Source organism: Ruditapes philippinarum, unplaced genomic scaffold (genome assembly GCF_026571515.1).
Source record: "Ruditapes philippinarum isolate M1 unplaced genomic scaffold, ASM2657151v2 ctg3833_1_1_1_1, whole genome shotgun sequence".
NCBI classification, from domain to species: domain Eukaryota; kingdom Metazoa; phylum Mollusca; class Bivalvia; order Venerida; family Veneridae; genus Ruditapes; species Ruditapes philippinarum.
In genome coordinates, this window is record NW_026860559.1 from 19,153 (window position 1) to 150,528 (window position 131,376).

Below are 131,376 nucleotides of genomic sequence, written 5' to 3' on the forward strand. Positions count from 1 at the left end.
ATTGATTATATCTATAAAACATAATTTATAAGCTTCCGATATCCGGAGTTTATTATATCTTGCATGTGTCAGCACGCTGTCTCTTTTTCAAAATATAGTTTTAATTGATTTTATGTTAATAAACATATTAGGCTTCCGATAACCGGAGCAATTTATGTCACTTTCCACTGTCCGAACTAAATCAGTCATACGAGCTTTAGTCATATAATATTATAATATAAATGTATATATACATGTAATTGTCTAATTTTATCTGAATTTTACCTGAATCACCAATATTTCTTTGTCAGTGGAAATGTTCTACTGTTAAATGTTTAAACTTCTATAACATATACTTCCACTATGATCCAGATTATTTCACAAATAGTTCTTATCGCAAAATACTTGTACATATCCTAACGACTCATCCTTGTCCCTAGGATCTAATGATACACACAATTTTAAACATACACACACTATAATGTCCTTACCTGCATTAAGATAAATGACGACAAATATAAATCTAGGTTCTTAAACTATATCTTTTAACTTGTATTCCTCACATAATGAACTTGTTTTGCTTTTAGTTAAATTTTTTTTATCCTTCTAAAGATTTACAACAACTAAAAAATAATGGAGTGTTGCGTGTCTGTGGCATATGATTGGGATTCATTTCGTTACACAACAAAAATTACTTTAAACATGAATAAAGTCTGGTTGCGTTAAGGTCACGCTCCCGTTGTAGATATGACGCCATATTTTTTGCGTGAAAACGTAAATAATAACGTGTGTGTTGTTTTATTTATTCTGTTTATTTTTTATCAATATAACAATCACTGAATAAATACTATACAATGTGTGTAATATATATTTTACTAAGTATATACTAACATCCACTGTTTGTTGTTCAATCATGCACAGTAAGCATTTAAAACTTAAACATGTGTTCCTCTTTAAAATAACAGAAAGCTGTACTTTAGGAAATAACACATTTTGATCATAAGAAGGGTGTGTTATTTAGACCAAATGTAGAAAGTTGAAATCAGAGCCGTCATTACGTACGTTTTTAAGAAAGGGAATCTATGTCCTCAGACAGTTGACTGACGACCAGAAAAGGGACCAGATTTGACATTTCAAGACATCTTTTGTCTCGCTACGAGAATGAACCTGATTTTATCTACCGGATCGTAACTCAGGATGAAACATGGGTCCATCACTTCGATCCAGAATCCAAAAAACAAAGTATACAAAGTATACGCCATCAAAAACATCAAAACCCCCATTTTCATCACAACCCCCATTATCATCATTATTGAAATAATCATCACGTCTATAAGCAAAGTCATAAACACCTCCGCCATCGAGAATGATAAAATGATTCCAGTGAATTGATTGTAGTGATGATGAGGCTGAATGTCATAATTCACTGATATCTTTAGATAATGATGATTGATGTTAATGATAATGGTAATGAACTGATGATTTAGACAAATAGCGTATAATATTCGTTGAGGACTACATGTGCAAAACAAAGCTCAAATGTTCTGCTTTATAATTACAATTAACTATGTGCCTTATACTAGGTAGATTATTATTTGCCACTCCTGTTTTAAAAGAATTTTAATTAAGTATATTAACGTCAAAATGGGAAAAAAATTGCAAAATCAATACATTTCCCACGTACTTGTGGTAATAAAGATCGGAATGCAAAAACAAACTGTTTATCAAAATGACAAATTCTTATACTTTACCCCGCTACACTGTTTGTTCATGTATTATAAAACATTTTAACACTGAAAATAAATAGCTTTGTATTAGATTGAACCATCCAAATCGTTCTATTTTGTAACATTTGTAAAAGTTTAGGGCCAAGGTTCACCTACCGAATTTAAAAAAGGAAAGAATTAGTTCAAAAGGAGACGACGACAATATTTGTGTTTACCTTATGTGCTTATGTTATTTAAAGGGGAATTATTAACTTTATAATATTAATGTTCATGAGGTTAAAAAGTTAGCAAATAAGTCGTTATGGGCGCGTAAAACCTAGCCTAGCTGACATTCGTGTTGTAAGGCTAATCGCAAAATTGGCAGAAAACTTAGAACAGTCAAAGGGAATGGTGAAAATTATTTTTTTCACAATTTTGATTGGTTGTTACAGCTTGAAATTTCAAATAAATTCTTACATTTGAAACTGACAATTTTTACATTACAAACCAAAGCGCCATATTTTCACCAAAGAATATGATATTGCAAAACCTTTACAATGTACATGCGCCAAAAAACTTATCAATAATCCTGTGAAAGATTGGTGAAAATTCATTAAGAAATGTATGCTTTTCCCTATATATAACATTTGCAAACAAAAGGAGCAAATACATCTGTCATATGTTTTAGTTTGGAATATGAATGTTCGTTATAACCACTATAACAAACATGACCACTATGACCACTATAACAAACATGACCACTTTAACAAACATGACTGATATAACAAAAATGACCGCTATTACAAACTTGACTACTATAAAAAACATGACCACCATAAAAAACATGACTTATAAAACAAACCTGACTGATATAACAAACATGACCAATATAACAAACATGACTGATATAACAAACATGACCGCTACAACAAACATGACCACTTTAACAAACATGACCACTTCAACAAACATGAGTGATAATACAAACATGACCGCTTTAACAAACATGACCGCTATAACAAACATGACTGATATATAATAAACATGACTGATATAAGAAACATGACCGCTGTAACAAACATGACCGCTGTAACAAACATGACTGATATAATAAACATGACTGATATAACAAACATGTCCGCTTTAACAAAATTGACCGCTATAACAAACATGACTGATATAATAAACATGACTGATATAACAAACATGACCGCTTTAACAAACATGACCGCTATAACAAACATGACTGATATAATAAACATGACTGATATAACAAACATGACCGCTGTAACAAACATGACCGCTGTAACAAACATGACTGATATAATAAACATGACTGATATAACAAACATGACCGCTTTAAAAAAATTGACCGCTATAACAAACATGACTGATATAATAAACATGACTGATATAACAAACATGACCACTATAATTAAACATGACCGCTATAACAAACATGACTGATATAATAAACATGACTGATATAACAAACATGACCGCTGTAACAAACATGACTGATATAACAAACATGACCGCTGTAACAAACATTACTAATATAACAAACATGACCACTGTAACAAACATGACCACTTTAACAAACATGAACACTACAACAAACATGACTGATATAACAAACATGACCGCTTTAACAAACATGACCGCTATAACAAACTTGACTTATATAACAAACATGACCGCTGTAACAAACATGACTGATATAACAAACATGACTTATATAACAAACATGACCGCTGTAACAAACATGACTGATATAACAAACATGACCACTATTACAAACATGACTGATATAACATACATCACCGCTACAACATATGACAGCTTTAATAAATATAACCTGTATAACAAATATGATTGCTACAACAAACATAATATATTTGCGATATTACAAATATGACCGCTATAATAAATATGACCGCTAAAACAGCTGTTATACTTATACGAGTTTGCCTTTGTGGGTAATTATTTGACAAAGTTCGACACACTTGCCAAGGCAGTTTTTTTTCATAGTTGCGTTGTTGTAGCTCTTGTAATCTTCTCACGATCCACATTACAGAACACCTTATTTATTTTTGTCACAGGAAAGAGACTGAAAGACATGCTTCCTGGAATGCTATCATACTAATTTATGTTTTGGGGACAAATACAACACATTTATTTGCCATGACTACAGTTATCAATGTGAACTGTTTTGACGTATCTCATGCAAAATTATTGAAAATGTATTTTAAAACTTACATATTGCAAATGCGCTTTCGAAACTTTTATTATCACGTTAAAAAAGTAGGCAAATGAATTGCTTTCATGTGCATTTCATATATACAGAGTTAATTTTTATTGACATGCTTGTTGTGTATTTTTTTTCAATAATCATTGATTTATCTAGGAATAATTGTAATGTCATCCGTCTATTTGTTAATCATTTATAAAACATGAGACTGTATCTTCACTTTCTCTTAACTTTTCCGTTTTCAATTATGTTTCAGTTATAGGTAAGGTACTTAGCAGCTTTGTTTATTTGTGTAATTTAGGATGAATATACCAATGTTTATGATTTTAAACATAGTCTTAACATTCGCTTTCGCTTAAGACAGCAATACATGTATACACCGATTAGTCATTTGTTTACAATTGTAAAATAATTCTGTCTGTTTTTGTATCTTTTATATTATAATATAACTATACTATGTGTCAGTATATTATTCTCATATGTTACGCTCACCAATCTTGGTGGATAATAAAATATAATAACTGAACTTTAAATTTGCTAGTATAATACATTTACTTGTATGTTATGACATTGGTATCATATTATAGAAGATTCATCGTTACTTTAATTATTTGTACCAAATGTTATCAGAATAGATTTTTTTTTGTATATTACCAACTTTTTCAAGACCTAGAATTTCTGATCTGTTTTCTTCCTTCCGTTTATAAAGAATTCCTTTAGTTCGATTGTGTATAAAGTGACACACTCTCAAATCCATTTCCTGAACCAGTCAGTACTGCACAGGTAATTAGTGTAAAGTTTCTGACTTAATACCTCCGACATGTTTTGAGCCAGCAAAGTTAATTATTCTTTATTTTCTTAGTTTCCTTGCATAATGACATTCCGATTAATCGAGTTATGCAATTTATAATTGTGAATTGGGGTAGAGATCGGCGCTTAATGATTAATGCTGATCGGGTAATTCTCAATGAAAATCTTCATACAAACGATCCATAGATAGCTTCATAAAGATCTTTGTGAAAAATGATGATGAGAATCCCAACAGGGACTTCATTTGGATCCGTTCATGTGAGGAAGCTATCCAGCTAGCTTAAGGATAGACTGTGGTACCTTGTCCGTTCGTGTCTGAAATAATGTACCTTACACTTGGGGCCTTCCTCCACCAGTAATGCAGGAAAATTGCTATATGGCGTTTACTGTGCAACCTCATCATTAGTACTTCTTAAATTATAATAATTATCATAATGTTCAATGAGTTCTTTCTTACTTTTTATGGGAGGATCAATTTTTTCTCTGATTTACTTATATGAAGGGGAGATAGACGTGAATACATATCCGACTCGGATATATTCCACTAGATGACTGTGCATATGTGAACGATGTAATTCTGTCGGGATTTCTGAACGTGAAACAGACTCAGAATCACCAAAATTATCATTCTTTCGATTGACACTAGACCTCCTGGAATGAATGTTGGCAGAACGATGCAATAGAATTTTTGGGTTCCTTAAGGAAAAAAAGTCCTAACTCGATTGCCATTGAGATGCCTTAAAGCCTGCAAGATGCAGTAAACAGCCGTAGACCTTGTAGTCGGTAGATCTCTAGATGTTAAAACTTCTCATTATCTCATTAGGCATTGAGACTGAACAAGGATCACTTTAAGTTGTAACAAAAATGTGACAGTCCTTTAATATTTCAATGTTCTTACAGCAGTTACATTTTCGTTTAATTATTAGAGAAATATTTTTCATCATCAGACATGTAAGAGTTTTGCATACTTGTAGCGCATATTATTCATTGGATTGCGGTTTATGTGGAAAAAAATGGTTTAAATTTCAAAGGATATTTCTTAATTATTTAAAACATAATCAAAATACGACCATGAAAATATTTGATATTAGAGGTTTCAGGTCATTTTGATTCAATTTGATATTTTGGCACGTAACAACATACGTTTTTCTTCATGACGTCATAAAAATCAATCATGATGTCACATTATTCATGTTGAAAAAAGTGAATAATCATATAAAATGTAAAATGTAAAACATGCACAATTTCAGGAAATGTAAAAGTAATATTTTGTGAAAATATTTAGATCTATATGCTTCTCTTTTTTTGTACACCCTACTCCCGAGGACGTGCGTGCATTTTGCCAAAAAAAATCCGATGGTACGATGGTGAAAACGCGTAAACGATGGTTAAAATATAAATGCGATGGTATTGTGTTGAAAACGCAATGGTGCGATGTTGAAAACGAGATGGTACGATGGTGAAATCGCGATGGTACGATGGTGAAAACGCGCTGGTACGATAGTGAATTCGCGATGGTACGATGGTGAAAATGCGATGGATTGATGGTGTAAACGCAATGGTACGATGGTGAAATCGCGATGGTACGATGGTGTAAACGCAATGGTACGATGGTGAAATCGCGATGGTACGATGGTGAAATCGTGGAGATACGATGGTGAAAATGCGATGGTACGATAGTGAAATAGCGATAGTACGATGGTGAAAACGTGATGGTAACGATGGTGCGACGGCACGATTGTGAAATTTCTATGGAACGATGGTGAAAACGCGATGGTACCATGGCGCGATGGTACCATGGTAAAAATCACGATGGTTCTATGGCGAGATGGTGAAAAGGCGATGGTACACATAGTGAAAACGGGATGGTACGATGGTCAAAACGCGATGGCAAAGAATGGTGAAAACGCGATGATACGATGGCACAATGGCAGGTTGATGAAATCGCGATGGTACGATGATGAAAACGCGATGGCACGATGGTGAAATTACGATGGTAAAAAGGCGATTGTACGATGGTTAAAACGTGATGGTACGACGGTAAAATCACGATGGTACGATGGCGAGATGATGAAAAGGCGATGGTGCGATGGTGAAAATGTGATGGCACAATGGTGAAAAGGCGATGGTACAATGGTGAAAACTCGATGGCACGATAGTGAAAACGCGATTGTACGATGGTGAAAATGCGATGGTACGATGGTGAAAATTCGATTGCACGATGGTGAAAATTCGATGACAGGATGGTGAAAACACGATGTGTCGACGGTGAAAACGCGATGGCTCGATGGTGAAAACTCGATGGTACGATGGTGAAAACGTGATGGCTCGATGGTGAAAACGCGATGGCTCGATGGTGAAAATTTGATGGTACGTTGGTGAAAAACGCGACTACACGATGGTGAAAACTCGATGGGACGATGGTGAAAACACGATGGCGTGATGGTATGATGGTTAAAATGCGATGGTACGATGGTAAAATCGCGATTTTACGATGCTTATAATGCGATATAACATCGCATTTTCACCATCGTACCATCACGACATCGCGATTTTATCATCGTGATTTCACCATCCTACTATTGTGTTTTTACCATCGTGCCATCGTGCTCTCATTATTGTTTCATCCTACCATCGCTATTTCATCATCGTGCATAGCAGCTAAGGACGAAATGAAAAACCGTGATTGTCAAAACATAACACCATAAATTTAAGTCATGCTTGTTAAGTTGTTAACTGTTCTAAACTGGCATCAAAGTTTGTCCCAGATATGTTGCAAAGCAAGCCATATCATCGCTTTTTACTTGTTTTCAATAAAGACTAAAGACTTCTTACAAAATGAAATGTTAACTTCTTATATTGAGTACCCTTTATTGACCTTGCACATTATGTCAAAGCGCAGGAGCAGAACGTGTATGTTTATTTTCATTAATAAAGCGGAATAATTCGTGTGGGCATAGAATGAATTCTTTTCTTCATGGTACTTTCACTTTGCGGTCAGTTTGCTTATTTTGGTTCTTAAATATATTTCCTTTAATGATGCGGCCAGCTCGTTTTGGTTATTATATATTTTTCTTCATAATTTTGGGTCAGCTTTTTTTGTTCTTATATCTAGGTACTTATATAATGCGACCAGCTTGTTTTGGTTACTTTCATAAATCGCCCAAGTGTTCTTTTGTTCTTTTATCTATGTTTTATAATGATGTTGTTTTAATATATCTAGGACATAAGATTTTAAGTCCCAGAATATATCTAGGTTCGTTCATAATGAATAATTTTCTTTCTGGTGATCGCAAACTTCAAATTTGTCACACAAGATTACGCACTCACTGCATTTCGCTTTCTGTCGATCTTTTTGATAAGATTATAATCGAATCTCCGTTCTGCGAATGTGGTACGAGAGAAATTGCTTATCACTACTTTTTAGAATGCCCTAAATATACTTTTTACGACCAGAATTAATAAAGACTATTTCCCAATTTTGTAATTCTTCTATAAATGTCATTCTTACTTGTAACACATCTTTATCTTACGAGTCTAATGTGTCTATCTTTACGGCTGTTCAAAAATACATCCGAGAAACGAAGCGCTTTTAGCGCGTACCCTAACTCTTATTTACACTTGTAACATCTTACACAAGCTTGTTGGTCTTGGATGTTATATACATACCTACGTATCTTTATTTTCATAATGTGGCCAGATTGATTTTTGTACTATAAAAAGGTTCTTTCATATATTATGGCACTTTTAAAATGAGGCCATATTGGTTATTTTGTTTGTTATATGTAGGTTCTTTCATAATGAGGCCATCTTGATTTGGTCCTTATATCTAATTTCTTTATACGCCAGCCAGCTTGTTTGTCATGGTCATGATATCTAATGTCTTATGATGCGGTAAGGGTTTGTTTTTGATCATATGACAAGTAATGTTATAAGTTACCTTCATAATGCGACCAGCATTTGATTTTTATATATCTAAGTACTTTAATAGTACAGTCAGCTTGTTTGTTTAGGTTAATTCTAGACAACATCAAACAAAACGTTTCTATCCTTGTTGTTCTGGTTCATATAGCTAACATTCATAATAAAGCTACCTTAATATTTTCTGTTTACCGTTGGCAAAACACGACCACCCTTACCTTTACAGATTATGAAGAAACTTGTAGAGATAAATCGTGTGTACTGAACTTCCTTTACTTACTAGTACTGGTGTCGGGTTATGATAATTTCCTAGGTAGCACACACACCTAGGACAATTGTGGTTACCAAAAATGTTACTACACGAATTTAAGTACATTTCTGATTATGATAACTAAAACATCAATGCTAAATATCAATCATAATTTTATTTTTTATTTAATATATATACTATGATATAACAATGATATTACATTAGCATTGATTATCAATTCATGAATAATAAAATTGCTGCAAACATATACAATGTATTATACTTGCAACTTTACCGACAGTTTAACTATTGTACTTTAGTATATAACAAAACATAAACGAAGATTGTTATCTAACTTCACTATAAAATGTCTAAAGAGCACAATGATATCTAAATTCTAATATGTTCCAATATTTGAAATAAGATGGGCAAATCTTAAAAAAGATTGTCAAATCTTAAATTTCAATATTAAGATTTACATGTACAATGTATTACAAATATGCATGTCTATTTTGTAAATATCTGATTGGTTATTAACCATCCTTTACCCAACTTAAGAAAAACAAACTTACTTAAATTAACCTTACTTACCTTATCATAATAACATTTTATTATAACAATATCATATTTTCAAATAGTTATTTTACAAACTAAACCAGCCTCGCTCCTACTTCAAATACATATGTAAACCGTTTAGTCAGAACAATAATATGAAGTTTCATGTTCACACATCATATCCACTTAAAGGTCTGCTCTTCTCAAAATATAAATATATAATGATTTGAAAGTGGAAATAACTACAAAATTATGCAACAAAGAGTTATCCTTTCTGGATATTGCATATTCCATAAGAAGTTATATCTACCAATGACGTTTCATGTATATACTTCCATTTCTGTCCGGCGAAAAGTATGAACAATTAAAATGGGCAATAACCCTTAAATAATTACGTGGCCGCTTAACTTCCGGACAATAATTATTAAGTATCAATAAGAAAGATAAGTATGAAGTACTTTTCCTTCATGTGTTATTTTTTTTCTGAATTCTTATGGCAAAAGAAAAAGAAAAAACTTTACAGCTATGCCTGGGACCATCAATAAGCTAACAAAGAGCAAAAGGCAGTTACTGTATAATTATGCATTCAAGAGCAATATACCTTTATCACTACACACGATTTTGTTAATCTACAACGTTTTATGGTGAAACATCAAAAAAAAACTATTGTGGAGTCTTGACGTCATTTCCTGTAAATTTAAAGACGATGTGTTGAACGGTTGTTTCGCTGGAGCATTAACCTCGATGTCTACCAAACGAATTACGTCAGTAGACGACATTGTATTACGCGCTGTCGTCAAGTTTTGTGTAGGACTGAAACTTTCACCGAGCAAAACTCTTAAAAATATAGAAAATTCGGAATTATTACCTACTGTTGCAGAGACATTTGTGTATAAATGGCATGAGCTGTTTAGAGAAGGAAGAACATCCATGTATAATGACGAAATAACTGGTCGACCGACGTCTACAGTTACTGTTGGGGTGAAATAACTGCTGGACGTTGACAGGTGTATTACGGTGCGGGGCATAGCTGAACAACTATATCTCTTATTATGCCGTGCAACGCATTCTTACAGAAAAGCTCAACATGTAGAAAGATGCCGGTCGCTGGGTACCTCGCATTCTGACGGAAGCCGACAGACAGAAGCGCGTGCAGTGCTCTCGAGAATTTCATAAGTGTTACGAGGCACATGGTGAAGGATTTTAGACACGATCGTGTCCACGGACGAGAAATGGCTGTACTATTACAATCCCGAATTCAAAAACCAGTCTTCTATTTGGAAATCAACTGACACACCTCTTCCCAAAAGGCTCGAGTTCAGCGAAGCGCCAAGAAGGAAATGTATATATACTTCATTGATAGGCATGAGATCAACCGTAAATGCGTAATATCATTCAAAGGTAAAAATAAAAAATATAACTGTTACTATTTTGTTATTAAAATGTTCTATAAATTCATGAATATCTAGCCGGTTCTAGTATTTAACAAATATTGTTTATTTTATTTTGAAAATGCATTTTAAAATATTGCCGTAATGCAGTCATTGTGCGTTATCAACTTTCAGGTGTAACCTCGGGACTTGGTACAAGCCTTGCACCGGAAGCGACATCAGCTAGACCTGGACGATGTTATTCTATACCATGATTATGCCCCCAAACACCGGGCTCACGACACAGAACTGGATATTAGCCTGTTCAGGTTCAGTCTACTGCCACACCCACCGTACAGCCCGGACTTGGCTCCATTAGGCTTCCGTCTGTTTCCCGATTTGAAGAAGGATCGAACTAAGGGACCAACAATTTGACACATCATTAGAGCTACGCACCATGGCGTGCGTGATAGTTTCGTCGTTCAGTTCAGACTGGTTTAAAGTGACTTCTGACCAATGGATACACAGGCATAAGAAATGTGCCGCCACCGGGGGTAATTACGTGGAAAGAGTGAACCGGACGTTTAGGAGACGTTAGCATGTGACAAGGATAGTGTAGTTTTTTGATTTTGCATTTAAACTTTATTGTTCAATATATCTCAATGATTTGTTTGGCTCTTTGTCAGTCGATAGAAAGGTATCTCGTGGTGTAGTTTATTTGTTAGTTTTTCTTTTGATGCTTAAGAAATAATACAAATCCGCAGATTTATCAATCAGCCCTCGTAGTTATGTTTAAAATAAAGACTTATGAACATTAAATTGATAAAAAATCTAACATTCATGGAAAATATTTTAAGTTTTTTTTTATATCAAATGTATTTTCAATTAAAAGTAAATGGAAGAGTTTGTAAACTGTTAATTTTATAAGCATGTAAGTGTATAATAAAACAACGAAGTTAAAACATTCATATTGAATATAAAATAACTTACCTGTGAAATATTTTCATATCCTATTACAATTTTGAGTATCTATTAAGTTCTGTAATATCCTTGAATTATTACTATCATTTATAATGTTTTTATTTATAAACAATGAACAAGTTTTATTTTATGCTTTTCAGTGGATTACTGATTTATCCGCGAAAATTATATTTGATAATTTCACAGTGAAAATTATCAAAATATAATTTCACACTTTTCATGTATTCATAAGATCAAGACGTGTCAAGACGTGTCATTTTGAGCTCTGTGTTTTTTTCTGTCAAAATAGTGTTTTTCTCTATAGTAAACGGAATATTTTTATACAAACAGAAAGTATAAGGAATATATTTTTGGAATATGTACTTTTCGTGATGGAATAACTTTGGAAAAGGTGGTTTTGAAGAGATTTTTTGTCAAACAATGCAATATTACGTTTAAAAAAAATATATCACCTGTACAAATAGAAGGATTATTGAGTGAACAGTTGTCAATTTTCGCAGTAAGAAACTAAACGGTAGTATAATCATATTAATCCTATTATTACTTTTAACGGTAACGAATGAACGAATGAATGGTGATAATTGTGATAATTGTGATTTATCAACTTTAAATAACGTAGAGTGTTGTGAAAACCCGTTATGACCAAGAACAGGGGCAGTAAAAAGCGCACTAAAGAAGAAGCATCACCTGGCACGACAAATGAACAACCTGACAAACGGCATAGCTGCAACATGGCCGAGAGCACTCCGACATCAGCTTCACCACCTCCTTCCGCTTCTAATCCATACAGTACGCCAACTGCAGATGGTTCTTTCATGCCGCCTCATTTACAATTTCTGAGCCCACAAAACACTTATACATACCCATAAATGATGACACCATCTGGGAACCAACCGCTTACTCAAGCTACGCCTCTGGCAGAAAGTGATGAGTATTCACTGATTTTAAACAAGTTAACTAGTATTGAACATACACAAAAATCAATGGAGGCTAAACTTTTGAAGCTGGACCAAATAGAAAATGATGTTAAAAATATTTCAGGAAAAGTCTCTTTAGTTGAATCCAAAATAATATTACTAGAAGATAAGTATTCAGAATCTGAGAAAAAGCTTAATGATATTGAAAATAGCCGTAGATTTGACAGTGACCAAATAGAAAATATGAAAACAAGTTTTGACGAACTTTTCACGGGTATTGATTCACCTCGCTGTGACAATTCTGAACTGAAAGAAAATATAACCGATCTACAAGCACGGTCCATGAGGGACAATCTATTGTTTTTTAATTTTGAAGAAGAACGCCCATTTGAGAGTCGTAAACAAGAAAATTGCTCTGAAAAAGTGCTCCAGTTCTGTGAAAACAAACTAGGTATTGATAATGCCACGTCATCGATGAAAATCGACAGGGCACATAGATTGGGTAGTTTTGAGCGCGATAAAAAAAGGCCAATTGTGGCTAAATTCAATTTTTATGGTGACAAAATGAAGATAAAAAATATTGTACGTGACAAACTACAAGGCTCCAACTTCCGTGTCGCTGATCAATTGCCAAAAGTTATACAAGAGCGTCGTAAAAAACTGATTCCGTTCTTAGTAGAAGCTAAGAGGAATGGCAAACAAGCCACACTTTCATATGATACACTTTATATTGATCGTATCAAATATACACACGATCGGCCACCCCCAGGGCCGGTTCCGGAGCTTCCTCCCCGGCAGTTTCGTACAAACTTAACACGTGGTCGTACAACCAATTCGGGCGCCAGTGACCAAAATACGCCAAGTCCGCGTGAATTCAATGCACAATGGCGAGATCATAATAGGCCATCCTCAGACAGCTAGGAAGACGCTGAGAAGCAGTTGACTGTTTTATCTTGGAACGTACAAGGACTTGTTTCAAAATTAGATGATGTTGATTTTCTGAACTTGCTGAATAAATATGACATTTTATTATTAACCGAAACATGGAACGCCAAGACAACAAATATAAAAATAGACAATTATGAATGTTTTTCTTGTCCGAGACCAAAATTCAATAAGAAAGCCAAACGGGAAAGTGGCGGGATTTTAATTTACTTTAAAAACAAATACAGTGGTTATATTGAATTGATTGACACAAATAATAAGGGTATAGTATGTGTAAACTTAAAAGGTCTTACTTTAACTTTGATAATGACATTTTTGTTTGTTGCCTTTATGTCCCGCCTGTAGATTCAAATGTGTATAGAAATAGTAACTCCCCGCTTTATGAATATGACTTTTTTGAACAATTGTCTACTGATATTAAAAAATATAAACAAGAAGGTGATTTAATGTCCTCGATTGGAATGAATTTTCCGACCACTGTCCGATAGAGTTTAAATTACTTTGTAATATGGCCGATGAACATCAAGAATGTTGCACTTACGATAAAATAAGCTGAGACGAAAGTAAAAATTTTGAACTGTCTGAGAAATTATATAGAATTCAACTTTGTTTTGATAATATAACTGATGATTTGATATTAGAAAGGGAGGATTTTGATACTTGTATCAATAACTTATCTTCACTTATATATGATATATCGTTTAGTGTGCATGGAAAAATTGTAAATCCTGTGAATAATAATACTATAAAGACAAAAAAAGAAACAAAAGGTCTTGTTGGTTTGACAATAATTGTAGAGAAGGTAAGAAACAACTTTATTTGAAGAAAAGAGAATATAAAGAAAATCCATCAAATGAAAACAGAATAAATTTTTTAAATGCTAGAAGTGATTATTGTAAAACAAAATGTAATGCAAAACGTAAATATAGCTATAAAGAGAAGACAACTCTATCTGTCTTAAGTAAAACAAACCCCAGAAAGTTTTGGAAATACGTTAACAAATATAAAACATAAATCTAATTCCAGTAGCAATGATATAAGCATGCAGGAATTCGTTGATTAAGTTAAACAATCATCAAATACAGCTCAATATAGTTCATCTAACTCAAATGACTTTACAGATAATACAGATGTTCCAATAAACATTGAAGAGGTAGATTGTCCCTTTACCTTAGATGAAATATTAAGAACAATTACATCCTTGAAAAGGAACAAAAGTAGTGACTTGTATAATAATGTCGCCAATTTTTTCATTGACTCAAAAGACTTTATTGCACCATATTTGGTCAAAATATTCAATAACATATATGACAAAGGCATATATCCGGAATCATGGTGCAAAGGTGCAATTGTGCCGATATTTAAAAGGGGGACCGTAACAATCCAGCTAACAATCGTGGCATTACCTTAGTTAATATAATTGCAAAAATATTTTCTTTATGTCTTAGGAATAGACTAAATAAATGGTGCGAGAATGAAAATGTATTATATCCCCTACTGTTTGGTTTTAGAGATAAACGAAGTACCACAGATTGTATTTTCATTTTACAAACTATTATACAAAATGTTTTCTTACAGAAACACAAACTATATTGTGCTTTTATTGATTATGAAAAAGCATTCGATACTGTCAACCATGAAGCTCTATGGATTAAATTAATTGAATCAGGAATAAGTTGTAAAATGTTAAAAATGATACAAGTTATATATGCAAATGTTAAGTCATGTGTTAAAAATGCCAACGGCTTGTCATTCTCAGACTTTTTTGATGTAACGATTGGTGTTAAACAAGGAGAGCCCTTATCCCCACTTCTGTTTATATTGTTTTTAAATGACATTTAAGACTGTATTGATATTGATAACCTTACAAATAACGATTTAGAGCTGTTATCCGTTTTTATGTTATTATTTGCTGATGACATTGTACTTTTTACTACAAATCCAGTTAGTCTTCAGTCGCAATTAAATGCTGTCCACCAATACTCAATTAAATGGGGTTTTAAAGATAAATGTGAACAAAACCAAAATATGCATTTTTGAAAAAACAAAGAACACATTGCAATTTTAGGTGGAATATAAATGGTGAATGTATTGAAATTGTTGACAGTTTTTGTTATCTAGGTATAAAATTTAACTATACTGGTAACATGACAAACATTGTTAAGACACTAAATGATCAAGCATTGAAAGCATACGGTCACTTATTATCAATTTTTAGCCGTGTTAATGTAGATGTAAAAACGAAACTAGAATTATTTGATGCACTTGTCACTCCAATTATTATGTACGGCTCTGAAGTTTGGGGAATTTACAAAATTGCAGAAGTTGATAAACTACATTACAAATTTTGCAAATATGTGTTAGGGGTCCGTCCTTCTACATCAAATGCAGCCGTTTTGGAAGAATTAGGCAGATTTCCATTAGCATTACAATGTAAACAAAGATCATTAAAATATTTCATTAATATACTGAATAAGCCGAATTCTTTGATGTACAGTGTTATGATAGATCAATTTACTTTGTATGAAAGAAATGATATAAGTACTACACGTTCATATGTATGGTGTAAATCTATAAAAACTATGTTAGATAATCTTGGATATGGATTTTTGTATAATAATTTGAACGTAAACTTGTTCTCAATAGATAGCTTAACTCAAAGACTTAAAGATCAATATTTCTAGGAATGGAATGACTTAATATGTAACCAACCTAAATTGAATTATTATAAATTATTCAAAACAGAGTTCAAATTTGAAAAATACATTGTAGATATTGTTAAAGAAACACACAGAAAACAGTTGAGTGAATTTAGATTAATTGCTCATTGTCTAGAAATAGAAGTTGGTAGATTTGATAATATACCTAGGTCGGAACGTAAATGTAAGATGTGTAATCAAAATGTTTGTGAATCAGAATATCATTTTTTACTTTGTTGTCCAAAGTACAACGAACCACGCATAAAATACAATATTAGATCAACTTGGCCTAGTATAAATAAATTTGTCTCAGTTATGTCTAGCCAAAACAACAATACATTGAGAAGATTGTCAAAATTTTTGTATGACAGTTTTAGACTAAGAGACGAAAGTTTAAATATTTTAGCTGCTTCATAGTAAAATCTTTGTATTTCAAAAGAATATAGATATAATACCACTATTATCATAATCAAGAATTTTTGTTCAGTTCGCACATAACTCATTAACTTGTGATTTTGTATTGTATGAATTGCAAAATTGTAAAGATATTGTGTTGATCCTTATTTGTATGTATGTTTGTATATATATGGCCAAAGGTTTTTGTACTGATTTGCCAATAAACTTTGAAACTTTGAAACTTCAATGACGAAACTACTTTTTTAAGATTTTCCCCATGTTGTACCTCAATTTTATTTTTGCTGACTATTCCGTCAATATCAGGCTGTTTAAAGAAAAGCAAAGCTGAAATTGATAAATAACTTATATGTCAAAAGTAATAAAAAGAAGAAAACTTACAGTAAGTTACTTTTATTCATTAAAATTACCAATCACCAAATACCGTCTCTTTAATTTTTTGTTTCATTTTACAGTCTGAAAATTACATTCCTTCCACATGCAAAACTGCTCTTGATGACATTTGGGAATATTTAAATATCCTACGAGCAAAAACTGCAGTATGCTTTATGAAAACTTGAAAAGCAACGGCAGCTTTCAGTCGAAGAATATGTAAAACAACCCAGCGTTCGTAAGGCTTCCAAGTTTTCAAATTTCCTATCCACTTTTTTTGAATGTTTACACATCTGTCAACACTTATTTATTGTCTGTTACAATCCTCATATAAGTTTTCTTTCTTTTAAAAAGGTGTATGACTAACAAATCCAAATGATATCCATCTGAATCAAACACAATTATTTTCCTCCAGTGAAATACACAACTTTAAAAATGGCGGCCGTTTACATTTAACATAGCCAGGTCTAATATAAATTCGCTGTCAGTTACAGAAATATGGATGGATGGTTGGACTTTTTCTCCTACTAGAATTGTTTGTTTTTATTATTTAAACATGCGATCAGACATATTTTTTAATAAAATGAATACTTTCACCACCATTTAACGTTGATTGTGGAACTTATTTTTCAGCCCATGTCTTCTTGTATTTAATGAGAAATTCGACTTTTTTGAGGCTCTAAATGGGGAAACAGATTTTAATATTAACGTAAATATTAAGGAAATTTCGTTTTAACTTGTTTCTAAGCATAAAATAAAAAGAAAATTTGTTTGTTTGTTGTGTAAGATTTTATTTTATCTCGTGAACTTTAAAAACAGTATTCTCACTCGTGGCTACGTACGCCACTCGTGAGAATACTGTTTTTAAAGCCCACTCGATGAAATAAAATTTCATCTTACACACAAACAAACAAATATCCTCTATATGTTATTGCCAAGTTATATTATTACCCCTCACTTTTTTCGTAATATTCTTACTGTTAATGCAAGTACGTTTACCACGTGACTAGGAAATTTTAACTGTTTCATAGGTAACAGTATTTTTTAACAACATAAAATCTGCTCACGTGGTATATTTTCTAAATAAAATAAAATAAAATGGCCGCCATTTTTTCTCGATTCATTCTTTTTTTGTTCGAAGTTCACCACAATAGGGCATCACCAGAGTCAAACTCCTCACAGCGGTTACGTCACGCTTTGCTGCTTTAACCACTGCCACCACTGAAATCACGTGACGATATTTGTGTCATGTGACAAAAACATGGCGGCCACTTTCAGAACGCCAAGGATCCCATATCGAAATGGTAGAATTATAATAACACCCTTACCAGATAAAATATGTTAAAAACACTCAATTTGTTGACACTTTAAAATCAAGTGCCGGTGTCGCGTAATTATCACACGCGTGGTAATATTACCACACGTTAATTATCTTAATAATCACACGGTTAGGGATAGTGCCGTTAGAATCACACGTACGGTCTTAAATTTATTTAAAAATAGTTAAATCATGCACCATTTTGTTTCAAAATGAATTCCGCATCTAATATTATAATTTTTGTGGGAATTAATTAATTTTCTAACACACGGGAGTGTTTTAAAAAGCATGTATTGTAGCGATTTTTAAATAAGTATGACAACTTTCGTTATGAATAATTATAATTATGTTCTGATTAATATTTTTTTTTTAAGTTTAAGTTCTACATTTTGAATGTGTTATATGTATCATGTTTTCATTCAGTGTTCAAGACAGTTATTATTGATATATTGATAACATATTGATAACAGCTATGTGTGTTTGTTATATTTTGCCAGGGATGTAAATAGACAATGATTGATGTGTCAATTTTCTTAATTAGAATAACATTATCTTAACAAATCGAAGCATTTGAACGTAAGTTATTACATTAAATAATTGTTATCAATAAAATTGCAATCAGATAGAGCTACTAATATTGCCAAAATGTATAATTTGTATTAGAAATTAGAATAGTGCACGTGTTCGATTATATCGCGCCGAAGTAACAACGGTCATGCGTATGAAATTATATTTAATTTAATCAAACATTTTTGAACTATGCAAAGTATAATACTATTTTCTCCAAAATCAATTTTGTGTCTACATGTGTCTTCAGCTGAAGGTTTATGCAAACTTTTATAATGTTTTGATCTCTGAAAAAAAATGTATAAACCGCCTGCGACAGTAAAGCTGTGATAAGCCGTGATAATCGCAGCATGGTTTTATATTTAACCAAACATACTAGAATTGATAATATTGTTTACTAAAATGAATTATGTCAAATAATTGTCCTTCTTTTTTACATATCTTTTGTTATCAAACACAGATGAGCACCATGAAAGAAGTAATTGCAGGGAAGTGGAAAAAAGCGTCTATTCATAATTTTTGTTTTATTTTTATTACATACTTTATACTTGTTCAGGTCGAAAAATATTATTTAATGATAAAGAAATATTTTTTACCTAGATTGAAATTATCAGTGTCAAATCCGGTTGGTTATATGCATAATACGTATTGATGCATGGAGGTGTCAATTCTCTTAAAATCTCTAGGCGTGAAAGTTAACATTATGCACAAAAACACGAAACATACTGTTTAAAGTGTTCGCCATTCCTTATATCAATTTATTGACAAATAGGGGTATTGATAATTCTTGTAAAAAAGCACATTATTTATCGCTTAAATCTTTACAGTAGTATATGCGGCGCTTTAACGCCAAACACTGCGAATGTGAGCCCACCATCTCGGATATGACTCACTTCCGACGGCTATAGTTGGCGGCGGCAGCCATCTTGGAATTTTAACGATTGGCATCATATCTCCTACAGAGCTTGAGGTCAGGGAGACTGGAATAAAAGCGTACCTTTGATTTTACTTACAATCGATCATAAACGTTCGATAAAACATCCAAAAACGTTTCGTTTGATTTCCAACTATGTCACCACCACTCGTATGGAAGATATGTTATACACGAATGATTTTTGTTCTTTTACATTTTATTTTTAGTTCACCATCAGCCCACATGACGCATCGTTTTATAATTAGAATGACATCATTATTTCATTTATAAAATCCCGAAAGTATACCCGAGCTAAACTTTGGGGGTCAGCTCCTCCACGACAAGTGTTACATTAAAATATTATAATAAATCTAATTTATTTAACGATTGATGCAAAGATATCTATTAAAATCGATTTATTTCATTATTATTTTTTTTATCGACGATGCCTTAAAAAAGACCCTTTATTGCGCGGCGGCCATATTAATTATATGGCTAGTCCTGATAAGCGTCACCATTGGAGAAACCCTAGTTGTGTTACGTTTCAAATTAAAATGGCTGAATAGGCTTACCAAGATGTTTTTCCTGCCATATACGATCCAAGAATGACAAATTCGGGTGCAGACCGGTATTCATAAAACCTCTATTGCATGCTGATTGGTTGTCTGTGACGCATTTTGATTGGTTAATTATACAATATTTTGACACGAGGAAGAGGAGTGGGAGGTGGATGGAGGAACAGGTTGGAAGAGGAGGGTGGCGTAGGAGGAGGGAGTAAAAGGAGGAATTGGGTGGAGGAGGAGGCGGAGGAGGAGGGATGAGGTGTGTGCAGGAGGTGGAGGTGGGAGGAAGAGGGAAAAGGTGGGTGGAGGCGGAGGAGAAGGAGGGGGAGGAGGTGGGTGGATGAGGAGGGAGAAGTGGGGAGGAGGAGGGAGGAGGTGGGTGGAGGAGGAGGGAGGAGATTGGTGGCGGAGGAAGAGGGAGAGGGTGGGTGGAGGAAGAGGAGGCGGAGGAGGAGGAAGGGGGGAGGTGTGTGGAGGAGCAGGAGGGAGGAGATGGGTGGAGGCGGAGGAGGAGGGAGGAGGACGTGGGTGGAGGAAGAGGCTGAGGAGGAGAAGGTGAGTGGAGGAGGAGGGAGGTGGTGGGTGGAGGAGGAGGGCGGAGGAGGGAGAAGACTTAAACCAAAAAAGCGTTAGAATCGTTAATTGATTGTAAATATACCTTATATTATTTGAATACAAATAATGCATGTTTGTCACGATTGTTGTATCTCGTTAAGTAGGTTTGACAATTTACAGACCCACATTAAAAGTAAACACTCTGAATCTATGAAAAAAAACTACCTTACCACTTCGGGTTATGTCAAGGGAGATTATTACATTTCAACATCCGTTTTCTATGGTTGAATCCGGGCCAAGCGGAAGCGAAAAGACTGAATGGACCAGAAAACATACGATCTAGTAAGTCAGGCGCCTGAGAGAATTATATGGTGTTACGGACAATGACAGCCTTTGTACGACACACTTCAGCGAACAATATCCCGTATCGAATTTGTACACGGTATTCCCGACTACTTAAACGATTCCCAATATATTAACCCCGACAAAAGGAATCTATTGGTCTTGGACGATTTGATGACGGAAGCTAAATGCGACCAGAGGATTGCGGATCTCTTCACCAAGGGCAGTCATCACAGAAACATATCTATCGTATACTTGACACAAAATTTATTCCCGCAAGGAAAGGTCTATTGAATACGCAGTATTTTGTATTGTTCAATAATCGTATAGATAGACAGCAAGTGGCGACGTTGTCGAGAAGAATTTCTCCCTCCTCCCATGCCATTTTTATGAAACGCTTCCAAAACGCACGGTCTAGACTGCACGGCTATTTGATGGTAGATTTAAAATCGTGTACCCCGGAACAGGACCGTTTGCCCGAAAATGTATTCGAGACAGAAAGCCCGGCTACTAAAAAGATAAAACTTACGGACGAAGAAGCTTATAACTGTGAAGGTAACTCGACTGTCACGGCTATGAATGATACTGATGATGATGATGATGATGATGATGGTGATGATGATATTGATGATGATGATGAGATGAATGATAAAGATTGTGTAGAGGGTGGTGTTAAGAGACAATCTTTATTTAAGGAGCCTCCTGGTAAGCGCATAAAAGAAGAGCTTAAAAAAGAACGTAAAGTCACGATATATGGGACAGAAGATTTCAGAAGCCTTTAAGAACAATTTAAGAATAGGTTAAACAGTTACCTAGATCAAGATTACTCTTTCGACGAAAGTTATGCCCTCGCTGCTAATGACTTATTGCCATACTTAAGAAAGAAATTTAGACAAAATTATGTACAGTTTTTGATTGACTTTTACTCATTACAAAATGACCCTACGCAGCAACAAATTCTCAAATCAACCAAGAAACTTAGACATCAACACAATATGACTATCGCAGAATCTATTCGGCAAGCCTTGAAACTTACAAAAGACCTGTTTCAGACGTTATGGCCTAATCATGACATCAACGAGAGCGATACAAATAATGACACTGAAAATCAGGAGACCTGATGAAAAAATTGTATGAATGATCTGTTTGCTCTTTTACTATCAAAACACAGGATGGGTTCTATAGAAGTTTACGACCATAAACAACAGAAATGGGTACCCTATACAACCGACCCTGAGAAATGGTATCAACATTTTTAGGATTTAAGCGGCGGTTACGTAACATCCGATCATAAAGGCCGTTACATTATTGGTAGCGGTAATTAGATAGATAGAGATAGATAGATTTATTTCGGCATAAAGGTAAACATGTTACATGATAAACAAACACAATATAGATTAAAACAATTACAAATTAATAAATAAATAAATAAATGAATAAATATTATATTATGTAAACCATGACATGTTCCCAAAACCAAGGATAACACAAAAAAGAGCAAGCTCTTATTTCCATTGTGGTCCTTAGCATTTGGTGGCATGACATAGAGAGGTATTTCATAAAAGCAAAAAAAATATCACAAATTATAAGATAAATCACATTAATGAAGGATATCATTTAAAATCATCACAATTTAAGATGTAAGGTATTGTAAATAAAAAGTCATTATCACATTAAGAAATAAGTATGTGCATAGTAAGAAAGGATTACATTAAAAAAAATTATCACAGTTGTTATGAGTATGTAAGGAAAGAACATGCCATAGATTACACTATTCAAAAAAGATAAAGTTTTTAAAATCTTAATAAAAAATTTAAAACAAATATCAAAAAATGAAACAGTAAACCTGAGCCGAAAAATAATTCAATAAAATAATGAAAACATAAAATTTTCTTTCAAGAAATTTTAAGAAAGACACTTAGATGCTACTTAAAAAGTGACTTTTGATGGCTACCTTAAAACGATGAAATTTGTTAATTTCAGTTATGCAGGTTGGAAGACTGTTCCATAGTTTAGCACCAATAAAACTGAAAGACTTTGACCCGGAACCTTTAACCTTTGGAAGACAATACCCTCCTTTTTTGCTCAGTCTGGTGCAATAAGAATGCATAGATTCCTGAGAAACAAAATAATCACTTAAGTACTCTGGGGCCATTTGGTTTTTAACCTTAAAAACGTGACATAACATGATTTGTTCAACTCTTTTACAAACTGGTAACCAATTAAGGGATTTAAAATGGGAAGGGCCAATATGAACTCTGGAATCAAGGTTTAGAACAAATCTCATCATTTTATTCTGTGTTGTCTGTAATTTATTTTTCAAGACCTGAGTTAAACCATTATACCAGACACAGCAGGCATAGTCAAAGTGGCACTGAATTAATGAATTGACAAGCAGTTTTTTGGTATGCTGTGTAAGGAAATCTTTCTTACGGTAAAGGAACTTTAACCTGGCGTTAGCCTTCTGAATTACTGAGTCTGCCATGTAACCAAAGGACAGGTACTGATCAATAGTTACCCCAAGATATTTGATGGATGTGGAAGCTTCTATTGCAGTGCCATTACAATTTATGTTTAATTTGGAATGTGACCTGAGTTTCTGTTTAGACCCAAACACAATGGACTCAGTTTTACCTAAGTGCAACGATAACTTATTATCAATTAACCATTGACTTACTGAGGACAAATCTTCAGATACAGAAATTTCCACCTCAGATAAATTTTTTCCAGAAACAAGTATTCCAGAGTCATCAGCATATAGCAATAGTCTATTTTTCACTACTGCTGACATGTCATTGACGTAAATTAAAAAGAGGAGGGGCCCAAGGATTGAACCCTGGGGAACACCACATGTTATACTAGAAGTAGAAGAAAAACTACCTGACACATCAACAAGCTGTTGCCTCTCAGAAAGATATGACCTAAACCACCTTATGATGTCATCACCAAGACCAGAGGCTTGAAGCTTCATTAAGAGAATGGAATGGTCAACAGTGTCAAAGGCTTTCTGTAAGTCTAACAGAGCCATACCTACCACATTACCCTTATCAATTTCATGCCTAATGTAATCTGTCATGTAAATGAGACAAGTATCAGTGGAGAAACCATTTCTAAAACCAGATTGGAATTTATACAGCAGCTTATTTTCTTTAAAATATGTTTCAACTTGGTCATAAACTACCTTTTCGAGTATCTTGGAAACTACATTTAAAATTGACACAGGCCTGTAGTTACCTACAGAAAGTTTATCATTCTTTTTAAAAAGGGGGACAACTCTAGCAGTCTTAAGATCATCAGGAACTACACCTTGGATAAGAGACAAGTTGACAATGTGGGTTATAGGACCTGCAATTATAGGTGACCCATCCCTGACAAACCGGGAAGGTATACCATCTAAGCCAGTGGCTTTGCTAGCACTTAGTGAATTTAAGTATTTAAAAACTTTGCTTTCACACAAAAGAGAAAAAGAAAAACTATTAGGAAAAACACCTCTTTCCGCATAAAATGAGTTTACAAAAACCTGACCAAATCTGTTTACACAATTAGGAAGTTTTTCAACAAGTTTACAAGCAACAGTTGTATAGAAATTGTTAAAAGTCTCAGCAATAAGTTTATTATCAAAACAAACCTTTTCATCAATTTTTAAACAAATATTAGAACTAGATGAAGAAGATCCTTTCTTAGATGGTAGCCCAAGATTTTTTAGAGATTTCCATAAAGATTTAGAATCATTTTTGTTCTCCTCAAGTTGACTGGTAAAATAACTTGATTTTGCAGAGTGAACTAAATACTGCACCTTATTTCGGAGACCTTGAAACAAATTAAAATTGTCCAATGTTCTGTTACTTTTATAAATTTTAAAAGCTGTATCTCTATCACTGATAGCCTGAAGTATATCAGAGTCAATCCAAGGTTCTGTTCTTTGTTTCAATCTAGTTTGTTTCACTGGAGCAATATTATTTATTACTGATAAGAAAATTTCTTTAAACCTGTCCCATGCTTCATTCACATTATCACTCAGTAATACCGGATTCCAATCAGTAGATAATAGACTAGCTTGAAAGTCTTCCTTATTATAATTTTTTAAAGATCTTAGAGTAACATTATTGTGAGACCCAATAAAAGATTTAGAGAGCTTTCTTGTACAGTAAATCATGTTATGATCACTAAATGAAGTATTTATAACACCTGATTGAGAATTTTATCATGGTCAGATACTAAAATTAAATCAATAGTTGTTGAACTTGTAGAACAAATTCTTGTTGGTTCACTTATTAACTGATTAAAATGAAACATATGAATAAACGATTTAAAACACTTTAAAAGAGGAGACGACTTGTCACTAGACACATCTGTATTAAAATCACCAAGTAATAATGTTTCATATTCTAAAAAGTCATTGTTAATAGAGCACACTGAGTCTAAAATAGAATAAAATGTTTGCTGTAAAGGAGGTCTGTATAATACACCACATAAAATAGGTTTGGATTTAGGTAAAATCAGTTCAATCCAATCAATTCGCGTAGAAGGCTCAAAATGCTAGGAGCAAAGCTCAATGAAGCGGAAGAAAAACTAAAAGAAACGGAAGACAAGTTCCTAAATTCGCAACGTCCTATAATCAGTATGGTGAGCCCCATAGCGCAAGCGAAAGAAATGGCCAAATTGGAGGTAAAACGTTTACGAGATACCGATAAAGAATCACTTGTGCGTAAGAAACCCAGAACATATATTGACTGGAATCAGATAACTTACTAAAATGAAAAATTATCAGCTACAAATTATTTTGCGAGGATACCCAGTGACAGTGTGCGCCGCTGATCAAATTCGTAAACAAAGTGGAAAATTTGTAATTTCCGACACAGATACGAGTAATGGGCCAGGAAAACATTGGGTAGTTTTCCTTTTTTACTAAGTACGGACATTACGAATTTTTTGACTCCTTCGGAAATAGCCCGGAAAGCTACGGTGTTGAATTTGAAAAGATACTTAACAAGAAAATCTCCGGAATAACGGACAACTACAACAGTTTTCGTCTAACGTGTGCGGTATATACTGCGCGTATTACGTCATAAAACGATATCAGGGCAAAACATTAAAGAGTATTTTTAAACAAGTCGATATCCACCAAAGGAAGCGCAATGATCGCTTAATAGTGTCTAAAATGACGAAACTGATTAGAAAAAAAGATGCGATGTAACAAAACAATTGATTATTATTGAACCTAAAACAATGTTTTGTATAAAATAGAAATAAAAATTGACATATATATCGTCTTTTGTTTTTATTTATGTGGCCCCTTTCTTATATTTTTACCTCTTACTTAACAAATTGAAACAATAAACCCAAAATATTTTAAAGGGATAAAAATACAAAGAAAAGAAATACGGCTTCCAGTTATTCATGTTTATTAACAATATATACATAAAATAACATTCCTACGATCATACAAAAGCATGACAATACAAAGAATGTGTCAATTATTCTCTATTTTATCTGTTTTAGTTTAAACTGTTCTCTCTCAAGATAGAGCTTCTTTTCTCCAATACACTGTGAATATGTCCAATAACTTTGGAAATTTGTTGTCCATTTTCGTGAACGAATTTTTTTATATTTTTCGGATACATGGCATTGAATATAGAAAATGGGTGGTTGGTAAATTTACATAACCAGTATATGAAGCACGGTAAGAAATCCATTCTTCTGTCCTATTCTTTTGCGCGTGGATACCATACATTTAACACTTCATTCATTCTATGTAAACACTTGCGTTGAAAATCGACCTCAATGCAGTCATATACCCGGAAAGGAACACCCATACTTACTGGCAACATTGTCAATAAACTAGGTACCGCGTTCTTTAAAAAGTAACTTTTCAGTTCTGACCGAGTATTAAGTTCCTCAGTAGTTTTTAATGTCACAAACGCGTCTTCTATTTCGTCAATTGCGATCAAGTCTTGTGAGGTATATTTATCCCCAAAATCATCTAAATCCATACTGATATTAAAGTTATAAAGTTACAATGTTTCTTGTTAAGCTTTTAAAATCGGAATGATCAAAATAATATAAATGCGTTGTTATTTACTCTCCACAGAGCCAATGCGTTCCTATTTTTAGAAAAGACGTCATGTTTAAACAATTTCATTGGTTCCAGTTTCCTTTATGTTAAATCTAAGACTTTCATTTATATATTAATTTGTAAATGAAATATTAATTTTTCAGTTATTCGTAACTTGTTTCAAAGGTGACATTTTATACATAATTTATAATAATAATAATATAGCTGGTTTTAAACATTCAAATCAAGCTCTTTTTTCATCATTTTAAGCTATGATGAATTTCATTTTATAAGTATTGGTTAATCAGGATTTTTTGAATGCATGCAATGCGAGTTACTATTCCCCATATAAAGTATTTGTTTATATAAAATTTTACAATAACCGAATAATTATAATTATTGATGACGTATATATATATATATATATATATATATATATATATATATATATATATATATATATTATATATTATATATATATATTTCACAAATAAACTACAATTATAATCATATATATATATATATATATATATATATATATATATATATATATATATATATATATATATATATATATATATATATATATATATATTTCACAAAAAAACTACAATTATAATCATTCAAATTTGTATTACAAATAGTAAAACATTACCTTTCTTTTATCGCTTCTCATAGGCCTACGCCGCTGTACAGTTTTTAAAGTAATAATTAAGCATACTGTTTACATAAAATATAGTGTAAAATTATGTATGTACTAATGTATTATATTCATTATAATAGAAAACCCTCATCTTGTATGATTGAATAATGATATCTGTCTGTATCACTTTCCAGATTTGTTAAGGAGCGACAACTTTAATAAGATATGCGTGCATGGTCAATTTGTATTGGTCATAAAAATAATTAGCTACTCGCAAATCGATCTTTCTCTAAATCGGTGCGCGTGTGAAACGTTTATTTCATATCGCCTATGGTTTAGTAATTACGATAATGTTTGTGAATCATGTCTGAAAATAATGACACTTTTGTGTTCATACAAATAGTTTCATTTGACAGAAATCGTTTATCGAAGGCGTGTGCCAATTACACTTGACCACTGAGTCATTAATAATTTTTAAATATTAACAAACCCGTAAAATAAATCCATAAAGTTTGTTTTAATATTATTCCAATACGCGTTAAACCTTTACCACGTTGTATTAATAAGATAATAACGTGATTACACATCTCTACAAAGTAAATTATTTAAAATACATTCCAGTTCATATTAGTTAATATTCGAATAAAATCATTAATTAATAAACTAGAACTAGTAAAAGGGATATAACTGTACACAACTATATCACGTTACTTCCTTCCCTTTGATAAGAAGTAAAAGTTTAAAATTTGTTTCGACTTCAGTAATGAAAACGCCTTATTTCGTAAAATAATTGCGCTCAACGGCTTGTAAATTTTTCAATGTAATTTTACTAATGTCAATTTATACAAAAGTCGCCAGTAAGTATCATTAAATTATAAACGGAATCCGCAGGGCAAAAGGAATTGTTACACTCGCCCTTAAATATTTAATCTATGTTAGAATTATTTTAGGTAGCATTAATTTCTCATAGTAAAACGAACCGGGGTCATATAGGATTTTTAAATAAAACAAATTTAACTATAACCGATAAATCGTGCTCATTAAATCTACAAACTATTTTATTTAAAGTAAAAAAACATTAATTCTGCGCTATTCATTATTGTTAATATTGGTTAAAATTCAAGGACGCGCTATTTTTCCGTAAGTATAAAGTTTATGCTGTCCCGTGCTGATCAACATCTTACTCGGTTCAGTGCATTAAGTTTTAAATTGAATAGCCAAAAGATTAAATCTCCGTAAGCTATCATGGTCAGTTTGTATTGACTGTTAAATTGATCGGGTACTTGACATGATGCAGTTCAAATAGATTCATAATAATCGGTTGCATTAATTTAATATTTCTCTAATTAATCGGACCATCGTCTGCAAATATAGTGTAAAGGTTTATAGTTCATTTGATTTGTACGTTTCATTCAATATCTGGTCAAATAGATTCATAATAATCGGTAGCATTAATTTAATATTTCTCTAGTTAATCGAACCAACGTCTAAAGATATAGTGTAAAGGTTTATAATTCATTTGATTTGTACGTTTCATTCAATATATGGTCATTCATTAAGGAACCCCTGGAATGCAAGGTGAAATAAAGCTAGATCTATCGTGTGTCTGTCCAATTAACAAGTAATGTATGTTACTACGTGACCAACATTTTACTGAGTCAAATATGCAATTAGCGAAACTTAATTTTGGACAAATTTATTAATAGGCATATAACGGGTTTTAACTTAACATTTAACAGCTTGGTTCCCCTTTTTAATTAATCGAATGACTTAGTTAAACAGCGCTTCTTACGATGACACATGTCAAATTAATAACGGACCGTTGTAGCTATGCACTGAAAGGTTAACTAAGGACAGTGCAATTTCGATTGATCGCGCGAAGTAATATACCGTTTTTTTTGTACACTCAGTTTAACTTGACGCTATATAAATTTCCGAAAACAGGCATGATATACTGTATGTATTTACAAGTATGCGGTTTAAATAAATAATTTATTACATTGTTAAACATCAAAATTGCATAGAATTTCGTGTTTTTAGATAATATGGCCGGGTCGATTTAAATAGTTATCTTTGCATCAATCGTTAAATGAATTGGATTTATTTTAACATTTAACTATAATACTTGTCGTCAAGGAGCTGACCCCAATGTTAAGCTCGGGTATACTTGGGGGAAATTATAAATAAAATAATGATGTCATTCTAATTATAAAACGATGCGTCATGGGGCTGATGGTGAAATAAAAATAGATCAGTAGCTTATGGGAATAAACATCGGTGAAATCCAAAGACATAAAGTATTTAGAACAAAATCATTCGTGTATAACATATCTTCCATATAAACTTTGGTAACATAGTTGGGTATCATAAGAAATGTTTTTGGACGTTCTATCGAACGCTTATGATCGATCTTAAGTAAAATCACTCGTACTCATTTTATCCCCGTCTCCCTGACCTCAAGCTCTAAGTGTCAGCTCCGTAGGAGATGTCATTTATTAAAATTCCAAGATGGCTGCCGCCGCCAAATATGGCCGTCGGGAGTGACTCATATCCGAGATGGTATATTTTATATTCGCAGTGTTTGGCGTTAAAGCGCCATATACTACTTTTTACCACCTGATAAATCTCTTACTGGCCTAATAGCGCAGTGCTCTGTGGGTGAAGATACCGGAAACGACTATGTTTACATTTCTTTTTGTTTTTAGTTTTTTTTTTCAACAATCCGTGAATTCAATTTGAGAACATTGTATACACACATTCGCATCCAACAGGTTAAATATAAGACAAAACACAGTAAGTGTTGTGATTAGGATGATAAATGGGCAACGGTAAAAATATATGTACAAATAAGCCAAAATTGTTTATTTTCAGAGTTTCAAACTGAATATAATTGATTATTGAGAAAGTTACGTCCCCTTTATAAAACGACCTCATTAAATAACCGCTTACGAGCGTATTTTTTATTTAGACTGTATACATAGATTCTATATAAAGTTATATTTATATATTTAGTGCTTGGAACATATTAATACATACGTAAAAGGGAAGGGAGTTCAATGAGAATGTTATTAATAGATATTTAAGGTCACGGGGTTCTACTTACTATACAATCAACGTTGACACAAATTTTACAATTTGAATTTACCTTTGTTCAATAGTTTTCACAATTTATAAAGTGGTTCTGTTCTGTGACCAGCGTGTGATTATTATGCTGCGGCGTAATAAGGGCACAGTTATGGGTAGTGCCGTAATAATAGTGTCGTAACACACGACTTTATAATTAATTATTTTTATCCGAATAATAAATGATGATTTTTTTTTCTAAAACTAGTTCTGCGTTTAGAATTCTACTATTTGTTTTACAACGCTTCGTTATAATCACACGGTTGGGAGAAGTGCCGTGATAATCACACGTACGGTCTTATATACACTCCAAATTACACGAAATATATACAATTTTATTCCAAAATAAATTTCGCATCTAATGGCATAACTTTTGTGCGAATGCTATGTTTGCCCAAAACGCGGAAATGTATTAAAAAAGCTCATTTTACTGGAATTTTCATATGAGTCGTCATTTTCATATGATTACATATAATTGTGTTTTTATTTTCTTTCTGGTATATAGTTTATAAATAAAACAAGAACTTGCTTGTTATACACAATTGCCCCCGGCTCCGATTCTTGTCAGTAGCAACATTTCAAAAAATGTTTACCCATTCACTCAGTTATGGACAGACACATTGCCAAAACATTGTAAACACAAGTTATATAGCTTGACAGAGTCATGGCATTTTGTAATTGTGAAATATATAAGTTGCCAAGTCTTGTGAAGTGATAAATATTCAACTTTATCAAATATATATAAATGTAAGAATTCTATACTTGGCACCCTTGACCTTGACCCACTGACACCTATAGAATATCATGCAAGTTATCTTCCTACCAAATATGAAATACACCTGTCAATAAATAAAGGCTGTATGGGCAAAAATGTTAAAATCTATTTTCAACAATGATGACCTTGATCAAACTGACCCCTAACTCAATCTAAATGAAAAATACCTTGCAAGTTATCTTCCAACCAAATATGAAATAATTCTGTCAATAAATAAAGGCTGTATGAGCAAAAGTGTAAAAATCTATTTTAGCACTTGTGACCTTGACCCAACTGACCCCTAACTCCAAACAAAGTAAGAATAACATGCAAGTTATCTTCCTATCAAGTATGAAATAGACCTGTCAATAAATAAAGAATGTATGGGCAAAACTGTAAAAAAGGGAAATAACTAGGAAATATGGATAACACAGTTATATAACTTGGCAATATCTTGTACTTTGTATTGATAAGTAAGTGTGGAAATTATGAAGCCATTATTATAGATAGAACTTAAGATATTTCCAACTTGCCGTTTTAGGTAAACCATTTTTCATTTTCTAATTGCTGAAAAGGGCAATAACCTGGTTAATATGGAAGCCATAGCTATGTAACTTCAAGTTATAGATGAGACACAAAATGTACAAAAATGTTAATCTTTGACCTTCAAGCGTGACCTTTGAGGTAGGGACCCATGTTTAAGCCTGACATATCGTCTTATTATTGTGATTATTTGTGCAAAGTATTTTTAAAATCCCTTGATCTATGAAAAAGTTATGGACTGGACACAAAAAATACCCTATAACAGACTATGTAAATCCTTGACCTTGGAGGTAGGGACACTGGTGTTATGCATGACATGTCATCTTATCATTGTGACTATTTGTGCAAATTATTTTCAAAATCCCTTGATCTATGAAGAAGTTATGGACGGGACACAAAATATACCATATAACAGACTGTTGACTTTTGGCCTCTTAGTGTGACCTTGACCTTGGAGGTAGGGTGCAGGTGTATTTGACATATCGTCTTATTATTGTGACTATTTGTGCCAATTTTTTTTCAAAATCCCTTGAACTATGGAGAAGTTCTAGATCGGAAACCATATCTACCCTTTAACAGACTATGTTATTTTTTGACCTCGAAATGTGACTTTGACCTTGGAGGTAGGGATGCAAGTGTTGGACAAAAATTATGTATCAATGTAATCATTTTAGCAGGATTACAATCCACCAGGGTTTTACCAGTGCTCTGCCTGGATCGACCGGGGCTCTGCCTGGGTCAACCGGGCTCTTCCGGCATCATCCTGGAAAAACCAGGGAAGCACCGGCATAAACCGTAGCTTCACCTGGGCTCTGCATGGACGGTCCGGAACACATCCTGGGTGGTTAGTTGGGAATTACCGTAGTGCTGCTGCGGTTAGTGTGACCGCAACAATAATTTCACCCCGGATTTCCGTAGCATCCCCATAACTTATTGTGGTGGTCCTGGGCTCTGCTGGGAGTAAGGGAGACCGCAGCCTAAAATTCACTGGTGAGGAGTTAATTAAGGGCTTCTACCCCTTATACAAAAAGGTCAAATTAAGAAGTTGTACTGTTACACTGTCTTATCAAAAATAAAGTTACATAGAGAATAATTAAATAATTAACAATATTGACTTAAAACATTATAAATCATTAAGATATGCAGAAAATATTTATTAATATCACAACTAGGGTGAGAAAAAAATGCAGCCTGACTAAGACTCAATCAAGAGACCCTCAGAATACATGTACCATACCTCTGCACTACCAAAAAACCCAGAATCCTTGGAAGGTAGGTACTACCAAAAAAAAAAACCCAGAATCCTTGGAAGGCAGGTTAAACATTTTCTTTCATCTTTACATTGACATAACCCCCGTTATATGGAAATTTGTCTTTTTTCATTGGAACACTAAGTGAATTGACCACCATAAGCTTCATATTGGACCCTTAAAGTAACAGGGAGAAAAAGTGCAACCTGACTGGATCTTAAACCTGTCATGCATTGAATACCATTCCACAGCTCTACCAACTGAAATATAAGGTTCCTTAATTACACATCTTCTCCCCTTATTATTGAACAGCTTAATATACTGTGATATCTCTACCATATTGAAATTTTTCCACAATTCATTTCTTGAACAACAAAGTATACTTCTTATAAGCTATATATCACATTTTGAACCAAATATCATAGGGTAAGAAAAATGTGCTGTTTGACCGGGATCCTCAAACGGCAAAAGTTCATGGCAATTTCTTTTGGGTTTCAGGTTTTTCTTCTTTTTAAGGGATGTAACTCGTGTTTACTAATTTGTTTGTTCTTATCTGTCTATCTTAGTCATTATGTATATTTAATAGCCAAAAAAATATCTTTTATATTTATAAATTGAATAGAATAAGATGGAAAATTTACCAGTTTAAGAAGTTCATCAAATAGATGGAGGTCCAGGAATTATGAATATGCATAGAAATATATATTTTTTAGACTGGATTTATAAACCTCATAAACTTGGTTTTTCTATTAGTTGCAGCTAGTAATTTTATATTTATTCATTTAAACCTGGGTTATCAATTAAGATTTCATCATAAAGATCTTCAGGACTCAATAAATATTTTTTGTGGTTTCAGGGGAAAATAAAATACTATTAATTTCAAATCAATAGAAATGATTCAAAAATATAAACTGAACCATTCATGGGACTTTAAATCAGAAAAAAACTAAAAGATGAATGAGTAAATGTTTTTATTTAAATTTATTATTTTAAATGTTAACATAACTTGGTAAATCTCAAAACATCAACAAAAAATAAGTTAAGAGAGAACTGTTTAAAATGTAATTTTAATTCCAATGTAATTATTGATTTTAATAACTTTGATTTGTTAAAAAATCTGAGTTTTGTTGGTTAGATATATTTCATAACAGTCACATCTTCCTGGAAAAATATTTTGGTGTATGATAATAGAGTAAAACACATTATTTGGCACTTATATCATTATTCTAAGAGAAAAGATTTAGATAAAGTGTATAAGAGTGAGATATAGCATGAATCCAGAGAACTTTAATATACAGTAGTTGCCTAGTTTGCCTTAAGTTTCAGATGCAACCCTGGTCCTAGCAGTTTGGCCCATCTGTAAGATTGTTGACAAATCTTATAATGATTAAGATGGGATCTTAGCTATACCATGATCCTTGGATCACAAGATCAAGATGTTACAACTCAACAACAGATCACCTCCCTAATAGATAATATTTCCATTTACTTAATTTGCATTTATTCATAATGATAACAAAACTTTTCTTGAAGGTTTTAAATACGTAGTATTTGTATATAATTGGTAGGATTATGTCATGGTCCATAACTGTTCACTGATTAGGGGAGAAAATGTGTACATTGTAAGTGGCCATATAGCTCAGTCGCTCAAGTTATGGTATGGTACTTTGAGGGTTCCAGGTTCAAATCCCGGTCAGGCTGCAAATTTTTATCTCATCTGGTTACAATTGGCGCCCAACTCGTTGCTTTGGCTGCATATATAGCTAAGAGTTAATTCACATAGCTCTGTATTATCGACAATTTCAATATAGCGGAGAAGTAATTATAATGGTTCAGAACTGTTCACTATTTAGAGGAGTTGATGTGTAAGAAGCTTAATAGCTCAGACGGTAGAGCTGTAGTAGGGTATTCTTATTTACCCAGGTTTGAGTCCTGTTCAGGCTGCACATTTTTCTCACCGTGTTACAAAATTACCAATTGGTAGGACTTCAGAATCTTGTGATAATCCTAAATATTATAATATATTTAATCAAACTGGGCTAAAATTATGTACTAGTATATATAGAATATATGTGGGTTCGAATCCCAACAAGGACTTTCGATTCTTTCATGTGAGGAAGCTATCCAGCTAGCTTACGGAATGTCAGTTGTTCTACTCAGGTGCCCGTTCGTGCCTGAATTATGCACGGAAGGGCACCCGAGGTCTTCCTCCATCAGTAAAGCTGGAACGTCGCGATATGACCTATACTATGTCGATGTGACGTAAAACCCAAAACAAACAAACAAACATATTTCAGTGTGTACATGTATTTGGTATCGTTGGCCTAGTGGTTAATGTTTCTGCCTTCAGTTTGTGAGGTTGAAGGTTCAAGCCTCCACAGGGAAGGAAATTCAAGTATGAATGTTTATCGTGGGACTCGTTCCTTAGATAACCGCTTCTTGAGCAGCTAGGTAGTTAAAATGAATGGTTACCAATTTCTATCCGCCTTGTTGGGAGGTACATGGTAAGCACAAGGTGTCTCATAAGTCAGAAATGGCTGGCATTTACAGTAGTGGTGACACTATAATAAACAAGACCTTTCTCATTTACCTTTTCTTTGGTATTTAACTTGTTTACAAAAAAAGCAAGTCCTTGATGTAATACTACATTTATTGTGTCACGGTTCAGGGGAGAAAATGTGTAAGCCCCTGGATAGCTCAGTTGGTAAGAGCTGTGGTACGGTATTCCAAGGGTCTTAGGTATGAGTCCAAGTCGGGCTGCACATTCTTCTCACCCTGTGTCATTTGGTACCCAATTTGAAGCTGTGGTTGAATAAAGCCCAGAGTTAAATTCACATTGCTTTGTAACCTGAGAAATTTGAGGATGAATTTCAATATAGCAGGAAAGTATCTCAAAAGGTTTTAGCAGAGAAAATGTATAAGAGGCTGGATAGCTCGTTCGGTAGAGCCGTGGTATGGTATTCGAGGGTCCTAGGTTCGAGTCCCGATCAGGCTGCACAATATTTTTTTTGTTGCTTTTTTCTCTTCACCCTCTTGACTGCAACAAAACAAAATAATGAAAAAATAGAGTCGTCGATGGGTCACGCACAGGTGACAGTATGATTAAACGCCAAATTTAAGGCGATTGTACGCTAAATATGGGGCAACAAAATGATTTTTTATTGTCACGGTTCAGAACTGTTCACTATTTAGGGGAAATGATGTGTAAGCCGCTTGATAACTTGGTAGAGATGCTGTACAGTATTCCGGGGGTGCCGGATTCGAGTTCCGGTCAGGCTGCACATTTTTCTCACCCTGTGATACTTGGTGCCCAACAGAGGACTGTGACTGAATATAGCTCAGAGTTTAATTTACATTTCTCTGTAACTCAGTAAATTCGAGGATGAATTTAAATATAGCGGGGAGTATGTCACGGTTCAGAACTGTTCACTATTTATGAGAGATGATTTGTAAGTGGCAGGACAGCTTAAATGACTAAGAGCCGCGGTACGATATTCCGAGGGTCCCGGGTTCGACTTCCGGTCAGGCTGCACATTTTTCTCACCCTGTGACACTTCAAGCGCCCAACAGGGGACCATGACTGAATATTGCTCAGAGTTTAATTTACATTTCTCTTTAACTCTGTGAAATTCGAGGATGAATTTCAATATAGCTGATGAGTATGTCATGGTCCAGAACTGTTCACTATTTAGCGGAGATGATGTGTAAGCGGCCAGATAGCTAAGTCGATAGAGCCGTGATACAGTATTCTGAGGGTCCCGGGTTCGAGTTCCATTCAGGCTGCAGATTTTACTCACCCTGTGACACTTGGCGCCAAACGGGGGACTTTGACTGAATATAGCTCAGAGTTTAATTTACATTTCTCTGTAACTCTGTGAAATTCAAGGACGAATTTCAATATAGCAGGGGTCAAAACTGTTCACTATTTAGGGGAGATAATGTGCAAGCGGCCAGATAGCTAAGTCGGTAGAGCAACGGTATGGTATTCCGAGGGTCCAAGGTTCGATTTCTGTTTGGGCTGCACATTTTGCTCATCCTGTGACACTTTGCGCCCAACCGGGGACCGAGACTGAATAATAATTAGCTCAGAATGTAATTTTAATTTCACTATAACTCTGTAAAATTCGAGAAAGAATTTTAATATAGCAGGGGAGTATGTCACAGTTCAGAACTGTTCACTATCTAGGGGCCCGGGTTCGAGTTCCAGTCAGGCTGCACATTTTTTTCACCCTGTGACACATGGAAAAAAATGTGTCCCCTCCCATCATTTTATCTTTTTGTGTTGTTGCGGTTGAAGGGCTTATATTCACAAAATACTGAAAAAGGTTAAAAGGTATGTGACAAAATAAATTGTAATATGTTTCTCATTCTGTCTCTCTTCAAGGTTTTGCTACTTGTAACAATCACAACCAAACCAAATAACGATATGGCACAAATCAGACACCATAGTTAAGTAATCCTCAATACTTTTTTGGCAAAATGGCAGCTCAGTTTTAAAAATGCAGTAAAGCTGTGGAGTTCCATTGTTTATTTGAATTGTCATTTTTGTCTAAATGATTTGTTGAGTTGGGAAAACGTTTTGTAACATTCTGATATCAAAGTTATATAATGTAACGACGCATACGTACTTAATCAGTTAAAAGAAAGTATATATAGATAATATTTTTTATAGAATTTGTCCGCCATTTTGAAAAACGGCCGAAGGATACAAGCCGCTTTAAATCGTGTTATTTATATTTATGGCGTTTGTTGATAAGAAAACAATCATTGAATTGTGAATATTAAAATACATGATAAGTTATTAGACCTTTATTCTTAAGAATAAATGTGTATGGTAATGAATGACAAGTTTTAAATTTATAGTACCCTTTCGGGTAAAATTTTCGGGTAATTTGACCTAGTTTTCGGAGAAATTGGCAACTTTCAACTACAGCTTATGATTAGTTCTAGCAAATTTAGAGATAAAACAATGGACTAGAAACAAAGTTCAACACCCCTGCCAAGTTTTAAAAGCATTTATTTTCATGAATTTAATACTTTTAGAACCTTGCAGGTATTTTCAAAATGCCCTACGAAAGATGCAAAATTTGGCGATTTAGCTCAATTTCACGCATATATTCTGGAGAAAATACATACTTTCAGAATATTCGAATACATGTACCGAAGTAATTGTTCTATCCTGGAAATTTATACTAATTTTCACAGCGCTTTGCATGTAATCAAAGTTACAGGCAAGTTTTAAAAAACATGTGTAAACCATGGTAAAATTACGCCCGTGTGATTATTACGCGACAACGGTCCAAAATTTTTTGCGCAATTATTCAATCAGTCATTGTTTACTATACATACGGTGTCACAGTGAAAATGTATTTCGTTATTTTTACAAATTATTTTCTTAAGTATATTTTTTCATATTCTTGTACATTAATCATAAAAAATTAAAGAAAGAAAACTAAAATGATATAAAGTATTTTTTTTTAAATTAAAAGTAAAAAAAATATATTAGGCTCTCTGAAGCCGAATTTACTTGTGGTGGCGGTGCTTACTGTACTGATCAGGGGAAGTAACCGCTGCGTGGAGTTTGCACCAGAGTAACTGTCACGCCTTGTAAATGATAGAGCTAACTCTTTCAGAGGTATACGGTAAATCGCTCTATCGCTACTTCCGAGCTAGTGCATGTCACTAAAATTAACGTCTTATCGTTTTATATATATTTTGAAAACTCTACACTAAATATCGAAATTCAGTGACTGCTATGTTATGTCGGTTTGATTCAATTTTCCAAGAAACGTAAAATTAATAAATTTGTGTTTGAAATGAAGTTGAAGCGGCGATTCCCAGTTAGCGCGTTTAATGTTGAATGGACCGTTTCATCATGGATCAGACTATTTTTCCTGCAATTTTCATAGAAACAGCGATTCAGATTGAAAACAAATACGTTTTAAGTAGACAAAAGTTCTAGAAATCAGATAATAGTGAAATCTGAACATAACATTAGTTATCAAAGAAAATATATAATTTTTTTGTGTGACAGCTCTGTAGTGAAGGAGGTAGCCATGTCGTCAAGGAAATAGCTCTATGGTTTCAAAAGGGACCAACAATGGTAAAGAATGTAAAAAGCTCTATAGGATGTTGATACAACGGATATCATTATGAAGACAGAAATCAACTATTTGACAATATTTGTTTTAAATTAGCAGTTATTTCTGCTACATCATTCACGAAGAGATCTTACTTTTATTCCAACTTCAAGACAAATGTGAACACTGTATACAAACTTGGACTCCACATTTCAAATGTTCACACACAATTACCTAAAAGGAACACTGTATGTATACACTGATCTAAACAGTTTAGTATGCTTTAGAGTTTGAAGCGTCATATAGTCACCGTTCAAATAGGAGAAAAGAAATATGAATGCGAAAATTGTGACAAGAAATATCTATTTAGCTTTGACGTACTTGTATTTAAGGGTTTCTGAGAAGATTTTATTCTCTATTTAAAATGTACAGGAAGTTTCCATTTCATCTAACGTACTAGATTCTACATTGTTTTCAGCCAGTCAGAAGGCTATTATTCTTTTTTTCTTTAAATGTCAACACGTAATTGTGCATTTCTGTGGTCGAAACGAGCACCACGTAAAGTAAATGAACCAATATCTTTATTGTACAGCAAATAGAAAAAAAAGTGAAATAACGCACGCACACGGCTGCTCAGGCATTGATATTGAATGAGCGCAGGTTCAATACTTCATTTATCATTGGACCTACGTGAATATAGATAATACAGATATCACAGATACAAAGTAAAATATGATAAACAAGATCGACAAGGAAAGGCAGCGTTCAATGAACGCAGCCCCCACCCGACCCGGCAACAAGCGCCAGCGGTAAGGCGCCCAGGAGGATCCCAAAGAAAAACAGGACAGGACACAAGGCAGAGCACGGGCAGGCAAACCACTACATAAGGATACACTTGTTTACAGTGAAAAAAGTATTGAGTCGCCTTCAGTGTAATGATAACAATTTAAACGCTATGAATGTTAATGTTTTATTATGCAAATTGTGTCATATTATACAAGTATAGTAATAAGGTTAGTATTATATTGTTCTTATTAAATGTGTGTGCCGTGATAAATGTTATAAATAAATTATATACAATCAGGTAATGTGTACGTAGCCATAGAGCTACCTCCTTCACGACATGACTACCTCCTTCACGACAGAGCTGTCTCACAGAACAAATATCCTATATTTTCTTTAATAACGAATGTTTTGTTCTGATTTCAATTTTATCTATTTCTAGATCTTATATTTGCTTGAAAAGTTTTCGCTGTATAGATGAAAATTGGAGGAAAACAATCTGATTCATGATAAAACGGGCCATTACAACACTAAACTTGCTAACTGGGAAACGCCGTTACAACAACATTTCAAACAAATTTATAACAAGTTTTTATTTTTTCTTGAATAGTTAATCAAATCTTCATGACATAGCATTCACTAAATTTCTTAATTTGGCGAAGGGCTTTCAAAATTAATGAAAAAAGACAACACTTCACACCTGATTTTAGCGACATGCACTAGCTGGGAAGTAGCAATAGAGCGATTTATCGTTTACCTCCATTGTCCGAAAGACATAGCTTTATCATTTTCCAGGCGTAAAACTTGAACATGCAGGCGATTAAAGTATGCAAAATGGATTATTTAACAATTACTCCCTTAATCGTTAGTAAATCAATTATTTTCTTTTTGCAAATACCTCTAAACAATAACAACAAATACTATAGGTTTAGGTTGTTCTATTTGACAGAATTATTACATTTCAAAAACAATAATTTCTCCAGTCCATTGCAAAACAACATCTGCTTGAATGAGGGTTGTCTCGAATTTCGGCGGAGTCATGACGAAATCAACTGAAAATATCTGAAACTAAGAAAAGACTTTAAAAATAAAACAGAACATAAAAAGTGTGGGTTGGAAGGGAATATGTATGCTTTTTTCATTTTACGAATTGTATTCTATCAAATACAGACCTCGAGTGACGCTTTTACACATATACTCCCTTTTATACAGTAAACGCACGTGAAAATCGTTCAAAATTATACAGGAATGTGCAACAGTGTAAATCGAAAATTATAAATATTTGCTATAGATATAACAGATACCATAAACTGCGTATTGATCGATACGAAAGTAATTTCATTCACTCACTTAATCGTTAGTAAATCAATTATTTTGTATTCTCAAATACTTCTAAACAATAACAACAAACATTATAGGCACGAACTGCACGAAGCGCCGCCCCATGGGTCCTCTCAAATAGGGGTTGCTATTTCCTCTATAGCTGCAAAAAGAAGACTGCCCAGAAGGGCTGACAATATCAGAAGACACAGCTTACGTTTATCAATCTTATTGATAGTTCTTTCCTCTGCTTAACTTATACGCCTTTCACCATCTGAATCAGAAGCAAAGTGAAACAACTCATACTCATTACCTGGACCCACCCAGCTGAGGAAATATCAGCAATACGAATAATGTTATTTCTTCCTTCTATACTTTCTTAGCTTTTGAAGCATCTCTTTTACTAACTGCTCTATTACAAATGTCTAACAGCACTGAAATTTCACAGTTGAAATCAAATTGTTTCTTATTTCCAGCACTGAGAAAGAAATTGAATAATTATATTGTTGTTAAATCTGACCTTTTGCATGACAAAGATTTTGGTCTAAGGCCGCTTAAACGAGAAATAAGACACAAGATTAACGCATATTTTATTAATGGGGAAATATTGCAGAACAATGTTTTATTCTAATGTAGTCAAATGTTTGTGAACAAGAGGGTCATGATGACCCTTATGTCGCTCACCTGATTATAAAGGCTCGAACTGCGATGGAAAAATTAACTTTACAAGTTATGAATGAAAAGCAGATATTGATTCTAATCTTAAACTGATAATTTTCATACAGTTCATATTTTCATCTGAAATATTGTACAATCATTTAAGATAAAAGTCACCGCAAGGCCGAACCTGTAACGCTCAGCTTTTTCCTTTTTTGCTTTGGAAATCACTGATTGCTAAGTAAAGTCAAAATTTGTTATAAAGGTCAATGGTTGCTATGAAAGTCAGTTGTTGAAATGGTAAGTTAACAGTAACTGTTGCTTTTGAAAACAGTGGTTGCTATGGATAGTAAATGGCTGTTATCTATGTCATTAGTTGCTATTGAAATGAAGGGTTGCTAAGTATCAAAATAGAAATGGTGGTTTGTAAAGGTTAATTTAAGGAAAATCAATGATTCTTTGGGTGTGGCCAATATCGACCCTGATTCTATAATTTGAACTTGCCAGAATTCACAAGACAATAGTTCATGCCAATAGTTCATAAGCTTTAGTCTCCGTGTTTTTATAGAAGCTGATTATTTTAATCTTAACTATAAAAATGCATACACGTATGTATTATAAAAAAATCTAAGACCCCAGGGGGCTGGATCAATTGAGACCTCCAGGACTACAATTAGAACAAACCTTAATAAATCCACAAAACAATAGTTCATGCAAATATCTAAGCTTTAGCCTTTAGGATTTTAAGGAATTAGATTATTTTTAAAGTTTAATATGTTAATCAAAAATCCACGACCCCATTTTAATCCAATAGCTATAATTTAACAAACTTGAATGTATTCCACTAGAGTATGTGTCTTGACAAATATCTGAGATTAAAACTTCATTGTATATGCATGCGTCACACTGTCCCGAATTTGGCATCAGATGGACACACGAATAAGGGAATGTTCAAATTCGGATCTGATCGTAATAACATCGTGCCATTCGTGAGGGCATCTTTTGCCAACGTATGATCCCCGGCTGAATATAACAAGCTCCGGCAGCAACTTCGTGAGCAGTTCAAAAATCTTTGGCATGCCAAAAAATTGCCCGAAGACATTGCGAAGGTTCATTTTCCGCGTTAATTTTGCCCTCGTAAGGCCGTCGTGAAGCCATCTTATCAAATCGTGTAGTCTTCGTCTTTTCTTCGTGTGATCATCGGTGCAATATGACATTTTTAGCCTCAAGATGACAATACGAAGTAAACACGAAGATTCCCGATATTCGTAAAAAGGGAACACGACTACGTGAAGTCCCCGCAATACTGTCGTGTCGCCATCGTATTTTGGTACGATGCCATCGATATGGGACCACGATGAGGCCGAAGAAAGCAATTTTTAGTGGCTCAAGCGTTGCATGTTTATCATTGTGAACATATAAACGGCTAGACCATCTTCCTCTTTTTCACAGAGACATCAAAAGCGTCCATTATTTGCAATTAATTTACCATTATTTTCAGTTTATTTCCTGCAGAATTACATGCTTTGATGATGCGTCAACCGAGAAAAAGAAGGCAGCAGCATTGCTACTTTAAAGACACCTTGGAAAACATAATGAGGCTTCAGGCCCACTTTGAGTGGTATGATAAAGTTTATCAATATGATAAACAAGATCAACAAGGAAAGGCAACGTTCAATGAACTCAACCCCCACACAACCAAGCAACAAGAACCAAGTAACACAAAAGGACCCTCACCGGAAAAACGGACAGGGCGCAAGGTAGAGCACGGATAGGCTTATCACTTAAATGATACATAAGACGAAATAATAGTAAACAACAAGGAAATCAAAGAAAACAAATAAATGATTGATTTATTAAATTAATAGAACTAGGGACAAAACGGAAAATACTTACCGTAGACGAGAAAACAACAATGGATGCCGACAAAAGTGTCACCAAAGCAGTAAGAAATAACAAAGACATGCATCTGAGGAACAAAGAATGGCGCCGCCTTGGACCGGTCAGCAGCATAAGCACTGCTGGGGAGTTTAAACCGGTTAACAGTGCACCAACAGTCACTCTTAGCTCACCATGATCCTATAAACGAGACGGTGTAAATAAAATGAATCCCCACCAAGTAAATTTATAACATTTGTTATGGTTTCTAAAGGAAAACAAAGTAAAACACCGAGATGACTATGTAGATACACATAAAGGAATACCCATATGACCATTACAAAAGTACTCAATAATCTGAAGGAAGACAGGGTAACAACAAAAATCACTTACAAGGGCCCGACGAATCAAGGCAGAAGACGAACATTAAGGCAATTCAGTCCCAAAGGGCATTAAACTGTCCATCAAAGCATATCCCACTTGGTCCGTCAGATTTAATCAAAAGAGGAAAGGACCAACTGTTGAAGTGTTGAACACTAAGCATGCGGTATATTTAAAAAAGTGGAGTCAAAACCTCTTTTGGTTAAACGTTTAATAATTTTAGTACAGGCAACAATGACCAAAGATCTTTCGAAGGAAGTTTGTAAATAACATCTCCGTTCAAATCATTTTAATCACTACTGGATTTTTACATAAAATCAAAGTTACGATTGTTAAATTTTGTAAAATATCTACGTAATTTATAAAAGCGGTAGCCCTGTTTGAGTAGCTTTATTTAGCTTGTTAAAATCCTTCACGTTGCTATAAGCTCTAGCGAATCTTATTAACTGTGATACATATACCCCGTCGGATGTTGCATGCGGTAAGTCTCCATCTGAATGTGGATAGTTTACTATACCATAATATTGCGCCACTTTTGTCATAGATTTTTGTGTGAATAGAATTGTTTTGATGTTATGAAGAGACAAAATAAAGTTTAAACGTAGTTTAATAAGCTCCCAATACTATCTGCAACTGAAATTTGCCGCGGTTGGCCGTGGTTTGTATACCACCCGGAGGTGAAGGTCACTTGACTCCTTCGTAACCACATACGAAGGCATCGTACTCAAAATACGACGTCAAGTACCTATCTTGTGACGTTCGCGTGTCCTGCTCGTACGTTCGCATGTCCTGCTGGTAAACTACTTTGTACAAAACTGCATCTTTGAGGTGACTTCGTGTATGTATCGGATGCAATCGTGTGACCTTCGGTAGGAATCGTGTGTGGCTCGGATGCGATCGCGTGACCTTATGTAGGAATCGTACTTGCTCCGGCTGTTGAGAGACTGTCGACCAATTTCGGGGCTATCTTCGCACGAAATTAAAAATTTCATATTCGTATGCCCATCTGGTGTCAATTTCGGGACAGTGTGACGCCTGCAATAAGGAAATAATATCTAAATTGTTACCCATATACATGTACATCAAAGGAAGATCTAAGACCTTCCCCCACCTGTTCGACAAACATTGACCAAAGGACTTTAATCTAAACATACATGGTAAAGGCAAACTAGACAATGTTTAATGCAAAATACCGTAGCTTAAGTATTGATTGATTTAAAAAAGATGACTTTTAATTATAAGAAAAAAAGTATGCCCCCACCAGGTTGAGTCAGTTTAGACCCTAGGGCTACTATATATTTTAAAGGAAACTTGTTGACAGGTCAGCATTTAATGTTATTAAAGGAGACACTTAATTAATTTATAAAGAGTCTGGCAATTAATTTTAGCAAAACAATAAAATCTAACGAGAATAATATTTCAAAAAATAAGACAAACAAATCTTATTTTTTTAATAAATAAATTGTATAGTAGATTATAGAGGGTTAATTATTAACCTGTGTTCACCTATGTATACATAGCCTATGTTTAAAAAGTACTTTATTTTGATTAAAAAATATCGGTTTTGGGAATAAAATAATTCATGGTAAATATTAATTAATAAGTTGATTTATCAAAATAAATTTTCAAGTAAAGGCTAATATATTAAGAGTATAGTTCATTGTGGATAATCTATATATCAGTTCTTACATATATATGCGTGTATAAAAAAATCAATTATGCAATATAAACTCACTCACCTGTTAATTTTTTCCATATTCCATATCTTAATCCAACTTTTATATCCATTTAATTCCTTAAAACTTCCTTGAATTATTTCTATTTACTAAAAGCTTTTATTTTAAAACAATTGTCACTTAATTTATTAATTGAAAACGGAAGTACATGAATGTCCTAATAAAACTGCAAAAAAATTGAAGAGTCGCCATTTAACTTCTAAGTGTCCATCCTGTATTTAAATTGTTTAAATTATTTAAAATTATTGAAGTCATTTCTTCAGTTTATTTTACAATGTTTTTCCTTTGTTTATTCTTTACTTGGTTTTATTGTTTTGAACACAATCTCCCGCATGTAGTCGACGTCGTGTATCACATGAAAAGTTTGTGATCTCCGAACATTTTTTCTAACACGGTCATATTCTGTCCTCCGTTTAATGTCTGTCATCGCTACTGTAACTGACTGCGGCAGATTTTCAAGCACGGTAATAAAGTTCTGTAATCTTAGTGCAGACATTTTTATCCCCTTCAACTTCACACGTTCAATATTCAACATGTCACGTGACAGTATCAATGAACTTTTATCTAGATTGATGTCGCACAACATAACATTAACTAATGACGGTGTTGATATATTTAATTGTAGCCTCCCAGGTAACTCCTGGAAGTATAACTTTGAAAGAGTTGAATATGGAGACAAGTCCAAGTTCATCAATCTCTTACAATCATGGCCGCCATGTTCTTTACAGTATAACCCCGACAATGTTAACTCTTTGATTGATTTTTGACCGGAGATAAAATTGTAAAATGTTTCCAGTAATTTGTGAGATAACGTGAACCATTCAATATATAAATATTGTAAGTTTTGTAATCGCGCCAAATTTTCACTCAGATTTTCTTCATCATTTGTCCATGTACCCCGGAACAAAGTAACGCACTGTAAACTGGGAAACATTATCCGGTTTATCTCAGACTCCTTCCAGCTGTCGCCCGTAAAATAAAGTTTCTGTATATGACTGAAATCTGTGAGAGAGAATAAATCTATAATTTCACGTAAACTGCTGGAAGTATCGTAGATGTTTAAATGAAGTGATTTTATATTGGTTTTATTTTCTTTTAACAAACATTGTAACTGCTTACTGTGCACGGTTTGGTTTTCAATGAAGAAATCTTGTAAATATAAATGAATTTTTTCGCTTTCAGGCATTTTTTGTAAAATCGACACGAACATTTTCTGTATGTAAAACAATTGTATGTATATGAAATCGTTATACATCTTAATTCTATAGTCACGTGTATTAAAGTACATGTTATCGCAATCTCTCCAAGTTCCATAGTCGCGTATTTCCTTGACTCCATTTCTATAGTCGCGTACTCCCTTGACATCATTTATCACAGACATCAAATCATTTGATATTGCACACATCCGGTCAGAATTCATTTCAATTATAAATTCATACATTTTTGACATGCCCAGAATGTCTTGAATATTTCTACATTTTTCTAGAACAATTTTCTGAGCGTCAATGTGAAAACTTATAAATATGGCTGCGAAGAATTCCTGAACTGTTTTGTGGGAAAACGATACTTTACTATACTTTTTTCTTGATGTTGTAGATGTACTTTCTGACAACATTCCTGAGTGAAGGGTAAATTTTGTCTCGTCTAGTGTGAGGTGTTTTCTAGCAACTGATCCATCAAATATTAGAGTGTTTTTCTCTTATTTCACTAAAATACAGAATAAATAAGCTAATTTCCCTAAATGCATCAGAAGTGGATAGTATTTCGTACAGTTATCATATTCAGCAAAGCATTCTGGGATGTCACTGGAAGAAAGTTCATGGGATTGTTGAAGCTCCCCATGGATCTTAATCGTTCTCGATAAAAGAAGCTCGACTATATTTATATAGATATCACAGTTTGAACTCTCTATTTGAACACCGTCACACCATAAACAGGTTATATATATTAAAAGCAGAGGTACAAAAGCAAGCTCAGCGTTGTGTCTCCAACTAATTGTTTTTATGAACTGTGTTACTTCAATTTGTAAGGCATCCTTATTCCGAGAAGACTTCCATCTTTGTAATATCCTTTCTGTAAGTGTAAATGCTGAATCGTAACTTAGTTTTGTAAGTTCTACTTTTTTTCCTAATTGACACGAATCTAGACCCAAAACACCTAATTTCCACGGTCGTGTGGTAGTCAGTACTGTACACTTTTCTCGGTCATTCCTGTGGGGTATCGATTTCGGTGATCTGTAACATTTCTTGTCACTTTTCTCCTCGGGATGAGTCCATTCGTCCAGTCCATCAAGTATAACGACGCATTTCTCATTATTCAAAATTTCAAGAAGGGCATCTTTGGAAAGCGTTTCTTTCAGACCCAAATTTGAAACAATCTTTTCAAATATGAGCTCGTCTATAGAGCATAAATCGTCTGCATCTCGCAATAAGACAAGAAATAAGAAATCAAATTCATGCATACATTCTATATCATTTTTTAACAATGATTTATTCATGTCTTCGTCATGGCAATGAGCTTGACACCACACGTTAGCCAAATATTTAGAAAATGCAGTTTTTCCGATTCCAGCATCAGCGAGTACATATATTTCTAGATTTTGCTTATTTTCAGTTTTAAAAATCTCCGACAATGATTTAACTGGTAATCTGTCCTCACTTTTCGTCGTTGTTGAGTCTATTGAGCTCAGGTCCGGTCTGACATAGAAAGAAACCAGCGGAGTGTCTTTCTCTTCAAAAAGAGGCGACAGGAAAACTTTACTGTGTCTTGTTTTGTAAAATGTTATCAAACCATCTTTCAGCTCTGAAAAATATAAAAAAAAAAAACATTTTGTTACTCAAAAATTAGATCTATTTAAAGAAAAGATGATGTATGAAAACTGTATAAATATTTCACATCAAATACAAATTAACTGTTAGTATAAAGCTTTGTTTCAATGTTATTATTGGAGTGACCAAGTGATAATCGTCACAGTGAATAAAATGAAAATTTACTGGTGAAATAAATAACACGAATTCGAACCGTATTTCAATTTAACAATATTGACTTTATTAATAATGTATTAAGTGTTTTTGTTAAATATAACATAAATTGAAACAAGAGGGCCATGATGGCCCTAAGTTGCTCACCAGAAACAACTGCCTTACAGAGTTCGAAATTATCCTTTGTCAATATTTTCTAATATTTAATTTGAGCAAAGTATATGTTTAAAGAATAATTTGAAAAAAATGCCATGACCTGGAGCATTTGAGTTTTAGCAAAAAAAAACTACCTAATAATGCTACAAAGTGTGGTGATCATCTATCAATTATTTCAGTAGGAAATGTTCAAAGGTTTTTAGATTTTTGGCTTTAGTGGCCCCTAAAAGGAGCCAATCAAATTAATATGAGCAAACTTGATAACAGACTACCCAAGAATGCAACAGACAAAGTTTGGTGATCATCTATCAATTAGTTCTGTAGAAATAGATGTTTAAAGGTATACTTATTTTTAGCTTAAGCGGCCCCTAAAAAGGGCCAATCACATTAATATGAGCAAAGTTGACAAAGTTTAGTGATCATCCATCAATTCTTCTGTAGAAGAAGACATTTAAAGGTTTTTCTATATTTAGCCCTAGAGATCCCTAAAATGGCCAATCAAATTAATATGATAAACTTTGATAAAAGACTACCAGACTACAAGAATGCTACAGACAAAAGTTGGTGATCATCCATCAATTAGTTCTCTAGATATAGATGTTTAAAGATATTTCTTTGTTTAGCTTTAACGGCCCCTAAAAGGGCCTATCAAGTTAAAATGAGCAAACTTGATAAAAGACTACCCAAGAATGGTGATCATCCATCCATCAGTTCTGTAGAAGAGATGTCTAAAGGTTTTTCTTTTTTTAGCCCTAGAGACCCCTAAAAGGGGCAAATCAAACTAATATGAACAAATTTGATAAAAGACTACCACAGTATGCTACAGACAAAGTTTAGTGATCATCCATCAATTAGTTCTCTAGATATAGATATTTAAATGTATTTATATTTTTAACTATAGCGGCCCCTAAAAGGGGCCAATCAAATAAATTCAGCAAACTTAATAAAGGACTACCAAGGAATGCTACAGGCAATGATTGGTGATCATCCATCCATTAGTTCTGTATAAGAAGATGTCTAAATGATTTTCTATTTAGCCCCAGAGACACCTAAAAGGGGCCAATCAAATTTATATGAGCAAATTTGATAAAAGACTACACAAGAATGCTACAGACAAAAGTTTGGTGGTCATCCATTAATAAGTTCTCTAGATATAGATGTTTAAAGGTTTTTCTATTTTTAGCTTTAGTTGCGCCTAAAAGGGCCAATCAAATTAACATGAACAAACGTGATAAAAGACTACCCAAGAATGCTACAGACAAAGTTTGGTGGTCATCCATTAATAAGTTCTCTAGATATAGATGTTTAAAGGTATTTCTATATTTAGCTTTAGTGGCCCCTTAAAGGGGCCAATCAAATCAATATGAGCTAACTTAATAAAAGACTACCCAAAAATGCTACAGACAAAGTTTGGTGATTATCCATTCATTAGTTCTGTAGAAGAAGACATTTAAAGGTTTTTTTTTTCTATTTTTAGCCTTGGTGACCCCTAAAAGCGGCCAATCAAATTAATATAAGCAAATTTGATACAAGACTACCCAAAAATGCTACAGACAAAGTTTGGTGATTATCCATCCCTTAAAGGGGCCAATTTAAATGACATGAGCAAATTCTAGTGCGACTGTCACAAGGATGCTACAGACCAAATTTTAAGTTAATCTGCCCAGCAGTTTCAGAGAAGAAAACGATTGTTGACGCATGACGACGGACGCCGGAGTATCCCCCTTTGATACTAATAGCTCACCATGAGCCTTCGGCTCTGGTGAGCTAAAATAGTCAAGACATGTTTCATTTCGTTAAAAGCACAAAAATGAAGAAAGCATTATTAAGCTTAACAAATCTTGAAAAAGTGTGATCCCTCGTAAGCATAAATCACAACAAAATTACATGATAATTGCTGACTCGGTTTTATTGAGTCTGAACACTGAGGATAATGAAAAAAGGGAACATCTCTCACGCCCCCTGGCACCAGCTTGACCGGTGCTTAGTTTTGATAATGCCAAAGTATCCTATTTACCTTTGTATTTTTCGTTTATATAATTAAGCTGTAATGACCAAGATATTGCTGTTCATATGCATAAAAAGGGAAAGAACTTAAAGCTCGGAAGACTTTTTTGTCATTTAAGGAAATAGAACAATAGCATTTATTGCACTTACCACTATATTAATAACATATGGTTTTGTGGGTAACAATAAAAATATCACCCCTCGTGAAAATACTGTTACTCTGTGCTGAAAGTAGTTTCCTCTGGATGATATTTACTTTTACTCACAAGCTCATGTGTTTTTTATTTTATAACCAAAAACAAATCATTTGAAAATTTCAACTAAATCGACATGCTACAAAATTAAACCAAGAGTAACAATAACCCAACTGTCCTTTCCTTGCAAGTTGAAAAACACGTGACAAAATTTAAAATTTATTAGTCACATGGCACATAAGAATAACTCCAATTGACATATGGGAATCTAACATTAAAACAAGGGAAACATTGTCGCAAAATACGCACGTCACAAAAGATTTTGACAGAGATGTTGGCATTATAGATATGCATATAGGAGATATCTTCAAGAAAGTATCTGGATATTTTATCATCTCTAGTGACATTGACCTTGCAAATATTAACATAAATTACATTTTTTACACTTGTAGTCTTGATAGTTATTATTTTTGTTACAATCCACCAACAAATGATGAATAAATGGTCACTGTTAATAAAATTTGACCTCTATATGTGACCTTGACTTTGGTAGCAGGGACCTTTTTTTTGGAATTTGTTAATTTTTCGGATTTCCTTTTCATTCTGCTGCCTCCGCTACAGTTACTGTAATATTTTGATAAACTCCATCTAGCCCTTTAGTCATATAATGGGGGGAAAGATAAATATAGAGTTTATTTAGTTAAAACACATTTTAATTTGAAAAAATCTCGGTATCTGTTCCGTTGACATGGAAAATACTATTATGAAAGGAGAATCTGAGATACTTTCTCGGGAAGCAAAGGTTGTGCAACGGCCACCACACTTACGAGAAATGTACAAAACCTCTTGTGGGGATCTTGATGAAGGTCAACAAATTCAGTAAGCGCAATTGCTGAATGAGTTTAGAGATGTCTCAGCAAGGGTGAACTTGACCTTAGTGACTTCACTGATGAGGAACATGCCATAGATACCGAGGAGACAAAGCCTGTGAAGCAAGGTATGAGGCAAAAGCCAGCGTGCTTTGCATGGGAAGAAGAGGCCCAGCCTCAGGAAATGCTTAAGGCTGAAGGTAAAAGAGGCAACATCCGATTGGGAGTCTGATCAAGTTTTGATTCGAAAACATGACGGCTCTGTTCGTTATTGCATAGACTATATGAGGTTGAATACGATTACAGACAACAATGGCATGCACCAGGAACGCAAGCCAAATGATTTGTTTCGCAAGTGCTGTCCGCATGTATAATTTTCTATATGATTTCGTTTTGTGCACAACGTGATGTTATCGGGCCTACATAGAAATGTGCAGAGCCGGAACACCTATATCAGACTCGGCGAGCCCTTGTTTAATATAGTTTTGGAAGCTGTGTACTCGTCTTATAGAACTCAGTATTGTACGCAACAATGTATAATAGCCTCATAATATTTCACAACTCGAAAATTAATAAAGATGGACAAGAATTGACACCTTACATATGTTGCGAGTGCTATCGGGCATGTTTTGTTTTTTAATGATAAAACCAGTTACACTTAGAAATTTTTAAACGATGCCAAAGGGCCTAGACTTTCAAGAAAATCTTTATTTCGGATAGATATTGTGAAATGTATTAAAATTTAGCCAAATATTAACATATATCTACTATACGAATCTCTGGTTTTATCAATGTTTCTTGCTGTTTTTGTTGATTATAATGCAAAATTAATGATCATCTCTGGACAAAAGGGCAGATGAAAAGGTTGATATTTCCAAAAAAGAAGCAACACCCTTATCCCTTAACTTTATCGTTCTTTTTAAAATGTTATGTGTTTAGGATATACTTTGTTATGGAAAGTATTCTTCGTATTGAAACATCCAAAGTTTGTTTTACATACCCCTTTTTTTATATAAAAATACATAAATATTGTCTTACTGTCAATCTGTCATTAATATTTATAGGAAAACATCAATATCTACTCATCAATCGTGCTTGATACAGATGTAAATCAATATTTACTCACCATTCATGCTTTATATAGAAGAACATCACTATTTTTTAACCCTTCTTGCTTGAAAAAGAAGAGCAATAATATTTATTTATCGTTGTTGCTTGCATGATATTCCAGAGGTGATTCAAATTTATGTGAACACTTTTGAAACCAATGTTTCTGCACGTTTTTTTTTTCACGAGCTTTTTCGTGCAAATTGTTTTTACATGTATATTACCGTGTTATCTATGATACATGTCGGTTTTGTTACACAATTCAAAATGACAAGACGCAGAATTAGTGATTTAGTTGAAGGCATCGTGTTAGGCCTTTTGAGGCAAAAAATGTCGTACAGAAAAATAGTGATAGAACTGAAATAAATGGGAAATACTGTTCCCATAGGGGTGATTAATCGTTTTCAACATTCCAACAGTTTTATTTAATGTAACATTCGCAATAACGTAAACATTGGCCCTTAATAAAAACAACGTACTGCTGCTACATATGATGTTATCCGAAAGATACGCAAAATGATAAGATCGGTGAATTCACCAACCCAAAGACAGATGGCAACAAATTAGAGGTATCTCAGTCAACAGTAAATCATATCATTTCTAACATAATACGTCTGAAACTAAAGAAAAATACACTGTTCATAAGCTTAATAAGAAGCAAATTCAGAAGAGACGTACTTGTTCTTGGCGTCTGTACCTCCGCTTTAATAGTGGAAAACGGAAAAACTTGGTTACTACGGACGAGGTAATGTTCTACAATGTATATTAGTGGTAGCTATGGTCGAAGGCGTGTTTGCTATGTTAGAGAATACAAGACAGACAGACAATCGGGATTCGTTTGCACCAGGGTTTTTTGGTATGGGATGGAGATAGTTTCTACGGCAAGACGTCCTAGAAAATTATAATTAAAGGTGTTAAAGTTAATGCAGACTACTATGTAAAAATGTGTAAGAACCATTTATGAAAAATGACGTTCCGCGTCCGTTTCCTGGTCGTGAAAAGTAAAAATGATTTTTCATCAGGACAGTGCTTCGAGCCATATAGCTGCCCAGACGAAAGAGTTTTTCAAAGAACGTAAGGTCAAGTACGTAAAACCAGAGGAATGGATGCCAAAGAGTTTCGGCATGGCCGAGTGGTTAACGCTTCGGACTAGTAATCTTATTTCGCTATCTGCATGGGTTCAAACCCTGACAGGGGCAAGTCGTTGTTTCCTTTAGCAAGAAACTGTACACTCATTGCTCAGTAATGGTTGGATCCAGGAACTGATTCGAAAGTGTGTTTATAAGGTAATAGCTTCCTACACATTCGAACTAAAAAAAATCTGTATAAACTAAAGAGTCCTGATGCAGCACCCGTGGACTTTGGAATCTGCGGCATCCTTAAACGACGATTACAAAAACGAAAACATATACAATTTGATTGGATTTAAAAAGGCGTTGAAGCAGGAATGGCAGAAACTGGGCAATCGATCACAAATAAGACACTTGCAAGCTGGCCGAGGCGATGTAGAATTATCTACTATGCCCATGGTTCACAAATTGAACATTTTTTGCAATGAAATGAAAATTATGGAATAATTAGATCAAATTGAAAACTGTTCACACAAATATAAATCACCCCTCGTAGAAGAACATCAGCATTTACTAACCTTCTTGCTTGATATAGAAGGGCATCTATATTTATTTACCCTTCTAGTTTGATAAAGAAGGACATCTACATTTCTTTACCCTTCTTGTTTCATATAGAAGGACATCTATATTTTATTTATCCTTCTTCATGATATAGAAGGTCATCTACATTTATGTATCCTTCTTGCTTGATATAGGACATCTTCATTTATTTATCCTTCTTGCTTGATATAGAAGGACATTATATTTATTTATCCTTCTTGTTTTATAAAGAAAGACATCTACATTTATTTACCCTTCTTTTCTATATAGAAGGACATCTACATTTATTTACTGTTCTTTTTTGATATAGAAGGACATCTATATTTATTTATCCTTCTTATTTGATAGAGAATGACATCTACATTCATTCACCCTTCTTGTCTGATATGGGAGGACATCAATTTTTTCTTACATTTCTTGCTTGATATAGAGTAGCAGCGTTATTAACTTACCGTTCTTGCTTGATATAGAAGTACATCAATATTTACTAACACTTCTTGGATGATTTATAAATTCGTCAATATTTATTTACACTTATTGTTTGATATAGAAGTGCAGCTATATGTACATACCTTTCTTGCGTTTTTTATATTTTTCCTCCTCCGTCTGCATAGAAGAGACACCTGTGTTATCAAACAGATAAAAAGTTCAGGGGGTATGTTTGATATTTTTTAAAAAAAATTTAAATTTTTTTGTGGATGAAATAATTTTAAAAAGGTTTAACAATGAACAGCGTTCTACAGTTAGATACAAGACATTGGAAGCTTTTTATAATGATTAATGAAAGCTGACTTTCACTATGATTGAATAAATATGATGTTTCTATCTCTAGAATTTTTAAGCAATTTGTAATACGCGATAGTGGTGGACAAACACGTTAACAAACCTTTATAATGTATTGAAGAGAGATAGTTTGTAAATCAATACTATTTGATTATATGTAAGGTTGATGTCATATATAATGTAACCGGTAGCTTTTAAAATTGCACTATTCCGCATTACTAAAAAGTTTATAGAGAGACATAATCAAGTTGTGTGTAATTTGCGATTCTCCTTTTCTAATTTCCTCATTAGTTCATCGACATATTGTCATATGGCTCTCTTTTGAATAGTATGATATTTTATTTCACCACATATGTCATATATTCCAACATGTACTCATTGTTCTGCTTAGAATTATCCTACATCATTTTAATGTCGTTCAATAAATTTTCATTCTGATAAACGAACAAAAATATCAAAAACAGACCTTCATTTAGTCGTCTGTAGATCAACTCTTGCTTATTCTCCACTTCAGTAACCCTTTCTTTTACATCTGTCATTTCTTCTTTCAGTCGATCAACATCAGCTTCATAGTCCTTCCACTTTTTAATTTCTTCTTGTACCCTTTTCTCTTCGTCTGGATCTAGAGGGCAATCTTTAAAGTCGGCAATATTTTGCTGAATATTCAGAGGTGGAGAACTTAGTCGAACCAGTATCTGAAAAGAGAATTTAACGCGAAATATATAAACTAGAATTTCGTTTATGTATGCATTATCAAATTCGATGAGTTTGTTGATTTATTCATTGCTAGAATTTAATCATAAAATGAATCAGAACATAAATAATAAAGAATAATAAATAAACACATTGTCCATGTATACTATCTAGCTGATTTTAAAGGCAGACAATTTTTACAGGCACATCATATTAACGAACAAGTAACGAAAGTTAATTGTTAATATGTTTCTTATGTAAGGAATACAGTCAACTTATAACTGATACACAATGTAAAGTATACAGGCGTAATTTCAGATGAAAGAAATGAAAAAACTGAACATTTAGTTGTAGGTTGAGTAAATGCCACTTCCCGAGAGAATCAAAAATTAAAATAAAGTATTTATAGAACTCCATGACTTCAGAATGAGCTTACATTTATTAACTAACCTCTATAAATAATATAAATATTTCACAGCCATTATGAAATGCCTTTATAAGACGTTTAATTAGCGTGGAAAAATCAGAGACGAAACTCACCAAAAATAGGTCAGAATAGGCAAAACAATTCCTTATTGCGTTAGTCACGCAGTAGAAAAATGATTATAATAAAATAAGAATACTGTTAAATCAGTCAATAATTTCATATCACTCAATTATTTCTTGAATTGAGAATATTTTTACTTTTTTTAAATCTTAGTACAATTTTCTCAAAGTCGATTGGACTCATGTGGGGGCATGCAGCTTTAAGAACCTACAACCCTAGAAATATGCTCATCTTTGGATTCAATACTTTTATTGCAAAAATTGGTTGGTTTCTAGGAAATTCGTACTGAAAATATCTAAAATGAATAAGAGAGTTCACAAACAATGTTTTGGATGCAGCATATTCTATAACTAGTCAATTTAGTATGGTTATTTTTTATGAACAACTACCACTTTTGAGATTACCTGCTCGATGTCATTCCGCCAAGTTGCAAAGTCATTTGCTTGTATTGCAGTTGTTTCTGCTATATGGCTTATCTGAAATAATAATTATAAGTATCAGCGTTTAAGTGAAAATAACTCGCCAAATCGTGTGTTTAGAAGGCATTGATAGTTTTGAACATTTCTTTTCAAAGCTTTGACATTTAAAACTTGTGAAAAAAACATGAACGCATAGAAATAACATTGAAAATAATGCAGTGTTTTCGTATGGACATAAAGTATGGCTAATACTTTTAGTGCAATGCAAGCCATATAAATTATAAATATTCATCATGAGAGTACAACACGTGGAAAGTAGAATGAATCAGTAAAAATAACAAATGACAGAAAAATGCAAATGAAAGCTGATTTTCCTTTGAATGCATTCCTAGTCTATCAAAAACAGTTTTTAAAACAATACACGTTTGGCCTGATGAGATATATTTAGAGCCTTTTAAAGATTCGACTTTTATCCCAGAAAAAATTATGTCATTCTCTGCTATCATATAATAACGTCTTAATTATGGCGTACTTACTTCATTTCGGTAAGCTTTTAACCGACATATATCTGCCTCAACTGATTTATCGGTAAATAAAGGTGTTGCGTTCCAGTCGAATTTCTTATTCAATCCAAACAATTTCAGGCTCCTTAAAAGACATATGATAAGCGTGATGTCCATATCTGACGTAGTTGGGACTGGACCACTCGTTGGAAACAATATGTCATATTGTACCTGTGTTATGATCCGGCTGCTTTTCAAACTGTAAATTAATTTCTTTTCGTTATTCAAACATGCACTTAATGTTATGCCTTGTGCAGTTAGGGTCTGGTCAATTTTATTTCTTAAAGCAAGCAGGCCTCCATCTATAATGAGAATTTGTATACGAAATAGATTGGCACGGTTTTCTAGCTTCTGTGCCATTTTCGTTCCTTCCTTATGTCAAATCTTTGTTACAGAATCATCTGTTGATAAATAAAAAAAAATATATTTTGGAATATTGGAGAATTGATTCATAAAAATACCAAAGAGTACAGTTAATTCAAAATTATTTTTGGTCTTACTTTAAACATAATTAATGTTAGATCGTTTGTTGAAAACAATATAAAGATATTCAGATCAAATAATAGTGGTTATTTGGACGATGTTAGAGGATGAATGTTTGGATGATGTTATAATTGTATGGTGGATATTTAGATGATGTTAGATGGTGAATATTTTTGATGATATAAGATGGACGATTCATTTTGATGATGCAAGATGGTAAATAATTAGGTGATGAAAGATGGTGGATATTTTTATTATGCTACTTTAGGGATATTTTGATGATGTAAATGGTTGATATTTGTATAAGGTTAGAGTTTAGATATTAAGATAATATGAGAAAATGGATATTTGGATTTTATTAAATGGTGGATATTTGGATGATGTTGGATGGTGAATATTAAGATTATGTTTGATGATGGATATTTACATGTTGTAAATGGTGGATATTTGGATTATGTTAAATGGTGGATATTTAGATGATTTAAATATGGATATTTAGATGATTTAAATGTTTGATATTTAGATAAGGTTAAATAGTGAATATTTAGATTGTTTTAATAGGTGGTCGATAGTTAAATGATGGTAATGGTGGATATTTTAATTATTTTAATAGTGGATATTGTGATAAGATGAAATGGTGGATATTTGGATGATGTAAATGATGTCCTATTGGACGATGTTAGATTATGGATAGCTAAATGCTGTTAATGGTGAAAATTTAGATGATGTAAACGATTGATATTTGGATAAGGTGGGATAGTGGATATTTAAATGTAGTAAAATGGTGGATTTCTGTATGATGTTAGATGTTGGATATTGAATTAGGTTTGATGGTGGGTTTCTATATGATGTTGGATAATGTAAAATGATGAATATCTATATGATGTTAGATATTGCATATTTCTATTATGCAAGTATTGGATACCTTGATGATGTAAATGGTGGTATTTTGATGATGTTAGATGATGGATACTTGAATGTTGAAAGATGGTGGATATTTGGATCATGTTAGATAATGGATATTTGGATAATGTAAAATGATTATTATCTAGATGAATTGTTGGATGATGAATACTTGGATGCTGTAAGCTGATGAATAGTTAGATATGGATATTAAGATGATGTGAATGATTGATATTTAGATGAAATTAGATGATGGGTATTTAGATGACGTAAGATGATGGATATTTAGATGATGTAAATTATGAATATTCATATGATGTTAGATTAAGGATATTTAAAAGATGTTAGTCAATGGATATTTTGATTGTGTAAGAGGTAGATATTTGGATAGTGTTAGATGATGAATATGTTGATGATGTACATGATGTATATCTGGACGATTTTAGACGATCAATATTTAGATGATGAAAAATGATAGATATAAAGATGATGTTAATAATGGGTATTTAGATGATTTTAATATTAGATGATTGGTAATAATTGATATGATGGATATTTAGATAATGTTAAAGATCGTGTATGTTATGATAAATTTTGTTACAACACTTAGGTGAAATTTTATTTATGTACATAAATTATTATGATAATTATAATTATGCTTATCAAACAATTTTTAGACATCGAAGAGTACGTAAAGAATGTTCTGCAAATATTTGTCCATATTATATGTAATCATTAGAATATATGCATTTATTTCTTATTGAAAAATTTTAGAAAGACTTTATCGAAAATAAATTTCAAATAACCTCCCTTTATTAAAATGAAAATGTAAATTAGGTTATTTTTTTACAGATAATGCTTTTTGGAACTTACAATATTGATAAATCATCATTTGAGCATTATCTTTTGATATAAAACCATAAAAAATGTCTAACAGGATCTTAAACTGATGGATAGTTTTGATGTTGTAAATGATGAATATTTGTTTAATATAGAGCATGGACGTTTGGATGGAGTTTGATGGTGGATATTCGGATGTTGCAAATTATGGCTATTTTGACGATACATATTTAGATGATGTTAGATGAATTTTTGGTTAATGTTAGATGATGTCCGATAAGATGTAAAATGATTGATATTTAAATCATGATTATTTAGATGGTGTTAAATAAATGATATTTAGAATATGGACATTTAGATGATAAATATAGTGAATATCTGGATAATTTTGGATAATAGGTATTCAGATGATGGATAGCTGGATGATATTAGATAATGGTTATATGGATGGTGTAAGATAATAGAGGTTTAGAGCATGGATGTGTAGATGTAAAATTATAGATATTTAGATGGTATAAGATGATGTATATTCAAGTGATGTAAATGATCGATATTAAGATGATGTTAATGATAGATATCTAGATGAAGTTAGATGAACGATATTTAAATGGTGTAACATAGTAGATATGTAAGTATTGATGGGTATTTGGCTGATGTTAGATTCCTGATATTTAGATGATGGATATACATATATTGTAAATAATATATATTTATGTAATATAAATGATGTTTTATCGGATGATGTGAGATGATGGATATGAAGATGATTCAAATGATTGATATCAAATGATTTAAAGAAATGATATTCGGATGATGCAATTGATGGATATTTGGATGATATAAACGATGGTAATTTGGATGATTTAGATAATTGGTATTTAGATGATGTTAGATGATCGATATTTAAATGATGTTTGATATTGGATATTTGAATGATGTTTGATTCTGGATATTAAAATATTGTATATGATGAAAATTTAGGTAATGTAGATGATGGATATGAAGACGGTATTAGATAATGTTTGATAAATGCTTAGAAAACCCTTTTTTAACATGTGTCTAGAAACAAAACTTGTTCCCATAATATTTATTTTTGACTTAAAAATAGCTTGTCATTTATTTTAGAAGCTTATGCATACAAAAGGAACAAGAGCCGGTTGAACCGCGTGATGCTACCCGATTAGGTTTTGAACACAGAAAAATATACCTCTAGAAGTTTCAGAATTATGGCCCGGACAAACAAAATTATGGCCCGGACAAAGTTCAAAGTGCAATAATTCAAAAATTAGGTAGAGCAGAGTTACTTTATTTTTGCACTGCATATCTACGCAATGAGATCTATCTACCTGCAAAGTTTAATGTTGATATCTCTTATTGCTTTAAAGTTATGTTCTTGACAATATTCAAAGTGAAAAAAATAACAAAGGGCAATCACTCCAAAATTTAGGCAAGGCAGAGTTATGGTTCTTTTGCACTGTACTTCTATTTAGTTAGATATATCTTCAATCCTATGAAGTGTTAATATTGTGGGCAAAATGGAACTCAAGTTATGCTCCGGAAACTGTTTTCAGAGACCTTGACCTTTGACCATGTGACCCCAAAAATAATAGGGGTCTTCTACCTAATATGGACAATCATCCTGTGAAGTTTGAATATTGTGGGCCAAATGTAACTTAAAGACGTTTTCGGTAGTTTTCTGTGCGCATCGTTATGCGCTTCCAAGAAAGATAATCACGGATAATTACTCTTCAAATGAAGGTCAAGTTGAATAGTATTCGGATAATTGTTTAAATTTCGGCTATAAGCAAATAATGAGTAAATAATACAGAATAGATATTTCTAAATGTTCAAAAGGAGATCGGTTCAAAAGAATAAGAGGTCGTTTATACAACATCACATAAAGGATTTCTCCAAGCATTAGTACCACAGCTTTGATGATAATTCCGCGCGCGTTACCCCACTCACTTGTGGTATAGTGACGAAAGTGCGTCGAGACTTGATTACTGGCAGACAACTGGGCTAATAAGTTTAAAATGATATATTTTAAAAGTGTTGAATAAAAAAACAAAATTAATTTCCACGAAATGTTCCGAATTTCATTATTTTCTTTGTAAATTTCTGAATACTTGCTTACTGTTCGGGTATGTTAGTCGAGTGAAAAAATAATATGGCCCTAGATATGTTTTAAAAAGATATTCAGTAGATCTATCATTTACTTAATATAACATCAATAGAAAAGGAAATTTTTATTGCAACATGTTTTTGTTGTATATTTGACAATACATTAAGTATAACACTGATATTTCTTAAGAAAGCGTGGTAATTTTGACAGTTGGCATATGCGGTAACCACGGAAACTGCCCGTTTACAAAAAAACTAACACGTCAACATATATATTTTATTTCTATTTTTGAATCCACCATCAAATGTTACTTGATATATCAATAATGTTTTTATTCTATGAAAGAAATTTCTTTATAGCTTTAATTTTTTACAGAATTCATGTTTATTTTTCTCATTTTTTGTTTAGTTAAAAAGCATTAAACCTCATTTTTTAAAGAAATATGTTCAAATTATCGTTTGTTTTATACAGAACACTAAGATAAAGCAAGCTTTGTATAAAAATGTGTTTATTGTTAGTGTAATAAGCTATTTTATACATAATTATATCATAGTTTGGCTATTTTGACAATTTTGAGATATACGGTTACCATGGAAACTGCCATTTTTCAAAAAATCCAACACGCCAACATATATTTTTCTTTTTCATTTTGAATTTGTCATAAAATTTTACACAACATACAAAAAAATTAGAAAATCCTATGAAACACTTTTTTCAATATCTCTAATTATTCTGAGAATTCATGTTCATTTTTCTCATTTTTTGTTCGATTGAGGAACATGGAAAACTCATTTTTTAAAGAAATATGTTCAGATTATCATTTGTTTCATACAGAATCATTACATTAGGTTATCTTTGCATAAAACAATGCTCGTTGTGTGTTTAAAGCTATCTTGTACATTTTCTATTCATTATAACACAGTTAGGCTACTTTGACAGTTTTCAGATATATGGTTACCATGGAAACTGCCATTTTACAAGAAACACGTCAACATATATTTTTCTTTTTATTTTTAAATTCGTCATTAAATTTTACTCATCGTACAAACAATTTAGAAAATTCTATGAAAGGATTAATTTTTCATAAAACTGTAGAAAATGTCTTTAAGTTACGTTCCGGAAATCAAATTGCTTAAGGACAGACGGATAGACGAACAGACAGACGCAAGGGGGTATAACATAATATTCTTTCGGGCATATAAAAATGAACAAAGATTAATAACTCCAAAATTAGGCAAGAAAAAATGAATGCTCTTTTGCACTGCACATCTACCTAATGAGATATATATACAAAGTGTCATGTTGATATCTCTTATTGTTTCAGAGCTATGTCCCCGATAAACTTCGTATTGTAAAAATGTACAAAGGACAATGACTCCAAAACTAGGCAAGGAAAGGTGATGGTACTTTTGCACTACACTTTCACCTAATGAGATTGATTTACCTACAAAGGTTCATGTTGATACCTTTTGTTGTTTCAGAGTTATGTCCCGGACAAGAAAGCGGAAGGACGGACGAACGGGCATAGCGGCGATTATGTGTTCACTCTTCGGGGAGCATAAAAATCATAACTGTTTTATCGCATGATAAAAATAAATAAGAATTTTGATGAGACATAAAATTTCAATTTATATTTTATTTCCCTTAATGAATTAAAATTCCACACACGGAATCTCGGCTATTTTTATAGTAAATCTTAATGACCGATTTTTAAAAAATTTAAACCCCATAACGTAAGAGCCAATCAGAAGCCATGGTAGGTGTTCCTGTCACAGAGCTGTAAATGATTGTGACGCGCCAGTATTACGCTACCACCGTTTGATCAGCATGTAATTAAATGACATTTACATCCTAGTTCAATGAAAACGAAACATTTTATTATCTCAGGGACTTGAAATTGAAAATATTTCGAGTAATTCTACTCATAAAATGTTTATTCAGGCAGTGCCTCATAGCTTGCACCAAATTACATTCAGGAAAAGGGATTAAAAGGTATATAAACAAGTACGTCAAGTCCCAGACAAAACTTTTATCTAAACTGACAGCCAGATCCCCAGTCATTCGGAACTGCCTCGGCTATTATCTACAATATTAACCTCGGAAACAATACGGATTGAAAGTAGTTCTACCATGTGGTTTACTGATGTAAACAGAAACAGAGATAATGTAAAACGAACGTATATATTTGACATCTAATGTCTGTTCCGGTACTCTTATGCTTAAAAATATGTCCGACAACAATTTGTTATTTAAATATGACCTCTGATGTTCAATTTTAAATAAATCCGACCAAATGTCAACAGGTTGTTTTTTTGTACTTTCGGTTTCACAGCCATATTAGTAAATATATAGATAATGTATTGTTTCTTTTTGTACCTATGAATTCACTTATTTCAGGTGGACTTTTACTACATATATTGGAAATAAACGTGTCAACAACTCCCAGCATTAAATTACTATTTGTTTACATGTTTAGTTTCTTAGCGTAGTTTAGACTGGAATACCGCATCCGTTCTGTGTATTCATACTATTGTGTTCGAGGTCCTTATCCGAAGACTGACGGAAAGGGCCTAGTAGTTGCGATTGATCCCCAGTACCCCATTATCATTGTTTTTCCCGCCGTTCGTACCGTCCAGCGACCCTTTTGTATGTGTCTACTGTCACGGTTATACATAAACCAAGTGTATTCAAATAACTTTATTTAAAATAACACACTTTTTCTGAAAAAAATATGCGTTATCTGAGATATCGCACTGTGCGTTGCTCAAAACATGTTACTGACGTATAACAACTGAGGAACATCACAGATAAATCGCCGAAAATGCGATATCTAAAAATAGAATCTACTAACACTTTGTGACAGCAAGTGTCAACATGTCTCGAATTATAGTGCTAGTACTGGTAAATAAGGACAGATACCATCCTTTTAACGACGGTGTAAAACACAAAACAAAATTAAAAATATATATATAATGTTACAGTGTTTGGGACAACTTTTGATTAATTATAACATAAAGAATAGTGTTTCGAACGAATATGAAATGCTTTAAAGATTAATGATATCTGTCATATGTTGAGTTTCAGATCGAAATATCATCCCACCCATATGATATTCCATATTTACTCAAATGAAAAAGATACTCTTATACTGTAATGACCTTGTTCCATCTATAAAATCCGATTCTTCTGAAACACAATTCATTGATTTCATTGGCGTACAAATAAAGCTGACCAATAAATATGCTTTGAACCACTTCTCCTCATTATTTTTTGGTTCGAATTATTCACGTGAAGAAGCTATCCAGCTAGCTAACTGGAGATCGGTAGTTTTATTCAGGTGCAGGTTTGTGCCTGAAATTACGCAGGAAGTGCATGTAAGGTCTTCCTCCACCAGTAAAGCTGGACCTATTTTGTGTCGATGTGACGTAGTAACCAAACAAACAAACCAACAAACAAACAAAATATGCTTGAAGAGTAACGTTAAATTCATTAGGTTCAAACCATTTTTTTTTCCATTTCAATAACATAAACCAAAATAAATAGAGGATATTCAAGTTTTTTCTATAAATACATGATTTATTTCCATCGAGTGGTATGAAAATAAATATTTCATGAGTGGCGGTAGCCACGAGTGAAATATGGTAATTTTTATGCCACAAGATGAAAATAAATCGTGTATTTATAGAAAAAACTTGAATTTTCTGTTTATTATATACATTTTTCTCTTTTTTGACATTAAAATTTGAAAGACTTTCTTATAAATTTTGTGTACTGGCAGAATCTAAAAGAAAGTAGTCCGGCAAGACACCAGTGAAAATACGGAAAATATGTTTCACTGCAGTGAAAAATAAATCTTACAGTGAAAATACGGAAAATGAAAATATGCATTTCATTTCATCAATATTTCTCAATATTTCATTTATAAGTTTATAATATTTCAGCAATAGATGAAGTATTAAGATTTTTTATAAAATCATCTTTTTTTATTTTCTTTCCATTTTGGTGGCCGATCTAAACCATCGTTGAAAGCAGTATTATTAGCACGTGCGGTATTTTCAAAATTAATATTCAAGCAGGTTTCAAGCAAATTGTGACCGTCCGAGAGTAACGGGTCTGTTTCTACTATTTTAAAGTCGGTAATATATTGCAACACCGGAAGTGACGACATTGAGTAGTCAATAACGGAAATATTACGGAACGTATAGGAGCCATCCTGGTCAGAACCCAGCCTACCGTAATGAATGAAAAGCCATTATTTTTGCAAATATCTAACAATTTCAGGCCGAGCCTATCGACCTTATTACATTTTGAAGACCTATTAATTTCAAAATTTAAATATGTTAAAGACTGAAATTCGTTTAATACATTCATATTTTCTAAATCAAAGTGATTTATTAAGAACTCGTCAAATATAACATAATCTGGTAGAGAGCTGGTATGCCCGTTTGCATCTCCTACTATTATAATGTTTTTATATTCCATACATTTGCGTTCAATATCAGATTCAACCTCGAAGTATTCGTTTAAAAACGTCAAATATGTTAAGACCAATTCAGGGTGTAAACTTTTAAACTCGCTGGTTAAAACCTGTCAGGGTACTAGTTGTAAACCCGGTTACGTGCTTTTCACCTAGTGTATATTTCTGTTGCTTCTTCTGTTTTGTTTTATACATCACTTCACTGTCCTTCGAGTCGTTGTATTTTACACCCGTTACTATAGATCAAATACACAAGGCATTAAGTTTTTATATGCCTGTTATGCTGTTCATTATAAATATCTATTGTTATGATTATCAAGTCGGTTATTCAGTATGAGTTCTAAGGTTCTAGGGTTATAAATGTATATTGTTTCACCGTTCTAGCACTCGATCAGCTGAACTCAAAAAAGTATCTATAGAAATAACACGAATTAGAAAGGCATTACAGATATCATATTTCTGTTTTGCTTCGCTATAAATTGTATTTTATGATTAAATTGGTTTCCTGGTTTGTCAAACAATTAATAACTTATAAATTGTTCGACAAACCAGGAAACCAATTTAATCATAAAATTAAGTAAGTAAGTAAGTAAATATTTTATTATAGCGCCATGTGTATGACCATTTACATATAATGGAAATAAATAGTTTAACATAACAACCGACGCAACGGACGAATAAGTCACCTTTAACATATATTTATTAATAACAGATCACATTATTTTGTTTCAAATCATATAGAAAACGATCAGCTTTATGTCATCACGAGAAGGTACACGAGGGGAAGGTACACCATACATGCTGTGGAATATTGCTCCTTCTTGCAAAGACATAGGTTTGTAGATTACATATCATACATGTTATTTACATAGCCTCTAGCATACATATACTGACTCCTAGTAAACAACAACATGATGCGAATAATTTTCAAACCTTCTTCAGTGTAGCTATTGTAAATAAATATTTGTACTTTAACTAGATTTGATAACAATTAATATAATATTGTTTGAGTTATCATGAAACCATAACAGGCTTTAATATGACAGACAGGCTGACTGTAGGACAGTTTGGAGACAGACTTTGTTCAATTCGATTATCTTTGCTTGTACGATTTCCAATTGTAAAATCGTTCATAGATATTCAAGAAAAAAACTGTCATTGTCTTTTATCGGATGATTCCCGTAAGAATCACTCGGTATCATTTTATTTTAATGAACATGTTCGATTCAGTGAAAGTCACATTTACTCTCAAACACAAAATATTGTCATAACAGTTTAAGACTTAAAGCTGCATACCTCCAGATGAGACAAAATATTTCAATAAAATCAAACATGAGAAAAAATGAAGTAACATTTTAGGAAAAATTAACAGATTAAATAATTAAATTATAACTTACATGTTGTGTGCTGTTGTGTGCGAATAATGGTCGATATTTGAGTACTGGTATCTATGAACAAATTTCGACTACGTTACTTACGCAGTAAAGGCTATTTCTGAATATTTTGATTCATTTTTGGTAATTTGCTGTTTGTAATGCGTAAATTGTGCCCTTTTAATTTCTTTACAATAATTAACTTTTAAATACATTTTCAAAATTAAAAAAAAATATTGCATGGAACCTGGCATGCTGCTTGAATATGATATGCAAAAACATATAACTCTATTCTGATGCACATTATTTGTCACTTTGTTACTTTCCGACAAAAAAAATATCATTTTGAAGGGAAGTGACAATATAAAGTTTATATATTCAACCATCGTTTATTGGTAGCGTATTGAGTACAGTCCAAAACCAGTTAATATTTTATTTAATCATAGTACAAACTGCGTGCTATTTATACAATGCTCAACAGTGGCCTTTTCTGACTATAATATAAACATTATCAATACCTACATAAACACTTAAGTGACACAGACTTGACTTTTTTAAACAGGAGAAAGAAACCATTTTCTGAAAACTGTTTTTTTTTTAACTTCAACTGACGGCTAAAGTAAAACAAAATTCGACAAAAAGAGATCAATTGTCCTAGCTCTTATTTCTTTTGAAAATATCAAAAGAGTTTTACGCAAACATTGTTTTATTTCAAAATAATAAAATTGAGTCTTAAAATCATAGGATATTTATAGATAAAATTTAAATCAATTATATTTTTATTTTGCGTGATTGCTTTACAAAACAATAAAGCGTTAAAGAAATCGTTTATCTTTATTTACCTTTATATCAAGGCTTGCTCTATTGAAAAAGTAGAAAGTTGATGAATAGTCAACAAGTCAATTAATTTATGTTGAAATCCAAGTGTTAGTCTGCATTGATTTAACAGACTGAGAAGTGACATGATAACACTACCAAAATGTACAAAAAATGTCAGTCAGTTTGTACAAGGAGATTCCCATTCACAATCATGCCCCCAAATTATTGTGTTCTTACTGAGCGAAATTCAAACACTTGCTTAGAGAACATTGATTGGAGTCAATTATATGAATCAAACTATCAGAAGTTTACAGCCATACAGTTTGTACAACTTTGTTGCAGTAAACAGAGCGTTAAAGACAATATTTATAGCTACTTAAAGCCGTTAGAAGGTATCTGTAGCCACACAAAGTCATAAAGAAGAAACATACCAGCATGTTAGCCCACTAGATTTCAAACAATTTATTTATTATTATAATTGTTTCATCCATTCTTCAAAAACTAATTTTTCTATATCAAATGGGTTGAAGTCTATTCAGAGAATATATGTTTCTTCGACACCGATCCAAACGTTGAATAAATAAACAAGAGGACCATGATGGCCAAATAGTCACCTGATATAGAATACCAATAAAGAAACTCTCTGACAAGAAACACTCTAAAAAGGAGATATAAAATCTTATTCTTAAACTGATATCACAAAGTTCATATTTGTATCTGAAATAGTGCATGTGTAAACACATTAATGATTGCTTTTGCTAAGGGAAAACAATAGTTCCAAAATATGTGTATAAGAAAATCAATTACTCCACGGGGCGGGCCAATCTTGACCCCAGGATTTATTTGAACAAACTTGGTAAACACTCACTAGAATATGTTTCATGCTAAATATCTATTTGTTGTGTTTTTTTTCAGATTTTTTTTTCAGTTTTTTCAGAGTTCTTTATGGAATTTAATTATTTGAACGACTTTGGTAGATCTTAATGCAAGAAATATTCTTGCACAGTTTCAACAAATTTGGCCAATTTGTTAAGGAGGAGAAGCTGTTTAAATAAATTGTGACGCACGGACGGACGATTTACGACGGAAAATGGACAATACAAAAGCTTATATTAAGGACATTGACCTCTGGTGAGCTAAGTACAAACCCTGTCATTACAAAATTAAATGCAACTTAACCAATTATCTGATTATTCATTAAAGCGCAAACAATAGACATTGTTTCGTAAAATTAAATTGAAATACAAGACCATGATTTTTTTTAAATAAATAACGACCATTACTTTGTTCCTTTGTTCAAGCAAACAATACATTCACAGCGACATGTGAAACAAAGGTCAAATATTTGCCAATCAGATCAGTTTAACAATTTTGTCATAGAAGAGATCGTCCAGAAGCAAAATAAAATACATTACAAGAGCTCTTAACCCCAAAAATCATAAATATATCGTCTTCCATTTTCCATCTTTTTTATAATCAGATTTGGACCGAATAGCCCATTTCACTACGATTTCTCACGTAAATTACCGAAGTGCTACGATCAGATTCCGAGCATATAATCAACTGACCAATCAAATGCTGGTGGATGCATGTACAATCTATTACTAATAATAGTAACATAAAAATAAACAAAGGAAATTTACATGGCTGATTCTTATCACAAAGTTGAAATATTTCGAGACATATGCCGTTATACTGCATAGTTAACTCATTGACCCCTCACGCCACGATAATGCGTCAGTTTAAACTTCTCTCCTATACCTAACGCCACGATAACGAGTCGATATCGACTTTACACCTGTCCTGCATGCCACATAATATATGCGGCTTTACTTCCCGGTCGCCACGTTGTAGCGTCGTAAATCATTGGTTGTTTTCAAGGTATTCCCCGAGAATATTTAAATATTTGCCAATCAGAAATCGGGTTACATTTTGAATAGAAAAACCGTAATTTGAGACCGATGCGGAGGATAATCCATAATGAAATGTTTAAATTTGACATCAGAAAGTAGTTTAAAAAATGAAAGTAGGGATTTTGACTGAAGGGGATTATGTCCGTACACCAAAATGAAAGTGTTTGTGGGAGTTTACCAGAAGAATAAGCATTTTTTAATTCAATAAACACTCGCTCATTATCGTAAATATAAACAATACATGTACACTCGAGAACCAGTATTTCATTGGTCAAACATATTAGCACTTAACCTCCCACGTGATGCGTGTCTACGAATGTTTCCGATAAATTACGAAAGGCTGGTGAAATGGGCTATTGAGTAAAATCGTTGCAACATTATATATTTTGGTGTCGACTTTATTATCCCTGTGAAGCGAAGTGAATAAATAATCTGAAAGTTTGCACACGAGCTATTGGCTTAGTCCTGCATACCTTTATATAAATATTTAATGTTTGGTCTATTTATTTTAGAAAAAAATAACTACTAGTAAATAAAGTCGCTTTAGAATGGCAGACACGGTTTGATTAAGTGTGTTCATGAAGGATAAAAGACACAGACAAGGTCACTCATGTTTCCTAGCGCATGCTCAAGCAAAATTCCAACTTCAACACTAAATGTTATGGGATCGCAAAGGATCGGACATACTATTTGTATGAATAGAGAATACTTTCACTCTCGAAGTCGACTTGATCCTTTGCTGTCGATATAAATGTCGATTGAAAGGATGACAAAGAATTGCACTTAAAACTTAATTTATTGCAAAATAAATGTTTTTATGGTCACTTACAAGCTTGATGGTGGGTTCCATTAGGTCTTTAGTCATAGGTCTAAATATATTGGGTTCGAAAAAGCCGTACTAGTAAGTACACTAAGGTTATCGTTATGAGTAAGTACAATGTGATAATTGATGCGGATTAAGTCCGCCATTTTAGAAGAAGAAATAATTCATAACAATTTTCAATAAATTGCTTTTATACACGGTACTTATACTTTGTTTGATCGCTCATTAGTCCAGGAAGGTTACAACTTATCCGGCAATAGCTAACACTGTAGGAATGTTTGCCACAGTTTGGTATTTTGACTGTCTTTGTTTTCACATTTTTGTAAACAAAGGAATCTGTGTCTACAGTACGTTTTGCGATTGGATTACTGCATAATGTGTATAAAAACACCGGTGGATGATTAACTCTTCAATTTTATGTTAGTAAAATGTCTATACTAATATTAGGAACATCTCATATACACTGGTTGGAACGATTTCTTCGACAAAAGGGTAACAATAACAAATCTTTAACGTTGGTGGCGATGCTAGCCCGGCCCCAGATGTACATTTTCGAAGTATAAATGGAGGAAAGATTTACAATAAACACCACGTTAACTGTTGAGAACTGAGTGTATCAGAACTGCATCCAAAATGCTTTATCGTACAATTAGGTGGAAACGATATTGTTTCACTAGTGCATCACTGGAACTTCTTGTTTTTGTGAATAGTCAACATTTTCGCAACATTTCAAGTTCGATACAACATTGTGGTGTTGCAGTTTATTCTCAGACCTAGGCCACGTTATTTATACCAGAGATACAGGAGATACAGTTGTTTAGGCAGTAGCGGATTTTAGGGTATAGCGGATAACATGCCAATATTCCGGATCGACTACATAATAAGTACATACCAACAAGTGAAAAGTGAAATTTCCTGGATCTCAAGTGAAGAAGACAATTATTTACCTTACATCTTAGTCCCAAAGTGAACTTGGGACTGATATGAATTGTGGTTTAATGTGATAGTTATATATTATCAAATTATTGTAAGGACTATGTTTGCACATTTACTTGAAAATTGCTAGTGAAATATTTTTTTTTTTTATACATAATGTTCTTGCATCCATTATTGTTATTATACATTTATGAATTTAAATAGTTAGGAGGTAATAATGCCTTAATTTTAAGGTGGTTTATTCGACTTTAGTTGTAAAGTCCCTAAGAATTAGCAGTTTGTTAAAGTCCTTAATTGTAGGGAATACTTTAGTTAAATGTGCCTTAGTTGTAAGGTAATTGTTTAATGCTAAAATATTATTTTAGTAAAATACGCCTTAATTTTAAGGTGGTTTATTCGACTTAAGTCGTAAAGTCCCTAAGAATTAGCAGTTTGTTACAGTCCTGAATTGTAAGGAATACTTTAGTTAAATGTGCCTTAGTTGTAAGGTAATTGTTTAATGCTAAATATTATTTTAGTAAAATACGCCTTAATTTTAAGGTGGTTTATTCGACTTTAGTCGTAAAGTCCCTAAGAATTAGCAGTTTGTTAAAGTCCTTAATTGTAAGGAATACTTTAGTTAAATGTGCCTTAGTTGTAAGGTAATTGTTTAATGCTAAATATTATTTTAGTAAAATACGCCTTAATTTTAAGGTGGTTTATTCGACTTTAGTCGTAAAGTCCCTAAGAATTAGCAGTTTGCTAAAGTCCTTAATTGTAAGGAATACTTTAGTTAAATGTGCCTTAGTTGTAAGGTAATTGTTTAATGCTAAATATTATTTTAGTAAAATACGCCTTAATTTTAAGGTGGTTTATTCGACTTTAGTCTTAAAGTCCCTAAGAATTAGCAGTTTGCTAAAGTCCTTAATTGTAAGGAATACTTTAGTTGAATGTGCCTTAGTTGTAAGGTAATTGTTTAATGCTAAATATTATTTTAGTAAAATAAGCCTTAATTTTAAGGTGGTTTATTGGACTGTAGTTGTAAAGTCCCTAAGAATTAGCAGTTTGCTAAAGTCCTTAATTGTAAGGAATACTTTAGTTAAATGTGCCTTAATTGTAAGGTAATTGTTTAATGCTAAATATTATTTTAGTAAAATACGCCTTAATTTTAAGGTGGTTTATTGGACTTTAGTTGTAAAGTCCCTAAGAATTAGCAGTTTGCTAAAGTCCTTAATTGTAAGGAATACTTTAGTTAAATGTGCCTTAATTGTAAGGTAATTGTTTACTGCTAAATATTATTTTAGTAAAATACACCTTAATTTTAAGGTGGTTTATTCGACTTTAGTTGTAAAGTCCCTAAGAATTAGCAGTTTGCTAAAGTCCTTAATTGTAAGGAATACTTTAGTTGAATGTGCCTTAATTGTAAGGTAATTGTTTACTGCTAAATATTATTTTAGTAAAATACGCCTTAATTTTAAGGTGGTTTATTGGACTTTAGTCGTAAAGTCCCTAAGAATTAGCAGTTTGCTAAAGTCCTTAATTGTAAGGAATACTTTAGTTAAATGTGCCTTAATTGTAAGGTAATTGTTTACTGCTAAATATTATTTTAGTAAAATACACCTTAATTTTAAGGTGGTTTATTCGACTTTAGTTGTAAAGTCCCTAAGAATTAGCAGTTTGCTAAAGTCCTTAATTGTAAGGAATACTTTAGTTAAATGTGCCTTAATTGTAAGGTAATTGTTTACTGCTAAATATTATTTTAGTAAAATACGCCTTAATTTTAAGGTGGTTTATTGGACTTTAGTCGTAAAGTCCCTAAGAATTAGCAGTTTGCTAAAGTCCTTAATTGTAAGGAATACTTTAGTTAAATGTATCTTAATTGTAAGGTAATTGTTTACTGCTAAATATTATTTTAGTAAAATACGCCTTAATTTTAAGGTGAATTATTCGACTTTAGTTGTAAAGTCCCTAAGAATTAGCAGTTTGCTAAAGTCCTTAATTGTAAGGAATACTTTAGTTAAATGTGCCTTAATTGTAAGGTAATTGTTTACTGCTAAATATTATTTTAGTAAAATACGCCTTAATTTTAAGGTGGTTTATTGGACTTTAGTCGTAAAGTCCCTAAGAATTAGCAGTTTGTTAAAGTCCTTAATTGTAGGGAATACTTTAGTTAAATGTGCCTTAGTTGTAAGGTAATTGTTTAATGCTAAAATATTATTTTAGTAAAATACGCCTTAATTTTAAGGTGGTTTATTCGACTTAAGTCGTAAAGTCCCTAAGAATTAGCAGTTTGTTACAGTCCTGAATTGTAAGGAATACTTTAGTTAAATGTGCCTTAGTTGTAAGGTAATTGTTTAATGCTAAATATTATTTTAGTAAAATACGCCTTAATTTTAAGGTGGTTTATTCGACTTTACTCGTAAAGTCCCTAAGAATTAGCAGTTTGTTAAAGTCCTTAATTGTAAGGAATACTTTAGTTAAATGTGCCTTAGTTGTAAGGTAATTGTTTAATGCTAAATATTATTTTAGTAAAATACGCCTTAATTTTAAGGTGGTTTATTCGACTTTAGTCGTAAAGTCCCTAAGAATTAGCAGTTTGCTAAAGTCCTTAATTGTAATGGAATACTTTAGTTAAATGTGCCTTAGTTGTAAGGTAATTGTTTAATGCTAAATATTATTTTAGTAAAATACGCCTTAATTTTAAGGTGGTTTATTCGACTTTAGTCTTAAAGTCCCTAAGAATTAGCAGTTTGCTAAAGTCCTTAATTGTAAGGAATACTTTAGTTGAATGTGCCTTAGTTGTAAGGTAATTGTTTAATGCTAAATATTATTTTAGTAAAATAAGCCTTAATTTTAAGGTGGTTTATTGGACTTTAGTTGTAAAGTCCCTAAGAATTAGCAGTTTGCTAAAGTCCTTAATTGTAAGGAATACTTTAGTTAAATGTGCCTTAATTGTAAGGTAATTGTTTAATGCTAAATATTATTTTAGTAAAATACGCCTTAATTTTAAGGTGGTTTATTGGACTTTAGTTGTAAAGTCCCTAAGAATTAGCAGTTTGCTAAAGTCCTTAATTGTAAGGAATACTTTAGTTAAATGTGCCTTAATTGTAAGGTAATTGTTTACTGCTAAATATTATTTTAGTAAAATACACCTTAATTTTAAGGTGGTTTATTCGACTTTAATTGTAAAGTCCCTAAGAATTAGCAGTTTGCTAAAGTCCTTAATTGTAAGGAATACTTTAGTTGAATGTGCCTTAATTGTAAGGTAATTGTTTACTGCTAAATATTATTTTAGTAAAATACGCCTTAATTTTAAGGTGGTTTATTGGACTTTAGTCGTAAAGTCCCTAAGAATTAGCAGTTTGTTAAAGTCCTTAATTGTAAGGAATACTTAAGTTAAATGTGCCTTAATTGTAAGGTAATTGTTTACTGCTAAATAATATTTTAGTAAAATACACCTTAATTTTAAGGTGGTTTATTCGACTTTAGTTGTAAAGTCCCTAAGAATTAGCAGTTTGCTAAAGTCCTTAATTGTAAGGAATACTTTAGTTAAATGTGCCTTAATTGTAAGGTAATTGTTTACTGCTAAATATTATTTTAGTAAAATACGCCTTAATTTTAAGGTGGTTTATTGGACTTTAGTCGTAAAGTCCCTAAGAATTAGCAGTTTGCTAAAGTCCTTAATTGTAAGGAATACTTTAGTTAAATGTACCTTAATTGTAAGGTAATTGTTTACTGCTAAATATTATTTTAGTAAAATACGCCTTAATTTTAAGGTGAATTATTCGACTTTAGTTGTAAAGTCCCTAAGAATTAGCAGTTTGCTAAAGTCCTTAATTGTAAGGAATACTTTAGTTAAATGTGCCTTAATTGTAAGGTAATTGTTTACTGCTAAATATTATTTTAGTAAAATACGCCTTAATTTTAAGGTGGTTTATTGGACTTTAGTCGTAAAGTCCCTAAGAATTAGCAGTTTGCTAAAGTCCTTAATTGTAAGGAATATTTAAGTTAAATGTGCCTTAATTGTAAGGTAATTGTTAACTGCTAAATATTATTTTAGTAAAATACGCCTTAATTTTAAGGTGGTTTATTCGACTTTAGTTGTAAAGTCCCTAAGAATTAGCAGTTTGCTAAAGTCCTTAATTGTAAGGAATACTTTAGTTAAATGTGCCTTAATTGTAAGGTAATTGTTTACTGCTAAATATTATTTTAGTAAAATACGCCTTAATTTTAAGGTGGTTTATTAGACTTTAGTCGTAAAGTCCCTAAGAATTAGCAGTTTGCTAAAGTCCTTAATTGTAAGGAATACTTTAGTTAATTGTGCCTTAGTTGTAAGGTAATTGTTTAAAGTAAAATACGCCTTAATTTTAAGGTGGTTTATTCAACTTTAGTCGTAAAGTCCCTAAGAATTAGCAGTTTGTTAAAGTCCTTAATTGTAAGGAATACTTTAGTTAAATGTGCCTTAGTGGTAAGGTAATTGTTAAATGCTAAATATTATTTTAGTAAAATACGCCTTAATTTTAAGGTGGTTTATTCAACTTTAGTCGTAAAGTCCCTAAGGATTAGCAGTTTCTTAAAGTAATTAATTGTAAGGAATACTTTAGTTAAATGTGCCTTAGTTGTAATGTAAGGTAATTGTTTAATGCTAAATATTATTTTAGTAAAATACGCCTTAATTTTAAGGTGGTTTATTCGACTTTAGTCGTAAAGTCCCTAATAATTAACAGTTTGTTAAAGTCCTTAATTGTAAGGAATACTTTAGTTAAATGTGCCTTAGTTGTAAGGTAATTGTTTAATGCTAAATATTATTTTAGTAAAATACACCTTAATTGTAAGGTGATAATTTTCAACGAGTTGAAATTCTTTTCTTAGTCAATGTTCCTTGATTTTAAGGAATATGAGTTCTTTTCTTAGTCAATGTTCCTTAATTTTAAGGAATATGAGATAAAGCTTTAATTTTAAAGCCACTTTCCATATAGACTGTTCTGTTTTGTTATTTTATAAAGTTGTAATATGAATTTCTTTTAGTTTTTAAATCATTTGTTATTTGTTGGTACCTTTCTATGCTTAAACATTTAGTATTTGTTTTATCAGATTGTAAATTCCTTTGCTGTATTGTTTCAATTTGTTTGCATGTAACTTTATTGCATAGATTGTAATATTTTTATGTTCAATCACAGTCATATATTACTATTTTACCAGTTAACACAACAATTAATTTTTCAATATATGCTTAATGTGTATTAATTATATAGTATTATCACATTGATATTTCTCTTATAAATTATATTAATGTCAAGTTAATTTACTCACTCAAGTCTGTTGTTTAAATCCAAATATTTATCATGCCTTTAAAACGAAATTGAACTCAATGATGGTATCCCAGATAATAACTGTAGGGTTTCCTATCCAAACATTGATACAGCTGTTTCATTAGTCAGAGCTTGTGGTCAGTATTCGTACATGATGAAAGTAAACATCAACAATGCTTATCGTATTGCTCCTATACACCCAGATGATTTTGATACTTCTTGGATTCAAATAAATGATAGATATTATTACTTTACCTATGGGTCTGGGCTATTCTTGCGCATTGTTTGACAGGATCAGTTCTGATATTCAGTGAATTGCAGAAAACAAACTTGGTTTATATAATTGTGCACACATTCTAGATGATTTCTTTTTTGTTGGGGACAATTAACAACTGTGTGAAAAAGGTTAACACATTTTCATTGCTGGTGTGCTTTAGTTGGTTTACCAATTAATCATGCTAAAACTTGTCGGCCATGCAGAATCATGTCTTTTGTTGGAATTGAATTGGACTCGGTACTTATGGAGAAAATATTGCCCAAAGAAAAATTTAATAAGATTCGCCTAGCTCTTGACAAATTCAAGCATCGGGAAAAAGCAACTCTCCTTGAACTACAGTCTGTTATTGGTTTGTTTAATTTTGCTTGTGCTGTTATTGTTCCAGGCAGGGCATTTTTACGTCGTATCATTGATCTAACTATTGGTTTAAAGAAATCTCACCATCATAGACAGTTATCAAAAGATTCTAGAACAGATTTTCTGGCATGGTCATCATTCATGTTTCAATTTAATGGCAAGTCGATGTTTCTACCTGACCTTTGAGTCACTTCTGTGTCATTAAATCTTTTCACAGATTCTAGTAATGTCAGATTTGGAGGGTACCTGTCAAACAAATGGTTTTCAGCCAGTTGGCCTAATGAATGGTTGAAATATCACATAACTGTACAAGAACTATTTCATATTGTTTAAGCTTGAAAGGCCCGTGTTAGTTTCACATTTACTGCTGTCTATAGCACATTGCTACAAGTGGGGACTTGTACAGTTGTGTGCTAAAGAATAAGACTGTGGAACATTGGAGCTGCCTCCACTGCAGCGCAACAAGGTTTTTTCAGAAGAAAAGATTGAACTTGCAGGCATATGGTCATCTTGTGCATTTAAAAAGTATATAAGAATTCCTATGTTACAAGTGTAATTAATGGCAAATGGATAGCAGTCCTCTAACAAATGCACAATAAGTTTTTACATGCATTAATTGTAAGCAGCATTCACAAGATTTGTAAAAACAATTTGTTAACTTTGTTGTCATAAGGACAAGGGCCTTTGACATATAGCCATAGTCATTCTGATTTGATTACATTTTCTTTCAAATTAATATGATCTCAATGTACAACTTTGCACAAATAATGCAAATAATTTGTAAACATGTGTTTTTCTAGCATTACAACAGTCACTAAATTAAGTTATGTCATGGGGACAGGGACCTCTGACAGTAAGGTGTTTTCAAACAATATATATTTGTTAAACCATTGTGCCAATTTGAAGTACCTGGAGTTTGCTATTTAACACTTTTTCTTTTCAATCTTTAATATCTTTGCATCAGAATGCACATAATCCTTTTTTATGTATTTTTCAAGGAATGGCGGCAATTATTACAATCACAACATCACTTTCTGTCATGGGGACACGGGCCTCTGACAAAAACTTGTTTTCAAACACAGACACTCACTTGTAAGTTTGTGCCAATAATATGTTATATGTTCATATTACGATATTAGAATTTGTATATCTCTTGTTATGTACATAATGTTCAATTTTAAATTCATGATTATTCCTTTGTGTTAAGGTAAATTAAAACTTCATGTCTTAGGTTAAGATGCCAGCATGGTTATATTTTAATTTGTATCAATTTAAGATCTACTTGGATATTACACATATGGTGATATCAGTATACACCTTTACTCTAAAAAGGTAATCTAAATAAAGACAACATTTATTTCAGTCACAAGTTTACTTTATGTCATGGGGACAAGGGCCTCTGACATACAAGGTACCTTCTAACACATACAGTCAATTAAATCCGTAGTGCCAATAAAAATGTTGTCTTATGTTAGGTAGTTTAGTTATCATCTTGTGATGTACATATTTTTAATATTCTTGTTTATTTCATTAGCATTGTTTCAAACATTTAAAGAATAATTTTGTTTGTCCCCTTTTACATGACTAGTCAATTTCATTAAAGAAGTTTTGGTTGGGGGAATTGTGTTTTACACAATTTGTGGCAATATTCTTAGAACCCAACCTTTGATAATTTTTCGGGATATGTGTGTATATAATTTTATATACATTTTTCAGAAATGTTTGCTTGCTTTGTATACAATTTTATGTTATATTATAACTTTCATATCAGCATTGTTTTATATGTTTATATGTCATTTATTATTAAATGGCCATTTCACAATTTTATGTTAGTTTGATAACTTTCATATCAACATTGTATTATATGTTTTTCCGTCATTTATTATTAAATGGCCATTTCAATTTCAAAGTGTAGTTGTTATTCTTGAAAATTATCAAACAGAGAAAACTTCTTCAGGCAAAGATACAACAAATTGAAATGTTGACATAAAACTTAATTTATTGCAAAATAAATGTTTTTATGGTCACTTACAAGCTTGATGGTGGGTTCCATTAGGTCTTTAGTCATAGGTCTAAATATATTGGGTTCGAAAAAGCCGTACTAGTAAGTACACTAAGGTTATCGTTATGAGTAAGTACAATGTGATAATTGATGCGGATTAAGTCCGCCATTTTAGAAGAAGAAATAATTCATAACAATTTTCAATAACCCACCATCCCACCCACATTCAGTATTCAATTTTTGACAAGCTTATAAACATCAAAAGGTTTTGTGTTTGTTTATAATTTTATATACAAATGGTTTTTCTTTTCACTTCAAGATATGTGTGTATATTAATTTCATACACAGTTTTAGGCAAGGCAATATTCTTAGAACCCAACCTTTGATAATTTTTCGGGATATGTGTGTATATAATTTTATATACATTTTTCAGAAATGTTTGCTTGCTTTGTATACAATTTTATGTTATATTATAACTTTCATATCAGCATTGTTTTATATGTTTATATGTCATTTATTATTAAATGGCCATTTCACAATTTTATGTTAGTTTGATAACTTTCATATCAACATTGTATTATATGTTTTTCCGTCATTTATTATTAAATGGCCATTTCAATTTCAAAGTGTAGTTGTTATTCTTGAAAATTATCAAACAGAGAAAACTTCTTCAGGCAAAGATACAACAAATTGAAATGTTGACATAAAAGTAAAGTTACAAATAATTGTTCTGCAGCAACCATCTTAAGCCCGTCGTGAAAAGAACAGATTACAAGATAAGGAGAAAGAATGTTGATATAACTACGGAGTTCCGGTTTATAGCATCCATGTTTATTAAAACAGCATAATTACAAGTTTATAATCTATAATTAATTCTATCTATTACTGATACATCCGAAGATGACGTATGTATAATAATAATTCATTAGACACCAAAACACATAATCTTTCTATTAAATCGGAAATTGTTAAATGTAGCAATCTCGATTTGTTTATGTTGTGACTTCCTAAATAAACATTTCATATCCTCAATACTATCAGAAGTTGATGTTAGAGATTAACTGTATTACTTTACAAAAGAGAGATCCCTTCAGAGCAGCGAAGTTACAGTTAAATAGGCTAGAATAGAAAATTAATTTAGTTTAAGTTCAAATGAGCCTGAGCGCATTTCTGCAAAAAGAATATCTGTTCAATATGACTGAAAATAATGCATATGTGTTACTTTTACCATATTTAAAATGAATGATCTATAATGGAAGGTTTGAAATACAATGCATAATTATGTTAATAGTATCTAGTATTAAATATAACAACTAACCACAAAATAATTATACATGAAAGTTGTTGGTAAGTGTGAGATATATGTTATCTCACACTGATATATTTACAAAGCAGATAAAAAAGTGTTCTAGAACAGAATATTGTTATTCGTCAAATAAATATTCACTCTAAATCACAAAATAATAAGCAGCAATTGTTTTGTTTCAAGAACATACAAATGATACATTTCTATTGTTTTTATATCGATACCTGAAATACTAATGGAAACTGTGCCATTGTAGACCTCTCCACTTGTTGGCTTAAGCTTCGGAATCATATTTGTTGAGAACAATTCATTACAAAACACAAGTTTATGTCTACGTGCAATATTGTCAAATGATATGGCGCTCTTATAGGTTTTGATGATTTAAGACTTTCATTAGAAAAAAAAACTTGAGATATATATATATATGTATATATATATTTACCGTATTAGGTTCTTCTTTAATCCATTGTCCGTGTTTTAGCAATAAATGCTTATAGATCATGTTTGAAATGTTTCTTTTTTAAACGTACAGATCAAATCAAATTATCCCAATTAACACTGAGATCTCAGACATAAATGATCACAACATTAGTTCAATATTTTTTCTCATTGACGTTGAATTTGATATATCTCGAAACAAAAATGCTGTCACCTTGATATTTGCTTTACGGTTGACGAAGCAGCTTGCTGTTAGCCAATGAAATTGTATGAAGGACTACCGTAAGACAATGTTAAATGCTATATATATATATATATATATATATATATATATATATATATATATATATATATATATATATATATATATATATATATATATATATATATATATATATATATATAACGAGGGTTGTCCCAATATTCTGTGACAAGATTGATTAAAAGCTAAATAAAACAGGTACGAATTTTATATTTTAATATGTTATAAACCCATATAATTTAAACATTTTCACAAATTTTCATAGATAAATATCAACAAACAACACAAATATGCCATAAACACCATGGCAACTAACTGAATCGCGGCGCACGTCCAACGTCAAAGACGGCGTTAAATCTATATAAGGCGCCTTTCTCAAATACTCTCAATGGCTTTCAACGCAATAATGGTACCCATAAATCGTCAATTTCTGACTTAAATCATGTGGTTGTTAATGTCTGTTGAATGTTTGGATGGTATACATTAATTTTTGCTATACGCGAACTTCCGGTCTCGTTACTCCTGTTTTTAGCTGTAGGAAATAGGCGACGAAGATCGGTCTTCCTATCCGTGTTTTTCTTATTTTCGCTTTTTGTAGCGCAAAACTCTGGTTCCGTTCATGCCTTTTGTACACAAATGCTCAGAATATGTTGCTAAACTGTTATATTTGGTATATTTGTTGAAAATCGTTACATGTGTCATCTCAAAATAGTCATGAAACCTGAGTGACATGTTCACTGCGCCGCAAATTCTTCGAACGTCGCCATTTTAACTTTCCTATTTTATATGAGATATTTTCATTTATTCGTATCTTTTTCGTTTTTTAAGTAATTTAACTAAAATTTTCAGAGATGATTTAAACATAGCAGCAGAGGAAGTCTACGTGACATTGTGCAGACACATCATCAGATATTTGAAATATACGTAATTAATTTCAGCCTATTCATAACAAAATGTAAATTATTCGACGTGCGCCGGCAACTCAAACCAATGTCGTTAATACTGAAAATTTTTAAGTAACTAGGGTAAATTTTTTGTAAATGATTTGTTGTTAGTTTAAATAACAAACTTAACGGTTATATGTGTGAATTATTTTCTATTGGCGTTAAAAATGAACCGGCTATAAAATTTGTCACGGACTTTTGGGACAACCCTCGTATATATAAGCCGTGTTTCTATTTAGCGTTGTCATAAACAAATCTTAACGTATACACTCCATTAATCGCAAATAGCTGTAGCCTTTTTTTAGATTTATGCGATAAATCTATTTCAGCAGAAACTTGATATAACTACAAATAACTGTTCAAGCTTGTACCTGTCTTAAGTTATGCATATTTTGATTTAAAGAGCATAATCTTTAGTTCTCACTTAAGCTCATCAATAAAAAAATCGTTTAAAGCTTTTCAATTTTGTTTTACTTTAGCCGTCAGTTGAAGTTAAAAAAAAAAACAGTTTTCATGTAGGACCAAAAAACCTGTACATTACTATATTTTTCTTAAAGTTAAAGTGATATTCAAGATTATGGAGCAGATTTTGCCTTCTACTTTTTAAATAAGTAAGTCTTGTTCTCCACTGCTATTTATGTTTTTTAAATTACTATCGAAATTAAATCACATTCACATGTTAAGACAATTCTCATCGCTATTGTTTTAAGTGCTATGGTAACATATTCTTAGTAATAATGTATTAATTATACAAACAATATTTTTGCCAGGCTTTCTATTTTCTTTAAAGCGCGTGTTTATATCTAGAAATTCTTGTTGTCATGTGTCATCCGTTCTTTTAATTTTTACTGTATAACAGCATTAATATAATTACTGATCTATAGTTTTGTAGTCCGTGTAATAGTTAACAAATGGAATCTTGTCATAAAGAATTCATATATACCTCCCCATTTGAAAAGTACTGTCTGAACATTCAAATAATGAATCACGGCTTCGATAAAATACATTTACAATGTATAATCAATATAGCAACCTATCAAATCCGTAATTAAGTTAGATGAATGCAGATGTAATATTGGTAATTTGAAATGCATGTAAATCTGGGAACCAAGATCTCCGGATATTTTTCGTGAACAATTTTGGTCGATACGTATAGCTGTAAACGTTTCCACTACAAAATAGTGCTCATCAAACGTGGACTACTTAAATATCAAAATCAGACACAGATACTTAATTGAATAAGGCAAAGCCTTCGGACGGTTTCTTTGACAGAATGTTTAATACATAGCATAATATATGTTTTAATTAGCCAAACAAATTGTGCACCAGGGCTTTTGGATATATACGTCTATATAATAACGCTTTGTAAAATCTATCGGTCTTGCCGTCGAAAAATTGAGACTAAATTATTGATGGAAACCACCAACAGCTGCACACTTTTTATCACATTTAGAAGTAATTTTACCTTCGGTTGAATGAATGTTATCCGCTTTACCAAAATTTAACCTTATTTTTTGTCGACTGCAATTTTGTAATAATGTAGAATTTACATTTCATGAAACTATATCCTGTTAAACGTTGCAAAATTCAATAAATCTATTGTTTTGATCTATTTTTATACTATATTGTTTAACTTCAATTTTATATTACATACTATAATATTTATACATTCCTACTGAATATTTGTTCATCATAAATAGATATTTGTGTGTGATAATTCTCTGTATATATGATCGTATATTTGAAAATATGTATTGTACAATAACAAATATTTATTGTCTACTGAAAAATAACTATTCGATAATTTGAATCAAGGGATATGATATTTAGCATATTAAGCGCCTCCTATTAATTAAGTACGAATTTTTGATAAGTGTCTCTGTGAGTGCCACTTGTAAAAAGTGCACATGCATAATCCTCCTTATAAATATATGTATGTCTAAAAATGGAAATAGATTGTCTTCAGGATAAAAAATCGTATAATATTTTTTTTCATTTTCATTCATATGCCTAATATTATTACCACTATTTGAACCTATGATGTCAACAAGGTCGACTTAAGGACCACCATATTCTTGATATATTAGGAATTATATAAGAGGAACAAGAGATCATCTACATGAAAATATACTCTAGGTTTTATAGAAGATGTATGCGAGGGCGATGTATGATAAGCAAAGGATTATCTAGAGGTACATAATTATACTAGTAAAGCGACCAGAGGATCGTGAACAAAAACTATATGTGTTATGGAACAGGTATGAGGGGATCACGATAGGCGACCAGGATATCATGTATATGTACATTTACTCTATTCATTTTGAACCATGTATGAGGATGTCATGTGACCTCACCAGGAGATTATCTAGATGTACAAATACTCGTAAAGCGACCAAAGGATAAACCAAAAGATAAGTTTATTTAATTTTGCAACGTTTAACATACCATAGAAAAGACATAAAATGATGGGTTTATTGTTAGCACATTCTTAATGAGTTGTTTCTTTTATAATATTTATATATTAATGAAGGAAGCCATTTTTTATAAGTTGGATATATTTTAGAGAACATAAGAGATTCTCGTTAGATACCATTCTTGACCACTAAGTGACTATGTGTCGCGTGGCTGCGCCGTGCCTGACCAATTTAAACTAATAATCATATTTATTTATGTTGATAACTTTCATTTTTTTGTAGTCAAAATATGTATGAAAGTGATTAAATGTGTATCAAAAATAAATCCTTTATTATTTAATTATTTTATTGTATACAGTTTGAAGCACGCTCATTCTAATTTTCACCGTTGCAAAAACGAATTTTAATTGTTTTTGTAGTGAGTCATATATATTTTTTGTAAATATCTCACAGACCAAGACGATATATATATCTTCAACAATATCATTTACCTATAGTTACTGAGTTTTTTTATTTTGATAGATATGGGATTCAGCTTCCGTAAATTATTACGCAGTCAATAATTACATTTTCGTAAACTATGACACACAATTCAATATCTTATTTAGTATAAACGTTCATTGCCAATGTAACATTATAATGGCTAACAAAACAATAAACTGAAGTTTACAAATTTCTAGTTATTATTAATATAAAAAATAAGTTGTTACTTACTGCGCTAATGACGAAATTATAAATTAGCACCGTTACATTAAACCACGGGACTTTAATCCGATTTTAGTCCATAATTAAACAATGAAAACAGTAGGGGTCGAAAAATCATCTTACAAGGGGTCTAAGAGTCAAGGGGTCTAGATGTCATCTTAATATCCTAAGGGGTCGAGAAGTCAAGGGGTTTAGATGTCTTACTTGCCTCACGATTAGATTGCTAATAGCAAGGTAATCGTCTAATTGACTATGCACATATTCTGGAGTATATGTTTAGAAATATTTTGCAATATACGCTTCATGGTGAAACCCGTTGCGCGCGCTCATTATTTGCCACAATATCTTTGAAAACTATTTCAAAAATTTTCACATTTGGTACATGAACAAAAATCAAAAAAAGTTACAAAAATTCATTTAAGTATCTTAAACGAATTTCGTTAGACCAGAGAAATCCGGGCAAAAACAAAATGACTTCCAAATCCATCCATATCTTAGAACCAGGATACTGATTACCAGGAAGAAATTTTGCAGTTTCAAACAAGCATTGCAAGACTTACAGTGGTTCCGGTGAAAGTAAAGATACTTTCTTTCATGTGTAAATGTTGCACATTTACATATCACCTAACATAACATAGCAACTTATTAGGATCAAATTGTTCACACAAACCGAACATATCCGCTTTTTTGTGGGTCGGGGAAGATAAAATCACACTTTCCACATTTCCGTGTTAATCAGATGTTTATTCTGTTTGTGTGTTCAGCACACATACAAACATCATGTGGTGACACATACAAGTCCACCCCTCCTATTTTAAACTGTGCAATATTCAGGTAATTTTAAGTGAAGTGTATACGCCAGCTAGTCTATCACGTTTCTTTATAGTAATATTATTTTTGTAACATTTTTAAAAGAGGTTTGTCAATATTCTATTTTCTTTTGTTTACTCAGACGTTAATTCATATTATGTTGATAAAAGTGGAACTTGTTGTTTGATACTTGTTGGGAGTAATATTAAAGGATCCGATTTTCGTTTTATTCACAGGGATGTGAAGAATATGATTAGTGAAAAGATATGTTCGAATAGGCGGGTTACGATATAACGCCTGAAGAACGTCTGAATGTACAAAATTAATTAAAAAAAGCCTTGTGTTTTTGAGGCCTGGCGTGTACATGCGATTGTCAAAGTTGACAACACTAATACATTTAAGGTTTACTTTAATAGTTCGTCCAGGCAGCATTTTAGTTTTTTTGCTATAAATATTGCAACTGAATTGAATGTATGACTGTTGTTTTACAGGGCATGATAGCAGGAGTGTGTCTGAAGTTTGTTTGGCCGCATGAGAGAGGAACACGTATGTATTTTATATAAACATCATGTATTCTATAGATTAATAAACATGCGTGAATGTCAAGAACTTTTAAGGAAAATATATACCATAACTGGTATATATATAGTAACGATACTGTGTGAGTGAATCTATGGTATTCTCATGGTGGTATATTTAACATTTAGATAGCACAATGATTTGCCAAAGGTACATTTAGTCATAGTTGTATCATGGCTCTGAGACTCTCTGTAGTTGCTGTAGACACAGATACTCTTTCACGCTTTGAAGTTCAGATGCGCAGTAATCTAATCACTAAGACCGAAAGTCAGAGTGATTAATAACAAAGTTTCTGAACGACAAAGCGTAATATATTCATCAGTGTATCTCGAATATATAAAATATATTTCCATTCTAACACGATCATTTAAATTGAATGAAAAAGTGGCAAAGTACGGATCGTGTTAGAATTATAAAAAGCATCTTGACATATTCATTGTTACTGACACTCTTTTCATCTTTTTAACGGGAGGGGACTTAAGGTTTGCTCTCCGTCAGTCCGTCTGGATCCCGTGAAAACTATAAACATACTTAAAATATTTGTATGAAACTTATATAATGGATCGATGACAGTATGTAGACTATGCACACCTTTCTTGTCCCATGTTGAAAAATCTATTCACGTTTTCAAAAGTATAAGTATAATTTATAAAGGAACTATAATTTTAGTATTTTGAGCAATTTTTGTCCGCGTCAATTTTTTTAAATCATAGTACCAATCGAAGACGGGACATTAATGAAACAAAAATGACAGAGGGATAACACTTATAAACATCATTGCAAAACTACATGTATATGTTCAAGTGTTATTAAATCGTCTTACAAAATCGCCTATCAACTGTAACAGATTCATTGATAAACAATATGGATTCCAAAAGGGAAAATCAACAGTCGACCGTATTTTTGCTTTTACAAGCTATCATTAATAAAATATTTGTTCTCGTAAAAAGCTATACGTACATTTATAATAGATTTTTAAAAATATTTTGACAAATAAGAAAGGTCATTATATTCAAATTCAAAACACTTAAAGAAAGAACAGGTTCTAAATACATGAACGCTATCCAATGTATGTTAAGTACTGTTAAAGCAGCTGTGAGATATCATAAACGCGTTTCACATTTGTTGAATGACAGGGAGATCCCGCCTCCAGTCTTTCATTATTATTCTTGTCAACTGATCTAGTAACCAGATTGACGATACTGATGGCGATATTTTTACTCTCGATGAAATAAAGTTAGTCATACTTCTTTTTGCCGATAATACTGTACCTTTTGCACATTCGCCGAAAAGCGCTACAGTTATTACTTAATGATCTTCAAAATTATTGCAACAGTTGCAATTAAAAGATAAAATGAGCCAATGAATCGGCATGAGCTGGAGTGCGGTAACTAATACCTGCATTCAAGTAAACGCACTATATGTATAAGATTTAACTTGGACACATTTTCAACAGGAAAGTACCCAAACTATGATTAATGACTTTTAATCAATAAAAAGGTAGGTACTAAATATCCCTCACTACTAACACTAAGTGGAAATGATGAATAAAGAAAGTATGAGTTTTAATTTTACATTATACGAAAGTAAACAATTATTTATTGACTATCATTACGACCACGAAACTATGAAACAGTAATTATATGATACGCTGTTATACAGTAACTATATAAAGAACAGATGACACATTTTTACAAGAATTTCTACATAAATAGAATAAAGATTTTATGAATTTGATAGTAAATTGATATCAAAACGGCTTTGAAAAAAGATTAACAATGAATTGATTTGAAATTCTATTGATTCGACAGTAACTTAAAAAATAGAAATAGAAGAAGGGTACCAAATTTGTTATTTCAAAAGATAAGTAAATACCCAAACTCTGCTCTATACAAGCTTATTGTTTTATTTTTATAAAAGACTAACTATCATTTCCTTTTCGTTTTGCTACCTTTGTGACAATTGGTCTCTTACTAATTATTATCATACCTTTAAAGAGAACTCATCGTTCAAAAAGGATAACAATCATACCATTTTAATGGATGTACCTTTTAGTGCTTAACAAGTGTATCTTACATTTGCTGAATAACAAAGCGTTATCGTATATTTTGAAAATATATATCGAATTGTCGTCTAACATAAATATCATCATTTTAGCCATTAACTATTAGTTAAAATTGATGTAACATATAAATTAAATATATATACTTATCATTTACTTACATGAACTGTGTGGGCATACTTCAGTTACGTTATAAATAAAATATAAAATAAAAAAATTCGTTTCCATTTACTATTACCTAATCATTTATACAACATTTAAATACTATATAAACTAACTTGTATCATTCGTTAAGTTAAATCTTAAATCTTTAGGGCTCCCCTTAGCTTCTATTTTCTGTTAGAAAAACAATTCAGAGTTGTTTCAAACTAAACATTTTAGTAATTTTATACTGGAAAATTGTATCAAAATAAAGGGAAATGGTTTTTTAAAAACCAAATAACGTTTTGTTTCTAAATATAAAAGGGGGAACCAAATTATTTTTATCCGAAAAATTTTTGGGTAACTGTGTATGTGTTTAATCATCCATAAATTTCAACTTTGTGAAATCGTGAATTCGTGAAGTTGAAATTGTAAATTCATGAAGTTGAAATCGTGAAGTTGAAATCGTGAACTCGTGAAGATAAAAACGTGAATTCTTGAAGTTGACATCGGGAATTCGTGAAGTTTAAAAAAATCACGAATTTGTGAAGCTAAAATCACGAATTCCTGAAGCTGAGATCGTTAATGCGTGAAGTCAATATGTAAATCTCTTGAAATTATTTATATATCGTTTATCCGACCAATCCTTGAATATGCGGATGTGGTATGGGGAAACGCATTTCAGTATGAACTTGACCACTTAGATAAAATACAAAATGAATGTGCTAGAATAGTGTCTGGTGCAACAAGACTAGTTTCAATTGAAAACTTAAATAATGAAGTAAATTGGGAAACATTAGAACAAAGACGTTATAAACATAGATTAACATTATTCTATAAAATCAAACATGGCATTGCACCAGAATACTTGTCAGAACCAATACCGTATCAAACAAACACTCGTTATAACCTTAGAAATTCAAACGACACTATTGGTATTTCAGGTATTAAGGACATCTTTATACTTTAGTTCTTTTTTCCCATCTTCAATTCGTGATTGGAACAACTTGCCCCTTAACATAAGGAATCTACCAACCATTTCAATGTTTAAAAATTATCTATCACATGATAAGAAAACTACACCAAAATACTTTTATTTTGGTGATAGAAAACTTCAAATTCTTCACACCAGGTTACGCACAAAATGTAGCTCCCTAAATTATCATTTGTTTCTTAAAAATATATCACCATCGCCATTATGTGAGTGTGGTCAAATGGAAACTAACTTTCATTACTTCTTTCAATGCAATCGCTTTCGTACGATATAACGTTTACTTCGTCACAAATATTTACATTCCACTTTTTTGATAATTGTACAAAATATTATAAAATCGACTCATTATAATGTTACACTAAAAGGAGAAGAATTTTATAAGACTTAGTCTTTCGTTCTCATCCTTTTCTTTGAAAATATTATATATTTGTATTCTGATTGTATTGTATTATGTATATCATGTAAATATTCGGGAATAAATATGTTTAAACTAAGTCAATATGTTGAAAATATGAAGTCAAGAGTAAAAGTATGTATTCATGAAGGTGAAATCGGGAATTCATGATGTAACGGAGTTTTCTTAAATATTTCATATGTATTTATTTTTAGGAGATCACTCACAAATAGTTTATAGAACATGCAACCTCGGTGAAATATGGCATGCTAAATTAAGAGTAATTTCTTATTTTCTTTTGGCTTTCTTTGATATAGCTTCTTTAATGGAATATTAAGAATAATCAAAATGAAACTAATTATGCAAGTTACTTATACAGTATCTGAAGTCAGTTAGCATGCTTTAATTGAATGATTCTTTAAAGAAAGATTATTTTACAAAACGAGAACTTTTCTACGGTGTTGATATCGTCATTATCATAAGACAACTGGTTCAAAAAAAAAAATAATCTGAATAGCTTCCAGTACATGTTTATCGGTGCTTTATCATCATTATTATTTTTAATAGCATGAACATTCAATATATGATTGTCTTAAATAACTTCCTGATGTTGAAGTTCGTCGATTTTAATTTGATCTCAAAATGTATAATTCTTTTTAACCTTTGCGATACAAACTTTATTCAATAAGTTAAAGTAAGGTTAGACAATGTCAAAAATGTAAATGCCGTTTAAAGGGACGTTATACAATTATGATTTCAATTTTACTTTGAAGAGTGATTATTCATGAAACCGTTATTTTTTGTGAATGGAGAATATGCATAATTATAGCAAAAGAAAGATATTGAATTTCGTATATTCAAGTACAAAAATAAACACAAATGACATTTCTTTATTAAAGTTCAAATATGATAAAATATTTTAAAACATGACTATTGATAGATATACCATAATAGAGAAATAAAAGCGTGACTAAGTATAATATCAAGTTTCTGTTTTGCCTTGTATCAAATTATAACAAAAACGGCTCGACATAATTGTGACAGTCAAACAGACGTGGGAAGACAAAATATAGGTTAATGCGAAGTTATTTTAATGTTCGATATACTAAATCAACGCCTGTCAACTTGATCAGATAATTTATTTTGTACCTTTTGTGTTTGACCACTTTAACCGAATCGTTAAACGTGCTTTTGTTTCGTTTGAATGTTATTAAATGTTAAGCTGTAACTCTATAAACATAATCTTCTCGCTTGTCATATGAACTTATGCTTTTTTAGAGTTGTTTGACTGACGTAATTAAAACTTTAATGTCAAATTATCAACACAAAACTGTGGGGGATTTTTTAAATTTATTCAGTTTTCCCCTCCGTTCAATTTGTATTTTGTATTTATACTTACTACAAGTACAATATTTCTTTAAAAGAAAAACTCGACTTTTATCTTTTCGTGTTTGCTAAAACCCTTTTTAAACCCAATTTTTATACAATTATACTAGTGTGCATTGAATATGGGGTGATATTCAAACCCGGAGAATTTTAAAATATAGACCGAGGCGATAGCTGAGGTCCCAAAATTTAAAAAATTTTTGGGAGGTGAAAAATCACCCCTCACATTAAATGGCTAAAATAGTCAATAAAATTTTTTTATTATAAAAATAGGCTTTTCAAAAATTTTTTAAAAAAAATTTAAAGACAGTACAACTTTATACATGTAGAATTGTTGCCTGTTTCGTTTAAGCGCGGGAAAAAGACGCACGTGAAAGGCGTGCAACAACTACGCGAACGCTGCGCATACAAAGGTAATTCAAGTTTATACTCCTCATTTCAGTGTATCTTTTAACTGTAAGTGTAAAGTTATGATATTTTAATCGAGAAATATACCATTAAGAACAAAATGCAACAATTATATTTTAATAAGCACGCGTTATTAACAGTCCATAGAATATGAGTCTCAATCTATTTTTAAATTTGGAAAATCCAATTCAGCCAGTGATTATGATACTACACTCAGTGAATATGATTATATAAAAAGTTATGTTGACTACTGTTTGGACCAATGAGATTGCAGCTATATTTAGATCATAGAATAAAAAAAGTTAATGAAGTATATTTTATATTTATGTTACAAGGATTTTGTCTTCGTTTAAATACTTTCTTCCGTGTGCTCTATATTACTCACCCATACTTTGTACATCATTCTCCCATTAATTCAAGTTTGTTGATTCATCTCATTATGCATTCACAACTATGCTTTACCTGTTACAGTTTAACAGACCTTATATATTTCATAGTTGAATTCATTCATGCTACACGTGATAAATGTGCACAAGAAAAAATAAACATTTTATAGGGAGAGTTCTGCTGTACCCTAATTTTCTATAATTGTGTCCCAATTATATAATGACATGTCAATTTGGTGTTGTTAGGTAATATTATGATAAAATATTAAAGCTAGGTGGAGCGGTTGTTTTCTTCTCTAAAACTTTTTTTCCATCCTGGCTCCTCTTGGAAGTGAGATTTCACGTATATCTGTCAATTTTCTCAAAGGGAAATTCCAACAATCGTCTAAAGATTTTTTTTGATTTAGTAAACATTTTTTTCCTGCTTGAATATATTAACATCATAAACTGTCTGCGCAATATATGTGTTGTCTAAAAAGGAATATCTTAGATTCAATTTCAAATGATTTAATTATTAACTTTTGTTCGTTTTTTTTTTACCAAAACACAATTTTCATATATAATTTTGAAGGCTATTTAGGAAATAGATATCCATTCTGAGTGCATTGTCGTTGAATAATGCACGGTTTGAGTTCAAATGCGTAGTAATATAATCACGAAGGCAGATAGGCCTGAGTGATTAATTACAAAGCATTTGAACGAAAAACGTGCATTATTATACAATAATGCACGAAGAATTAATATCTATTTCCATTCTTACACGCCAAGAAAAAATATAATTATTATCATAAAGTTGGACTTTATGTTTGATGGTTAAATTTGTTTTCGCCTCACAGTTTCCAATAGAAATGTTCTTTAAAGGCTGTTCCAGCGGGTTGAAAAAAGCTGTCGTTAAATCTACCTTGTGTAGAAACATTTTGAGAATAACGAATTTTGAAAACGTTGATAAAACTTTGTTTGTTTATTTTATTTCACTCTATAATTTTTCTAGCGAAATACAAATTATTAAATAAAAGTGAAATAAATGTAAAACTTAACTCGTTTGCGACATTAAAATAGCGTTCTTGATTTGAAAATTCGACAAACAATTGCTTTTATTTATCAGATTTTCAAACAAATGGCGCCCTCAGTGTGACAATACACAGGGATATAATAAGAACGGCGAGTGCATTGTTGTAGAATAATGCACGCTTCGGGCCTTCTTTGTTTATATAGAAAAAATTCCGATAGTGTTAGAATTTATGTTTATGCATTAATAAATCTGATATATTTGTTAACAATAATTTATTATTTTTACAAATATTAAAATACTTGTTTGTTTAATCATTATAACTAAGTGGAGTAATAAAACTATTCATTTAGTTAAGTTTTTAACTCTACCACGGCAAGCAATTAAAATGCTAATATATATAAAAAAACTCGACGTTTATAAAGGGAAGCAATGCCATTCTTATACTGACTATCATTGTAGGAGTTGTTAACATGTTTTCACCGTGTTTTGAATCAATCAACTATAACAGTAAATTAAAATGATTGATTACAGTTTACGTTCCTGTGGCATCATGACTTAATTTTTCTTGCTTTCAATTTAAATACATTAATTCACGTTCTCCCCCTTGTTGATACTTCATCTATAATGATTGATTTCATTTTCATTAAATGATGATTTCGATATAAATTAAGTTGTACGTCTAAAGTACTTTCTGTATACATTTTGTACTTGCTTATTTTTCAGTATATATGTGTATGTGCCATTTAAAATCGCATGATTTCTATCTCGGGTAGTTGTAAATTGTAAACCTACACAGTTGAACAAAATAATCTGCAATGATTACAAATAAGGGATAAAACAAATAGCGTGAAATTTATTTTCAAATCAAAAATTTGAGATAGACGCAAAAAACAAAGTGGTCTTGAATATGATTTCACATTAATATCTTAAATGCTTTAAAAGCGCAAAACCATATTCTATAAAATATATTCATAAAGTCTAAACTTATGTTTTTCATAACCTTATACTCGAAATAATTAAAATGTAGTTTGTTTGTTTTCATTTTACGCCTTTTTCCCGGCAGTATTCCAGTAATATAGGCGGGTAGTTTCCTAACCATCGTTTCTGTAGATTAACATCAGTACTAGACTACCTTCCTCCGCGCTAAATTACCAAAGCATCTGCCGGGGATCGAACCCACGCCAGAGAGGTAACTAGATTAGTTTAAACATATTTATTTTAATATTTGCATATATTACATTTTATATGTATATAACTGTAACATGAAATTGAAAGGGATTAGAACGAAAGAAAACTTATAAAGTTCCTCTCCCCAGATAACAAATGATATTTACACATACATATATGGCAGGATAGCTATATCATTTAAATTATAAAGTAAGAATATTGCAAGATTTAGTTTAAACATAAACAATGAAAAAGAAAAGGAAATTAGAAATGCAGCTAAATAAGACAATTTTCAGATAAGAACTAAGCAAATGAAAAACAGACAAAATAAGTAATTTTTATATTTAAACTGGCACTTAAAGCGAATTTAGCAAGAGTTTAGAAATGAACTATTTAAAGCTAACCAGAAAAATATTAAAAGAAGAGAAAAAAATAACCAGAAAGACCAGACTAACGAACAGAGGTCAAATTGGAGATATTGCAGTATTTTAAATGTTGGCAATATAAAAATACATCTAGTGGAAACGACCGCTGCTATTTATAAATTCAAATACTGCATCTAAAATCCAGGTGTTTGTTTGATAATCATTTGACGGATCTCCATATAGTAAGGTTCAAAGATCAAGGGAACATATTGGAGTCAAAGTTTGAAAAAGTACAATTTTTTTATTTGTGTTAATTCTTGCAAGTTAAAAAAGAAAATTTTGGTTTTTCCCTTTTGGGCCCCAATACCCAAATGGAGATGATTCAAAATTTTTTTAAAAACAAATTGTATTAAGGAGCTCATTTCGTTCTAAGTTTTGTATGAAGAATTTGGGGACCGTCTTCTCCATTTAATTTGAATTTGTCGGGGAAATTTTAAATTTTTTCTACGTTCAAAAAAGCTTTTTTAAAAAAATTCAAAGGGTGTAGCTGACTGGTTTTAACCAAAATTTCCCTTCACGAATTGGGCCCTTGGGAGAAAAAAGTTTTTTAGTAAGAGTTGTTTTTGTAGAATTGTATCGGGTATTTTTTTGTTTCTTAATTATATGTTAGTTTTTTAGGGCCAAAAAAGATCTGGGTACAAAGACGATTTGATAGGACGACTTGAGACCCAATTTTTTTTATTTTTTAAAATTGGGTTAAACTTATGGGTTCCTTCTTTTTGTCCTAATGAAATTTCCCCAATTTTTCATTTTATTTTATAAAAACAGGGTAAAGATTTCTGCTTTCCCCCCTTTAAAATTTTCGTGTTGCTTTTATTTTTTAATTTTTTCTTTTTTCTTGTTTTTTTTTTTGGAAAGAATTTGTCCCATAAAATTTAGCTATTCCCAAAAAAATAGGAAAAGAAATGAGGGTTAAAATTTTGATTTCTAAAAGCCCGCCCATCTTTGTTTGAATTTAGGGTTTTCACATTATGTTTATTTCTATTCCCCTCCTTTTCTTTTATATAATTTTTTAAGGGATGCCCCAAAAGCCATCATTAAAAAGAAAAAACTCCTAGATGTTTGTGATCAGAAACTTTTAGGAATTTTTGGGCCCTAATGGGAAAGGTTTTGTGTTTGGGGGTTTTAAATTTTTTTTATTTTAAACTTAAATCGGTTTAGATGGGTTAAAAATTAACTGCCCTTTTTCAGCCCCAAAAACAAACTTTTTTTATGTCATTTTGCATTGTATCATTTTTTCAGGGAAGGGTGTTTTTAAATATTTAGATGGGGAAATAGTTCATTCTGCAAAAAAATTTATCTGTTGGGAAACCCAATTTTTGAAAAATATGTTGAAATTTTCCCGGAAAAAGAAGGCCCAAAAATTTTTCCTTGGGGGGGGCCCCCGATGCAATTGTAACACAATCCCACATTTGGGACCGGAAAACCCTTTGTCTCGATTTGTAAATAAACAGAAAGCCTTTGATGTCATTTCCACGAATTCCAGATTCATGAAGTTTCACTAACAAACCTTGGTACCAAACTTTATCAAATGCTTTACTAATATAGAAAAAATACGACCCTCACCTCCAGGCCATCATCTTAGGCCTTGCAAAAATAATTGTAAAGATACGCAAGTTGGTTTACAGTTGAGTCACCTGGCAAGAATCCCGACTGAGATGGAGTGAAGAATGAAACTTCCCTGTAAAAGTTAAAGATATGTTTAAGACTACTCGTTCAAATACTTTTTTTAAAGTGTTGAGTAAAGATATAGGTCTATAATTGTTTACAACAGCAGGATCGCCTTTCTTATATACAGCACAGACATTTGACAACTTCCAATGTCGGCATTGTCTTGGATCTTAGTGAGAGGTTAAAGAGCTGGTGAAAGGGATAAGAAAGTTGTTGATAGGCCTCATGTAAAACTCGATAACTGATAGTGTCAGGTCCAGATGCTTTATCGATTTTTAAACATTTCAGAACATCCTCAATTTCAGAAGGAGATAAATAAATCATTTCCAAAGTCTGTTGATTGTCTGTGTCTGAGGGTCTAGGGGGATCCCTGTTAGAGTCGTCAACCATTGTCTGGTTCCTGAAAAAAGTGTTTAATAAATTATCCTTTTCACGTTCTTCAGATACAATGGAATTACTAAGTGGATCAATAAGAGAAGGAATACCTTTTTTGTTGAATATGTTATAAAGGATTTGAGTATTTTCGACCAATCTTTTGATGATATGGAAATTGATTTAAGATTGTCAGACAATGAAAGAAAGTAACGAGATTTGCTGTCTTTGACAAGCTGAACTGCTTCATTTCTGAGTTTACGAAATTTAAACCAATGATGTTGACTTTGAAAAGTTTTTTGCTTTTCTGTAGGCACGCTTACATTGCCTTATTTTTGTTTTTATTTGGTTGTTGGTAGGCTCGTAAGTCTTGATTTTTACATTTTTGTTTTGAATACAAAGTTTTGATATATTTATGATAGTGTTTGTAATATTCTCAACAAAGGTGTCAATATCATCATCTTGAAGTTCGTCTTAGTTTACTAGATTCACCTTGCTACGCAGCAAGTGATAGTTACCTTTCTCATAGAGCCACACAGTTCTATCAAAAGACTTAGCTTTGGGTTTTATGTAGGTAAAAACAGCAAAGATTGGGCAGTGATACCTGACATGCTGCTGCAGAAACGGATCACCAACCCCAGCCCTTATAGGATTGTTTATGTTGTTAGTAAAGAACAGGTCAATTAGTGACGAAGAATTTTCTGTAAAGTGTGTGTGTTCATCAATGAGTTGGGTAAGTCCATATTGTTGACATAGTGCTTGTACCTTTCGGGAAGAAGTCTAACAACCAATGTTCAAATTGAAATCACCTGTTAATATTACATCTGAAATGCCAGTATCTATGGCTAGTCCCAGTGAATCTTCATTAAGAGAATAATAAATTATATCGGAACTAGGGGGCCGATAGAAAACGCCAAACAAAACTTTCTTAACGCTAGACAATCTGAGTTCGAGACATATGCATTCTAGATGATTTAGCTCAAGGTCGGTTCTACGTTCATATGAGATAGATTCTTTGACATAAACGAGAACCCCAATATCTAGTACTATTTTCATCACAATCAACAATAAAAAAGGTTAGAAACATACGCAATCGCTACAATATGTGTGCCTTTCAAAATATCACATCAATGTTACTTACAATGAAGATCATATTTCAGAATTGTGAGTAGCTGTATGATTTACTAAGTGAAAAAAGAAGAAAAATCAAATATAAAATGATTATTGTTCAGATTAAGTTTTCAGCACCAGTTATTTTTAATTCACTTAATGATAATATCAATTGTCTAAAGTATCGATATGTTAGCAATCAATTGTATAGTTAAAACATGGAAAACAGTAAACAGTTAATATATGAACAACATTTAACTTAAAAAAAAAGAAAATCAAGCATTGAATTTACATAAGATATATACAAGCATATAGCCTTATATTCACAACTTTTATATAAATGAATGCAACAACACGCAAGGATGCAGTATAGAGTACTGCATTTTCTATTGGCCACATGAAAAACAGCATACCTACACATTGTACCCATATTTACAAATCTAATATATACATGTATTAAATTAGTTTAATATATACAACTAGTCGGAGAAAATAATTACACGAAGTAAACATTAAAGCGTATATTAAATAATTTACAGTGTGTAATTTAATCTAAATAATCACAGAGCCCGCATCAAATATGCATGTGCGACTTTATCTGTTTGGTATAATATTCTTACAATATTTTAATTTCTCTTTCTGCAGTCTAAACCAAAAACAAAATTATCATCCTTAATATTCGCGTTCTTTACTCTACTTTGTCTTATTAATAATAGTATATATTGATCAAAAATCAATTTAATCAATTTTGCAAATGCTGAAAAGAATAAACTGTATAGATTAGTCAGTATCAGACATATCAGTTTGTTATACAGAGTGCACATGGACTACATAAATTTTTGCAAAAATCAGATCAATTCATACAGGTACTAACAGGGTTGTTCGAGAAGTTTAAGGACTTTTGCTGTATTTTTTTCCTTAATGGTGCGTTTTTATCGATATTTCACAAAATGTAATTTAAATATGTGCTCAATATGTAGTACAACGCTCACTAACAAGAATAGACAAATACCGCTCGAAGCTTGTTTCTATAGGAACCGCATAACGCATACCCGGAGCACTCGAAATTAAGTTAATGGTACCGATATATTTAATTGATTATAATTTTCTTAAATTACAATGGATAACGTCACGAAAAAGCACGAGCGTTACATACAACGTCAACTTCATTTCCTGAAAATTCTACTTGCAAATCGTTAAAAAGTTTTGAATAACAATGGTTTTAACATCACTGGTGCGTACACAAATCAAGAGGAAAATGACGTCAATAGGTGACGTTGAAAACAGGGCAATCATCAAGTTTTTTGTAGGAATAGAAAAGACACCAACAGAGACGTATAAAATGATTCAAGCATCTAGTACAGCAAAGAAATGCTGTAGATCGCTAGTATTTAAATCAGCCTCCTGAGATTAGAGACGCTCGTGCATTCACCCTATAGCCCGGACCTGACATGACAATCGGGGAAATTTGACGTTAACATATTTAGCACTGACGTGACGTTAGCGTGCTTCGGTGTGCTTCGGTGTATGTTTTGTTTTATTTGTAATTTTCTTTTTGATTGATGTATTTCATTGTAATTTTTACAGCTGGCTGTAAGAGAATTAAATATTTTAATGGTGTTTTTCTTGTTTTTTTAATTCCTATTATTTATCAAACTACAGCAAAAGTCCTTAAACTTCCCGAACACCCCTCGTATATGATAATTTACGTTTATTCAACATTTTTATCATTTAAATATATGCTTAATCAAGTGTTCGATATACCTTATAATGTAGGAAAAGAAAACACATCTTGATACAATTCAATATTATTAACCAGTAACGTTGTATAAGAAATCATGTATAATTTTAATTTTCTCTTGATAGTTTTATTTATATAAAAAAAAACAATTGGTACATATATATCGAGTTTTATAATGTAATTCATTTACAATTTTAGCAAACGTCATTTGTAGAAAACTTATTTCAGTTCAATAAAATAAAATTAAGTTTCACGTGTTGTTGTGCATAGCATACGAAAATCAAACATGAATGATTATCAAACCAGTATAAGCCGTGCAAGTCACAGGTAACTATATAGATTATCATATTATACCGTTACTTAGTCGAGACTAAGTGGAATGTTATCTTGTATACAAATAGTTAAGAAAAAAACAGTTCACCACACACTTACAGGCAGTAAATAACATTACACTGCGCGCAGAAAGACACGTGACCAATGAACAGGTCAACTCTTATTTAAATCACTTGTCAATAGGACGCCACAACCCACCACTGGTATTTTCAAAAATCTTCAGATCATCTTCCTTGGCTTTATCTCTTATCAATATTGTGCCATCATGAGAACAGACACTTTCTGCTGAGCTCCTTTTAACTATTTATCTAGCCTGGTAAAGCAGGTTTGATCTTGCCCTAGTTAGATCTTCATTTATAAAGATTCCATTCATATCATTATCCTTACATTTCACGCGAGATTTGAATAAGTTATTTCTGGCATGATAATTGGTAAATTTCACCAATATATCGCGCTTGTTCTTAGTCTGTTTAGGACCAACACGGTGTGATCGGTCTATCTCGTTGATTGATAATTTCAGACCTAATTTGCTGGCAATGTTTAGGACTTTCGAATCGGTGTCTTCATCATCGGATTCCACTATCCCGGCAATGCGTAGGTTATTCCTTCTGCTATATTGTTCGGCCTGATCTAATTTAGCCTCTAGGACCCCAACTTTTTCACTTAATTTTCTATTATTAGTTTCAAGATCTTCTATTTGCTTGTTGAAGCTGGATACAATACCATCAATGACACGTTTGGTGAATTCATCGAACTTTTTATCTAAAATTTCATGGGTGATGTCTCTTATTTCATATTTCAATGAGTTTTTAACTGTTTCAGCTATACATAAGAGGTCCTCCTTTGCTAGAATCGAATTTGATTTTTCTGATTGATTTGCCATTATTGATAAGCTTTCGTCAACTGTTTCTAAATTGTCAATTTGTTTATGCTTTTTGAACTCTAAGAGATCAATTGGAGAAGAAACTGGACGTTTTTTACTTGATGATGTTAAAGGTGTAAGCTCAATGTTTTTATCTTCTGACATTATAAGTACATTGTAACATAGTCCGCGTTTTTTGTGGTCACGCTTTTTTTGTTGTGTAGTATAGATCGATTTTCAATCAGCGGTTATACAGCAAATATCACGACTCAACATCGTAAATAATAACATTTTTTTAGATAACAAACTTTTTCAAAAATTCATTTGTGTCACCTGAAATGCCTTTCAAACATTCTGGCTACAGTACATCACACAGTCGAACATTAACTTAGAAAGTCACATTCTTTGAAGTTTTTTGAGAGCGAACTAGATTAGAAGTCATCGACTCTAACCCCTCGACCACGGAGGCGGTTTTCAAATGTAGATTGTTTCTTTTAATTAACAATCATGAATACTGAACGGTAACAAAATAAATCAAGTTTTAAATGGGGTTTAATTACTGCTTAGCAAAGATTGTGTATATTTGTCTACCAACATACTAGTATTTGTTTTTAACGGACATTTTTGAGTCATTCATTTTCAAAATTAAAACATTTTTTTTAGATGTAGACTTATTCGATTAAGATTTGAAACACAGTCAAACCTGTATGAATTACTGCGAATAAAGGTCACCTTGTTAATAAATGATGTTTATTTGCTCAAGTCTTATTATTTTTACTAGACAATAATGACACATTTTAACCTTCAAACTTCAAAGTTCTTTTACAACCTATTTGATATTATAAAATTGATACCTCAATGTCATTATTTTGGTTATTCCTTTGTTATAACTTTGCTTTTGAATAATCTAATCGTTTCAATTATCTGATTTTAAGAGTATCAAAGGCAGCGACTGAAATAGCAACCGTTTACCTACTTAAGTGATCTATCATTCACGGTCACCCGAAGACAAAGTGGTCTGTACATTATACCAGACAGATATATTAAATAAAATCACGTGAGGTATTATCTATTCAATTTTCTATTCAAAATCGTTGTCATTGTTGGCGTTTGTGGTAACCAACATGGAAATATTTGTTTACCTTATACCATAACTACCAATGAAACAGTGTCATTGAGATCATCAAATATTATATTAAGTGTTCACCAACGTTTAGATATCCTTTGATACCGTCTCAACAAATATTTTGGTTTAAACCATTTAATTATAACAAAGATTGTATTTCATTACAACACTTAAATGTTTAAATGTCAAACGTACAAAACTTATTTTAAGTTTGTACGGGAAACTATTTTGTGTTTGACGGGGTTCCGTTTTAATAATACGGTATAAACACAGGTAAATATGCACCACATGTTTACTGTATGTTTGGTACCCCATAATATGTTTTCCACATGTAAAACATATGCGTTTCATGTGTTTTTCATATGTAAGATAAACATATGTAAACAGGACCATATGAAAAACATGTGTCAACGAACATATGTTAAACTTGTAGTTATCACATGTTTTTCATATGAATAAGTTTTAATATGTTAAAAATATGTGAACTTTCATGTGTTTGTTCATATGATAAATCTATGTATCATATATTCTGCAATAGATTCTTGGTTCATGCATCTATGTGCAACTTATGGTTATGGGGAGAATACTAGTAGTCTGCCATTCATTTTTCTTCGTGATTTTTTTCTCCCTTTGTATATGTTAGTGTTTATTTAGTGAAATTTTAACAATCAAGAACCCAAAATGAAGTGACCCGTAGGGAGTGATCATCAAATCATACGTATGATGCTCAAATTAAGATTAATCAATTTTGTAAGTTCCAAAACGCATTATTTATAAAAATAATACCGAATTTTACATTTCATGTAAATAAAGGGGGTGTTATGAAAAGTTTATTTTCTATAAAGTCAGAGTCAAATTTTTCAATAAGAAATGAATGCATATATTTTAATAATTACATATTATATGTACAAATATTTGCAGTACATATTGTACATATTCTTCAATGTTTGAAAATTGTTTTGCAAGCAAAATTATATAGATATATATAGTTTCACTTACGTATGGTGGTGAGCACTTAACACTTGTTAAATTCTTATAAATTATCAAGTTCCAGCAAACTAAACTCTAGAACACAATTTACCATTAGTAATGAAAAACATGATTCATGTGAAAATATGTGATAAAAGTCTGTACCACTAATGTAACATACAGTGTCCTTTTCTTGGAGAAACATTGTTTCCTACCATATGAAAAACATATGCTATTCATGTGTATCCATATGAAAAACATATGAAAAATATGTGTTTGCACCATATGTAAAACATATGTGGTACTTTTCTTGGAGAAACCATATGTTTCTATCATGTGTAAAACATGTGTGTCACATACGTTTAACATGCATTTAATATAGATCAGTAAATAATGTGATAGTTTAGAACTTCTTGTACAGTTATAAAGGTTATAAAGTTATATGTTATTACTTCAAATGTTCCTGATATTACTTTAATAAAGCAAGGTCCCATGCTTTTACTTTAACCTTCAACTTGATATTTTCGCTTGAATGTTCGCACTACATTATCTCAAAATATATTTGTAAGGTATTCAATAACATTGAGCTATGAAATACGAGACTTATTAATACATTCAAGCAGTCAATGCACCACAAATGACATACACAAGGTCCGTGTAACCCTTGTTATATTTAAATACACTTCAATTGAACCTCAAGAAGCAATTGTCAATAATATTTATTAAGGTACAACTTGTTAAATGAAATAGGGCAATATATGTTTTTAAAACATCAACTTATCTTATGTTCCGCTGTCCGTTCAAAAACACTTTAATTGAGGGGCTGATCTAATATCTTAACTGTCGCATGATCCATATATAATTATTCTTTTTTAATTTTGATATTTTGCTTTTTTTTCATATGTTTAAAGCAGCCATGTTTATTTTACCTTGATGCATTATAATTAATTTTTACTAAGACTTTTTTGCAATAAATGTGCTGGAAGAAATCTGTCTTTTAAAAGGTGACATGTAAACAGATAAATAGGTAAAATTACGATTAGCCTTCACCTATGTACAGTTTGAGTTTTCATTTCGACATTCAAAAACCAAATGATTGCCGCTAATAAAGAACATTAAGCTAACATAATAATGCTTAATTATTGTAAACAAGAATTTGACGTCAAACAAGAAATACAAGTGCTTTATAAGCCTTTTTATTTAGAATTGGGAAGAAAACATAACAAAACTAAAAATAAACAAGGTTGTTTTTACTATTTTATGATAACATTTACAATTATCTCTCATTCAAAATATTAAGTCAATGCTTTTCAGCGGTTTTCCGTGATAACTATGTCATTAAGAAGCTCACCGACATTTTCGTCAATAGCAACAAGTAGATTGTAAACAGAAAAAGAGATTCAAAAGAATAAATTAAAAATTTGCCTACAAAAGTCTTTTGTATGTAATTGAGAAAGCAGAGAAGAAAATTGTAAGCAAATAATTTAATGTTTTATATTTCTATCCTTGAATACAAACTTGATTATCCCTTTCTTAATATTGTATTATATATATAATTCGCCACGTGGCTCACGTGATCAGGATACGACCACTATTGAGCAGGATTTACTTCGATCTTGATGTAATGGCATAAAAGTCCTCAATATAAAGGCTTTACATTTCCTGCAAAAATTTTAATATTACCGGTGGTATTCTCATTAAACCTTAAACAATCTTACTTTTTTCATATGAATAATGAATTGTCGACACTGAGTTAAAAAGAGCGATCACACTATTTTTAGTCGCCGGTAGAAACAGCTTAATGCTAAATCTGTGGTAGGAGAAGGCCTTAAAATCTGAATATAAAAGCAAATCAACTATTGAACAATTAAGGACCAAAAATACTTTTCATAACCGTAAGCATTCAAACATAAAATAACGTTGCTTAATGAAATGAAATATACAATATTGGCCATTTAAAAAGCAACATTACAATTTTCATAAAATGAATTAATAATCTATCCCTATGGTCAAGTCTTGAATTTTAAGATACTTTTACTTTTTTCTAAGTGTCAAGCGTTGCTATTGTATGATAGATAAATCATGAATGATATTTGAAATGACACCTTTAAATTATTTGGTTATTTATATCTTATGAGACCTATTATATTTTATTTTTTATCTAATTATAAACAAGTTATCCCTGTTCTTTTGTAAGAATCACGTGACTACACGTTGTATGTTATTGTTACAAAATATATTAATAGTAACAGAATGCTGATAAGACATACATGTAACTTGTAAATAGTTGGCAAAAGGTATGGCGGCCCAAGATGCAAATCATAGTAATGTTGTACAAATTTATTTTTCACTAATCAGTTAGATATTTTATTTCATTAGAAAGATTCGAACACTCATAATTTACACAATAAAGCATAAATTTTCAAAACCGGATCATTATTTCTTGGTACACTTGATCCTTTCTGTCAACGTTCAATAGTTTAGTTTAGGTTGAATATCACAAAATAGATTTATGCACATTCATTGAAATAAATAGTGGTAATCGTCGTCCTCGTTATATTCGCGCAGGTTACCAAAAAAGTATGACGATAGGGATCCGGCGGAATCGTAATAGAAGCATAGAGAAAACAAATAAAATATCTTTTTGCTGATATTTTATCGAACTGAAAGGCAATTAAACGTTAACTATATCGTATGTAACGACAGTTATATTAATTTCAACTAAATTTTTTTTTTTTTTTGCGATAGCGCATAAGAATATTTTTATGCAGATACCACTTTTACGGTACAATTGCATTGTTTCATGCAATACTTAAAACAAATATATTTTCAGAGTCACTTTGCAAATATTCGATGACTGTTAATTATTTGTCGGATTCGGATTCTGAAGTATACAATGCGGATTTTGATGTCAGGTATTTGTATAAGGTTAAATTACACAAGTAGAATTACAAGCATATCACTTGCCTTACAAAATTAATCAAAATTATGAAATAAAAAATGCTAGAAATGAAACACACGATTTATCATTCTTTGTTTCATATAGTTAAAAAGAAATAATAAAAAAAATATCTTTTTGAAAACCACAAAAAGGATTTTCAAAGATTGATTCAAAATTGGCCTACTAGGTCACAACTTCGTCATACTTACCACTAGGCCATCGAGCAATATTAATTGATTTAATATCGAGATCTATACTATCAATAAAATCTTTAGCATTAATCATAATAAGTTACTTAAACTATCGAAACACCTCCCGAAAATTAATAAGTCTCAGGTCAATATGGCTAAACAATACTTACTTATTTAATAATCATAGCAGTTCCCTGACAATATTGCTAAGCAAGTGTGCTTCAAATAAGATGTTTTATTGTGAATTAACAGTAACTAAACATATTGTTCCTCTTGTCTTTGTACTTGAACCATTAATAAAACTGACATTTTATTATATTTATGTTAATACAATAATTTTTCTATCCGGCGACTTGATGCTTTAGCATCAAGACCTCTACTTGTGTTTCACTTTGGTTGTAATGGAAGAAAGTATGAAATGGAGACAGACGTAATTCGTCATAGTTATAAACCTTGTCACATAAGTGGTGGTTGTTGATAAGGAACATCAAGCTGAAGTTCATACCTAAAGACATGAAAAAGTTAAACATAAAAAAAGTTAAGCAAAACATATTTTACTGTACTAAACTTAAATCTGAAATCTAATTGAGGACGCCGACGCCGACGCCGACGCCGTGGCGAGTACGACAGATCTCTATATACTTAGTATAGTCGAGCTTAATAAGGAATTATGACAGGTGATCATAGGTTATAAAGCTTTCATAACATAGATAGGACGTCAGTACACAACGTTAAATACAGGCAACATATCTTAAGTTTTATCCTACAGTATCCAATGAAAATAATAGAACTATATAATTTCAAAAACCGCTCTTCAAGAATCAAAAATATGACTTACAAGATATATGTATATTTTTAATTAAATTCACTGGTTCTATTTGTGTACGGAAAAGGACTTTTTAGTGGCGTAACGTTTTAATTAATAGTTTGGTTATAGTTAAGGCAGCAAGTCTGCATTTACAGTGCACCAAAGAATATTACAAAGGAACGAATATAGGTCTTATTTTAATTAAAAGAAACCATAATGCATCGACTTCAAAAGTATTGTCTCCGCGAATTAAGCTCCACGTCAGAAAATTGGTACAAAAACACCTGTATTATTAAATTTATAGATCCTTTAACAACAAAATTATGATACAGTAGGGTGAACGTTTCGGTTGTCAAAAATAGCGTTTTTCGTGCGTCCGTTTTTCGTGTAACGTGCGTGCGTATAGCGTGCAACGTGCGTTTGCTGAAACGCTTTCTCAAGCGTGCATCGTTTTCAAGCGTTTAACGTTTTTCGTTTTCCGTGTATCGTTTTTCGTTTTTCGTGCGTCTGAAAGCGTGCGTTTCTCATATTTAGCGTGCGTCTGCGTTCGTCTAAGCGCTTAAGTACCGTGTTTTGCGTGTGTTACTATTAAGAAGTAAAATAATATCTTAGATAGATATATTATGTAACTTTCTTGTTTCTTAAACATGTAAGAGATGTTCTGTGTCCCTGTCAAAGAATAGAAATATATATATTATATAAAAGATTATTATTGTGATGTTTACATTAAAGTTTTAAAGTTTGTGACCTCCGTGGAATACTGGTCAGATTTCTACATGCTTTACGCCGATGATGAATTCGGTTTTAATCCTAGTTTTTACATACGCATATAAGATTTAGTTACTAATTAATTGCAACATTTTTTGATATTAAATTCAGCAAACAGGTGTTTATATGCTTACCAATATATATTAGATATGAAAGTTCGTCAGACATCAAATGATGGTAATCAGACTAGCACCCCACCCCCTTTACAAGTTCATCTTCTGACTTTTCATCAAAGAATGTCCGAACCCTATCCGAATCCTATTTAGGGTGATAATTATTTTTAGACAGTTCCTCCCTATTTTTTCTTGACAGATTTATATTGATATGTAACAGCCTGGCAGGGACTCGAACCCCTGACACTCGGAATACCATTCCGCGGCTCTTGAGTTCCTCCGAGGCTATTCGGCCGCTTACACGTTTTTTACTTGTTAAAATACTGAATCGTTATAAACCTACTGTGTATGCAAATATTTCTTCGAATTTCCCAGGGTTTACTTAGCATTGTGATTTAATTTCTACCTGGGCTATACAAATGTTTATATCGGTCACATGAAGAGAAAAAAGTGCATCCTGACATGGACTCGAACCCGTGACCATCTAAAAACCGTTTACCGCGGCTGTACCACCGACATTTGGTTAATAGTTTCATTATTTGTACATGTATAGTGAACATTTTACTAATTATACATTGTATTATTTCTATATTTTTTGTACAAATAAAAATAGCTAGATTTTTTTTCTAGATAAATTCTATGGGGCTGAAAATATACCATGATGTACTTTTAGACATGTTTTATCACAACAGACAGGCTAAGCCACCCTTTACAAAATTCCCTATCTGTCAGCTCATTATCAAAAAGCATAGACTACTATTTGTATGTGGCCTGGGATTTTTAAATCCCTTTATTTTGTTTCAAGATCTGTCTGACCAGTCATATTTTGATGTATTGTATTACTTTGTAATATTTAATAAATATATGTTTTGTTAAATAATGATACCTTGATTAGGGATTTCTATGAATTTCAACCAGTCCAATCAAACAAAGAGAATACAATGATATAGAATATTCCTATTATGTACAATAAAAAACAGTTACAATTATTATTTTAGCAATCTTAATAAATTGTTCAATCCTTGTTTCCCGATCCAGTTCAGTGTTTACATGTTAAAAGTTAAATGGCCGCGTCACGACAAAACCAACATAGTGATATGGGCGACCAGCATGGATCCAGACCAGCCTGCATATCCGCGCAGTCTGATCAGGATCCATGCTGTTCACTTACAAACCGTATAACAAGTAGAGACACTGTAAGCGAACAGATGCGCAGGCTGGTCTGGATCAATGCTGGTCGCAAACTTTTTTTATGTTGGTTTTTTATCGTGACCCGGCTCAAATATATCTTAATCTTATATGAGGTCCATATTATAACCCACTTTTGATAAACATAAATTATATAGCTTTTTTTTTTTTTTATTCTGTATATTAATCTAAAATCACTTTAAAGATTTATCAATCGTAACCATTACTTAACATAATACCCCTAGGTATGCTGGTGTAGTCCAAGTCACTTGTTTAACTTCCCCTCAAGTAATTATAACCTCAAAACTGAAAATTCTAACTATAATATTACTTAACATATTCACCTATGTATTTATTTAAATTTAGCAAAAACCCATTATGCATACTTATATCTTTTGGGACGTGTACAATTTCAATTGATTGTAATTTAATTTTCCTACAATATCAATATTTTATGCTTCATAGGTAGGTCAGTTCATTAAAAAGAGCTTAATACTAGATCCCTATGAAAAGTAATGTAATTGATAACTCAAGCCAAATAAATTTATTAATTAAAAGCTTTAATTAGATGACTTTAAAAAAAGAAGATTTCAATAATTGTCCATGAAAAATATAAAAGTTATAGCAAAATTCCATGTGGACCCCAACTATAAAAGAAAGAGTGCCACATAAAATCGTTTGGATACACTGGGTAATTTTTACCTTAAACTTAACCTCTTAGGAAATGATACAGAAATTTTTTTATATAACATAAATCTTTTTATATTAATATAACAAACATATTTAATTGACTAAAATAAGGTAGTCTAACAAAATTTCCATTTCAAAATATGAGAATTATGGCAAATCTCCTAAGATGCCTAAAAATGTCCTAGAAAAATGCACTAATCACTACAAAATATGAAAAATTTTACCTAATTTATAAGAGCGCTTGGAATTTAAACAAAGCTATAGGAGGAACATTAATCTATCATATTAATTAAAAAACATATCTAATTGACTAAAGTAAGGGAAAAGTCCCACCAAATTTCATTACAAAATATAAGAGTTATTGCAAATTTCCTGAGATACCTCACTGTCTTAAAAGATAGAACCAATAATTCACTACAAAATTTGGGGGATTTTTACCTTTATTATAACAGCCTAGGACATGAAACAGAATTATAAGTGCAACATAAATTATTATATTAATTAACAAGCATAATCTAATTGATAAAAGGGGAAGAATATTCTCAATAAATTTACATTTAATATTAAAAAAAATATGGCTTATTTCCTATTATGTATAACTATACAACTTACACACTAATTCATTAATAATTGGAGTAATATTACCTTGATTATAACCTCATGGTAAATGAATCAAAGTTCAGCGTTAAGCGAACATAGTATTATTATATTTAGTAATACCCTAATCTAATTGACTTATATAAGAAAAATCCCAAAAAAATTTTATTCATTGAAAATTACGAAATAATGGCTTAACTTTCTATAATGCCTTATTAATAACTTTTACCACAACTAAAATCATTGAATATTTTTGGGTAAGTTTACCTATTTATAACCTTCTGGTCAAGTAAAAGCCAAAATATGTTATATTATCAAGTACAACTACATCTAATTGACTAAAAATAAGAAAAACCCCATGAATTAATATTGACAATGAAGAAAGATAGGGTTAAATTTTCTATGATGCCTATTTGTTTCAAGAATACATTTTCAATCTTTTAAAAATGGGGGGTAATTTTACCTTATTATAAACCTGCCTAGAAATGAAACTAATTGTAAGGCAACTATTACGTTTATAATATTGGTAACAATTACATCTGTTTGATTGATTATGGAAAAAAATCCCACCAAAATTTCCTTAAAAAATAAAAAAAGGTATGGCAAATGTCCCTATAAATGCAGACACTGAGGTGTTTCCGATTCACTATCAGTAAGGGGAAGTGTTTCCCTTCCCTGTCAGGGGACCATTACGGCATGGTATATGGATCACAAAATGATACTGTAAAACTGAATTTTTTCATTTCTTCAGCTAAGAACTGTTCACTATTGACGGGAGGAGAAATGCAAGCGGACTGATAGCTTAGCCGGTAGTCAGCTTCGACACTTTAAATTCAAGGGTCCCGGGCTAAGTCCCAGTCAGCTGCATAATTTTAAGTGTGTCTCTAAATTTCCAAATTTTATCAGTTCATGTATAATTTGAAATTCTCTTAAGCCGGTGCCTAGGGGGCGTGAACGGAACTTGACTTTCCAGTACCGTCCATGAACAGGCTCAATCAAACCGAGCCTGCAACATTGTCAATTTTTGCCGTGTGGGCTTTTCTTTAGGGATCTGTTTATCCTAATTTTAACACAAGTTTGTTATAACGCTAATAGACGTCGGTCAATTAATCATGCACAGATGTGCAATACATAAAATTTACGGGAGTAGGCAAAATTGGCACCAGTGTGTTATAAAGCAATTATATTATCAACACCCAGTGCCGATTTTTGCGACTCCGTAATATGGATTGTACGGCCGTGCAATATATTTTGACGTGACGTCATTAGCGTTATACAAACATAGTGTAAAGACATTCTAAATGTTAGCGTTTAAACTATATTATAAGCATAAAAATACGGCTATTTTCCCCTTTTTGCCCATGTTTTTATAAACGGGGCCAAAACCATGTGTAACATGTCACGCGCTCTTGTTTATAAGCCCGTTTTACCTAATGCGCAATGCATACAGGCCCAGTAAACAAAAAAATGACGATTTGGCCTGTTTTTGGCCAGTCATGCGCTCTTGTTATATTGGAATAATTAATTCGAAGGCCTAAACGGCGAGCACATTCAAGGTAATTATGCCGGGCAACAACGGCGTTATAGACATCGCCGCGTTATCTTGGTTGTCGCCCTTTCTAGAAACGGACCAGTTTTGTCAATGTAAACAAATAGAATCTGTCATCAGTTTAATCCCCCGATTAACTTACAAAAAATGGATAAGCATCAAAATGAATATAAGAAATCGTTGTTTTTCTTGACGTTTATCATTGATAAATGTTCTGTATCTTTTCTTATGAGAGAATAAATGTTTTATGCCTGATTTTTTTTAAACTTAAAGTGTTTAAAAAAAAAACCGAGTCTGATTTGAAAATCGTGAATGTCACTGATCTTTTTTCCTAACGCCAATCTGTAATCATTCTAGAATTTCTAAGGCGTCTGTTTTGTCTTGGGTAGAGTAATGTTATGTTTTTTCTTAAGTTAATATATCTCCAAAGTTAAACTTTGTTAATCCATTAAAATTTCGAAATTTCGTTCGGTTCCTCAAGTTGGTTGGCCCGAAAAAATAAAACGCATACGTAAACCATGTAGACGTTGGTAAATACGTTAGCACAAGATTTAAATGTTTGTTTTAATATATAATATACATCATGAAATCTGTTTTGAAAATTTTTATGCTATAATGCGTCCAAACGCACGTTTATTTCTGTTAAAAGTCTTGCAGAGTCCCTCGGAACTGTTGGAGCTCCTCGCCTACGGGGCTCGGGCATCAAACCGTTCCTCGGGACTAATGCAGACGTTAATAAAAATCAGGAAAAAACGTGCGGTTTAACCTATAGAAGCGTCAAAAGAAAAATGACTCTGATTTCAACTTTAAACGGTCTTTATTTTTATGTATGTGGTTTAATAGAATATTATATTAATTTGTGTATGTTCATTACTGAATTTATTGCACTCATTGGAATAAAGTAATATTATGGCTCACCAGCTAGAGTCGCAATAATATACATTTTATCCAACTCGTGCAATAATTCAGCATTGATCTTTTACACTCTTCAATATCCTCTCTTTAATACATATTATCAGGCACGTCAATAAATTTCAATTTTAAGGTGATAGAAAAGAATAATTTCTGGTTGCGCTGTTCTTTGTAAATCAATAACTTTACCAAACACCCAAATGGTTTTCCCTTTTTTACCTCATTTTTTTTTCTTCGTACTGTTTTTTTAGACCCAAATTTAAAATTTCGTTCTTTATTTTATATTTTCTTATTTAAATTTTCCCTAGAAAAATTTTTCCTTTTTTTTTTTTTCCTGGTTTCAGGAAAATGTTTATTTTTCTTTAAATTTCTTTTTTAGAAGATTTTTTGGCGACAAGAAAAAAGAAAAACATGCGGGGTCTAAAAAAAGGAAAAACCTTTCTTGGTTTTTGTTGATTTTCTTTTGTTTTTTCCCTTAAAGTTTCCTTTCCCCTTAAAAGTTTTCCCCTGGGAGAAACCTTGGGTTTTTTTCCCTTTTATTGATGGGGTTTCCCCTGAGTTTTTAACCCCTGCCAAATTTCATTTTGGATGGGGGGGGCCAGATGAGGTTCCCGGGCCAAAAAAACAAAAGTTTTTTTAGCGCGCTTTATGAATGAACCGCGTTAAAATACGTAGTTTTAGAAGGGGAAATATTTTGGCCCCAAAGGGTGAGGCAAATTTTGCCGTTGTTTTTAAATTGTTAAATTATACGCTATGGGTTTGGGAAAAATTTTTGGATGAAATTTACTTTAATTTCCGAAAAAAATATATTTTTAGGTAAACCATTTTTTAAAAATGAAAAAAAGGCGAAAATGCAAGAAAAAAATTTTTTTGTTTGGGTTTGGTTGGTTCCCTTCCCCGGGAACCCCCCTGGGGGTAATCGGCGTCTTCGGGCCCCTGGGGGGTCCCCCGGGAGGAAAATTCCCGGGCCCCCAACCCCAACTAAAGGGCGATATTAAAATTTAAATTTTTTTTTTGGCTTTTGGGCAAAATAGTTTTTTTCCCTTTTTTTTCACCCAAATTTAAAATTTGTTCGATTGTTTATGATGCAGCTTTACTTAAAAATATAGATATGCTCATAAATCCATCTGAATTTTAAATTTTTAGCAACTGTATATTTATAAAAAAAGTGCAATGCAATAATTTAATGGTTCGGTCATGTTGGACTATTACGTAGCCGATTACGTTAGTGAAATGCCCAAAGGGATAGTTTCTTTAATTTGATTGCGCAATAAAAGGAACACGTTATCCTAACTATTTTTACTTTCGATATTAGCGCAAGATAGCTTATAAATATTTTCTAAAAAATCATTTGTTGAGGCTTTTTACAAAAAATTAATTTCGGTGCTAGGTTGAAGTGCATTTTCAGTTTTTACATAAACTCGTTTTAAAAAATACATTTCCTAGATACCATATAGAATCTACTGTATATTAATAATAAAATTTATCGACCTAACGATCTACATGTAGCTAGAAGTTGTTAAACCTAAAATGATTAGATGTATTAATAAAGGTTTAGAAACGTTTTCATTTTGCGCGCGTTTAGCGTGGCGTATATCGTTTAGTGTATTTCGTTTAGCGTATATCGTTTTTGCGTGCGTCTGCGTATTTCATTTCGTTTTGCGTGCGGTAATAACGTGCGTTCGTATAGCGTGTAACCGGTGCCTTTTGCGTGTAAACTGACACGTTCACCCTACTGTAAGCATGTCCTATTCATCATCATCAACATCATCATTAAAAACCATCATCATTAATGTGAAAATAATTACCATATTATAATCATAATCTTTCCGAAGTGCTATATCTGTTGAGAGCTGTATGATGCGTTCATGTTAAACTGCTACATATCGCTTTATTTTCGACTTTACGTTTAAAAACATAAAAAAAACGAATATATGGTATTTAGAAAATGAGCACCAAAGCGACGGACTACAAGTATGCAACTGTTTTTATAGATCTCCAAAATCATTGATGAGCAAGTAGATAAAACCAATGAAAACAATAAAATTACAGGGAAATGATAGACTGTTGAATTAAGTATTGTCCTGGTGGTTTGAACGCCCCACCGGCCCTTCCAATGACCTTTGGCTACAGTAGCATTCAATCTTTAACCCAAAATGTTATCACGAATTATAGTAGTGCATACTTTTACGTGCATGTATAAAATGATGATTCAATTTGTTCCTTAGTGTGCGATAACATTTAATATTTGATTGGACTAAAACAAATTATTGTACGTTTACGTAACAACATGTATCATCACCAACAATTGTGTTGCAGTATCTGTTTGGCAACGTTGTCATGGAAACAATATCAAATAACAAATAAAAAAAAAATGTTAACTTCATAATGATGTTTATTTTAGGAGATCTACTTAATTTTATTTTGAAAAACCCAATTCGGTTCAGTTTTTTTAAAAAATTTTAAAGTGTATTTTTTGTATCTTGTTTAATACGAAATTTATTTTATGTTTTTAAAAAGCAGAAAAAACCTCTATTTTTCAATTTTGGATTTTTAAATTTAAAAAAAGCAAAAAAATAAAATTATTTTTTCCCTATTCACATTACGTTTGGCTTAACCTTTATACCAATACATTATCAAGACTATCACTTGTCAATTTCAGAAATTAATACACATCCTGGTTTCTCGCAGATGACCATAATCAATGTTATTTTCTTCTGTCTTGCATTACGATTATCCTATTGAAGTCCAAATCAGTTTTCAACAAGCCTAGTAACGTCCTAGTATCGGTTTATATAAAATAATGGGTGACATTTGTATATCAAAAAGTTTTAAAACAAAGAAAGACGAATCAGTTTTGAACGACCCTTTTTAGAATGACTGAATTTTTTTCCCTTCCGTTCTAAGTACATTGGGGACTGCCATTCCCAAGTTTTTTTGACGAAATAATAAATTTTTGAATGAGGTTCCAAAAATAAAATATACATAGATTCGAATAATTATTAATAAGTGTATTTTATTGTAGAATTATCAATCGTTGTTCTATTTCAACTCAAAGTAAAACTACAAACCGCTTGCCGCCTGTTATTTAGCTTGGTAGTTTTCAAATATGATAGAACAAAACACGATTTGCGGGTTTTTAGCCCACGGTCATTGCTCTGCGACACATGTTTATTCAATGAATTTAATTAAAGTTTTATTTTGTCAAAAATGTAATACCGTTTAAAGGGACATAAGCAATATGTACCCTTTTATAAGATGAAGGTTCTTATTCATTTACCCCTTTTTTTAATTAAAAAAAAAATGTATTTCTCTTTGTCTTTTTTCCCCTTATTTTCATAAAAGTTTAAAAAAACCCAAAAAACCCGTCAAAAAAATTTTATAGCCGAAAATTACAAAAATAAAAATTTAATTTTATTTTTATCACGTTAATTGTTAAAAATATTTGAAAAAAACAGCTTTCAAAGATATACGATTTTAATCATAAAAGAACGCGTCATTTCGGGAAAAATTAAGTAATTTCAAATTTTTTGTTTACCCTTTTATAAAAGTCATATTCTTTTTTTAAAAAATTGAACAGGTAAAAAAAATTTAAAACGATTTTACTCAAGTTTCTTTATCAGATGATTTTGATTTACCTTTTGTATTTTTTTCGATTTTTGGGGGAAACTTAATTTTATTTTGTGTTTTATTAAAACCCCAAATTTATTAGTTTTAACCCCCCGATATAAATTTATTTTTGTGGCCCGTCAAAAAATTTTTGTTTTTTTTTTTTTTTGTTTTTTAAAAGAAAATGATGTATTTTCATTTCCAAAAAAAGTTACCAATTCAATTTCGTTTATTATTGCCTTTGTCTTTATTTCTTTTTAACAGTGTTTGCAATTTTTTTTTAATTTAAAAACAAATCGATATAATGATTGCTAGGTCCCTAAAAGGGAAATGCAAACAATAATCTTAGACATGTAATTATGATTTTTTTTCTGAATCTTTGCAAAAGCAAGACCATATTAGTATGTTGAATGCATTTAAATATAATTCAATCAAAACTATTACTTTGTAAAAGAGATGTCTTTACACAAGTTTGGTTTTATCATACTATTATATTCACATGTTGTTATTATGATTATGTGTTATGGTGATATTGTAATGCATTGTAATATTTTGGGCATTTTGTAAATACTGTTATGCTCGTCATTCTTGGCGGAACAATATATCTATCTATCTGATTTACTTATTTAGATGGACGATAATTCCTTGATTCGAAATAGCTTTTAAAATTATATTATATTCCATTTTTAACAACAAAAATGAAATACATTTTATTTCACTTAATAAATCTCATCTGCAAATGAAATATATTTTGGATATTAGTATATTATAGGCTATGCAGCAAAGTAGCAATGGCGTAACAAAGAAAATCAACAAAATTTGATTTTAACATCATAATGCAAAATAGTATAGAAGAAACTAAATGAAATAATTGAATGTTCATTATTAACAAAAATATGCTTTTGTGTGTTTTGAAATGTTTAAATTGTAGAAACGTTAATGTTCTCAGAAAATAAATAACCCTTTGCAGGCAATATTTTCCCGCTTGAAAATGTTAACATCGTGAAATTGACATCATTGTAAATACATTTATGTCAAACAGATGCAAAATTTATTCGGATCCATTTTAAAACAATAAGTGTTAATAACAACTATATTAGTTAAGAGGCTTATATAGTTTATACATAAAACCTAATCAAAGATGCATTGCGTCCAGAGGACGTTCCTCTCCCTTGTTTATATGTAGGCTTATTAATACTTGGTTCTAAACAAAATGGAGTTTCGAAAAGGGATTGGATGTTATGAAGCCTATATGTCACAGACAGGATGTCAAAATAATCAATTAAAAGCGGGCAACATATTTGATATTGATTCAATATTATTTAAGTAAGACTATTTCAAAGCCCCAACTTCTTGTATCGAATGGATATTTTGAGTTGAAAAACAACCACAGATGTGCTTTTGGCGGTAACTAACTATGAACTGGTGTGATGGTACCGTTTATATCTCCAGGTAAATCAATTTTGTATCGTAAGCAAAACATAATAAGCAAAATAAAATAATATGGGATTTGGAAAATGATCATAAGTTACAAAGCCGTCATATCATAGGTAAGCCGTTAAAAGACAACATGCATCATATCCTAACATATATCATACAGTACCCAAGGAGAAATACTGGAACAACCCAAGTCCAAAATGAACAAACAAATAACACTAACGTGTTGATACTAGCGGTACTGTCTTGCTGAACGATCTTTAAGAATCAAAGTATGATATCTTTGATTGAATATAACGGGCGACTTTTCATTTCATCCACGTATCAAACTGATATTTTTTGTTGAAGTATTTACAATCAAATATATAATCGATAATATACAGTTTAAGAAGCTTGAAACGGCATTGCATGTTAGAGGTAATTTTTGACACAAAAGTAATTCTTAAAGACATGTGGATTTAAATAATCGAATCAAGAGTCTTTGATCATGTATAACAGACTGGTATCGTGGCTGCATGCTGCTTACCAGCTTTCGAGTAATTAGTTGTGACATTGATACTTAAGCCTTCAGATATTGTCATAGCTGTGAAATTGTGGTTTGATGGTAAGACCGTTCCGAAACATATCCAAAATGTTGGTTTAATCCGTACATGTTTGAAATAAAACGAAGAACGAGACAACTGTTATTCTACTGATAAAGAAACACATATTCGATAAATAACAATATATTACTTACGGTAAGGTGTTTTCTTTAATCCATTCACGGTGTTTTGAATCAAGTTTTATCAAAATTGTGCATAAAGTTCATCTTGAAAATATTTTTATTTTATAAGTGTATATGTAATCACAGTAGCGCATGTTATAACTGAAAACTGATAATATTATTCTTCCAAAGAAGCCAGTACTATATTTTCAATGCTTTCTTTGCTTGAATTAAAATATTTTGAATCGTAATTTGCAAACGCAATTACATTTGCGTTTCGGTTGGATAAGCCGCTTGCCTATGAGCCAATGAAAATTTAACAACTTATACCTTAAGGCTATACAATATTAAATGTTCTATTTTATAGATAATACGTATGAATAAATGATGAAGAAAAGTATTATGCTTCTGTTAGGCTTATTAAAAAACTGCACAAGGTTGTTTTAATAAATCGATATAGTTAATATACTGGAATGTGATCAATCTTCCTTAAGAAACAAAATAAATAAAGCGAATTATGCTTCCTGTTCGACATATGCCTTTTCTAAACTTAATTTAAAGTATATAAACTATTGTTTTGTTCAAAGATATCAATCATGATAAATTTTATTTTATTTTATTTGCTTAGTAAATGTATTTAAGACACATCTAGATTATAATGATGTCTTATTCGACATCATCAGCACCATCATCAAAAATCATAATCTCTTCGCCGAACAATATTTGTGAAAGGTGTATGCGGCGTACATTTAACACTGCTATATATCATTATATTTGCGATCTAACGTATGTGAATATAAAAAAAACATGTGTATATTGACAGTAGATAGCAAATGAACGCATAAACTACAGACTATATGTATGCAAACGTTCATTATCTCCAAAGATATAGATGACATGTAGATGAAATAAAATAAATCAATAAAATTTAATAAATAACAAATTAATAAATAGATAAATAAATAAACAAATTATTAGAACGATTGAAAATGTGAATTAATGAATCAAAGAGATAAGCAAAATGTAAGATATTTTAAATTTGTTCCTCATTTTTGGACACTTTCATCACTTTATGCATTACTTTATGCCCTTACGAAGAGGTTATTCTTATTCACAACGTGAACTAAATGCTATTTTGTAAATATGTGTAAATGAATACCATGTAATATCTATAAAACGCAGTTAAATCGTCTGGTATAATATGTGCTTAAACATTTGCTTATTTTATGTAAATGAACTGTATATTTGCAAGTTATATTGCAAAATATATTCGACCAAAAGTTTAATTTAGAAGAAACAATGTCTGTGACTGGACTGGATATTGCAAAAGCATGGTAACATATAGAATACCCAAATAATAAATAAGAACAAACACGTATAGTCCAGATTCGGTTTCATTGTAGTTAACGGCGGCAATATCAGTGCTATTTTTGTGAATAAGGCATTGTCCTGGTGGAACCACACATTCTTAATGTCTTTTCGCGACGTTCGAGTTCATTTTTTCTTTTCAATGCATATGAAACCACATGTCTTAGGTGTATTTGTATATGCTATTTATTGTTTGTTCCTTTTGTAGACAATCTATCATTATAATATCAAAAGCATCCAAGAAAACCAATATCATTATTAATCTAGGTTTCAGAACATTCTATGCCTTAGTTGGCGATCATTAACCGAAATACTTCCTTTGTGAAAACTTTGTAAAGCCTCTTTGATGAAAAGATGGGTTATTGTTTCATAATTATAATCAGAAAAAGTCGCGTCATCCGTTTAAGGGTTTGCCTGGCATGCTTTTATCAACTAATAAAGTCTTGGAAATAAACGGGTTTGAGCTTTTGTATTGCAAAATGTTTTGCAGAAATTGTCTGTAGTCAATCAGTGAAGGTACAAAAGATACAGTTCAGGCAAATATCTTTATGTATCTATCATATAAGCAATGGCAAAATTATGGACAATGGATGGGTTGCAATAGTGACAGGCTTTTAAATGAACCATTTCCAAAACACAGCCTTACATTCTTTTAAATTCCAAGCTTTTTCCCCTGTAGAAAATGAAGGGAAATCATTCAAATGTTTTGCGCGATACCATTAAGAATATTTTTACGTCCTTTACGTTTTCTCATGTAGCCAAAAAATCACAGTTATTTTAGCATCATCATCAATTTTTCAAATGTATTGTCCACTCAAGAATGTTGCCCCTACAATACATGTCCAATGGAAGCAGTCTTAAGGGAAAAAAATGTTAAACAGACAGGCAATACAAGTAGTCTTCCAAGGGCTTCATCAAATTTATTTCGATTTCAAAAATAAAAAAGAAATCGGGGCCCGACTCCTGATACTTTTAAAAAATATTCGAGCAAAAATGTGACTTTTTAGTTTATTAATGTCGTTTAATAAAAACAAAAACATTTAAAGAATAAAAAAAATTACAAGTCGGGTCTTGTCTTCGCTGACGAAACTCTAGAAATACTCCTTATTATTTTATGAAATAGCATAAATTGGTTAATGAAACAAATTTTAAAAACTGTTCTCTGCTATTTTTTGCATTTAAAAGGGTAAAGCTAATTTAAAAGTGGGGGAAATTTTTAAAATCTCCCCTTAAATTATGAAATGGGGTTTTAAAAAATGTGATAATTTGGAATGCCACTAAAGGATAAAAATCATTCTCTACAGTGACCATGAATTTGAAAAAAAAACAACATTTAATGGTTGTTAAAGTGGGCAGACAAAATGTGTCCCTGATATGCTTTTGCGGCATTTTTAATAATAAAAACAACCCTTTAATTATCTAACAGAGTACAATGGTTTTTCTAATATAATGCAGCATACCAAAATGATAAAAATATTCCCTTTTAAGTGCTTTACTTTTTCAAATTTAAAAAGTGTTTTTTGGGGGATTTTTTCAAACCCTCTTCAAAATTATTAGTTTGGTTTTAAAAGTTTGTCTTTGGGGAGTCGGTTTCGTGACTTTGGTTAACTCCAAAAAGTATTATGTTTTCTGTTTGGTTTTTTAAAATCATTTTTTATTGTCTTACAAAAATGAAGTTAAAAAGTGTACATTTCGATAGGAAGCGAAACCCCTAAATTTAAAAATTTTTTTAACTACAATGGTCTTTTTAAAATAAATTTAAAGGGTTTAAAAGTTTTTTATTTATATGAAACAACGCAGTAATTCAATATTGATCAATTGTATTTCTTTACATTTTTAATTTAAAATCTATTGGTTTTCTGTTCAATTGTTGTTAAAAAAAGGGGTTGCCATACATTTTCCCCCGTTTACAGTCGATTTGCTGACAGAAAATTTAAATATTAATATTATTAAAAATTACTTTAGAACATGCGTAAATACTCATATCAATTTCTTTTTTCTTCACTACAAAAGTTTTTTCATAAAAAAAAGCTCTTATTTTTGGGGAATTAAGATTTAATGTTAAATTAAAAAAGGGTATAAAAAAAAATTATTCTATTTGCAACCTTTTTTCCTCCTGAATTTTCTTTCAGAAAGACGCGCGAGGATCTTTGCCCAAACAGATTTTAAATTAAATTTCTTACTTACATTTTGAAGGACACCAAACATCGGCTACAATGCGATCTATTGAATAAATAATTTATGTAAAAAATCAGTTGTTTTTTTTCAATTTGTTTTCCTGTCAGAAAATTTATAGAAGGGATCGTGCGATTTAAAACGTTGACAGCTTTAAATATAAGAAGCCTTATTTGAAGTATTTAATAGGTAAAACAGATTAAACAAACAAGTCTTATTCTAATATCAAGTTTATACTTGTTCTGTTTATTTTTGATCTTTAATATGTAAATAAAATATATATAAACTAACTAAGAATTTTAGCACAAATGCATTGATGAATATTTTGAATTCAAATTTAGGGGTTGGTTTAAGTTAAATAAAAATTTTTAATTACCAAAAAAATTCATAGTAAAATTTAAAAGACTCTAACCAAAACAAATATACAAGATTATTCAAAAGGGTTTATTAAAAAAACGAGGAGGGGTTTTAAAAAGGTAAAGCGTGATAATTAAAAAGCAACTAATTTTTGTAGCTAATATTTTGCCGAAAAACATTTAATTATTAGCCGGGTTTATTCAGAAAAAGCAAGGTTAAAAAGAAAAAAGAAAAGAACAATTTTTTTTTCAATATGATTGAAATAACAGTTCTCGTCATTCCCCCAAAAAATTTGCTAATTTACGCAGGTGAAAAACAAAATAAAAAATTTAACATTTTTATTTATCATATAGTTATATTTTTCTATTTTTTATAAAGTGACAATTTGAAAAATTCTGTTTCAGGTAAAATTTTTTCCGCAAATTTTCTTTTTAAGCAAATTATATCAGAACAAGCAAATAAATAACGTGATCAATTACAAACAAGGGAAACAGTGTACTAATATTTTGCCCAAAACATTCATTTTTTCAGCTGGTTTTCCAGAATAGCAATTTAACCCCGAAAGTTATGAAATTAATGTGCAGCTAAAATTTTTTGCCAAAAAAACATTATTTATTTTTGCGTTATAAAATTGAAATATTAAAAAAATGCGTTATTGTCAATTTCGTGTAAAAAACAAATACATAAAAATTTTAATTAATGTTTGGTTAAAATTTTTGTCCCCGTTTTTTTTTTGGCTTTTTGTTTTAAAAATTTTGTTTAAGGCCCATGTGTTGATTTTTTTTCTCTTTTGGCGAAATAAACAACTCAACCTTTTTTTTGTTTGGGAGATAATGTTATACATTGAAAATATTGTACATATTATATTTATAGTTATAAATTTAAATGTTCCTATATTTGTATCAGGGAATGTCCCAATTTTATTTTAACATTAATAGGTAATTCCCCTTGAATTGTTCGCACTACATTTTGTCAAAAAAAACCTTTTCTTAAAACAAATATATAATCAACTGATGATACAAACTCTTTGAAAAGGAGGTTTTTGGGGGTTTTCAAAACCCTGTACAAGTAAACCGAACAAAAAAACAAATTAGTTTTTTTTAAGGTTCTCCTTTTTTAAAATAAAAAAGGGCCCCAGTTGTTATTGTTTTTTTAGTGTAGGTTCATGGAATCACTTCGTGTAAACCCCTTTTCGTAAGGGGTTTTTAGTCCCAAACCATTATTTGCAAAGATGTTCTTCATAATTGTTGTTGTTACATGAACCCTTAAACTATATACATCTTAAATATTATTCTAATCTAATTTGACCTCCAATGCAATTATTGACGCTATAAAAGAACATTATGGTTGATAAATGTTTACAAAAAATTGGTTTAAATTATGTGAGAAATAAAACTGCTCTCTCAGCTTTATTTAGTACCGTTTTGGTTTAAAAAAATTTTTATTATCGCCTTTTAGACCCTGTATTTGAATTAAAAAGCACCTGACGGTTTTCGTAAATTAGCAATTGATGTAAACAAAAAAAAGGGAAAATTCAAAAGAATAAATAAAAATTGTGTTTTAAAAAAAAGATTTTTTGTTCGTAATTGACATAGCGAAGTTCAATATTGTAGCAATTTATTTAAGTTTGATTTTTTTATCTTGAATGCAAACTATTATCCCCTTTTTAAAATTTTTTTCAATAACGGTAAATTCGCTTTACTTCAAATAAATATAAATTTAAGTTTTATTCTAATTCACTTTATTTCTTCTTAATTTTTTGACATTAAAAATATTTTTTAATTTTTGAAACGGAATTTGAGTACATATATAAAAAAAAGTGCTTTTTTAGCTTTTTTTTAACCCTTGTCATTTGGTAAAATAAACATGTTTTTTTATAAAAAATTGTAAATAGCAACAAAAAAGAGTGGGAAACAGAAAAAAAGTCCACAAAAATCAAAATTTTCGGAATGTGCATAACAGAGACGACTTTTATTTAGTTAATTTAAATTTTTTTTACTATCCTTGGAAAATTTTTCCACCTCTTAAAATTTTATAACACTAGATTCGATCTTGATGGGAAAGAGGTCAAGATTCTCACAAAAGTTTTTCCCTACGCTATATTTAAATTTGTCCTTTCTATTTTATTTTTTTGGCCACCTTTTATTAAACAGTTTTACTTTTTTCAGTCATTCATGACAAACAAAAATTAAAAAGAAAACTTCAAAGATCGTTTAAGAATGTACAACTTTTTTTAGTAAAAACAACCGATGTATTTTTGTGGCGTTTCCATAGAAACCCCCCAAAAATCAAACCGCTGGTACTATTTCCTTAAAAAACGGCGGTCGTCCCCTAAAATGTTGTGACCCTTTGAAAAAAACAGAAAACACACTAAATAAAAAGTAATTTTAAAGGGGTCATAGGTTTTAAAAACCCCCTTTTAACATAGGTTAACGTCAAAAATAATTCGAAATTTAATATACTAATATTATCATCTAAAAGAAAAATACAGGAACCGCGGGAAATCAAAAGAAGGAACAATTTCCTTGCATAGCGAAAGTTGGGGGAAAAACCCTTTTTTTTTTTTTTTCTTTTTTTTCATAAAATTTTTTTTTTTTTTTTTTTTTTCTTTTTTTTTTTTTTTTTTTTTTTTTTTTTTTTTTTTTTTTTTTTAATTTAAAATTTTTAAATTTTTAAAAAATTTTTTTTTCCCCTTTTTTTTTTTCTTTTTTTTTTTTTTTTTTTTTTTTTTTTCCCCCAAAAAAAAAACCCCCTGGGGGTTTTCAACAACCCAAAAATATTACGTCTTTGATTGAAAAAATTTTTTTTAACGTAGGGAAAAGTTTTTTGTTCATCCTTCCACAGGCACAAAAAAATGATGTCCATAAAATAGAAAAAAAAAAAAAATAAAACATTTTCCGCAAAAAAAAGCGAAAACAAATATTGCTGTTTGGGTTTGATTCCCTTTGTTTGTAAACGTACTGTACAGTCATGTATTTACCCCAATAAGGCAAAATTCAACACTAAAATACAAAATGGTTTAAATTTTGAATAAGAATTCCTCAGGGTGTGTTTTGGTAAAATTGTTTTTCCCTAATAAAAAAACCCAAAAAAAATTGCTTAAATTTTTTTCTTGTTGTCCGTATTTACTTTTGTTAATTTTGTTTGTGTTTGTATTCTAACAAATTTAAATTGTTTTTATTTTTGTTAAAAATTATTTTAGTTCGTTTTGTTTTGGGAACTATAAACTTTTTGAAACACTCTCGAATTTCCCTTCTGGAACCAAACCCTACTAAGCTTGAATGTAAAATTTTTTTTGCTCAAGGGAAAAAAACGGCTTGCCCCTGAAGCTTTAACCCGCGGGCAGCAATCCTTTGTTACAAGTCCACGCGTTAACCACTCGGCCACGCCCCCACTAGGTAAAAAATAAGGTTAAAAAGTTATGCTATTTTCAATGCTTATAAGGGCCATTTAAATTCATTTGGGTAAATATGTATAGAACCACGCCTCAAAATCGGGGATAAACTCGATAAATTACAAAAAATTAAATAATTTGAAATTTTCGTTATGGGGAACAAAAATTACTATTTTTTATTTTAGAAATAGGTAGTTATTTCACGCGCTAACAATTATGTGAAGTTAACCCCTATGGGGGAGAAGCAAAATAAATTACTTTTAAGGTTTAATTTTTATTGAAAATAGGGAAAGAGTCTTTTAAAACCCTTTGGCCGTTTACCTTTAAAAGGGCAGATAAATATATTCGCAACAATTTTGTTTGATATTTTAAAGCACGCTTTTATTGGGGGTTTTATCACTTTTGGGGGGGAAAAAATTTATGTTTCAGGTTTGTTTAAGCTTTTTTTTTCAATTGAAATCGTTTAAAGTTTGGGAAAAATTTTTTAAATTGCTTTGTAAAATTTTTGATTAATTACTTTTTCCTTTTTCATATAAAAAAAACAATGGTTTTTTGTTTTTAAAATTGATTTTCATGTGCACAAAAAGGCAATTTTTTCATTGGTTTTGCATGGAAAAAATTTAAAAAGTCAACATAAAAAATAAGGGATTTTTTTGGCGTTTTAAATTTTCAATAGGATTATGAAACTAAAAACCTTACTTGGCCGCTTTTAATGTTGGATAAAAAATTTTTTTTTGAAAAAAAATTTGATATGTTGTTTCTTTTTTAAATGATATGTATTGAAAAAATCATTATTTTTTTATTAAAAAATTTTTTGTTGTTAAAGGATTTTTAAAACCCAGTAAATTTTTTGTTTCTTTTTCCTGAATCTTTTTTAAATCTCCAAAAAAAATAATTTTTATTGTTTTTTAAATAAAAATAAATATTTTTATTAGCAAATGTCCATTAATCCGGACAAAAGCGCGTCGCGGTGTCCCGATGATTATCTTGTCATGTTTCTGCTTATCGCTCACGGAAACCCCGGCGTTTTTCCGAGTGTGCGTAACAGGCCGTAAATTTCGCGATTTTTATGATTTCTATATATGTTTTTTTTCTTAATTATGTCGAACGTTCAAAATTGACCTAGTAAATTTACATAATTTCCCAAATGTTTAAGGGTTTCATTGAATGTCGCAATTTCGATATATCATCGATATGCATCATCCAATTAACTATTCAAACACACTTTCAAATATCGATACAACCTAAATTTATTATTTCTATTTGTGAATATACTTCTGTATTTTGCCAAATAAGAGAAGTCACTTTTTCCAATTTTCTTGGCTAACTAGAACTTTAAATTCCATTTTCAAATGTAATTGACAAACATAACAAAAAAACATCTTTCGTTGGTTTATAGTATTTGTTAAGTCTAATATAAGCATGAATAACACCATGATCCCCATTAATAACTCATATTTAAATGTTTATCATTGTGTGTACTGTCGAAGTCGATAGTAGATATATCGTTGATGTTTTTCTCAATGCTGCCCTACGAGAATGTAAGTTTACTCGATGCTGAAAACTACATAGGCACTTTTTTCGGAATAAAAACCATTTTGAGATGTTTGTAAAACTCAAATATGAATTAACGATTGTTTAGCATAGATGTCTCGATTTTGAAAATGTTATTTTTCCGATTATACTGAAAAACACAAGGTAGCTCAGACGCCATTTTTATCCGCAACCGAGGGCGTTCCGAATCTGGTACCCGCGAACCGCACTGGCAGCTCTCAAAAAAGGGCCGGTACGTTTTCTAAAGATAAATTTGGCGTAAATTACAGACGAATTAAAACGGTTCAATATAACAGAGACGATTCATATAAACTTTGAAGATGAACTTAAAAAATGGTAACTGTCATGACAAGTCATAAAAATTTTCCATCGAATTATACTTGGAGCAAAGGGAAACTGACTCTAACTCGGAGGCATATTTATAGTAAACAGAAAGTAGCTTACCAGGTTTCTATAGTTTATTTATTGTGACATGAATAATTATAAGAATGACTTATTGATTAACCCGCTGTGACATTATTAAAACGGCAGAAGAAATAAACATATTAATTAATTAGCTCCTATTAACCAAAATTCGCATGGGGATTAAAACACTGATCTAACTTGGCAACGAGAAGGGAAACTCATATAGACTCAATCTCCCCGGAGCGGTTTTCTCCCCTAATCAGTACAGAAACCACTGCCATCACAAGTAAATTCGGTCGTCAGAGAGCCGAATATATTTTATTCACTTTTCATTTTAAAATAAATACTTTTTATTTATTTTTGTTTTCTAAAAATTTTTATGCTTAAAGTTTCAAAATGTTTAAAAATTTACGTTTTTAAAAAATTTTTTGTAAAAAAACGAAATTTTTTCAGTGACACCCTATGTATGTAAAAATGGCAAACTCCCTGCAAAACGTAAATTCCCCCGATCTACTTTATTTTTTCCCCCACCCGGTTTTGGGACGATATTTTTTTTAAAAATTTTCCCAATTTTTTAACCTTTCACACGTTTAAGTCGGGGGTCTTGTCTTCACAGAAAAACATTTTTTTCATTTACGCGGGTTTTGAAGGGCTCAAAACCCTGTTTTTTTTTACATGTTACAACTATCGTCCCGTGGCTTTCCGTAGTGACCCGTTTTTTTAAGGTAGCAAAGCGTGATAACCACTGTGAGGGTTTGATAAAAAGACCCTTTTAAAAAACATTCCAAAAAAGTTGAAAAAACTTATTTTCCCTGTTTTTTTTAAAAAAAAATTTCCGGGTTTTTAATGACAGGGAAAATTTAAAACAGAAAATCTAACCCTTTAAATTTATATTAGGTAATTTCCCGTGTTTTATTGGGGGGTTCATTAAAAAAATTTTAAATTTTTTTAGTTACTGCTTTTAACCCTTTGGGATTTTGAGAAAATTAAAATAAAAGGTTTTTTGAAATTTTTTCTGTTTTTCTTGTACCAAAAATTAAACTTTTTCTTTTTTTTTTATATTTTTTTATTTTTGATATGAAAATTTAAAGTAAAAGAAAAAGGCAAAAATTCTTGTTATGTAAAAATTGAAAGACCCGTATTTTTCCCCATTTTTAAATTTCAACAAACTAAAGTTTTACGAGGTCCCAATTTAAGTCACATCCGGGGGAGGAAGGGGAAACTCTTCCTCGACGGGGTCGAAAAAGGATGGGGTTTTAAAAAACCTTAAAATTACAATTTTGGGTATTAAAGATAAAATTTTGTTAAAAAATGTTTTAAAAAAAGATGGTTTTGGGGGTTTTCAAAAAAGCATTTCAATTGGG

General features: G+C 31.7%; 2 protein-coding genes and 1 long non-coding RNA gene across 3 annotated transcripts; 1 reads left to right on the forward strand and 2 right to left on the reverse strand.

Annotated features, from left to right (window-relative positions):
• Positions 1 to 42,844: 42,844 nt before the first annotated feature.
• On the reverse strand, positions 42,845 to 48,337 carry LOC132760616 (uncharacterized). The gene is made up of 2 exons (XM_060752626.1): positions 46,635 to 48,337; positions 42,845 to 45,930 (listed from the first exon to the last, which is right to left on the reverse strand). The coding sequence occupies exon 1, from the start codon at positions 48,244 to 48,246 to the stop codon at positions 46,921 to 46,923; it is 1,326 nt and encodes a 441-aa protein (XP_060608609.1). The 5' UTR covers positions 48,247 to 48,337; the 3' UTR covers positions 42,845 to 45,930; positions 46,635 to 46,920.
• LOC132760615 (uncharacterized) lies at positions 48,331 to 121,011 on the reverse strand. The gene is made up of 6 exons (XM_060752625.1): positions 120,793 to 121,011; positions 58,594 to 59,021; positions 58,043 to 58,114; positions 56,865 to 57,093; positions 56,188 to 56,238; positions 48,331 to 49,433 (listed from the first exon to the last, which is right to left on the reverse strand). The coding sequence occupies exons 2-6, from the start codon at positions 58,978 to 58,980 to the stop codon at positions 48,331 to 48,333; spliced, it is 1,842 nt and encodes a 613-aa protein (XP_060608608.1). The 5' UTR covers positions 58,981 to 59,021; positions 120,793 to 121,011.
• LOC132760617 (uncharacterized) lies at positions 77,180 to 81,862 on the forward strand. The gene is made up of 2 exons (XR_009629864.1): positions 77,180 to 81,465; positions 81,591 to 81,862. It is a non-coding gene; the product is annotated as an uncharacterized LOC132760617 (long non-coding RNA).
• Positions 121,012 to 131,376: the final 10,365 nt, after the last annotated feature.

Coding starts and splice junctions, on each gene's coding strand:
- LOC132760615 (XM_060752625.1), bottom strand. CDS start 58,980: ATGGCACAGAAGCTAGAAAACCGTGCCAATCTATTTCGTATACAAATT. Junction 57,094..58,042: donor GGCGGAATGACATCGAGCAG/GTAATCTCAAAA, acceptor TTCTCTTTTCAG/ATACTGGTTCGACTAAGTTC. Junction 56,239..56,864: donor CTACAGACGACTAAATGAAG/GTCTGTTTTTGA, acceptor TTGATAACACAG/GTGTCTCTTCTATGCAGACG.
- LOC132760616 (XM_060752626.1), bottom strand. CDS start 48,246: ATGTTGTCAGAAAGTACATCTACAACATCAAGAAAAAAGTATAGTAAA.